General features: G+C 43.3%; 3 protein-coding genes across 4 annotated transcripts in view; 1 reads left to right on the top strand and 2 right to left on the bottom strand.

The window, feature by feature from the left end:
- The first annotated feature begins 581 nt into the window (after nt 1-581).
- Nucleotides 582-36,277, top strand: LOC143300159 (exocyst complex component 2-like). Of its 2 annotated transcripts, none has more exons than XM_076613706.1 (27): nt 582-693; nt 1,763-1,897; nt 2,697-2,867; nt 3,488-3,623; nt 4,988-5,031; nt 5,602-5,671; nt 6,316-6,440; nt 8,238-8,309; nt 10,016-10,161; nt 10,792-10,873; nt 11,942-12,044; nt 13,271-13,383; nt 15,135-15,263; nt 16,074-16,207; nt 16,915-16,965; nt 19,089-19,261; nt 20,519-20,640; nt 21,134-21,207; nt 22,039-22,122; nt 26,378-26,508; nt 27,873-27,945; nt 29,307-29,423; nt 31,119-31,260; nt 32,694-32,872; nt 33,740-33,801; nt 34,878-34,934; nt 35,602-36,277. In XM_076613706.1, the coding sequence occupies exons 2-27, from the start codon at nt 1,783-1,785 to the stop codon at nt 35,714-35,716; spliced, it is 2,820 nt and encodes a 939-aa protein (XP_076469821.1). In that variant the 5' UTR covers nt 582-693; nt 1,763-1,782; the 3' UTR covers nt 35,717-36,277. The 2 variants fall into 2 exon arrangements, with proteins under 2 accessions (XP_076469821.1, XP_076469822.1); XM_076613707.1 differs by having other exon boundaries at nt 589-676.
- Nucleotides 36,278-37,076: 799 nt separating this feature from the next.
- LOC143300306 (HEAT repeat-containing protein 3-like) lies at nt 37,077-62,819 on the bottom strand. Its single transcript, XM_076613903.1, has 16 exons — nt 62,585-62,819; nt 60,793-60,965; nt 58,666-58,753; nt 58,148-58,245; nt 57,488-57,597; nt 55,595-55,738; nt 54,614-54,750; nt 52,608-52,676; nt 51,873-51,969; nt 48,014-48,117; nt 46,270-46,332; nt 44,838-44,920; nt 42,398-42,542; nt 41,626-41,910; nt 39,987-40,171; nt 37,077-39,171 (listed from the first exon to the last, which is right to left on the bottom strand). The coding sequence occupies exons 1-16, from the start codon at nt 62,723-62,725 to the stop codon at nt 39,072-39,074; spliced, it is 2,022 nt and encodes a 673-aa protein (XP_076470018.1). The 5' UTR covers nt 62,726-62,819; the 3' UTR covers nt 37,077-39,071.
- A 20,557-nt stretch (nt 62,820-83,376) lies between these two features.
- Nucleotides 83,377-121,896, bottom strand: part of LOC143300305 (thyrotropin-releasing hormone receptor-like) — an 89,669-nt gene continuing 51,149 nt past the window's right edge. The window contains exons 3-5 of the mRNA XM_076613902.1: nt 93,964-94,186; nt 85,529-85,684; nt 83,377-84,103 (exon numbers count right to left, since the gene is read on the bottom strand). Of these exons, the coding sequence (XP_076470017.1) occupies nt 83,751-84,103; nt 85,529-85,684; nt 93,964-94,186 (732 nt within the window). The 3' untranslated portion in view covers nt 83,377-83,750. The remainder of the gene's footprint in view (nt 84,104-85,528; nt 85,685-93,963; nt 94,187-121,896) is intronic.

The following is a 121,896-nucleotide window of genomic DNA, read 5'->3' as shown; positions in this document are numbered from 1 at the left end:
ATATCGCGGTGCTCTAGATACCCGTACACGCAGCACGCAACTTTCATTGTCACAACTTAACTGCATTACTGCGCGTGTGGGTATCTTCAGCACTGAGCTCTTTCTGACCCTCATAACTTTGGGGGCGATTTGCACGTGCATACGAACCTGACGTGTGTGTCACAAGGCGGTAACATTTTCAGTGATTTTGGTCCTTTGCTCAAACTCACTTCCCCCCACCCCTCCTCAAACACACATAACTTAGCCAAGAGGACAGTTAGTGACTTTGGCTGATTTCGTTTTTTTTATTTTTTTCCCTCGACATTTCATTTCTTTCTCTATTTCCTTACTTATTTTTATTTTATTTTATTTTTTAGATTTATTTACTTGTTTATTCTAATTTATCAAGGCCTGACTAAGCGCGTTGGGTTAGGCTGATGGTCAGGCATCTGCTTTGCAGATGTGATGTAGCGTATATGGATTTGTCCGAATGCAGTGAGGCCTCCTTGAGAAAGTGAACTGAACTGCAGGAATTGTGACGAGGTAACATGGGACAAAACCAATGGACAGTCTTCAACAAATTATGCAGAGTAATCTACCTTGGAGGAAATGAATTCGGCAGACGACAAGTCCGTCATTTACATGATATCTTGAACTTGGAAGTTGTGTGTTTTTGTATTTTTGCAGTAGAAAAATTGTGAGTGCTTTGGAAAGGTGAGAGATTAGTTTAACTAATTCTATTGGAAAAATCAGTGATGAAGTCTTTTGGCTTTAGAATATAATATTGCACTATTGTCCAAGTGATTTGCTGACGCCCACCACTGACTGTCATTGCTTTCCCGATTCTTCACTTCGGGACACTACATCACCGCTCTACACTCTTTAAAGACGAATGAACGAGCACTTTGCAGTACGCCGATTGAAAGACCCCCTATAGCATAACTAATTATTCAGTTAACTGTTTTGGTACATTCGTAAAAATCTTGTTCCCCAACTGTAATTTTGCCAGTGTATCACCGGCTTTAAAAAAATCACAGACTATGTGTGTGTGTGTGTGTGTGTGTGTAAACTTAAAAGGAAAATGAATGGAAATTGTAATTGTAAACAGAAAAAAAACACTAAGTATTTTGAAAAAGAAAGGAATAAGAATTGCATTTTGTGGATGGAAATGGTGCTGAAATATTTGCAAATATACTGGACATAACAACCAAGTGCAATTATATTATTTTCCACCACTATCAGTGATAACATCGTGTTGTAAACACAAACACTCTCAACACTTACTTCCACCATACACACATCCACCCACCCACAAACACTTTCATAAACACACACACACACACACACACACACACACACAATGTATACAAACAATTTATTTATGTCGGGGGTTCATAGAAAATGAACCCTGAAATGAACAATTCAAGCTAAGATATTGGAGTTTTCCTGTGCACATTTCTAGTACAGCCATGTCCCATGCTTGTTAAAGTATTTGCTAGGGTGTAATTCACATGAGTATAACTATAATTAGAAACACTTTTGTTGATCAACAACATGTCTTTACTACCACCTTTTTGTTGTCTCTGTTACTGCCATGGATATTAATACAATATATAGATTTCAGAATTTAACCAGAGTTAGTGAAGAAGAGTGTTTAATGAATATTTGAGATGTGAACTCTGGAGACTGATATTGTGAGAAGCAGACTTTTAAAAGCTGTTTGAGTCTGTGTGTGTGTGTGTGTGTGAGTGTGTGTGAGTCATACTCCTTTACTTTATTTCAGCCACAGCACTGATTGTGACCATGGGTCCCAAAAGCCAGCCGTTGGTCACAGGTGTATCCCCAAAAGAAGGTCCCCCTGGCACTCGAGTCACCATCAGGGGAGAGAACCTGGGAACAGAGCCTCGTGATTTGATTGGTGAGTGTTGAAATTTACATTTCTCTGTACTTTGAGACATATTTTGGCTCTCAGAACTATGCGCACAGTAATCTTTGAGTGTGTTCCTTCTTGTGCTGACTTAATAGATATGGAAATGAAGAACAGTGTTATGGGTGAGAACAAATACATTATATTTGTCTTTCAGAGACTGCTGTGAGTTCACTATCTTCATGTTTTTGAATCTCATTTGAAAGTTTGTTGCACAACCTAAGGTTTGGGATTGTTAATTCAGTTCTTTTCACTGTTTTCCAGCCCCATTCTCCCCCACCCCTTAGAAAAAAAGCCCAACCTATAAATCATAATGGGTCTGCTGTATGTGACAACTTGTATCTACAGACATTTTGTTTTGTCATAATAAACTATAGTTTGAATCGGTGGAATGTTTCCATTCAAATGCGAACTTTTTTTGGTTACATTGGGATAGTTCACCTCAGTTTATTTCTTATGATTTATGTTGTGTGCATTAATGATTTCTAAACTATAGTTTATAACCATTCTGATAAGTTAATCAAATTAGTTTTGTTCTTCTATCCAGCTTCTTTTTAATTCTGGCATGCTATAAAACAAACATTTGGAAAGATCTTCCAAGAGATATTAACCATCTGCCCAGAATGTTTTAATGTGTTTGTTTAGATATTCATTATTTCATGGTTGCAGTTTGATTATTGTCCAGTTATTAACTCAGCTTCTTGTCAGCTGGAGAACTTGCATGATGTGATCAGTCTGTAGCAATGTTATGCTGCTACCTATTTTTACCACTTCTCATTCTGTGTTGCAGGCCTGAAGATATGTGGGATGGACTGCACCTACTTTGCAGAGTGGAAGTCACAGAGCAAGATCGTTGCTCGCACGGGACCAGGCAAGGGAAAAGGGGACATAATCGTGACCACCCGCTCTGGGGGCAAAGGCAGCTGCACAGTCGGTTTCCGTGGCTACTTCTTGCAGAGTGGTCAGTATCACATGCCACAGGCTACTGGTGACACACGCGGTGTACTGACAATTGATTCGGGTTGTGAGTCACAGTACTAATTGTAGGTAAATAACAGCCTCCAAAAACAGAATTGAACCACACTACTAGTCTCAGGTGAATAACATTCAGCCCCCACAAGAAAATAATGATGACAGAATTAGACTCTTTTGTAGGTAAATGTTGTATGTATGCTGGGTAGATAAATATTTCATTATGTTGATGCAACTGAGGGTCTGAGCTTTCTTAAAAATATTGAAATCTTCCATAATATTTTCTGAATTGTTTCTGAAAAGAATTCAAAGGGGCTGGTATAACTGGTAGTGAAACTATATTACAGCCTGTGATGAGTGACTTGAGGATTGAGTTACTGTTGTTAAGTTTAAGATGGTGTGTTGATGTTGCTCAGGACAGCTCTTATTTCTGGGTTTCCTCTGAGCTTGCCAGTGTTTCTCAGTCTCTGAAAACAACTTTTCAGAAGGCAAAGATACCAAATATTGTTTATTGCTACAAAAATTATTATAAAAATATGAATCATTATAAAAATCTTCTCTTCATGTCTTCGTGGTTTGAGAAAGGAAAATATGTATGTCTGCCTGTAGGACCACTTCAGGAATCTGCTGTGTGGATTGATGAATCTCAGACAGTGAGAGCCAACCTGGATCATGGTCGTCCTTCCACCACCACCACCCTGAAAGAAGAGGAAGACCCTCTAGGAATCTCTGACGAGGGGGACAGGTATAAAGAGCTTCCCATTGATCGTCCAGTATATTACGACCAGGCATGCAGCTTGCATCAAGGTTTGATGTCAGGTGTGTGACTGTTGAGTAAGAAGTGAAGACAGAACAGCAGATGTTTAAAATCCTGTGGTCTGGGTATAGTAATCTCCCATCAGACTGATCAGACTCCCACCAGACTGATTAGAAACAGAGCTCCGAACGAGTAGGGGGGAAATTTTGGAAATTGTCCCTTTGAGAGCTATATGCAAAAACGAGTACTTTCCTTCATATAAGAAACAAATACTTTCTCTTAATCAGAAATGGTTTGAATCCCCAATAGCAACACAGAAGAGTAAAGAAAACAAACCAGGAAATGAGCAGTCAGTCATCCCAACACATCAAGGTCATCAGTCTGACTAGCAATATTGTTTAAACAGAAAGATATGAATATGAAAATGGACTGCAAGCTGACATTTTTGATGGTATCCTTGACTGCAGCAAGATACCAGAGGCACTGTACTGACATTAGTGCCCTGAGTTGATATATCTTCACACATTGTGGGACAGAAATAGGTGGGGAATTGGCATAAATGTATCACATGCCAATCTTTTGAATCTTGGAACTTGTTTATGGTCTTCCGACCCCCAGTGATACAACAGTCAGGCACTGAGGCCCTACGCCTGTTGGGTCCAGAAACACCTGTACTGCCCAGGCTAGAATGTAGGTGAACCAGCCACTAGAAGTGAGATATATTGGCGCCAGCATGGTCAGAAACTACACTCTGAAAAAGCTGGTCTACAAACATACCCAACTGAGCAATGCAAAATCTACTCTAGTTGATGTCGTGAGGTGCTTTCCAGTTACATGCTGGGAAACAGGTCACTGTGAAATCCTGGGCAGTCAGTAACTGCTTGAGGAAGCTGTGCTTCTGTGGTGTTGAAACTCCCGAGCATTCCTACTGTTATTCTGAGCTCATTTTAATAGTGACATTTTGACTGACTGTTATTATGAGCTCATTTTAATAGTGACATTTTGATTTTTATTCTGATATGATTTCAGTAGTGACATTCTGAATGATCACTATTCTGAGCTCATTTCAATTGTTATATTCTGATTGATTGTTATTATGAGCTGATTTCAGTAGCAAACCAAACATGACAGTCTTTCCATTTTCCTTTATGAATGGGTAGATCTTGAACAGAGTGATATTGAAATAGATGTATGAAAATTGGTTGGATTTGGATCAAGAAAAATTTGCTGACATTCAGTCATTTTACCCTGTACATTTGTCACTTTCTTTTCATCTACTTTTGGTTTTCTGATTTAATGTTTACTTGAATTTTTTTTCGTGCTTGTATTCTGATGATATTTATTTGTCTCAGACCACGAATGACAGAAGAGGACCTCCTTGAAATGTTCCCAGAAGGTTAGTAGAAATTCTGTAGTGACTCCTTTCGTATTATGCTTTCGTGAGAGTTTAGCCCAGTTTTAAGGACAATATGTTTTTACTTATTTTGTGGGGGGAGGGGGTGTGTGGTGAGGTGAGGGGGGTGATTGGGGGAGGGGGGGGGGGGGGGCAAGTGGATGGGCATGGTGTGTGGTGTGTGTTCCTGAGTGTTTGTGTCTGTGTCTGTGTTTTTAATTTTTTTTGGTGTCATATTGATTGTGCAGAGTCATTAAGTTAAAGATATGAACGTATTCATATGACGAAAATAAACATGGCATGCTTTCAGTATTTGCACATTCTCTCACACACATGCACACATACACACTCACACACATTCCCACAGACACACACATATATAACACACACACTGGCACATAACTCACAGACATATACATATACACATTCACATGCACACACACACACACACACACACACACACATACACACACACACATGCAGACTTGCATGCTCAGAGATACACAGACACACACACATACAGACAGGCACACACACAGCTACCTATGATTCTTGGTTTTTCTTTGCCCATAGCCTCTGGTAATATGTCACTGGAGAATTTCTCACCTGGATGGTACCTGCTGGAGAATCATCATAATGCCAGGTTAGTGTCTGGAATGAAAAAAAAAGATGAAGAATTTCAAATTCGCACATTAAAGTTATGCTGTTTAAAGATCCTGTAATCCATGTTAGCATTCAGTGGGTTACATAAACAAGAGCATCCCCATCATGCATATTGTATATTTGTTAACAGTTAGTTGTGGATTGTTAGTGGAGGGAGTCTAGCAATCAACTTTAATGCTTGCCCAGCTGATTCCAGCAGACATTATTTACTCTCTTTACCTGAGTGCCATTGTCAAGAATACCTATGATTTATTACAAGACAGGTAGTTCTAATAAAGTGCACTGTCAAAGATAATGAAAACCATTGTTCAACAATGGTCAGGCGTCTGCTTAGCAGATGTGGTGTAGTGTATATGGATTTGTCTGAATGCAGTGACGCCTCCTTGAGTAATTGAACTGAACTGAATTGGACTGTACACCCCTGAAAACAGAGTATGGCTGCCTGTGTGGTGGGGTTAAAAACGGTCATGCATGTAAACTCCACTTGTACATACAAGTGATTATGGGGGTTGCAGTCGACAAGTGCAAAAGGACTTAATTTCACGGTCTTCAGCACAGTGGTGTATTCCTAACCCCTGATGTGTGTGTGTGTGTGTGTGTGTGTGTGTGTGTGTGTGTGTGAAGCTTTGAGGACCTGAAGGCAGGCCTGGAGTACATGAAGCGCCGAGCCTCACAGCGCTCTGAGGGACCCATCACTGTTGTCCGCTCCAACCTGACCGCCATCCTCGACTGTCTCGACAGTTTGACAGGTAGGCATTGTGGCCTGCTGCAGTCTCACATCCAGTGTAGCCAGTCTCACATCCAGTGTAGCCTGCTGCAGTCTTACATCCTGTGTAGCCAGTCTCACATCCAGTGTAGCCTGCTGCAGTCTCATATCCTGTGTAGCCTGCTGCAGTCTCACTTCCAGTGTAGTCAGTCTCACATCCAGTGTAGCCTGCTGCAGTCTCACATCCAGTGTAGCCAGTCTCACATCCAGTGTAGTCAGTCTCACATCCAGTGTAGCCTGCTGCAGTCTCACATCCAGTGTAGCCAGTCTCACATCCTGTGTAGCCAGTCTCACTTCCAGTGTAGCCTGCTGAAATCTCACTTCCAGTGTAGCCTGCTGCAGTCTCACTTCCAGTGTAGCCTGCTGAAATCTCACTTCCAGTGTAGCCTGCTGAAATCACACTTCCAGTGTAGCCTGCTGAAATCACACTACCAGTGTAGCCTGCTGCGGTCTCACTTCCAGTGAAGCCTGCTGAAATCTCACATCCAGTGTAGCCTGCTGAAATCACACTTCCAGTGTAGCCTGCTGCGGTCTCACTTCCAGTGAAGCCTGTTGTGGTCTCACTTCCAGTGAAGCCTGCTGCAGTCTCACTTCCATTGTGGCTTGCTGAAGTCTCACATCCTGTGTAGCCTGCTGCAGTCTCATGCAGTCTCACTTCCAGTGTAGCCTGCTGAAATCTCACTTCCAGTGTAGCCTGCTGCAGTCTCACATCCATTGCAGCTTGCTGCAGTCTCACATCTCGCATCACTGTTGATGTCTTTTTAACTCATTCCGCCCGACACTTGAGCACTGCTCAGGTGCCTGTGCATGTATGTTTGTGGCTACACCTGAGCAGTGCTTTTCGACTTTTCACCAAAGTGCGAACAATTAGGGAAGGGACATTGCTCTTGTTAAATGTTTGGGTAACTTTCTGAGGAAATTTTGGTGCAGTTTGAGCTTTTTCAAGCAGTGTTTTTTGTGCAAGTTTTCTTTGTGATTGTAGCAAGAAAGTTGCCTTTTACTCCTTGTGAAGTGTTAAAGACACTAGTCTGAGATGTGTAGAGTTATTTTGATCTTGCTGTTGATATATAAGTTGATTGTAATAAACATTGTGTGAGGCAATATGTGAGAGATTCATGCGAACTGTCATTGTTGTTGTTTTTAAATCATCTGAAAATTACAGTTAAAGCCCCTCAGGCAGAAAAGGATGCATAAGCTGTCATCCTTGGTCTGCTGAAAAGGTTAATAGAATGTTTTACTGAAGGACCACTGTATTTGTAATCTATATGCATTGTTTGGCAGTAACATATGCGACTTACTTTGAAGGTATTCACTTCAAGCTGATAGTTACTCAACAAATGAATGTTGGTTATTAAATTATGGTCTATGACAGCATATATGGTGATTATAACAATGACATTTTAAAAGTCTTACCATTACCTGTTTTTGAGATGTTAACAGGATTCACCTTTGAAAAGAAAGGTGACCAGATGAATTTTGTAAATGAAAGATTTGGACACTGCAGAAAATGTGAAAGTGAACTTGACATTCTGCTGGTTGGAATTTTTCTGTCATTGAGATGGTTACAGGCATATTACAAATAGAAGAGATCATTACTACAACAGTATCTGCCTGTATGTTCTAAAATATCTAAAAAGATATGTATTATAACATTTTCCCCAGATTTGATATTGTGTGCACTTGAAAACACTGTAAGATGAAGTAACTTTGTATCCACATGAATTAATTTTTACTTCAATTTCTCCAAATGTTTGGATTTACCGAAGGTTTGTTTTTGCAGCCACATACCAGAAGTTTGCGGCAGACGATATACGGGGAGACTGCATGGACTCCTACGCTGTGTTATTGATGCGTGAGTTGTTCTTTCATAGCACACTCTCTGATCTCTATCCTGCGCTTGTATGAAAATCTGAATTATTTTGTCCTTGTTTGTGTTTTCATTAACTGCATCTATTTTGTATGTATAAGTTTTTAATGTTGAGGGGCCTTTGTATAAAAGGCAAAGAAATTTACATTCAGAGAACATTTTTCTGCTGTTTTGCTAAATAATCCTCAGAGAAATTTCTTGGATTCATATCCAGATATTATCACACCACATAAAGTGAATATCAAGTTCCATTCAGTTCAGTTCAGTTCAGTTCAATATCAGTTTATCCATCCCATATGGGGCAGTCACATATTGCAGATAGGCTGATGTATAAATATGAAAGGCAGGGGAAAAATTTAGACATGAATGTTTGCACTTGCACAGGCACAGTTTACCATGTGTATTAATGCATAATTCACAAACACATTGCATAGTCACATATAGTTACATAATACATAACAAAATTGCACTATATTTTGACATGAACTCCATTATTATGAAAATAAATGCATTACTCCGAGAAAACATCTGATGATAAAACTTAAACCTTTTAACTATATCAGATCCTAGTTTTGAGTCTTCTTTCTGATTTAGTTTCCCCCTGCCCAGTCATTGCTCATGGAGTGTGTGTGGCGGTGAAGGTGGAGATTTTACAAATTAGCTGGATGACCTGAATCCTCTGAGTGAAGTGCAGGGGTTTAGGAGGAAAACCAGACTGCTGTTTGGAAGGCAGTGTGCCCCAGTAAATGAAACGTATACCAGGACAGTATTTACCGGTGAAACAGCCTCAGTCTATCCTCCCCCTGATAGATTTCACCCTGGGGTCATTTTGGGCTTGCTTCGAATGACCCTGGGAGTCATTTTTGGCGAGTCAAGATCAATCCCTCCATTCCCCCCCCACTTGGAAATTTCTGTCCTTCTATGGGTTCAACTCTATGGAGACGTAGTTAAATAGTTCATGTAGTTTTGCTTCGACAGGTTATTTTGGTCATATTGGAAAATTTCAACACATTTTCACACAGAGACAAAGACTTACAAATTATATATCACTAGAAAGTTTACTATCTCTTCTTTTAACATTTTAAAACAGTTTTTTCAGTACCTGCTGCTAAATATTTTAAAAAATATTTTAAATTATGTCACTAAATACTGAAAAACATAAAAAATTGAAAAATGGGTATACTGTACTCACCAGGCATGTCATATCCATCAGCTAATCCACACAGAAGAATAAGATGAATTTTTTACACAGTAAAGTTCCCTGATTCTTGTGAATCAGTTTGCAGTCATATGTTGCACAACAAACTGTTTAAAAAAAATAAAATAAAAAGTCACAACTCTGGAAAAACAGAAAATGCAAAACCCTACAAAACCATCACTTGAAAGAAAAAAAAAAAAATCCCCCTATTTACATATTTCTGCTGCAGCTAAATCATTACTTGCTGTAGTCCTTGACTGTGTGTGTATGCGCAAGCAGAAGATCAAATACGCTTGTTAAGGATCCTGTAATCCAAGTCAGCATTCGGTGGGTTATGGAAACGGCATGCACCCCCCGAAAACGGAGTATGGCTGGCTACATGGCGGGTTAAAAACGGCCATACACGTAAAAGCCCACTCGTGTACGTACGAGTAAAAGTAGGAGTTGCAGCCCACGAGCGCAGAAGAAGAAGAAGAAACTGAAACTGTTCCAGAGGCCAAGTCCTGTGCAGATGGGTTGTTTGACGAGGTGCTGGGACGGAAGGACAAGGCGGACTCCACGCGCAACGCACTGAGTGTGCTGACCAAGTTCCGCTTTCTGTTCCACCTGCCTCTCAACATGCAGCGTAACATTCAGAAGGTGACTGTCCTCTCTCTCTGTGTGTGTGTGTGTGTGTGTGTGTGTGTTTTCTTTCTTAAGTTTAACTCTTTCATCGCCAGGTATCTGTATGAAAAACACTCACCAGTGCCAAATGTTTTACACTTGATGCTCTCAGTCACAGGCTTCAGTTCATGTCAAAACAACACAGTGGACTTGTTCACTTCAAACTGGGTCAGGGACCAAAGATTAGTCATTGTTCTATTTTTGGAAACTGCCTGTAGCAGTCAAGCTTTGTTACAATGTGAAAATGGTCCTTTTAACATGACCCCTTGATGTCGACTTAAGTCGCCTACGGTGGTGCACTGTCTAGTCGACTAAGGTCGCCTATGGCAGTGAAAGAGTTTATGTCTTTCCACTATGGGGATGTATAGCAATATATACTTTGAGCAGATAAAATACGCAGTTTTTAAATGAAAATCATGTACAGTTGTTGGTTGTGAGTGCATGCACACAAGGTTTATTTTGAGCAGAAAAAAATGAGGGTTTTTTTTTTTCAATGAAAATCATGTAGAGTTGAGTTGTTAGTGCATGCCCACATGTACTTGTGTGTAAGGAAGATTCCACAGGGGCACGATGTCAGCTGTAATGTTGCACTGACCGTGTTTTCAGGGAGACTACAACATCGTCATCAATGACTTTGAGAAAGCCAAGTCTCTGTTTGCCAGCACTGATGTCAAAATCTTCAAAAAAGGTAAACAAAGTCCTCAGTGCTCTCTCTCTCTCTGTCTCTCGTTCTCTCTCTGTTACACACTCAGACACACAGACATTGATGCAGAAACAGCGCAGACATTGACACACAGAGACCCAGACACACAGAGACTCAGGCATTCACACACTCACACACATAAACACAAACTCACACACACACACACACACACACACACACACACACACACACACCAATGTTGTGTAAACACAAAGAATGCAGCTAATCCCAAACATTTTCTAAATTTGACACCAGCAGCACATTCAAGACAAATTACAAGTCTAATGTATAGAATTCGTTTAAATGCCTTTCGTACAAAATTTTCTAAAAATATAAAATGTATATGTGGTAAGCAAATAACTGTAAGTCATCTACTCATTCATTGTCCGAGCATAAGACAGTTAATTCCTAAAGATGTAGTTGATGACTTTTCTTCCAATATTTCATTAGCCACTGAAAAGATTTTGAATGATTATTCATTGCTTAGAATGTTTTCGGAAATTTTAAACTCCAGTCCAGTTGGTATCCTCCTTTGATGTGTTATGATTAATGTTGTTATTTATATTTACATTGTTATAGGTTAATACTTGATATGCATATACATATTCTCCTTCCCATGACGCCTCATTCAATACACACCACAATCTCTTTAGACCTTTTTCTTATAATATACTTTTCCTCTGATACATAACATGAATATTTTTTTACACTAATATTCACATGCATTCCCTTTCCTTTATCCACTTCTTTACTCCTTTCCGTCTAAAAACACTTATAGTGAATAGACGTTAAACTGAAGATAAAACACACACACACACACACATAGACATCTACACCCCCCATCCTCAACACACAAAGTTCATCAGTGGATGTTGGTTGTGTGTGTGTGTGTGTGTGTGTGTTTTGTTTGTCACATTTTGGTGTGTGTACATAACATTGATGTAATGTGTTATGTAAACAGAAGTGTTTTGTAAAGCACCTAGAGCAGATTTCTGGATAGTGTGCTGTATAAGTGTCCATTATTATTATTCTTATTCTTATTATTATTTTCAGTGTACGATGAAGTGGAGAACATCATTGCCAAATTCAGCAGCATGCTGCACAAACGTCTCCTGGACCCCAACAACACACTGGATGAGCAGAAGAAACTGATCAGGTCAGACACACACCTGTTTGTGGCGTCATTGTGGTTACATTGTTAGCTTTCCGGCTCACATCTGTGCTCTAGCAGACACCAGGCAGGGTATTGAATTCAGGAGTTTTAGTCAGGCAGTACCAATGGCCGCTGTGTTTGCTGACCTGAAGGTACTTGGGGAACGAACTCCTCCAGCTTTTAAGTATGGGTTTAATTCTAGTGTTATCTCCCTTTAACTAAAGTCTCCACTCCAAGCTACAAACACTAAACTGGGGTCTGTGTTTTCGTTTTTAATCTGATAGACTGTACCTCTGAATGTGAAGAGATTAGTGTTGTGTCAGTTTGCGTGCAGAATTAGGTTTGTAATATCCATTTGTGTGTGTGTGTGTGTGTGTGTGTGTGTGTGTGTGTGTGTGTGTGTGTGTGTGTGTGTGTGTAATTCATTATTCAAATCAAAATGTTATGATCATTGTTTACCGATATGAACATGGCAAATAAATGAGTTTCAAGAGAAAATCATATTTCTTAACAATGGATTGCCCCATTTTTTTTCTGATATTCATAAAATTTCATCTGATAGATATGTATGTCTGTTTTCGTTTTGTACCTTATTTTCTGCAGAAGAATAGGTTATTTTAAGACAGTAAATCCATTTTAAACTTGCAGATGAAGCGGTGTCAACACCTAATTGATGCACATGTTAAGCTAAATAAAGGTTGTATTTTTGATAGTTGTTTTCTGACGTCCTTCACGGCCCAACAAGGGTCACAGGTTAATTTGAATCTTAAGCCTTGTGTGTGTGTATGTGTGTGTTTGTGCGTGTGTGTGTGTGTGTGTGCTTGCATGTGTACATGCATGCATTGTACATGTGTGCACATTTGTGTGTTCCCCCATGAAACATTAACGTATGCAGCATGCACATTCAAGAAAACAGAATATGGCTAGCTCTTAATGGCAGGGTAATAACAGCCAAATGTTTAAAAGCCCACTTGTTGATATGTGTTAATGTGGGAGGTACAGCCCTTGAACAGAAAAAACGAAGAAAATAATTCTATCAGTTATTCACTCTGTCTGTCTGTCTGTCTGTCCTTACGCCAGGTGAGTCATCCATCTGTTGTTCAGTCTCTCTCTTAATCAGGTCGCCTACCTATGCCAAGCCCCAGACATAGTGGATATGCATTGACTGCCATGTTGGCATTAAAAGGCTGTGGAACCTTTTAACCTGTCTCCTTTCACCTTTTTTCTAGTTACCTGACCAGCCTGGAATGTGAGGGTGACCCAGCCTGGGAGTGTCTGGACAGTCAGAAGAACCACCTTGTGGAACTGCTGGAGGACTGCAAAGATGACCACATTGAGACCGGTCAGTGCGTGTGGATGTGCGTGTGCACATGAGCATGCATGTTAATGATCGTGTGACTGAAAGAGAGGGATTGAGACGGAGAGAAACAGAGACACATGCTGTCACAGTCTGCTAAAGGAAGCAACAAATTTACAGTTTGTTTATAAATCATTAGATGTCAGCTGTATTGGAAGTTTTTCTGTTTTTTAGGGGAAAAAATGACATTTGAAGAAAAGGAAGATGTCTTTGGAAATGCAGAACTTACTGTGAGAATAATAATTTGTTTATAGCCTAATATGGGAAACTGCAAACCTTGGTACCTGCTCATTCTTCATCTTTCTATTTGTAATACTGGGTTTTTTTTTGGTGTGTTTAACTAGTTCCATTCTGATGCTGTTTCCTTCTCTGAGTGTTTGTCTTGTTTCAGAGAAAACAGGCCTTTTGTTATGCCTGTTCTTTTTTGTGTTGGCCACATGGTTGTTTGCTTTCTGTTAACGTTTTACCACTTAGTTCAGTGTACAATTTGCCACTGAGAGGGCCAGAGTGCTAAAATTAGCCAGTGCCCACCTTCCTCCTCCACATCTCCACCCTCACCCCTTCCCTTTGCTCTGGCACCAGTATAGCGTGCTTTTTGCCTGATGCACCTCCATGGTTATTCAGTAAGGGTGTTGGTTGTGCTGGCACTTATCTCTGGCTATTTTACCTGTTCGTGTTGTGCATTGTACATTTTGGTGATTGTACCTTACTGTCCTATCTACCTGGATGGGCCAACGTTGTGATGAGGTCAACAAGAAATGATTGCGTTTAGAGTGTTGGAATTTAGGACTTAATGTATTCTGCACTGGTCGGAAGTGCCACTCCTTTGCTTGTGTAGAAACTGGCCATTTTCTCAAGTGTTGACTTCAGAGCCATGTGATTTCTGATAAAATCGCTAACTCTTTCAGTCAACAAAGTTCTGGTGTTATAGTGTCTTGACCTTATGTGAAACAAAACATAATTAACTTGCTGCATTGCAGTCATGAATATTAAAAGTTGTAAAATCTGGTAAAACAAAGCAGAAAGTGTACCCACTTGCCTGACAGTCAAAGCAACTGTTCACAGCAAAAGAAGACAGTGGCCTGATACCTGAACTGCGCATGTACGCCAATAGAGTTGACAACACAGACTCACAAGAGGCTGTGCACTGCGTGTGCTTGTGGTTTGCAGACCACTTGGTGGGAGAAGCTGGGAGGTGGTGGAAATAACAGAAGAAAGATGAATGAGTCTGCTGAAATATTTTTTTTAGTAAAGGCAGATTTTGGAACTAAAGTTTGTCGACACAGCAGTGGTGGACAGGTTTCAGTGATATTATTTCGATTTGACGGGCGCAATAGCTGAGTGTTAAAGCATTGGACTTTCAGTTTGAGGGTCCCGGGTTCGAATCTCAGTAATGGTGCCTGGTTGGTAAAGGGTGGAGATTTTTCTGATCTCCCCAGTCAACATATGTGCAGACCTGCTTGTGCCTGTACCTACTTCATGTGTATATGCAAGTAGAAGATCAAATACGCACGTTTAAGATCCTGTAATCCATGTTGGCATTCGGTGGGTTATGGAAACAAGAACATACCCAGCATGCACACCCCTGAAAACGGAGTATGACTGTCTACATGGCGGGGTAAAAACGTTCATGCATGTAAAAGCCCACTATTGTACATATGAGTGAACATGGGAGTTGCAGCCATCGAACGAAGAAGATGAAGAAGATTACCATTTGCATATTTGTTGTGTTACAGAGAGAACAGCCCTGTTGGCGGATGCGGCCACCAGTCATGGCACGCCAGCCAGTGTCAGTAAACGTAAACCTGCCTCCGCCTCCCCTGGCGCCATCTTTGCTGCCAAAGGAAAGAGCGATCTCTCTGCAGGTGAGAGGTCGTGACTGAAATAGATACCTTGTCATCACCAAACAAGGTTTAATGTTTGACATGCAGTCTTTTTTTGTGATATTGGTTGTGAGAGGTCATGACTGAAATAGATACCTTGTCATCACCAAACAAGGTTTTATGTTTGACATGCAGAGTCTTTTTTTGTGATATTGGTTGTGAGAGGTCTTGACTGAAGTAGATACCTTGTCATCGTCAAACAAGGTTTTATGTTTGACATGCAGAGTCTTTTTTTGTGATATTGGTTGTGAGAGGTCGTGACTGAAACAGATACCTTGTGATACCAAATGAGGTTTTGTGTTTGACATGCAGAGTGTGTGTTGTGATATTGGTTGTGAGAGGTCGTGACTGAAACAGATACCTTGTGATACCAAATGAGGTTTTGTGTTTGACATGCAGAGTGTGTGTTGTGATATTGGTTGTGGACCCGTTGAGTCCTGTGGCATTTACAGCTTGGTCAGCCTGCCCAGCTTGAGGGGTTTTGGCTGTGCAGCAGGAAATTGTGAGGTACTTTATTCAGAATCTAATAACTTGAAAGTAGTTGGGCTACGAAAGTCGAACATCACACAGTTATTGCCATGTGTTTGTTTCATACCTTTTCTAAGTTTCAGTTCATTTGAATGATAATTTCTACCTTAGCACCTTGTTAAATTCTGAAATCAAACTTAATTGTGGACTTTCTTTTCTAAGTTTCAATTCATTTGAATAATAATTTTTGTCATGGCACTTTTTTAAATTCTGAAATCGAACATGTATGTAAGGAGTGGCTGACTGTTGATGCTGCTCACGCAGGAGGGTGGCGTGACCGCACCCCCCAGAAAGTGATGTTTGTGGAGGACCTGACGGAGATCATGACGGAGAACTTCCCCGACTTCTGGAAGCTGGGCCAGGCCTACTTCTCTGGGGAGTTTGACCATACAAAGCAGGTGAGGCGTGCACACACACACTCACGCGCACAAACACACACACACACACACACACACACACACACAAACACACAAACACTCACACATGCACAAGTACACACACATGAGAAGTACACAACAAGAACAGTGAAGTGGCATGGGAGGATTCTACATTGGTTTAAAGAAGTGTTGTTTTCAGTCAGGGAAGATTTGAAAGAAGTGCTGAATGTAGAGAAATCAGTCGCACAGGGAAAACAAGTGGTGTTAGATCTCTAAGGAAGTTTCAGCTGAGCTGGTCAGATCTGCCACATACATTATACGTGATGTGAAAATTAGTACACATTGAACTTGAAGCAAGAAACAGTTCTTCAAGCGATGGTGTATTGAACAATGCATATTCATACTGTGTGAAAGTCCTGTGTGACCAAGAAAAATATAATGTTAACTTATAAGTTGTGATTGCAATTCATGTTCACTTTTCCTTATCGAAAAGGGAAAGAGATGAATTTCATATATTCCACTTTTCTTACCTAAAAGGTAGGGGGTGGCAGAATGGTAGTTAATGTGGGGTTTGATTATCAGAACATTGTCACATAATGCAAAGTTCTTTGCAGTGACAGTCAAAGCATGGTTTGTTAGATCTTAAGAGACTGGTACCCAAAGGAAGAATCGTCTAGTGACTGAACTGGTGGCAGCTGGTATTAATGTTTTGCTTTTTCTTCTTGCAGATAGCAGAAAAAGGATTCAAATCCGACACCAGTAAACATAGTAAATTAAAGGTAATGTAGACTTTTTTCTCTTCTTTCACAATATATTGCTATATATTTTGTTATTGGGTAAGATTTTTAAAATTTTTATTTCATGGAAACCACTCCTCCTTAATTCAACATGAGAAAAGAACATGTTAAGTAGATCTTGACACAACCAACAGACCCGGATGAATCTAATGAACAGTTCTTTGTGCAGTGCCCCATTGACTCTTAACAGAATTAAGGATGAAGAAGTATGCAGATGTGTGCAAACACATGCATGCAAATACACAGATACAAACCACAGCGCACATGCGATATGCATGATTTAGATGTGAAACTGCAAGAACAGTAAATTTTGTTCCACCTAATATGTTCTTTGTCACTAGCGTTTGTTCTGCCTAACAGGTTCTTTGTTTCTGCACATAGTTTACCAGTCTGTTCTGCAGTATTGTCAGTCCGTTGTTATTTTTGTTTATACCTCAGATCTCCCTCTGTCAACTTTAATTAACCCTTTTGTTGCTAGGAAAATAAGATTTAAGTGAAATTTATTTGCCAGGGTTTCCCCCCCAAAAAAAAACGTGTATATATTTTCAAAAAATTCTGTGCTCTTTGTTATTGGAGAAAGATCCATAAAAGTATATATATTTCTGAAAGGTAAATGAATAAAGAATACAAAACACATGATGTTTTCCCATTTTATTTACTTTCAGTGACTTGCTGTTGTTTTGAAATCAGTGTTTTGTTTTTCGTCACATTTTCAACTTGTTAACTTTAAACATTAGGTAATTTGCACTAAAATATCATTTTTTTTGACAAATGGATAATACTTGCACACACAAATTATACTAGAACAACCACACACACACACACAAAAAGAGACAGATATACAATACATTGTGACCTCTCCAAGTGATGATACAGATGTAGGGCCATGCCCCCTCAGTCTCCACCCCCCTCCTCTTCACCCCATTCACACACCTTCACATCATCCAGTTCTCATCATATCGTGTTGGTTGAGTGCCAAGAAAATCACTCACACTTTGTCCTGCTAAAAATTTGGTCACTTTCTGTCGTCTGCTACAGCTGTAAAGTGGGCATCACTCACTGATAGTCGTATCCTGGCCAGTCTTTTCATTGCTCCCTTTATTTTTTACCAAATCGTCCTACAAAAGTTCATCACTGTCTTCTCCTTCCAATTTACACTTCAATTCTTTTCGAGCATCAGCTAAAAGAAAGCAGTCTTGATTGGTTTCATACAACCATGATCACGTGTCCTGAGCACGGGGTCCTACATTTTGTTGAGCAAGCGAGGAGAGGAGCCAGGCAAACACTGCGGCAGTAACCCAACCAAAACGTTGAAAGAAGGGACTGCCTCATGACGTAGATGGGGTTTCTAGCTATGAATAGAATCTAGAAAGATTCCCCAAGCTAAAGCTACCAGTATTTCTGTCAACAAACTGAATGCAAACCAGGGAAAAGTTAGAATATTTCGATGACAAGTTATCTATCATTGTGGCAGTGAAGTAAGGCCTTGGGATCTTGATACGTGGCAATACCAATATAGTTTTCTTTCCTTAACTGATGTCAGAGCTATGTGTATGGTCCAGTGTGCTGCTTGATGATTTGGCGCACTTGTTCATTGGTGATATGACCAGTGTATCTTGCAGTGATACCTCATTTCCATGGCTTGGATTCTTCTTTCCAAATATATTATGAGGGTTCATGACTCGCATGCAAACAGGAAGATGCAGACAGGAATATGGAATACAGGCCTATGCTGGAGCCTAGTGTTTCTTGGAGATGTTGTCCTTGCATACAGGTTTCAGTATGGATGGTGCTGATGTTGTGTTTGATATCCGTGTGAGGATTTCTGGTTTGGATCCTTCATTGCTAGTGAGGGATCCCAGGTAAGTGAACTGTTAAACAGTTCCTAGATTCTGTCCCTGGACAGTCATATCAGCTGTGTTGGTGCAGACTCGTACGATTATGAGTCCAGATGAAAGCGTCTGAACGATACCCATTGGTTGCTGTTTTGCTGGTAAATAAGAGCTGTACATGTGATGTGTAAGAGAGTGCATGTGAGTGAAGGGATAGTGGGGCTGGGTTGCTGCTGCTTTTACGTTAATTAACTGTCTTTCTTTCAATTTCAGCAAATGATAGCAGAGCTGGTGGGGCTGTTTGCCAACTTTGTGCGTGCTGCCTTCTTGCCGGAGTCCCTGGAGAACCTGCCTGACACGGAGAGGGAGAAGTTTGGGCTGTGGCCCTCCACCCCCAAGGCTGTGGTGGCCGGCACCTGGCTCCCTCACTGTGTCAGAACTATCAGGTAGTGTTTGGGTTTCTTGCTGTGCACACACACCTTGCGTAGTGTGGTGAGAGAGAGAGAGAGTGTGTGTGTGTGTGTGTGTGTTTGTGTGTGTGTGTGTGTGAGAGAGAGAGAGAGAGAGTGTGTGTGTTTGTGTGTGTGTGAGAGAGAGAGTGTGTGTGTGTGTGTGTGTGTGAGTGTGTGTGCATGTGTGTGTGCGTGCGTACTTGAATCCTCCATGCATCAACAAGAGCTGCAGGTAATCATGTGTGTTTGTTGTGTGTGTTTGCGTGCATGTGTGTGTGTGAGTGAAAGAGAATATCGGTGATATGTGAGAGAGTTTGCGTGAGTGAAGGGATAACAGGGTTTGGGTTGCTGCTGCTTTTAATCCCTTGAATATTAATTAACTGGACTTTCTTAATCAGTGCACAGTATGTGTTGACAGTGAAAGGCTTTTAAAGGATGAGCATATGAATGTTTTGTATTTTCCTAATTGTCACAGCTTAGTTACATTATAGTTTAATTTTGACACCCACTTCAGGTGATGTGGCCAACGGGGATAACCATCTGAAGATGGTGAGGGGATGGCACCTGTCTGACACTTCACTCACACCACCAGAGTGACAACATGTCAAGACTGGCTGCAAAAATGCCAATATCTGTATGTTGGGGTTTCTGTGATTCAAACTTGAACATTTGGACTGCAAGCTTAGTGCTGTACCAACAGAGCTAAGCATTATATAAACCAGACATTCCTTGTCACATCTTTGTGGTTCATATAAATATGAATTTTGCAAATACAGATCACACGGAACACAAACTTACACAAACAAAACAAGATCATTCCACTCACACGTAAGTGATATGTGTGACAACACAGACTATAAAAGACAGACTTTCATCTGATCAGTGCATAGGGTTTATGCACTGGGCAGTTTTCTGCTGAGTTCTGTCTGTGTGTCATGTCTTGTCATTTTAACACTTCTTTTTCTATTGTTACTTTGGCATCATGGAGAAACAAATGTTGCGAAATGGATGTGTTTGCATGCACTGGTGCCCACTGGAGGTCATTGAAACAGATCAAAACATCATCTTCATGACATGTCCTCTGCTAAGCCTCCATTTTTCTTTCCCGTTTGTCTCTGCCATGAACAGTCCATCATAACGTCTTTACAGTCAAGAGGTGCAACTTAAATACTGTCATGAGGTACGGCCTAAAAAGGAAGAACCACAGTAAGCACATGATGACGTTTTTTTTTGTGTTGTGTGTGTTGTCAGATCGTGTGTGGCCACTCTGGCCGGCCTTGACCTTACTGGGGACTCCATGATCATCCTACAGGACCTGGCCTTTGACCTCCGCACCAATTGCATGTTCACGCTGCTCAAACAGGCCATCTCTGGTGAGAAGTGTTGTCATGTTTGAGGGGTTGAGATACGATTTAAGTCTGTATGTACGTAGGGCGTGTGGAGTGTTTGTGTGTGAAGTGTGTATCTGTGTGTGTGTGGGGTGGGGAAGGGAGGGGGGGGGGTTGATGGGGGCAATCATGCATGCATGTTTTTGGTGAGTGTGCTCACAAATATGTCAGGATATTAACGCACATTTTAGGTTCCAGCTGTATATGTTTCTTTTTTTCTCTTTTTTTTTTTTTTTTAATATCTGATATCTCTCTTGCTCTTTTTCTTCAATAATTTATTTATTGTACATTAAAAAGTTTGTATGGAGATCATTGTGTTATATACGCACAAAATACATCCGGATCGAAAGCAGCATGTCTGAAACTTGAGGAGGAAAATGTATGGACTGATATATTGAACCATGGACACGTGAATCATGAAAAGTGAAAGAGAGAAGCGAAGCATCAACAAAAGAATCCAAGTTGTGGTGTTGGCCAGATGTGAAGCTGTTGTGCAACAAGCAGACATGGTCGGTGGAGACGGACGACGAGAGTGGAGGAACAACACAGCTGGTATGTAGACTACCCCTGCCCTCCCTTTTTCCTCTTGTTTTCTTGGAATTTGGGTGCTGTGTTTTACTAACAAGGTGTTTGGATTTATTATGGCACATCCAAAAAAAAAAGAGAAGAAAGCAAGTGTAGTGCATCATTTTATATGGCATACATTAAAATGATAAACAACAAGTCATGGGAAGGTTTCACTCATATCCCCCACCAGGAATGTTTCATCTAGATACAGTTCTGATTCAAAACAGTGTTTTGACCGATTGTTTCCATAAATTAGGTGCGCTGTGTTACAAGGCTCATGGATTGAAGTTAAGGAAAACTTGTTGTCACATTTTCAGTAAAATATGGTAATTCATGGAATTTGCAAAATCTTTTGCTTGAAGACATCAATAACATGATGAAGAGGAGTGAGGCCTCATTGGCAAAGCACCCAGCTAGTAAACAAGGAGATGCAAGGTTTTAGGCTTGAGTTTTGCTTGAGCTGGTTATTTTCTTTCCCTGTCTTCTAGACCTTTGGGTGATCATGGTTTGTGCAGGATGATAAACTGATGTCCCATACTCAAAATGCACACAGTACTGGTAAAAGAAACACACCCAAAACATGGCAGCAATGGAATCGTACCTGGCAAGAATCTGTTGAAAAATCATGGACCTTGAATTAGCAGTTGTGATACGGTATATATGGATCAGTCTGCTTTGACGCCACCTTGAAACTGAAACTGAAACACACACACACACACACACACACACACACACCTCACCTATCACTCTCTCTCTCACTCTCACTCTGCCACTGACCACTTTGACACTGAATGTGAAATCAATGTGCTGTTTCAGCCGGCCTTGTTTGAAAACATTGTGAGTGAGACAGTGCAGCATCTGCATGAGGTGGTGGTGCTCAACAAACCTGGCGAACCAGAGGTGTGTACAGTGACAGTGATACTGATGATGATAACAACACAACAATAACGACAACAACAACTTATACTACTAATAATGATGATGATGCAGATGGATGAAAAATGTGAATGAATGATGATAATATAGATAATGAGAATGTATGAAACATGATGATAATAAAACATGATATATATATGAACAGTATGCATAATGATAAGGATGCATTCATGATGGATTTAGATTCTGATCAAAGACAGCACATATAACTGCATGATGAATCAGTAGATCAACAAATGATGATTGATTATATACAGCACAAAAAGGCAACACCAACAGATGGACATGATGAAAACATGATAGACTATTGATGAGTTGATGTGTCATGAATCAAGAGAGGCCACCAGGACAGCACTTGCACCTACATGGAACTCCACTGATCATAACCAGTACAACCTGGTTGCAACCATCCAGACACAGCATAGTCACTGCTCCAACACCACTTGGGCATGATAAATCCGTGACAAACAATATGATTGAATAGATTTACACTGAAATATGAGTACAGGCGATGATTGTGTGAAAGACAATCACACAAAGGTACACACACACCACTGACCTACTGGACATGATAAACCGTGACAAAAAGAATGTTGATGTGTCAATAGAAAAAAAACCACCTCACACAAAGAGGTACACACACACACACTTGCACACTTGACAACACACACATACATGACATGATAAAAACCAGTGACAACAAAGATGATTGATGTGTCAATAGAAAAAAACAAACCCTCACAAAGAGGTACCACACACACACTTGCACACACACACTTACACTGGACATATAAAAACCAGTGCTAAACAAATAATGATTGATTGTCATAGAAAAATAAATAACAATTACACAAGAGGTACACACAAAACACTTGCAACACACACATACCATGGACTGATAAAAACAGTGACAAACAAGAATGACTGATGTGTAAATAGAAAAAAAAACCCTCCACAAAGAGGTACACACAAACACCTTGCACACACACACATACCACTGGACATGTAAAACCAGTGACAAACAAAAATGATTGATGTGTAATAGAAAAAAAACTCAAACCCTCACACAAAGAGGTACACACACACACACTTGCACACACACACACACTTGCACACACACACACTTGCACACACACACACACACTTGCACACACACACTGCCACTGGACATGATAAAAACCAGTGACAAACAAAGAACGATTGAATGATTGATGTGTCAATAGAAAAAAACACCCACCTCACACAAAGAGGTAGACACACACACACACTTGCACACACACACTACCACTGAACATCATAAAAACCAGTGACAAACAAATGAATGATTGATGTGTCAATAGAAAAACAAAACAAAACAAACCCTCACACAAAGAGGTACACAAACAACACACTTGCACACACACACACTACCACTGGACATGATAAAAACCAGTGACAAACAAAGAATGACTGATGTGTAAATAGAAAAAAAAAAACCCTCGCACAAAGAGGTACACACACAACACACTTGCACACACACACACTACCACTGGACATGATAAAAACCAGTGACAAACAAAGAATGATTGATGTGTACATAGAAAAAAAACTCAAACCCTCACACAAAGAGGTACACACACAACACACTTGCACACACACACACTACCACTGGACATGATAAAAACCAGTGACAAACAAAGAATGACTGATGTGTCAATAGAAAAAAAACAACAAACCCTCACACAAAGAGGTACACACACAACACACTTGCACACACACACACTACCACTGGACATGATAAAAACCAGTGACAAACAAAGAATGACTGATGTGTAAATAGAAAAAAAACAAAACCCTCGTACAAAGAGGTACACACACAACACACTTGCACACACACACACTACCACTGGACATGATAAAAACCAGTGACAAACAAAGAATGATTGATGTGTCAATAGAAAAACAAAACAAAACAAACCCTCACACAAAGAGGTACACAAACAACACACTTGCACACACACACACTACCACTGGACATGATAAAAACCAGTGACAAACAAAGAATGACTGATGTGTAAATAGAAGAAAAAATAAACCCTCGCACAAAGAGGTACACACACAACACACTTGCACACACACACACTACCACTGGACATGATAAAAACCAGTGACAAACAAAGAATGATTGATGTGTAAATAGAAAAAAACCTCAAACCCTCACACAAAGAGGTACACACACAACACACTTGCACACACACACACTACCACTGGACATGATAAAAACCAGTGACAAACAAAGAATGATTGATGTGTAAATAGAAAAAAAACTCAAACCCTCACACAAAGAGGTACACACACACAACACACTTGCACACACACACACTACCACTGGACATGATAAAAACCAGTGACAAAGAATGATTGATGTGTCAATAGAAAAAAAACTCAAACCCTCACACAAAGAGGTACACACACAACACACTTGCACACACACACACTACCACTGGACATGATAAAATCCAGTGACAAACAAAGAATGATTGATGTGTAAATAGAAAAAAACCTCAAACCCTCACACAAAGAGGTACACACACAACACACTTGCACACACACACACTACCACTGGACATGATAAAAACCAGTGACAAACAAAGAATGATTGATGTGTAAATAGAAAAAAAACTCAAACCCTCACACAAAGAGGTACACACACAACACACTTGCACACACACACACACTACCACTGGACATGATAAAAACCAGTGACAAACAAAGAATGATTGATGTGTAAATAGAAAAAAAACTCAAACCCTCACACAAAGAGGTACACACACAACACACTTGCACACACACACACTACCACTGGACATGATAAAAACCAGTGACAAACAAAGAATGATTGATGTGTAAATAGAAAAAAAACTCAAACCCTCACACAAAGAGGTACACACACAACACACTTGCACACACACACACTACCACTGGACATGATAAAAACCAGTGACAAACAAAGAATGATTGATGTGTAAATAGAAAAAAAACTCAAACCCTCACACAAAGAGGTACACACACAACACACTTGCACACACACACACTACCACTGGACATGATAAAAACCAGTGACAAACAAAGAATGATTGATGTGTAAATAGAAAAAAAACTCAAACCCTCACACAAAGAGGTACACACACAACACACTTGCACACACACACTACCACTGGACATGATAAAAACCAGTGACAAACAAAGAATGATTGATGTGTCAATAGAAAAACAAAACAAAACAAACCCTCACACAAAGAGGTACACACACAACACACTTGCACACACACACACACTACCACTGGACATGATAAAAACCAGTGACAAACAAAGAATGACTGATGTGTCAATAGAAAAAAAACAACAAACCCGCACACAAAGAGGTACACACACACACACTTGCACACACACACACTACCACTGGACATGATAAAAACAGTGACAAACAAAGAATGATTGATGTGTCAATAGAAAAAAACAAACCCTCACACAAAGAGGTACACACACACACACTTGCACACACACACACACTTGCACACACACACACTTGCACACACACACACACACTTGCACACACACACTACCACCTGACATCATAAAAACCAGTGACAAACAAATGAATGATTGATGTGTCAATAGAAAAAAAACAAACCCTCACACAAAGAGGTACACACACACACACTTGCACACACACACACTACCACTGGACATGATAAAAACCAGTGACAAACAAAGAATGATTGATGTGTAAATAGAAAAAAACCTCAAACCCTCACACAAAGAGGTACACACACAACACACTTGCACACACACACTACCACTGGACATGATGAAATCCAGTGTCATGTGCAGTGGTAGTGTGTGTGTACCTCTTTATGTGTGTCTTTGTTTCTATTGATGTATCCAATCATTCATTTTTTTTTATTGAGGAGAGAGGAACAGGGAAAGTAGTGATGATTTAAGGCATGGGTGGGGTGGGGGAGATAATGGATTTTCATCTAAAATCACAAATGTGGGTAGGCGTTAAGCAAAAGAACGAATGAACACACACACACACACACACACACAGGAACACATACAGAGGAACACACACACACACACACACAGAGGAACACCCCCCTCACCCCCTTACCCTCGCCACACCCCCTTCACACACCAACACACGGAGCTACACAGACACAAACACTTCTGTGTACAGATCTTCAGCCAGCGTCCCATCCAGAAGGAGGCGACGGTGCTGTGCACACAGCTGTTGCAGGCCTTCGCTCACTGCCTGGAGCAGCTGGCCTTCTCCCCTCCCCTGCATCGCCAGCAGCTTGACAACCGCAGGTCTGTGCCAACAGCTCTCATCTCCTCCACTGTATGTGTAGGGTAGTCGTGTCTATATGCAGGAAGGTGGCAGAATGGTTATGGTGCTCATCTGCCAATACAGAGTCTGTGAGGATGTGGGTTCGAACTCCACTCTCGACGGGCGCAATAGCCGAGTGGTTAAAGCGTTGGACTGTCAATCTGAGGGTCCTGGGTTCGAATCACGGTGACGGCGCCTGGTGGGTAAAGGGTGGAGATTTTTACGATCTCCCAGGTCAACATATGTGCAGACCTGCTAGTGCCTGAACCCCCTTCGTGTGTATATGCAAGCAGAAGATCAAATACGCACGTTAAAGATCCTGTAATCCATGTCAGCGTTCGGTGGGTTATGGAAACAAGAACATACCCAGCATGCACACCCCCGAAAACGGAGTATGGCTGCCTACATGGCGGGGTAAAAACGGTCATACACGTAAAAGCCCACTCGTGTGCATACGAGTGAACGCAGAAGAAGAAGAAGAACTCCACTCTCGCCCTTTATCCCAAGTTTGACTGGAAAATCGAACTGAGCATCTAGTCGTTTGGATGAGATGATAAGTGGAGGTCCCATGTGCACCATGCAATTGGCGCACTGAAGAAAAAATCCATGGCAACACTGAGAGTGTTACCCTCTGGCAAAATTCTGCAGAAGAAATCCACTCTGATAGGTTACACAGATACATATGCATGCACTCAAGGCCAGAACAAGCAAGTTTGGTTATGCTGCTGGTCAGGCACTTGCCTAGCAGATGTGGTGTAGTGCATATGGATTTGTCTGAGCTGTGTGGTGTGTGTGTGTGTTGGTTGTGGGTGTTAGTGTTTGTGTGGTGTGTGCTTGTGTTGGTTGTGGGTGTTAATGTTTGTGTGGTGTTTGCTTGTGTTGGTTGTGGATGTTAGTGTTTGTGTGGTGTGTGTCTGTGTTGGTTGTGGATGTTAGTGTTTGTGTGGTGTGTGCTTGTGTTGGTTGTGACTGTTAGTGTTTGTGTGGTGTGTGCTTGTGTTGCTTGTGGGTGTTAGTGTTTGTGTGGTGTGTGCTTGTGTTGGTTGTGACTGTTAGTGTTTGTGTGGTGTGTGCTTGTGTTGCTTGTGGGTGTTAGTGTTTGTGTGGTGTGTGCTTGTGTTGGTTGTGACTGTTAATGTTTGTGTGGTGTGTGTCTGTGTTGGTTGTGACTGTTAATGTTTGTGTGGTGTGTGCTTGTGTTGGTTGTGGGTGTTAATGTTTGTGTGGTGTGTGTGTCTGTGTTGGTTGTGACTGTTAGTGTTTGACGGTTTGACTGTATGGTGTTTGCCTGTGTTTGTTGCGGCTGTTAGTTTATCGCTGTGTGTTGTGTGTGCCTGTGTTGCAGCTCCCACCTGCCCAAGTCTGTAGCAGAACGTGAAGCAGAAATGGATGATGATGAAGAGCATCTGCCCTCACTGGTAGGACAGCACTGAGCACTTGATGCTTCTTTTATTTATTTTATTATTTATTTTTGTTGCTCCACCATCTACACGGTTTCAATGGCATCACTTGCCACGATGTTCATTCGAGTCCCCCATACACAGCCACATCCAGGTTCATCTGTTGCAGTCCCAGTATTGGCATCTACAGAGAACCTTTGATGTTAGGTAGCCAAGAGGCTACACATCAGAGGAGACCCTGCACTGGTGCTGAATCACTTTTGTGGTGTTCATGTGTGTCTGTTCTGGTTTAACATATTGAGGACAACACCTACTAAGTCCCATACTGACAACAATAACCACTTGGCCATGAAACCAGACTGAGTGAACATCCATTCCCCACCCTCCCAAGAGATAGTCCTTTATAAATCTGATGATGCTGAAGACTTAGACAGGACTCGCCCCAAGCATGGAAGTGGAAGGGGATGGAAACTGAGGTCACCATGAGGGAACATGACAGCAAATGATACATGACCATCAGTACCACACACACACCTTGTCACACATAGACTAGACTTGTATTGACTACATTGTTGTCATTGTTTGATCCATGTATGATATCTGTTATGGTTAACTTCATTTATGTTATGCAAGTGGGCTTTTTTTCTTTTTTTTTAATGTGTATGGCCATTTTTAGCCTGCCATATAGGTAGCCATACTCGGTGTTCAGTTTGTGTGTATGCAGGTTATGTTTGTGTTTCCATAACCCACTGAACACTGGATTGTGGGATCTTTACAGCGTGTTCTTGATGTTCTGCATGTATACACACATGACTGGACTTCAGGCTTTTGCAGTTCTGCACATTTATTGCCATGGGAGATAGGAAAAATCTCCGCCTTCAGTCAAATGCAGCTGACAGTCTTACCCAGGACACTAGGATTGACATTCCAGTGCTGTGTCCACTCTGCTGTCATGCCTGACAGTCTTGGTGGTTGTAGGTCTGCTCACAATTACACAGCAGACTGTCTCTTTCCTCTGTGAATATTGGATAATATGTAAGAATATAAGAATAATTAAACAAAGATTCTCTATATGTGATAATACAGTACTTCTTATCTTAAATAGCTGATTGGAAACCCTGCACACATGCAGTGTATGTAGGGTAAAAACCAGCTTGAACAAACTTTGGTTTGGTTTAGGCAATCTGATGTTTTATGTATGTGTGCATTGTGTGTGTGAATGTGTGTGTGTGTGTATGTGTGTGCATGCGTGCGTACGTGTGTGCGTGCACACATGTGAGTGGGTTCGTGTGTGTGTGTGTGTGTGTGTGTGTGTTTGTGTGTGTGTGTGTGTGTGTGTCCGTGCGCGCGCATGCGTGTGCGTGTGTGTGCATTCCCAGGACAAACGTCTGATCATCATGCTGAGTGACTGTAACCACACCCTGGAGGTGGTGATCCCCCGCATCATCGACAACCTCAACAGACACGGCTACGTGGAGATGCACAAGGCTGCTGAGGTACTGTACTGACACTCTGTAGTGCTCTCTTTGCTTTGCTTTCTGCATGTTCACAACAAAGAAATGCTTCCGTATATTTGGTTTACTCCCACGCCGCTCATTCTGAATCCCCCGTACACAGCCACATCCAGGTTCATCCGTTGCAGTCCTAGCGTCAGCAGACCACAGGGAACTATCAGTGTTAGGTGGCCAGAACCTTCCCTTTTTCTGGTTTGTTCTTAACGGCTTTCTTGATATCGTTTCTGAGCATTGTTTTGATTTCTGGTTGTTTGTGATCATCAGTAAAAGGATATGTACCTCCATTGTATGTCAGTGAAAAAAATTTTAGAAGAGATTTGAAACAAAAGGGAATAGTTGTAATTGAGGAATATCGGGTTACTTATAAACGACTTTCTACCAGTTTGAATTTTAAAAATTCTCCTATATCTTCACATAGTGTAATAACTTTTAAAGTTTTCATTCACAGGTCATTGGTGGAAATACGGTCATGAAATATGTGTTCAGAGCAAATGCTTAGATGTCGTCTTGCTTTGTGTTCCATGGACCGTATCTGTAATGTGTGTGGAATAATGACCAGAAATTATCTGTCATGCTGCTTCTTCTGTCCTTCTGTGTTTGTGAGCTGCAATACCCGTGTTCACTCACATGATATTTGCTTATTTATCATCATTGTTATCTTATTTATTTATTTATTTTTTTTTTACATTATAGTTATTATTTATTTATTTATTTGTGTAAGCTTATGTATTATTTATTCACCTTTTTTTTTCCTCACGGCCTAAGCGCGTTGGGTTACGCTGCTGGTCAGGCATCTGCTTGGCAGATGTGGTGTATCGTATATGGATTTGTCCGAACGCAGTGACGCCTCCTTGAGCTACTGAAACTGAAACTCATATGAGTGGGCTTTTGTGTGTATGACTTTTTACCCTTATAGGCATCCATACTCCATTTTTGGGGGTGCACACACTGGATATGTCCTTGTTTCCATAGCCAGCAGAAAGCTGACATGGATTATGGGATCTTGAACATGATAATTCGTTTTTCAGTATGCACACTAGGAGATCAGAAAAATTTCCACCCTAACCACACCGGTTGCTGCAAACTGAGATTTGAACCCAATATCTTCAGATTGAAAGATCAAGGGTTTAACTGCTTGGCTGTTTTGCCTCTTTTATGGTGTGTGTTCGTTGTGTTATGTCTGTGATAGATGTGGGATACAGGTCAGGTCACGCTGTGTTTGTTTACCAGTAGATGATGTGACAGTGTGTGTGTGTGTGTGTGTCTGTGTCTGTGTATCTGTGTCTGTGTGTTTGGGTGGGTGTTTGTGAGTGTGTTGTGTGTGTTTATGTTTGTGTGTGTGTGTGTGTGTGTGTGTGTGTGTGTGTGTGTGTGTGCTCATGCATATTTTTAATTTTTGCATTTTGTTGAAAGCAGGGAGGAGAGTGGGGGAATTCATCAAAAAAGGAAAGATTACAAGATGATATGACCACTGTTTTTTTTTCCTGTTATTATCACCAATTTAATTGTTTTATTCATAGTTTGCTTTTCAGGTTTTGGTGTATGTCGTTACTTTATATCCTCTTTACCCCAACATGGGTCAAAGGATTAGATATTCTTGATTCTTGTGTGTGTGTGTGTGTGTGTGTGTGCGCGCACGTGCGCATGCACATGCACGTTGTGTGTGTGTGTGTGCAGGCGGCCCAGAGCACATACCGTGTGCTGGACGAGCGGCTGTTTGACCGCTACATTGAGCAGAAGTCGGACCCCATCATCGGGGCCATGGAGCCCTGCATGTACCGCGGCAACTTCAGCTGGAAAACATGCCCTGCTCCCGCCGGTCAGTGATGGGCTTGTGCAAGGGGGAAGTAGGGTAGGGGGGGGAGAGAGGGTGGGGGGGGATGGCAGGGGGGGGAGGGGAAGAGAGAGAGGGGGGGGGTACCAGGGGGGAGGGGAAGAGTGAGAGAGGGGGGGGTATTAGGGGGGAGGGGAAGAGTGAGACGGGGGGGGGGGGAATGGCATGGGCGGTGAGGGGGGGGGGGAGAGAGAGAGAGAGGGGGTGATGCAAGGGGGGAGGGGAAGAGAGAGGGAGAGGAAGAGAGAGAGGGGGGGATTCCAGGGGGGAGTAAGAGGGGGGGGATGCCAGGGGGGAGGGTGAGAGAGAGAGGGGGGGGGGATGTTGGGGGGAGGGGGAGAGAGAGAGGGAGAGGAGATGGATGCAAGAGGGGGAAGAGAGAGAAGGTGGGGGAGGGATGCCAGGGGGAAGGGGAGAGAGAGAGGGGGCAAGATGTCAGGGTGGAGGGGGAGAGAGAGAGGGTGGTGGGGATGTAAGGTAGAGGGAGAGAGACAAGGGTGGGAGTTTTTATGTTACGTGGCTTTCCTTATCAGCATTTTGGCTGGGAGTGTTTGTGTATGATATGGCGTTTCACATTTGCAGTTTGGCTGGAAGTATTTGTGTATTATATGGATTTCAAAGGAGGAGGTCAAAGATCATTAGCTGGCAAAACAGTAAAAACTCAATAGTACTCATGTCTACATACAATTTTCACCAAGCTGGGTATATTGAGTGGCCATGATGACAACATAATCTGTATTGAAATTCAAGGTCAGGTGTTGAAGGTCAAGGTCACAATATGATAATAATGATAATAAATTGTACAAATATGGCGCTAACTCCCCAAAGATGGGCTCTAAGCGCCTTGCATGAAACAGTACATATGTATCAGTGCATTGTACAACACAAGAGCACATGAAGACATAGAAGTGGAAAACAAGATCATTAACCACCAATATAGCAACTTTCAGATATATGAATAATCACAGGAAAAGGGCACAATATGGCAGACTATAATGATAGGAAAAATCTGTGGATATATAAGAGATGAGGTCTTGTTATTTATGTTCTATATTCTTGTGATTGATTTAGTGGTTATCCGATGTGAGTCTTGAAGGCCTTGCCTCTTACCTCTCTTGTTTAAAAAAAAAGTAAATAATAATGATAATAATGGATATTAACCAGCACTCTGTCCAGAAAACTGCTCTTGGTGCTTTGCAAAACGCATGGTATTATGCATAACACATAACATCAGTGTTACATATAGACACCCAGAGGTACCTCAGTTCTTTCACTCCTCACCTGCTGTCATTGGTTTCCATCACAGTAAGACCGACTGATACAGGTCCACGTTTTTTCACTGGCCTCCTCACACACACCCTTCACCCCACCGTCCCATGTTGGTCACCTGGTTCACTCACACACTCACTCACTGACAGGTGTGCGGAACTACCTGAAGGAGAACCTGATGAGCATGATCGAGGTGCACGCGGAGGTGTTCAGCATCTCCCCAAAGTTTGTGGGGCGGGTGATGGAGAAGGTGACGGAGGCGGTGGTGGAGGAGGTGACCCGGCTGATCCACTGTGTCCATGCCTTTGGTGCCCACGGGGCCCTGCAGGTGAGAGCCACAACCCCCACTGGGGGGAGGGGGGTGCACAGGGGGTAGGTTTCGGTGGTGGTGCATCTGAGGGTGGGGTTTTGTGCAGTGTTCTGTACCTTGTCAAACTGATGTGCAAACGAGGCCCAACACAGCAAACTGGTAGGTTTCTAGTTTGCAACAGTTGGACATGGTAAGTATTTAAAATTAAACAGGGAGTGTGACACAAAACTCCTCACTGCAAACGAAAGTGTTGGGTGGTTTCCTGTGTGTAAGAATGTGGTTTTTTTTGGGGGGGTGGTGTGGTGTGTGGGGTGGGGTTAGAGTGGGGATTTGCAATATTTAAGACTTTACTACACGTTTTCCTGTTCAAAGCTAGGCAGTGTACTATTTTATCATGTGTGTGTGTGTGTGTGTGTGTGTGTGTGTGTACATCTCCCAAGTGCAAAAGTGTGTCTGTAGGCAGTTATGTATTGTGTACTGTATACAGTATGGACTTGAGTGATTGAGCACAGCCCTTGGCAGCAGTAATTAACTCATGAACAATGTACTGACCCTGACAATAGTTAACCCTTAAACACTGACCATGACAGCAGTTAACCCTTAAACACTGACCATGACAGCAGTTAACCCTTGAGCACAGATCCCGACAGCAGTTAACCCTTGAACATTGACCGTGACAGCAGTTAACCCTTGAACACTGACCAGCAGTTAACCCTTGAACACTGACCTTGACAGCAGTTAACCCTTGAACACTGACCTTGACAGCAGTTAACCCTTGAATAGTGACCTTGACAGCTGTTAACCCTTGAACAATGACCCTGACAGCTGTTAACCCGTGAACAATGACCCTGACAGCTGTTAACCCTTGAACAATGCACTGAACAGGCTCGCCTGGAGCTGATGGCCCTGAGAGAGACAGTGGCCTTGTACTCCACCAAGAAGACAGAGTGAGTACACTTGTCTACCCTGTGGGAATAAGTCTGCATAGGACATTTGTGTCCATTAGCGCATGTGCCTGTATTGTTCAGCGTAAATTTAAAAGGGATTATTTTTGGCATATTTTCTTTTAGTTGGTAACAAAAGTCTATATAACATGTTTGTGTCTGTAAGTGTGCCTGTGCATGTATTGTTCAGTGTAAATTTGTTTGTTTTTTTAGGGGAAGGGTGGGTGGGGTGGGGGGCATATTTTCTTTTAGTAATAAAAGCCTACATGACACATTTGTGTCCATTTTTGTTGCACACTAAGTGATGTACCAAAGACCATTAGTGTAGAACACTGATTGATGTTCCATAGACCATTAGAATACTGTTTGATGTACCAAAGACCATTATGTAGAACACGGAGTGATGTACCAAAGACCATTGGTGTAGAACACTTGAGTGATGTACCAAAGGCCATTAGTTAAGAACACTGTTTGATGTCCCAAAGACCATTGGTGTAAAATGCTGAGTGATGTACCAAAGACCATTATTGTAGAACACGGAGTGATGTACCAAAGACCATTATTGTAGAACACAGAGTGATGTACAAAAGACCATTATTGTAGAACATAGAGTGATGTACCAAAAACCATTAGAACACAGTGATGTACCAAAGACCATTATTGTAGAACACAGAGTGATGTACCAAAGACCATTATTGTAGAACACTGAGTGATGTACCAAAGACCATTATTGTAGAACACTGAGTGATGTACCAAAGACAATTGGTGTAGAACATTGAGTGTTGTACCAAAGACCATTAGTTAAGAACACTGTTTGATGTACCAAAGACCATTGGTGTAAAATGCTGAGTGATGTACCAAAGACCATTAACGTAGAACACTGAGTGATGTACCAAAAACCATTAACGTAGAACACGAGTGATGCACCAAAGACCATTGGTGTAAAACACTGAGTGATGTACAAAAGACCATTAGAACACTGAGTGTTGTACTAAAAGACCATTAGTGTAGAACACTGAGAGAAGTAGCTAAGACAGTTAAACAGTGACTGATTGATGTGGATGTTTTTGTTGTTTCAGCACCGCTTTTAATGACGCCCTGAAATGCATTCCTGCTCTGTCCAAAGAAGGAAATCAGTAAGTTGGGCTGTTTTGCTGCATGTGTATGAACTAAATACATCGTCTTTGTGTTGTCTGAAGTGACGTTAATTGCATAGATGTGACTTATCAGTACATTTTTGTACTACTGTTGTTTTTTTGGTTCTTATGTGTTTTTGGTTCATGTGTGTAAGCAGTCTTCAGCATTATGCGAGACTCGCAGCACCAGACAGAAAAGCTTAGATAATAAGTGGGTTTTATGGGTTGAGGTTTGTTGGCATGCTTTACATCACAGATTCTGTATTGTGAGTAATCTTGCATTGTGTATTTTTCTGTTAAAAAAAAGTAATTAGTTTTTGGATATTTCTATCATAAATAGTTGAACAAATAATTTTCTGTATATATTTGATATTGTGTATTGTTAAATGCGCTTAGAGCCACAAGGTAAGGGGTGTATAAATGCACATTAATTTCATTATTTGTTGGAGGGAAAGAAGGAAGGAGATGAAATAAAAGAAAAAAGAAACCAGTTAGCCAACCTGAAATAGAACAACCTTCATATTCAGGAACGAATTCCCCAGACATTTTCAGGTATGCAGTCTTTTTCTGTGTACGTGGGCTGTGATTCCCAGTCATTCGCATTTTACGTGCAGTTGTTTTTACCTCACTACAGAGTTCTCTTTTTCATCTGCCCGTTTCTTTGCAGAATGCTAAAGGACTTGCTCACGGAGTTCAAATCCCGTATGAAGTTCCAGCTGATGTGTTTTGGGGCGGTTGCTGTGGAGACGAAAACCAACAAGGGAGTTCACTCCACCTGCTGAGCTACTGTGATGATGACTGATAATACGAGACGTTTGCTGCTTACCAGTAATGTATGATGTGAGGGGTAGGTATGGGTGCTGTTTGTGAGGGGGAGATGGGAATGGACTGTGTGACACATAGTGTTGTCTGTCATCACTGGCATTAACCGGTCACTTGTGCAATGAGACTATTTTATGTCCTGCATTTATGATTTAAGTCACTAAAGCGAACGAGTGTGATAGAATGTTTGGGTTATGTGAGACTGAGAGAGCACGTGGATGTGTGCATGCCTGTGAGCATATTTATGGGAATGTGTTTGGGAGAATTTTACGTATGTGTTTTTGTATGTTGAAAAGGACAGTTTACATATTCTTTTTCCTAACTGAACAGTTTGGGGCGCTGCACTGAAGAACTGTTCATCAGAACTGTTTATGTGTTACAGTGATATAAAAACGTATGAATGTGTGAAGCAGGGTGTTTGTAGGCAGGATCTGTATGACGTCAGGGTCAGCAGTTGGTGGAGTTAAGTGCATGGCTGATGCCTGATAGGAAAAGTCCAGCATGAAAGAACATTAAAATAATGATCTGAGGGAGAGGGGGAGAGAGAGAGAGAGAGAGAGAGAGAGAGAGAGATACATGGAAGGAAGAATGGATTGAAGACTACGTATTTGAGGCTTGAAGACTTTGTACTTGAGACTTGACGATTTTGTACTCTAGACTTGACGATTTTGTACTTGAGACTTGACGATTTTGTACTCGAGACTTGACGATTTTGTACTTGAGGCTTGAAGATTTTTTAGACTTAAGACTATTTACAAGGCTTGAAGACTATGTGCTTGAGCAACACCAAACACAAGCAGATGTTGAAATATCCTGCTCTGTATCACAGATTCAGAAAAAAACACAACCTAACTCCCCCCCGCCCCCCAAAAGAAAAAAACATGAGTAACGCTGAACAAAATGCTTTAATCAGTGTCCACATGTATTAATGAATATTTGTGTCCAAACAAACCCATGCACACACATGAACACACACACACACGCACATACAGGATGTTCCACACACAGAGGAAGTTCCAGAATACTCAGTTAAATGTCACAAATTTTTTTTATTTACAGGATTGTGAATCATCAAGCATGCTGCTGTCACTTTCACAGCTTTGCAGTGTTGTTGGAACGTTTGTTGTACATCAAGTTACTTATAGTTATACTGATAACTCGAGTCTTTACATCATGTATGTGATGGAAACGCATACAAGTGTATTGTGATGTTTTCTTCTGTAAAAATGTATTCTTATGTACAGAATTTTACAGTGAAAGTGAAGTTTTCTTTTTGCACTGTGTGTGTGTGTGTGGATGTGAGCTGCAGTATGTTGTATGTGAGCTGCAGTACGTTGTATGTGTGGATGTGAGCTGCAGTATGTTGTGTGTGTGGATGTGAGCTGCAGTATGTCGTTTGTGTGGATGTGAGCTGCAGTATGTTGTGTGTGCGGATGTGTGGATGTGAGATGCAGTATGTTGTGTGTGTGGATGTGAGCTGCAGTATGTTGTGTGTGTGGATGTGAGCTACAGTATGTTGTATGTGTGGATGTGAGCTACAGTACGTTGTGTGTGTGGATGTGAGCTGCAGTATGTTGTGTGTGGATGTGAGCTGCAGTATGTTGTGTGTGTGGATGTGAGCTGCAGTATGTTGTGTGTGTGGATGTGAGCTGCAGTATGTTGTATGTGTGGATGTGAGCTGCAGTATGTTGTGTGTGTGGATGTGTGGATGTGAGCTGCAGTATGTTGTGTGTGTGGATGTGAGCTGCAGTATGTTGTGTGTGTGGATGTGAGCTGCAGTATGTTGTGTGTGTGGATGTGAGCTGCAGTATGTTGTGTGTGTGGATGTGAGCTGCAGTATGTTGTATGTGTGGATGTGAGCTGCAGTATGTTGTGTGTGTGCATGTGTGGATGTGAGCTGCAGTATGTTGTGTGTGTGGATGTGAGCTGCAGTATGTTGTGTGTGTGCATGTGAGCTACAGTATGTTGTGTGAGTGGATGTGAGCTGCAGTATGTTTGTGTGTGTGGATGTGTGGATATGAGCTACAGTATGTTGTATGTGTGGATGTGAGCTGCAGTATGTTGTGTGTGTGGATGTGAGCTGCAGTATGTTGTATGTGTGGTTGTGAGCTGCAGTATGTTGTGTGTGTGCATGTGTGGATGTGAGCTACAGTATGTTGTGTGTGTGGATGTGAGCTGCAGTATGTTTGTGTGTGTGGATATGAGCTACAGTATGTTGTATGTGTAGATGTGAGCTACAGTATGTTGTGTGTGTGGATGCGAGCTACAGTATGTTGTATGTGTAGATGTGAGCTACAGTATGTTGTGTGTGTGGATGCGAGCTACAGTATGTTGTATGTGTGGATGTGAGCTACAGTATGTTGTGTGTGTTCACTGGGAAATGAGGTGTTGACACATGAACAAAAAAAAGCAAGGGAGAGAATACTCCGTCATCTGTCTCGCTGTCTCATAGTCATGCAGTCATAGAGAAAGAAATCACTGTCAAGAAAGTGGACTGGAAGACCGCTGATTTGGGGCAGGGGGTGCAGAGAAGTTACACAGTAATGTGAAAAGACGACACCATGCAATCACACTGCAGTGAGACATATAAAATAGAGAAAACAAATGATAGCCGATAACACATTGTCACACTTAATTATGGTGGCTCTTCACCTTCATCCTACATTCATCTGTTGACAGTTTGATGTACCACACCTATACACATCACATATAAAGCTACTGAAAGTTCTGCATAGAGTTAACCATGCTTGGTGTATATGTGTGAAGAATTTGTTATCTCAAAGCTAGATATCTAAAAGAGATTGATATCAAATCAATTCTACAGAGTAAAATATTACTGAACTGGCATGAAATGAAAATCAGATTTTTTTTCAAGAAAGCATCATTGCACACAGTGAAAAGTCTGCATCACAAAAAATGATGTCACCACTGTACCACCGAAAGAATGTTGGGGGGGAGATACACAAACACACACATCCCAAACCAACCCTGGCACGCACGCACATGCACACATCCCAAAGCAACCCTTAGCACATGTACAAGCACAAACACACACCCACCACTGTACAAGAACAAGGGTGCTGAAAAATAATAATAAAAAAAAAGCCCACCAAAAAAACCAACCCTGCATCAAGCATTTAAATTGCATGTTCAAAAACATGCACACATAAACACAAACACACACAAGAATCAGACATGACATGTAAGACTAAGGGAGAGCTAGTTTACCTTACGCAAACGTAAACCACAGGAACTATTTACAACATTGGTAGAAAATCAGCTTGCACTGAAGACACCATCAGCAATTAAATCCCTTCAGCGTTTCCCTTGGGATTCCTTGTACTTGATGAAGCGGAGGAGGTTAGTGCGTGCCGTTGATACAGTGATGTAGTTCTCCCCAAGGGACTTCTTCTGGCTCTGTAGCTGTTAGAACAATTTGTGCAAAGTGACCTTAGCATGGAAAAATATTTAACCATACTTAGAAAAACAACCTGTACCATGATAAGGGGGGAAAAAAAGGTTTGTCCAGGAAAATATCTTTTTCTCATAATTCAGATGAAAAAAAAGCTATCTCTAAGAGCGAAGTGAGTGTCATTTGCTTTGTCCAGTTCAGTTACTCAAGGAGGCATCACTGCCAGGAAAAAAATACCTCATTTCAAATACAAAAAATGATCTATCTCTGAGTGCAAAACAAGTGCCATTTCCACGAGTGACGATTCACGAAAGTGTTAAATATAAGATCATTCCAGATCATGGTGTTGAATCTGGATTTGGTACTTTAAATTCACTGGTACATGTCCTGTGTGGGCGCACATATATTATTTACATAGATTACACACACACACACACACTTACACCTATAACATTAGTTGCCTTCTGACACAAATAATTAAGATGTTTGCATACGCACTCACATACAGGTCATGGTGTTGAAATTTAGTTATTTCATCCTATATTGTAAATCTCAAAGCATCCAAGCAACTCACATACTCAAAACAAGTTAATTTTTCCTAATACTAGTAACAGCAGCACACTGTAGGTACACCATTTTTCTCGGCCAAATATTTTGATGTTCAGCTGATTTCTTTTCAGTTCAAAGCTGGATACACATACACACTGTCACTCATAATCATTAACACACACACCACACATTCTCTAACATAACACACACATCTAACCAGACCACACACACAAACACCCACCACATACATGCACACACCACACACACACACAACCCTCACCCTGGCTTTGAGCTGTGGAGTGATGGCACGCAGTTTCTCCGTCAGCTGCAGACTCTGTGCCACAGGGTCAGTGGCATCGTCGGCGAACACGTCAAACAGCGAGTCGAGGGCCTCCGCCACCACCACCAAGTCAGTGCTGTGTGTCGCTGCCGCCACCAGACACCCCCCTACCTCCTGGGAATGTAGTGAAGGGAATGGTTATAATGATGGATATACACAGACTTCACTAACAGTTATGGTCCACTTCAGAAAAGCTGACGTGTTCTCTTAAAATGTAACAAAAATTGAGAGAGAATTTCAGCAATACTAGTGGTATATGATCTACCTCTAGCCTCTCACTGAACACACAAACAGCTGTTTCAGGCACCCATGCACCATGATGAGCTTGAAAAATACATTTTGAAAAATCAGTGTTTCAAGTCAGACTTACAGTTGTTCGGTTTATAAATGACAGCTGTGGTGTGTGAATGTAAAATACATAGAAGTGCACAAGAAAGAAAGCTTCATTTCATATTGCTCTTTGTCCCTTTTTCTGTCATAGCAACAATCTTCATCCATGCATGAACATTTTTTTTTAAAACATCCACCCAGATTCCAACACCCCTGTCTTTGACCATCTGTAAACAGGTGCCTAAAGGATTGTTACCTTGCTGTGGTGAGAGAGTTTATGGCCCTTAGAAGCGCCTAGACTTATGCTGGCAGGAAGTTATGCTCTTGGTAGGGCCACCCAACCAAACCCTTAGCACGCACCCCCCCAATCCCCCACCCCTAAAAAAAAAACCCCAAACCCCTGTTAGCACACATACATGCACGTGCACACACACACACCACTGGACAAGAACGAGGATGCTGAAAGAAAAAAACAACAGTGATCCACTGGTCCCTCAGGTTGGGGATTGGTTACAGGGCTAACAACACAGTCCCATAAAAAAAAAAGAAAAAAAAAGAAAGAAAAATCTTTGAAATGGAAACAACCATTCCAGCAACACACCCCATTGACTATCTGAATGCGTCAGATCCAACTTGACCAGCAGTGAAGCGATTGTCCCATTAAAAAAACCATCTTTGATAAGAAAACAACAACCATTCCAACAACACACCTCGCCCACTTTTACCTGTTGGACAGTATGTGTTGTGGAGTGATGGCCTAGAAGTAACGCTTCCGCCTAGGAAGCAAGAGAATCTGAGCATGCTGGTTCGAATCACGGCTCAGCCGCCAATATTTTCTCCCCCTCCATTAGACCTTGAGTGGTGGTCTGGACGCTAGTCATTCGGATGAGACGATAAACCGATGTCCTGTGTGCAGCATGCACTTAGCGCACGTAAAAGAACCCACGGCAACAAAAGGGTTGTTCCTGGCAAAATTCTGCAGAAAAATCCACTTTGATAGGAAAAACAAATAAAACTGCACACAGGAAAAACTACCCAAAAATGGGTGGCGCTGTTGTGTAGTGACGCTCTCCCTGGGGAGAGCAGCCCAAATTTCACACAGAGAAATCTGTTGCAACAAAAAGAGAAATACAAACAAACTTAACCAGCAGTGAAGCAATGGTCCTGTAAAAAAAAAAACAACCATCTTTGATAAGGAAACAACAACCATTCAAACAACACACCCCACCCACTTGTACCTGTACAACGGCATGCGTGGGATCTGACTTGACCAGCAGTGAGGCGATGGTGGCCACGATTCTCATGACGTGGATCTGCACACTGCTGCTGGCGCCCTCTGCCAGCTTGACCAGGAAGTGGACGTCAGACACGGTGACCTGGGCGAACTTGGGAGAGTGGAGGTGGGCCAGTTTCTGGACAACGGCCCTCATGGCACTGGTGCTGGCTTCCAGCAGGTCGGGGTCTGAGGGCTGTGGGTGTGGGGGTAGGGGTGGGGGTGGCGGCACTGGCTCCCCCCTCTTCACCTGTTGCAGTGAAGGGGAAAAAAGAGGTCAGAAGTATTTTAAAAACGCTTTCCGACAGATGCTAGACCTAAAGCTTTGAACTTTCAATCCGAGACAGGAGCTGGACTTAAGCACTTGACTTGCAATCCAACACACACAAACACACACATCTGCATTTCGCCCCCACCCCCGACCCCTCCCAGCACATACACAGCGACACACAAGCACACACTCACACATATGCACCCCTCCCCCACACATAAACCTATTACACCACAATTTTTCAGGAAAACTGCACAGACAAGCATACTCTCCAACATATTTATATATAACTGCACACCCAGTCAGTTCCCCCAACACATACAGTGATATACAAACACACACTTACAAATATGCACCCCTCCCACTACAAGCACACATACAAGTACACACACACATATGGACCCCTAACCCTACAAGCACACACACACACACACACACACATGTGCACATGCACACAAGCCCGCACAACTGACTGACCTGTAGTTTTCACCTGCTGTGCCAGTGTGTCCCACAGATGATGCAGCACCTCCACTCCCCCCACAGCCTCCACCGGCACTGCCTCCATCAGGTTGTTGATGCACAGCAGGGCGTGGGTCCTCAACCGCCCCAGTCTGAAACCACCACAGCCATGAATCCACTAGGACCCGCCCCAGTCTGAAACCACCACAGCCACGAATCCACTAGGACCCGCCCCAGTCTGAAACCACCACAGCCATGAATCCACTAGGACCCGCCCCAGTCTGAAACCACCACAGCCACGAATCCACTAGGACCCGCCCCAGTCTGAAACCACCACAGCCATGAATCCACTAAGTGGAGTGATGGCCTAGAGGTAACGTGTCCGCCTAGGAAGCAAGAGAATCTGAGCGCGCTGGTTCGAATCACGGCTCAGCCGCCGATATTTTCTCCCCCTCCATCAGACCTTGAGTGGTGGTCTGGACGCTAGTCATTCGGATGAGACAATAAACCGAGGTCCTGTGTGCACCATGCACTTAGCGCATGTAAAAGAACCCACGGCAACAAAACGGTTGTTCCTGGCAAAATTCTGCAGAAAAATCCACTTCAATAGGAAAAACAAATAAAACTGCACGCAGGAAAAAATACAAAAAAAATGGGTGGCGCTGTAGTGTAGCGACGCGCTCTCCCTGGGGAGAGCAGCCTGAATTTCACACAGAGAAATCTGTTGTGATAAAAAGAAATACAAATACAAATACTATCTGCCATGTGTAAGGAAGAGCTGCATGTGCCATCTTCATAATGCTTGGTTTGCTTCATGTTAGGCAGGACTGCATGCACTAGCTTCTTCATAATGCTTGGTTTGCTTCATGTTAGGCAGGACTGCATGCACTAGCTTCTTCATAATGCTTGGTTTGCTTCATGTTAGGCACAGCTGCATGCACTATCTTCTTCATAATGCTCAGTTTGCTTCATGTTAGGCACAGCTGCATGCACTATCTTCTTCATAATGCTTGGTTTGCTTCATGTTAGGCACAGCTGCATGCACTATCTTCTTCATAATGCTCAGTTTGCTTCATGTTAGGCACAGCTGCATGCACTATCTTCTTCATAATACTTGGTTTGCTTCATGTTAGGCACAGCTGCATGCACTATCTTCTTCATAACGCTTGGTTTGCTTCATGTTAGGCAGGACTGCATGCACTATCTTCTTCATCAGTTAGGCACAGCTGCATGCACTATCTTCTTCATAATGCTTGGTTTGCTTCATGTTAGGCACAGCTGCATGCACTATCTTCTTCATAACGCTTGGTTTGCTTCATGTTAGGCAGGACTGCATGCACTATCTTCTTCATCAGTTAGGCACAGCTGCATGCACTATCTTCTTCATAATGCTTAGAATAGGGTCATTCATCAGATGGGCTGGACTGATACTGTGAAATGGTGAACTGGAAGAAGAAAAAAGAAGTAATGCTTGGATTGCTTCGTGTTCAGAATTTTCCTGTATGATTGTCAGTCCTGTCTGACTGCGACCATCAGAACAGCAGAGGAGGCAACTGCTGTCCCAACAATCTGGGCTAGAATTTTGATCACAGTGGACAGTGGCTCCACCAAGTTACATCCCCACTCTCTTGGCCAAGAGGGCTTTAGCCTTCAGGACAGTTGGCGTTGGGGTGGTCCTCAAAGGTCAATTAACCCCAAGACAGCAGCACTAAGAGCAAGTGCAATCTTGCCTCCTAGTTTGAGAGTCATTGTCTTTCACAAAAGACTCAGCTGTAAATGACTACCCACTGCAGCAGAAAACCCATTCACCAAGCAGCTCTTACTTTGCTGTTGGCCTAACTATAAGCTTATGTCGATCTCAAATATAAGCCAAGTGTTGAGCCCCAAAACATCATAGCGAGGAATCCACTGTTTGCCATGAAGGGCTAAGCTGCATGTGCGATCTTGCTCGCAATGCTTAGTTTGCTTAGCATTCAGAATTTCCTTGCGTACACATCAATTCCATAGACTAACGAAAATTCTTAACGCTAAGCAAAATTAGCAATTCTAAGATCAGTCATACAACCCATCTGAGGTTCTTGAATGAACTGTCATCTGCAACATGGATGTGAATCATAATTTTGGCTGGTAAGATCATTTTGGGGGAAAAAGAAAAAGAAAAAAGGGTGTAACAGCCTGCTTTATAAATCAGACAGAAACTTTTCTTTAGTAATGATGAGAGCCAAAATTAAAAGCTTTCACAAACATGGCTAATTTTTCATCAGATCTGTATGGACCAAAAAAAAAAAAAAAAGTCATGTCATTGCTTACAAGTTCTAAAACCGATAAAAACCCTGCAGGCCTCACTTCTCCCCACCCCCTCCCCCTCAAATGAGTTTATTATTATTATATATTTTAAAAACCATTTTTCTTTTATTATCAAATGAAGAGATAACAGTCTGACTCACTTCTTGCTGATCCTCTTCCCCCATTTCCTGCCTTTCAGCACTGCCTCCAGCTCTGCTGATAATGGCAGCGACAGCTGTGACACCTGGTGTGAATAAGGTTCAATAATGTGATAAAAAGCATTAGAATGAAAGATAACAAAACTATAACAACAAAAAGCCCTCAAAACAACAAAAATAAACATGAAACATGACTCAAAACTCACACACCTTGCCCCCTTACACACACTGATGCACGCATATGCACAAAGACAGTCTGGGTGGCTCAGCTTGTGGGGGCAGGGGTGGGGGGGAGCGTGGGGGTGAGCTGGGTTGATCTATACTTAAAAGCGTAAGGAACAACCAATAACTGTGTGTTAGATGTAACTAGATGTGACGATACTCAATTATAACTGTGTGTGAAACTCTGAGACATTGTTGCTTTCCAAACCTTCTTCATTCTGATCGCAGACTGAAGGATTAAACATCTCATACTCATAATATAAACACTTTCCTGTCTTTTCAGGCTGGAAAAATAAAAAATTCTGTGAAAACATCCGTCACATACTTAGGATGTACAAGTATCAGGACTAGACTTTTTATAAGATTTTCTTGTTGTTCTGTTAATCCATAACTGCCATGTATTGGACATTATTGTGACATGTTCCAAATTCTTCTTCTTCGTTCACTGGCTGCAACTCTCACATTCACCCTGATGTACATGAGTGGGATTTTATGTGTAAGACTGTTTTTATCCCCACCATGTAGGCAGCCATACTCCATTTTCAGGGGTGTTCCAAACAGAATTCTGTTTAACTCCCTGCGGTTTTTTCCCTTGATTTTCGATCACCAGTGATTGATGGAGAATTTTCGGAATTTATCATACATAAAAACACCTTTTTGTTAATAAAAGCAATCGTTCACTAAAATAAACCTAAATGGACGCATTTATCCTGAAAAAAGTATTATCTAATAAACATATCGTCCTTAATCTACGCAAAAGGAGAAGATCGCCACATACTTTCGCTTCCGACGCCATCTTGAATTTTGACATTTGACCCAGCAAGTGCTCGCCAGTTTTCCCTGCAATATGACTTCAAACAACTATTTCTTGGAAAAGCAAGTTTTCGACAGCTCCAATGAAGAGACCTGGGAGCTACAGGATGCCATGTCTGACAGTGATACAGACGAAGACCCTATCTCCCTCCGCTGATTCCAGACCATAGCAGACGACGCCATGCATGAGTGTTTCGTTTTCATCATTCGATCTCAGTTAACTAAAAACATGACCACTGTGATGCACAAATGATGAAATCTGGTCACTGGAAAATAACTGTCAGCATGCACACTTTAGAGGCATTTTAAAATTGCTGCATAGTTACTGCTAAAAAAGTGCGAAAAACTCCAAAACTGTTGCTAGTTAAACTATAGAAAAAAACAAAACATTTTCACTCACCTTGGCCATGATATTATTGGCCACAAAAGCAGCATGGACCTCTGATGACACACACACTGGATCCTGCAGCAAAATACAATCATTTCAAAACAACAGAAAGTATCCTCCCACTCCCCCCCAAAGAAAAGAACACACCTGAAAAGTAATACACCCGCAAAGTGTGTCACTTTACTGCTCTGCTGTGCTTGATCACTACAGAAATAATGTTGGATTTTTTTTTTCTGGTAAAGACAGCCAAAATATTTTCTTTTATAAACCTCAGCCATTTTGTAAGATTTTTAACACCTTGAAATAGGCATTAAAAAAAAAATCAATATAGATCTATATCAAAATATATCTATATTTATCTCTCTCTCTCTCTCTATATATATATACATCTACAGGAATTTTTTTTTTCCCTAAAATTACGTTTATCTAACATACTTACCATGACCCACTAGTGCAGACTCCAGCAGACAGTCTGATTCCTGTCCTGTGCAAACTACTACCCGCCTATGTGGAGAAAACGAAAGTAGCTACGGCCGATAACCTAAATTTCTTAACACTTGTGTGAACCCTGAATTTACTGACAAAAGGAAGATAAGCAATGTCTTTGGTATTTCCAGTCAGATGGATGCAAGACTGCCCCTGCCATCACCACACCCAGATGTGGACCAAACTTTTACTGCCCAACCCCAACCTTCTTCCACTAGACCCGGAGTGGTGGTCTGGGCGCTAGTCTTTCAGGTGACAAAATAAACCGTGGTTCCATGTGCAGCATGCGTTCAGTGCATGGGAAAAGAGCACATGGCAGTAAAAGGGTTGTCCCTGGTTAAATTCTGTAAGAAAAATCTGCTTTGTTAATAAAACAAATAAATTTGCAAACGAAATAAAATTTTTTGGTGGCACTGCACTGGAGCAACACTCTCACCCCAGAGAAAGCAACCCCGGAATGTAACACAACCCGTGGTGACAAAAAGTAAGACAATACTTCTGCGTTCATGGGCTGCAACTCTCTCGTTTGCTCGTATGTACAAATGGGCTGTTACATGTCTGATCCATTTTTACCTTACATTGTAGGCAGCCACACTCCATTTTCAGGGGTGTGCATGCTGGGTATGTTCTTTTATTCCATAACCCACCAATCACAAACATGGATTATTGGATCTTTAACATGCCTGTTTGATCTTCTGCATGCATATACACATGGAGGAGGTTCAGGCGTAGGCAGGTTCGCACATGTTGGTCTTGGAGATCTCCACCACACCAGGTTGTGCTTCTTCTTCTGCGTTCACTTGTATGCACACGAGTGGGCTTTTACATGTATGACCGTTTTTACCCCACCATGTAGGCAGCCATACTCTGTTTTCAGGGGTGTGCATGCTGGGTATGTTCTTGTTTCCATAACCCACCGAACGCTGACATGGATTACAGGATCTTTAACGTGCGTATTTGATCTTCTGCTTGCATATACACACGAAGGGGGTTCAGGCACTAGCAGGTCTGAACATATGTTGACCTGGGAGATCGTAAAAATCTCCACCCTTTACCCACCAGGCGCAGTCACCGTGATTCGAACCCGGGACCCTCAGATTGACAGTCCAACGCTTTAACCACTCGGCTATTGCGCCCGTCACCAGGTTGTGCTGAAACCGGTGATCGAACTCAGGCAAGTATCAGCGCTCTACCCATTCAGCCGCGACACCCATCCCATAAAAGACAACAGCCAGCCTAACCGGTCCAGCTCCACACTGTAGCCACTCACAAAGTTGTTGTTGTCAGCAGCCATGTCCTGGTCCATGTCGGCATCACCTGCCATTTCATCCGACGACCCCGACTCAGAGCTGTCCACCTCCTCCCACTCTTCCTCTGTCACACACAGCACAACATGATTCTACAGCATGACACACACACAGCACAACATGATTCTACAGCATGACACACACACAGCACAACATGATTCTTTCCTTGCACAGCACGACACACACACAGCACATGATTCCTTCCTCGCACAGCATGACACACACACACAGCACAACATGATTCTGTCCTTGCACAGCACGACACACACACACAGCACAACATGATTCTTTCCTTGCACAGCACGACACACACACACAGCACAACATGATTCTTTCCTTGCACAGCACGACACACACACAGCACAACATGATTCTTTCCTTGCACAGCATGACACACACACACAGCACAACATGATTCTTTCCTTGCACAGCACAACACACACACACAGCACAACACACACACACAGCACAACATGATTCTTTCCTTGCACAGCACGACACACACACACAGCACAACATGATTCTTTCCTTGCACAGCACGACACACACACAGCACAACATGATTCTTTCCTTGCACAGCATGACACACACACACAGCACAACATGATTCTTTCCTTGCACAGCATGACACACACACACAGCACAACAAGATTCTTTCCTTGCACAGCATGACACACACACACAGCACAACATGATTCTTTCCTTGCACAGCATGACACACACACACAGCACAACATGATTCTTTCCTTGCACAGCACAACACACACACACAGCACAACACACACACACAGCACAACATGATTCTTTCCTTGCACAGCACGACACACACACACAGCACAACATGATTCTTTCCTTGCACAGCACGACACACACACAGCACAACATGATTCTTTCCTTGCACAGCACGACACACACACAGCACAACATGATTCTTTCCTTGCACAGCATGACACACACACACAGCACAACATGATTCTTTCCTTGCACAGCATGACACACACACACAGCACAACAAGATTCTTTCCTTGCACAGCATGACACACACACACAGCACAACATGATTCTTTCCTTGCACAGCATGACACACACACACAGCACAACATGATTCTTTCCTTGCACAGCATGACACACACACACAGCACAACATGATTCTTTCCTTGCACAGCATGACACACACACACAGCACGACATGATTCTTTCCTTGCACAGCATGACATACACACAGCACAACATGATTCTTTCCTTGCACAGCATGACACACACACAGTACAACATGATTCTGTCCTTGCACAGCACGACACACACACAGCACAACATGATTCTTTCCTTGCACAGCACGACACACACACAGCACAACATGATTCTTTCCTTGCACAGCACGACATACACACAGCACAACAAGATTCTTTCCTTGCACAGCACGACACACACACAGCACAACAAGATTCTTTCCTTGCACAGCATGACACACACAGCACAACATGATTCTTTCCTTGCACAGCATGACGAACACACACAGCACAACAAGATTCTTTCCTTGCACAGCACGACACACACACACAGCACAACATGATTCTGTCCTTGCACAGCACGACACACACAGCACAACATGATTCTTTCCTTGCACAGCATGACGAACACACACAGCACAACATGATTCTTTCCTTGCACAGCATGACACACACACACCAAGCACAATATGTTTCTTTATATAGAACAACACACACACTGAGCACAACATGATTCCTTCCTTCTTTACACAGGATGAAACACAAACTGAGCATGACATGATTCTTTCTCAATTTGCAGAACTCCATACACATTGAACACAACACGATTCTTCTTTTTTTTTTTTGCAGAACACCATACACATTGAACACAATCCATTCTTTCCACAACACACTGAACACTTAACTATTCTTTCTTTCTTTACACATCACCACACACACTGAACAAGTTGTCTTCGTTTTGATTCTCTCACACTGAAGAATGCTTTCAATAATAACTAATAATGATTAATAATTACTGTCTATATTGTGCAAAATCTTGTGCAGAGACAAATCAAAGTGCTTTCACAGCAGTCAGTCACACGCTTGACAGCACTGTCTGACACGGCAAGAACAGATACAAGATACAACACGAATTCTTCATCATCTCCAAGAGAGAAACAGCTGACACGTTTGCTGACAAAAAGGCAACAGATGCATTCTCCCGACAGAAAACCACAAAGCCTGGTCACTCCCACATTCTAACGAGAACACCCATTCATGGCAAACATTATGCACACCAAAGACCCATGACCCAGAACAGAGGCATTCTGGGGAGCACTGACACACAACACAGACCCATGACCCAGAACAGAGGCATTCTGGGGAGCACTGACACACAACACAGACCCATGACCCAGAACAGAGGCATTCTGGGGAGCACTGACACAACACAGACCCATGACCCAGAACAGAGGCATTCTCGGGGGGCACTGACACAACACAGACCCATGACCCAGAACTGAGGCATTCTGAGCAGCACTGACACACAACACAGACCCATGACCCAGAACAGAGGCATTCTGGGGGGGCACTGACACAACACAGACCCATGACCCAGAACAGAGGCATTCTGGGGGGGCACTGACACAACACAGACCCATGACCCAGAACAGAGGCATTCTGGGGAGCACTGACACACAACACAGACCCATGACCCAGAACAGAGGCATTCTGGGGGGGCACTGACACAACACAGACCCATGACCCAGAACAGAGGCATTCTGGGGAGCACTGACACACAACACAGACCCATGACCCAGAACAGAGGCATTCTGGGGAGCACTGACACACAACACAGACCCATGACCCAGAACAGAGGCATTCTGGGGGGGGGGGGGGCACTGACACACAACACAGACCCATGACCCAGAACAGAGGCATTCTCGGGGGGCACTGACACACAACACAGACCCATGACCCAGAACAGAGGCATTCTCGGGGGGCACTGACACACAACACAGACCCATGACCCAGAACAGAGGAATTCTGGGGGGGCACTGACACAACACAGACCCACGACCCAGAACAGAGGCATTCTGGGGGGGGCACTGACACACAGCACAGACCCATGACCCAGAACAGAGGAACTCTGAGGAGCACTGACACACAACACAGACCCATGACCCAGAACAGAGACATTCTGGGGAGCACTGACACACAACACAGACCCATGACCCAGAACAGAGGCATTCTGGGGAGCACTGACACACAACACAGACCCACGACCCAGAACTGAGGAATTCTGGGTCGCACTAACACACAACACAGACCCACGACCCAGAACAGAGGAATTCTGGGGAGCACTGACACACAACACAGACCCATGACCCAGAACAGAGACATTCTGGGGAGCACTGACACACAACACAGACCCATGACCCAGAACAGAGGCATTCGGGGGGGGGGGGGGGGCACTGACACAACACAGACCCACGACCCAGAACAGAGGCATTCTGGGGAGCACTAACACACAACACAGACCCATGACCCAGAACAGAGGCATTCTCAGGGGGCACTGACACACAACACAGACCCATGACCCAGAACAGAGGCATTCTGGGGGGGCACTGACACAACACAGACCCATGACCCAGAACAGAGGCATTCTGGGGAGCACTGACACACAACACAGACCCATGACCCAGAACAGAGGCATTCTGGGGAGCACTGACACAACACAGACCCATGACCCAGAACAGAGGCATTCTGGGGAGCACTGACACACAACACAGACCCATGACCCAGAACAGAGGCAATCTCGGGGGGCACTGACCAGGAGAGCAGCACATGTTGGTCACCAGCTCCAGACATACTCGCTGAGCGTCCAGAGTGTTGACCAGGTCGTTGTAGTCACTGTCCGTGGGCACACACTGCACAACACACCACCACGGCAATAACAGTACTGCAATGCGCACGGCAATGTACCCTGGGTCACAGACATTCACCCAGGTCATAGCAAAGTACTCAAGTCACAGCCATGCACCCAAAAATGTACCCGGGTTACAGCAGTGTACCCAGGTCACAGCAGTGTACCCAAGGTCACAGCAATGTACCCAACAATGTACCTAGGGTATAGCAATGTACACAAGGTCACAGCAATGTACCCAGGTCACAGCAATGTACCAAGCAATGTACCCAGGTCACAGCAATGTACCCAACAATGTACCCAGGTCACAGCAATGTACCCTTGACATGCACACAGACCTAACACACTGAGCAGTCCTTGAGAGTCTACCAAGTTCTAAAAATATATCTGCATTCTGATATATGTATCTTTCAAAACAGTAAACATAAATGAAACGAAATAAACAAACCAAGTAATCAAATAGTTAAATGAATAAAAAAAATAAGAATACAAATGAAAGATCTACAGATGGCAAGTAATGGCAATAACCTGGGAATAAAAATGGGCAATGCACAGACTGCAGACAAGATCCACTGAAGGCAAGTAATGACGATAAACTAGGGATGAAAACGGGCCACACGGCACAGCCTGCACACAACTCACCTCCTCCTCCGCCAGCATGTGGACGTGGTCTGTGGCATCACCACTGGCATCCATCTGTGACACTCCGTTCTGATCATGGACACACACACACACACACATCTTACATGTCACAACATATTGTGTTCTGGTTATGAACACACACACACAAGTTTCAAGTTTCAAGTTTTAATTATCCTTTCACTCCTATTGGAGTATGGAGGATTACTGCAAAATAATCTTTTCCTGCCCAGAACAAACATTTCCAAATACACAACAATGTCACATAAAAGTTGAGAAAACACAAATGTCTTTTAACTCCAAAAGTATAACTAGACAACATTTGCAAGTCTAATCATCTTACTTACAGCTAAAATGACTTTTTTGCCTCCTTTGACTTTGAGCATATTACAAAAATTAAAAACCGATTTTGGAGACAAATATTTTTTAGGAACATATCTATTTCGTAACTGATCATAACTGGGACATTCCCTTATAAAATGAAACTCATCACCAATCACAGACATGTTACAAACCTTACAAAGCCGTAACTCTCGTGGTATGCCTTTGTGTCTCCCTGTTTCTATTTCCAGCTTATGATTACTACTTCGAAATTTGAAGAAGCTGATAACATAATTATCAGGCATCTGACTTATATATTTTTCTCTACCAAATCCACTTTTGAAATTTCGATAAAACAAACATTTACTACTCACCTCTAGAGCATGTCTCCATATATTTTGAAAACTATCTCTCAAACTGTCAAAGCAATGTTGACATTCTTGCAGAAAGATCCCCTCTCCAAGAAGAATTGACCATCCCAAACACAGTCATACCCTGCTTCTATTAAAATTTGTCTGATACAACTCATCAACACACACACACACCTTACACATGACAAGACACAGCGCACTGATTATGGACATATAAACACCACTTACATGTCACAACACACTGTGTTCTGATTGTGGACTCGTGCACAACTTGCAGGTCACAACACATTGTGTTCTGATCACAGACACACAAACACATGCATGTAACAACACACTGTTTCGATCATGGACACATACACACAACTTGTATATCACAAGATCACCCGTCTTTATCACAGACAGACACACACACACCACTTACACATCAAAACACATTGTGTTCTGATCATGGAGAAACACACAACTTGTATACATCACAAGACCATCCATTCTGATCATGGACACAGAAACACAGCTTACATTTCACAACACATTGTGTTCTGCTTATGGACACACACACACACACACACACTTATATATGTCACAAAACCATCCATTCTGATCATGGACACACACACACACACAACTTACACATGAAAACACGCTGTGTTCTGATTGTGGAAACACACACACACACATATATTACAAGACCATCCATTCTGATCATAAACACACACACACAGCTTACATGTCAAAACACATTCAAGTCCTTCACAAAACTTAATCTGTAAATGACTTCCAACTGAAATGGAGAAACCACTGATCATACAGCTCTCACTTTGCTGTTGGCCCAACTGTATGATAGTCAGTCGTGTCCGACTATGACCATCAGAACAGCAGAGGAGGCAGCTGCTGTTCCAACTATTTGGGCTAGAATTTGATTATAGTGGAGAGTGTCTTGCCCAAGTTACATCCCCACTCTCTCGGCCAAGAGGGTTTTAGGACAGTCGGTGTTGGGATGGTTCCCAAAGGCCAACTAGCCCACAAGGCTGCAGAACTAAGAGCCAGTGCAATTTTGCCTCCTAGTTTGAGAGTCATAGTCCTTCACAAAAGACTAAGCTGTAAATGATTTCCCATTGACTGGAGAAACCATTGATAATACAGCTCTCACTTTGCTGTTGGCCCAAATGTAAACTTATGTCAATCTGTGATATAAGCCGAGTGTTGGGCCGTTGGCCCAACTGTAAGCCTATGGTAAAGACATAAAACTGAAGACTGCTACTACTACTACTACAACACACACACACACACACATGAAGGGATGAAGCACAAGGTCACCTGTTGAGGTTTCTTGGTAGCGTAGGCAGCGATGAGGGCGGGACTGCTGATGCCCAGGATGTGAGCCAGGGTGAAGACGCAGGAGGACAGACTGGAGCCGCTCATCAGCTCTCCCCCCAACACGTTCATCAGTACACCTGTCAACATGTTCACCAATATACCTGTCAACACGTTCATCAACATACCTGTCAACATGTTCACCAACACACCTGTCAACACATTCATCAATACACCTGTTCATCAGTACACCTGTCAACACGTTCATCAGGACACCTGTTCACCATGTTCATCAGGACACCTGGTCACCAGTACACCTGTCAACACATTCATCAGTACAACCTGTCAACACGTTCATCAACACACCTGTCAACACCTTCGTCAACACACCTGTCAACACGTTCATCAGCACAACTGACATGTTCATCAGCACACCTGACATCATGTTTATCAGCAAACCTGACAACAAATTCATCAGTACACCTGACATTCATCAGCACACCTGAGGTTCATCAGTACATGTGACATATTCATAAGCACACCTGACAACACGCTCACCTGACAATACGCACTGTCTTATCTTAATCTATTGCTGTCAGTTATTACAAATTCACTGTGTGTGAGAAGATGTGTGGCGGTGTATTTATCTGTGTGTATGTGGGTATGGATGCGTGGGGTGTAAGTGTTGGTGTGTGAGTGTATGAGACAGTGTGTGTGTATACATGAGTATGAGTGACTAGTCCGAAGGATGGAACTCTTCAATGATAACAGCAGTGCAAATCCCGTTAATAGTAGTTTCTTTTATCTGGTGAGCCCTGTAGCTGACAGCAACTGGCATATACTGATAATCATATATACATCAACGTTAGTGCACACATTCGCACACAGGTCACTCACTCACAAACACACACGTGCCACTCCCCCACCCAGGCCCCTCCACACACATCCATGTCACCCACACACAACATTCACACCACCACCTACCCATCAGAGCGGCCTTGAAGAGCAGGACCTGACTGGAGCTGTCTGCGCTGTCTGCCAGACGTTTCAGCATTGGCAGCACGTCGTCACCACGACAAACCTCCACTGCCGCCGCATTGTTCTCCGTCACTGTTTCTAAGCACTGAGCTGCACGGATATACACACTACACCTTCAGCATTAGTCACTGTGCTGCAGGGATGTACACACTACACCTTCAGCATCAGTCACTGTGCTGCAGAGGACATACACACTACACATTCAGCATTAGTCACTGCGCTGCTGGGACGTACACACTACACATTCAGCATTAGTCACTGCGCTGCAGAGGACATACACACTACACATTCAGCATTAGTCACTGCGCTGCTGGGACGTACACACTACACATTCAGCATTAGTCACTGTGCTGCAGGGATGTACACACTACACCTTCAGCATTAGTCACTGTGCTGCTGGGACGTACACACTACACGTTCAGCATTAGTCACTGTGCTGCAGAGGACATACACACTACACATTCAGCATTAGTCACTGCGCTGCTGGGACGTACACACTACACATTCAGCATTAATCACTGCGCTGCAGGGACGTACACACTACACGTTCAGCATTAGTCACTGCGCTGCAGGGGACATACACACTACACATTCAGCATTAGTCACTGTGCTGCAGAGGACATACACACTACACATTCAGCATTAGTCACTGCGCTGCTGGGACGTACACACTACACATTCAGCATTAGTCACTGCGCTGCAGGGACGTACACACTACACATTCAGCATTAGTCACTGCGCTGCTGGGACGTACACACTACACATTCAGCATTAGTCACTGCGCTGCTGGGATGTACACACTACTCGTTCAGCATTAGTCACTGCGCTCCTGGGACGTACACACTACACGTTCAGCATTAATCACTGCGCTGCAGGGACGTACACACTACACGTTCAGCATTAGTCACTGCGCTGCTGGGACGTACACACTACACATTCAGCATTAGTCACTGCGCTGCTGGGATGTACACACTACACGTTCAGCATTAGTCACTGTGCTGCAGAGGACATACACACTACACATTCAGCATTAGTCGCTGTGCTGCAGAGGACATACACACTACACATTCAGCATTAGTCACTGCAGCGTATCTACAAATCTTATGTATTTATCCCAACAGATGCCTTGCTAACTATTTCCTTTGATGATAATCATTAGACTTGTACACATTTTTCATTCAAATCTTTTTATCACCAGCTTTCTCTTTAGGGACCTGCAAACTGTATATTGCTGCAACCAGCTGACCAGAATAACCAAAGCAAGAATCATCTCGACTGATTCCAAATGATTTTAACTATCTGATTTCCATCATACATAAAGGAAATGTCAGAAAAGTTTCCACCAAATCACGATACCCAATATATCTTCTCCACAGCTAAACACAATTTCCTTTGCCCTTCTTAACTGTCAATTCATCACCTTTTCTATGGTGTAAAACATGTTCATTGTTGTCACGCTAACAAAACGAGGCAAGGACTAACAGCAGGAGACTTGATCAGCAGCTATTCTTTCTGTCTGTGGAACCTACACTTGAAACCAGCTTCCTCTTTCGCTTTCAAATTTCTGCACTCAGCTCTTTCAAGTCTGGACGTAACACCTATCTCTTTCCAGAAAAGCTCTAACCTTCCCTCCCTCTTTCCAAACTACAGCTTCTTTGGTTTCCTGTTCACATGTATTTTTCACTTCTAAGTCTTGTCTTTCACGCCTCTGAGTCACAGTTATTCATGCATGTGAATGACTGATACGAAATCACTTTGTGGACAAGATTAAGCATACATATATAAAAGTTATTTAAGTACCATTACATCATTGTTATTATCAATCAGTCGGTGACTCACCAACTGCTGTTGCCAAGGGATACCCGTACACAGAATGCTCCAAACATGGCAGCAGTAGAGGGAGAAGATTCTCTTTGTTGAACACCGTCACAGCAACATCACTGGCTTCACTGAAAGGGACATTGACACACACAACCTGTAAGAGCTGACAGCAGGCTTACATTCTGGTTAAACTCACTCCACTGTCTATCACCTTTCATACATAATAAACTAAAATCTCCAAAACCTGCAAACAATTAGTGGTATATTCTGAAACTTATACAAATCTGCTGTTACATATTGGAAAAAATGTCTCTGTTATTTTGAGGTAACACAAACACACACACATCTAAGAACATTAATTATTACTATGCTCACAAACACAAAACACAAGCACCACATGAATGCAAGCATGTCCATACAAGCATGCATGGAAGAAACAGGTGGATCCCCAGAACACAGATATGATCCCTGTGAACTGCTGACACTGGGACTGCAACTGATAACCCAGGGTATGGCTATGTAAGGGGTACTCAGAATGAACAGCATGGAAGTAATGCCACTGAAACAGTGCAGTTGATGGGGTGGTAAAAAAAAAAAAAAGAAAAAGAAAAGAAAAAAAAAAGAAAAAAAAAAAGGGACATGGACAAACACTTGTGCAGAAAATGGATGGACACTGACCACAGGTTCCACAGCACATGCACAGCCTGATTGAAGGTGTCCAGTCGTGTGTCTGTGTGCTTCGTTTCACTTTTCTCTGGCTCCCAGTTGGTGCCGTACTGTACAAACAAGCAAAAAGAACACAGGATCAAAGAGATGTCAAAATATGTGGACTGATCTGTATGTGCCATACCACATTTGTTGTAGAAAAAAAGATTGAAAAAAAACAAATAAAAAAAAATCTGGCCTTTGCATAAACCCAACTTGCTGGTCAGGACATGCGTTTATAATGATACAGATATCTTTAACAGTACTGACAGTGTGATAACATTACTAAAGAAATGACTGCTAATATCTTTCCCTACTCCTATATTCAGAGTCCTACCTCTCTAGTGTATGTACCCTCCCTATTCATTTGAGGGGAGGGGGTCCTTTTATCATAAATAAATATTATATTATGCATATAATAAAATACTATGGAGACAAAGGGAGAAGGAGGAAGACAGAGACAGAAAGAAAACATCACACATGATCCTTACCTGTTTGAAGAGAGCTATCAAGGGAGTCAAGACGTCTTTCAGCACCATATCGTGACAGACATCTAACCCTCCATCCACAGTCATGTTCCTGCAAAAGTTATCAAGTACAATTATTTATGTAACAAAGAACCCCCCCCAAAAAGCAGTAACAAAACGCAAATAAACCACACACAAAAGAAAACCCACAAAACAATAACAAAACATTGACTTCTACTACTTCCACAGTTCTAAGCCCACGTGACAAAATACTGAAAGCGAAAGATGATAAAATTGCACCATGGATGGCATACCCTGCACATTTCACGCTTGCCAGAGAAGGTGCAATAAAGTGAGTTGATCTATTGTTAATTTTTATTCATAGAACATTCCTTGTCTCAGTAAGACTACATCCCAATGAGGAAAACCAAGGGTGGTGGGGTTGAGGGGTGTACATGTTTCAAAGAGAATACAAGAGGACTGAGGAGGGAAGTGCACTCGATCTGCACTGAAGCGGACTTCTGAGTCACCCTTCCACAGACAGTCAAAAGTGAACTGTCCAAAGGATAAATAGTGAGAGCTTTTTTAATGTGTTCATCATAAGGTTTACATTTAGTTGTCTTGGAAAACTGGGCATGTGGGTATTTTAAGCCTTGCACAGTTGCAGTTAAGTGTGTACAGGAAACTGGAATTTGGGCTAAATCCACTCCTGTCACAGAACAAGAACTTAGTAGAAGTAGAAGGCATAGGGACAGCCGAGGTGAAAAAAAAAGAAAAAAAAGAGGACAACTAAACATAGACATGCATACACTGATCAATACACACATATGATAAACCACCAGTATCACAGGTTTTTACTCTCTAAATTCATCATTACTCTCAGGTATATACATATTCTCTGTTGTCATACTGAAATAATATAATTGGCAATTAAGTTTCACTTAAGTTGATCAATTTCCAATCATATCAAATATAGTATATACTGAGTTTAAAATGTATTGTTTAGTCTTGTCTGTTTGTTCTGTGTGGGGCATGTTCTAAAGGGCACTGTTCAGTCTTGAATAAATGCTATGTATACTTTCTTTTAACTGTCATTGTTGCCATGTGTACACTGTACAGGTATGTCAAACAAAGGGCATATGAATGGACTCAGAGCTTCCTTTTTTTCAAAGGAAGTTTCTTGCTTTATTTCTCTGTACTCTTACTTATATGTATCAGGGATCGCGTTAACGCATGTTTTTCGCGTATTTGACGCATTTTGATTTTCGCTGACGCATTTTCACAGCGCTCACGCGTAACACTTACGCAAAACAACTTTTACTCCAAGCCGTATCAATGCAACTTTAGGACAGACTTGGCAGCTAGGTTTGCGATACTGAATCAGATGGTACAAGACAAAGTGTCTGTGCATGCGGAGCACTGCGAGATGCCTACGTGACTCTTAACAGCTACAGCCAATTAACAGAGTACGCGCGCACACAACACTGCTTAGCTGACGAGTTTTGGAACAGAGTGGCGTCATTACAGGGCGTGACCAGTTTCGAGAAAGCCTGCAAAGCCGTCATCATGGATTATGACGCAACATATCCTGATTTTGCTGTGCTGGCGAACATTGCATTGACAGTCCCTGTCAGCTCTGTTCCTTGCGAGAGAGGTTTCAGCTGGCAAAATATGATCAAAACTGCTGATCGATCAAGACTGACAGATGCGCATGTGGACACGCTGTTGCGCATTGCAATGGAAGGTCCAGCATTGAGCCAGTGCAACGAACTGATTGTCAGGGCTTGCGGTGAATTTCAGCGCCGACGTGAGTGGCGAAAATAGGTGAGTAAACCTTTGATTTAGTGTCATAGGTCTAACGCAATTCTGACTCTAACTTACGCGTTTTTTTGCCGACTTTGCGTAAGCTGCACGCGTTTTGAAAAAGCCTAGCGCGATCCCTGATGTATGCAACCTGAACAACCTGGCTTGAAGTTGTGTGCCTTAGTCTCATCAAGAACAATGGTTTTGTACTCATGTGTTTTCAAAAACAGCTCGGTGGTTGGGATGTTTAATCATAATATCGAGCAATTTTCACACATGAAAACACTCTTCATGACACTGACACCAACACTAGTAACAGTGAAGAAAGGGAACAGTTGGAACACACACCTGAGGGCCCCCAGGGCACGGTGTCGCACACACGGACTGGGATCAATGACCAGGGGTGCCAGGATTCGAACCACATTGTTCTTCAGCAGCACTGGCAGAGCCCCTGGTTGGGAGGCTATGGCAGCCAGGGTCCCACACCCACACTCTCTTGTTGATTCCTCTGCACTCTGCAGCTGCAAGTGAAAATAATGGTTGTCGTCAGTTGTTTACTCACCTGAAATTAGCGTTACCAAAGTTAGTGTTTGCACTATCCATCTGATTATTATTAGTCACTACCATTTGATTTTTGATTTGGGTGATTGGAGGGTAAAAACCAACATTAAATTACACACAATTATAGTACACACACACATGCACACACACATTTGCAATTTGGATTACAATGTTAAAGTATAAATTTATCTGTATTGCGGTTTGTAATGGAGATATTTTAATGGAGCGACATACTCAAGATCTGTGGAGTTGAGTCACATTCCTTTAACAAAACCCCAGACTTAGGAAGCACAAACATGTACATCACTACATGTGTGGCCTATATAATATCATGTCTAGGCCTAGATTTTATCTGAATACACTTTGGTTAAAAAGCAAAATACCCCAAAAATTCAGTTGTGATTTTTATTTCAAAAGCATGTTTATTCCTTAACTAGTTTATCATTTGACAGACAAGTCCATGTGTTTGGTTGACTACGTTAAATCTCACAACTATTTTCCTCTCACTAACTTAAGTCACATCCTCAACTGTACAACAGTCTTGAGACATGGGATGAGGCTTAAGAAGAATGAAAGAGATTTCTATACATGTTCTGATACACATAATAACATATGAATGATACATCAACTTAAGTCCAATTGTCTGGGCGTAAAATCCCACAGTGTTTTTAAATATGCAAAATTTATCATCCAAGAAATGATCCACAACCACTCAGTGGTCAATTCGAAACAAAATCAGGAATATCTAACTATTTTATTTATTTGTATTTTCAACTGTTTTCTTTCTTTTCTGATTAATCTGTTAGATACATTGTCCACCAAGTGACTAACATTAATACTGTAAAAGTGTAATAGTAACAGGAACTTTCAGTAACTGGCTGCAAGTGGCTTCTTGATTTTTGGATCCCACATTGCTGAACCCATAATCATGATATGACAATGGTGTCTTCCTGATAGCTGACAGTGGTGCTTGTGGTCGGTTATGTGCTTTGGGGTGACTTAAAAAAAAAAAAAGGTTTAACAAATCAAAGGTAGTTTTGAGTCAGCAGTGGGTGAAAGGGCAGAGACATGTTTCTGTCAACTTGTGGAAAAGGCAACAAGGGCAAATGAATGAAGAAATGGTGACTGCTGGACCTAGTAAAACAAAACAAAAATGATATCAGTAATTGGTGTAAGATTGGGTACCTTGATAGCATAATGGGGGACAACTTTTCAAGTCGTAGACTCTTTAGACCCTCTCATTCTCAAGTTAAGTGCCTACCACAAGCCACAATTGAGAAATGTCTATTACTTGAAAAGTTGTCTCCCTATCATCTTAAGGTACCTATGGTCTTACACCAATTATCATTTTTCACTTCGTGAAGTACAATGGCTGGAAAAAAACCCAGATATTAATTATCATACATGTGCTTGGTTTTGTTTGTTTGATTGTGGATCTGAAACTGGAACGTTTCCTGGATATGGTGGTATTTCGCACGAAAGAAAACTAGATTTTACTCCCAAACAACAGGTTGTGATATATCTAAATCTGCACTAAAAAATACAGAACAGTCGGAAGACAAAGAAGTCAAAATCATACCTGATCCAAAACATCTGTGATCATGGACGGAGAGTTTTCGGGTATCTCATCATCCTCGAGATGACTATTGGTAGGGACCAGTAAGGCCCCAGTAGGTTGTGGCCTTGGTGCTGCAAACTTCTTGTTCTTTTTCTTCCCCATGATAATTGTATTCAGATCCTATTAGTTTCACTGCAGCCAAGTCTGTGTCAGTGTGTATTTGTCTCAACCTCACACATGGTCTGTGGCCGCCGCCATAACATTGACGTCACTTCCGGAGAAACAAGCAGCGACAGTTTCGTATCAATTACAATGACATCACTTCCAGTCAAGCCAATTAGTAATAGTTTCGTATGCAAAGTACCCTGTTTTACTTTCACTTTCTTATTTCAGTTCCTTCAGAGCACGGACTTATATGTACGTCCGTGCTTCAGAGAGAGAGAGAGAGAGAGAGAGAGAGAGAGAGGGAGAGAGAGAGAGAGAGAGAGAGAGAGAGAGAGAGAGAGAGAGAGAGAGAGAGAGAGAGAGAGAGAGAGAGAGAGAGACCCAATCAAACAGGAAGAGGATAGGTAAAAGCAATAACCAGCTTTCAAATTCACAGCGAATTAGCTTGGATTGTAATCATACAAATTTTCAGGCGTTGTTGTGGCGTCGGTCATTTATATATGCAACCGATCGAGTGCACACACACACACACACACACACACACACACACACACACACACACACACGCATATTGGTGACAGATCAGAACGTTAGTTTTGACACGAATCTGCAAAGTAGTGTCGTTTGCAACTTAAAAAAAAACTCTTTTATATTGGACCATGGGATATTTTGACGCGAGTCTATTTGCGAACGATACTGCACAGTTACTGAGCACTCTCAAAAGGGTGTGTCAGTTTGTGTGGTGTGGGGTGTGTGTGTTCAAATGTCTGTTTGTGTGTTCAGTTTGTGTGCATGTGTGATCAAAACCAACAAGGCAACAGTGTAGTGCGATGTTCCAATAATATATCTAATGAGTTAAGACCTGCTCCTGTTTGAATTGTCTATGACATGTACGTAAAGCAGTTGTTCGCAATTAGACCTGCCCGTTCGATCGCCTTGTCCCTCACTAGGCACCCCTGCACGAACTTTTCTTGGTGCAACCAGTCGGAGAAAGCCTTCAAAAACAAACAAAACAAACAAACAAACACACAAAAAAAGCGATTGACAATTTTACGACATGTTATCTTGACAGTACACACGTTGAGCTGGTCGCTTCGACTGGAAAGTTCGCAATTAGGCATACCTATATACCCTAAACAGTTTTTTTTAATGATTGGTGTTAGAAAGAAATGATAATTGCTCAGTAAAAAAAATATTGTTTATTTCATTGGGTCATCTCTCTCTCTCTCTCTTTGCTTCCCTCACATACTGTGTGTGTGAAGATGTGTGTCACGTGTTTATGTACATTTTTGTGTGTGTGTGTGTGTGTGTGTGTGTGTGTGTGTGTCTGAGAGAGAGAGAGAGAGAGAGAGAGAGAGAGAGTTTATATCAGTATGTGTCTATGTGTATTTGTGTCTGTATGTGTTTGTGTTTACGTTTGTGTGCGTACGTGCGCCCGCGCTCGCGCGAGTGTGTGTGTGTGTGTGTGTGTGTGTGTGTGTGTGTGCTTTCTTCCAATTCCAGCATGCTGTGGTTGTTGCTGTTCCCTCTGCCTGCTGTCATATTTACCTCCCTTTTCACAAACTAGTTCAGGAAGCACGTGAAGTCAGAGAGAGCCGAGTCTCACGTGCCTGTCCACAGAGAGTTTGTTGTGGACAGCTCTGTGTCCATCCACTGTGCACTTCGCCACGAAGGTGGGAGTGGGTGGTGATGGAGGGGGCGTTTCGGAGGATGGGGGAGAATTTCCAGTTAGCCATTGGCTAGTTTTTTTCCCCCCGCATCTGCGCAAAATTTGCTGTGCTGAACGGGACCGCCATGTTTCGTTGTTTTTTTCACTCTGTGTGTGAGAGTGACCCTGGGTTTGCAGGATAACGAGAGGTCATTACTAATTTGTCATGGAATTTAGCGTTGTTGGTATTAGTTAGTCACGCGTGCACAGAATACAGTGTTGTTAGTATCAATTAGTCACGGAATACAATGTTGTTAGTATCAATTAGTCACGGTATACAATGTTGGCAAGACAGGGTCTCCAACCTCCAGGTCCTAGAGAGGAGCGGCCTGTCCAGCATCGAAAGCCTGCTGATCCAGTGCCAGCTACGCTGGACAGGACACGTTGTCCGCATGACAGACAGCAGGATCCTGAAGATGCTTTTGTATGGCCAGCTGAAGGAAGGCCACCGTAAACTTGCAAGACCCTGCAAGCGCTTCAAGGCCACCTTGAAGACAAACCTCAAAGCCTGTGACAGAGACATCGCTTCCTGGGAAACTGATGCCACTGACCGCTCTCGCTAGAGGATGCTGTACTCTTGTGGTATAAAAGACGTTTGAAAACAAGAGAACGCTGGCCATGAAGGAGAAGCGCGAGCGAAGGAAGCAGGGCTCAACTTCTGGAGACGTTTTCCCTTGCAACACCTGTAGGAAGTGCTGCGCATCCAGAATCGGCCTCTTCTCCCATATGAGGACACACACCGACAGATAAGCGTGCCTGCCTACTCATCCGTCGGTCCGACGGGAGACTTCATCGACAGCGTTGTTAGATTCAGTTAGTCGCGGAATATAGTGTTAGTATTTAATTAGCCATGGACTATTGTGTCAGTGTCACATATTGCTGGAATGTATCAGACACGCTCCACACTCCCGCAGTGGTACCAACATTCCTCTTTCCTCTTCCGACTGCAATCTTGGTGTCATACTTGACCAGTCTCTTTCCTATCAGCAGCATGTTGCAAATATTATATGCAAACTGTGTTACTTTGAAATTCGCAGAATTGCATCCATTCGTCTCTTGACTGAAGATGATACCAAAGCTTTCCTCTGTGTCTTTTGAGCTGTTCTGCGGAGTGGATTTTTCTTATTGGGAGTTTCATCTCATTTTGCGTATGCGACAGTTGGGATACAGTTTCTAATCCCAACATTATGAAAGCCATAGTATGCCTTCAGGATTTAACGTGTGCGCAAGATATTATGCGTGTGTCTCATTCCAAAGACTTGGAAGGGGATGAGTCGGAACCAAGGTGGATTCCTAAAAAAACATGTCCTGACCAGCTGTTGATCGCTAGTTTGAGGCACTGAGTCCATATGTGTGTGTGTGTGTGTGTGTGTGTGTGTGCGTGCGTGCAGTGTGTTTACCTGCGTGCGTGCGTGCGTGCGCATGCAGTGTGTGTGTGTTGCATGAAGTGTGTGTGTGTGTGTGTGGGTGCGCGCGCGCGCGCATTGTGCATAAAGTGAATGTGTGTGTGTGTGCGCGTGCGTTCGCGCGCGCGCGCGTGTGGAGTGAATGAAAGTGCCTGTGTGATTATCAACTTTCGAGCGATGTCATCACTGCTGGCAGTTCTCTGAAAAAAGACGACAGAAAGAAAAGTTGCAGTTTTGTTTGAATTACAGAACATTCTATGCCTCGTTTACACACACACACTGTCTCTCTCTCTCTCTCTCTCTATATATATATACAATCTTTTTAAGCAGGTTTACGTGTGGTCTGTAAAGTTCATTTGTGAGCCTCTGACAGATGATATCTTACCGTGCCCCACTGTTAGTACTTTCACCATTCGGCCGCTGCTTGTTAAAAGTCTTTCAAGCTGAATCGCTGGAACTTTGGAGCACTGGGGAACAGCTGGCAGGCATTCCTGGAGTACTTTTCAAACTACTTTTTCACTGCATTCTGCTGTCAGTCGAGTCACTTTGTAACTGTGGCGTTCAGTTCGTAATGGACGTCTCAGTGTAGCGGCGGTTCATGAAAGACCCCATTTCCCGTCATTCAAAGAATACTTTTAAAAACTGTTTCTATTTGTATTTATAGTTGTTGTTTTTTCCCCAGTTACCCATTCCCCACAGACACACAAGCATACACACACATACACGCGCACAAACACACACGCACGCACGTGCGCGGCACACACACACACGCGCACGCACACCACTGTCACCACATTACCTACCCCCCCCCCTCTCCATCTGTATCTGCCCGTTTGTCTGTCTGTCTCCTTCCCTGAAGTGTGAGCACGAACTATATCTGTGTCATTCACACGTGGTTCAGGAGGAATCGGAATCAATTCTATTTTTCTGACTTTCTTTTCTTTTTTTCATTTGGCAAGGAGCAAACCTTCATTGACGTGACCCACTCTCGCAGAAGTCAGAGAGAGAGAGAGACAGACAGACAGAGACAGAGAAGGAGACAGAGAGAGAGAAAGAGACAGAGACAGAGACAGAGAGAGAGAGAGAGAGAGAGAGAGAGAGACAGACAGACAGACAGACAGAGACAGCGGGACAGGAACAGAGACAGAGAGATTCGACCTCAGGAACTTGACAGTTGAAGTAGATTCATGTGACCCCGTCAGTCACGTTTATTTTGTTTCCCCCGCCTTGACCCCCTCCAATTACCTGCCAAGCACTCGGCCTTTGAGCTTCGAATGAGATCTTTTTTTAAGACTGCTTCTTTTTTAATATATTTTATTATTATTTTTATCCCCCAGCTAAAATGGGTCCTTCAGTGTGTTCATGTCTGTGAGGATGTGTGGCTTCACGCATGCTTTACAGAATAGAACAGAATGAAATTTATTTGGTATGAAACCTTAATCTTTGTAAGTCAAGATACACAGACACATACAGACACACAAATAAATAGTTATCGTCATGTGCCAGCAACTTGGCCTTTCAATTGCAATTCATGTTTTACGTATTGTATTTCTTTATGTGAAATTCAGGCTGCTCTCCCCAGGGAAAAGCACGTCGCCATAGCGCAGTGCCACTATTTTTATCTCCTTTTTTTTCTTTCTTTACCTGTTTAAGTATATCAGTTTTGTTTTACAATCGAAGTAGATTTTGCTACAGTACGTTGCCTGGGACAACCCTTTTGTTGTCGAGGGCTCTTTTACTGTGCGCTAAGTGCATCCTGCACCATGGACCACGATTCTCGTCTCATCCACTTGACTAGCGTCCAGACCATCACTCCAGGGGAAGAAAATTATGTTGAGTGCGAGGATTGGATCCTAAACCCTCAGATTCTTTCGCTTCATGGGCGGACGCTTTACCCCTAGGCCACCTCTCCGCAATCTGTGAGTGATGTCATTAATGCAGTTCTTTGAAAAGAAGTGGCGAAATGAGAAAGTGGCGGGGGTCTATGGGGGATGTTGATGATGATATGAATACGTATACAGCGCCTATCCTTTGTGGAGACCAAGCTCTAAGCGCTTTACAAACACGGAGTCATTTGCGCAACAGGCTGCCCACCTGGGTAGAGCCGACTGACGGCTGTCATATTTGGGCGCTCACCATTCGTTTCCTGTGTCATACAATGTTATCTGCAGGAAACGTAGTTCAGTTACGGACCTTCCTGTGCCTCAGGGACCACTTCATGTTTCCATTGTTGGAAAGACAAGGGCTGAAGGTCCCTCTAGCCTTTTACGGCTACAGGGCAGTGGGTTCATATCCCCTGTGTCTAGGGCTTGGCATAGGAAGGCGGGGCCAATTCCTCTCCTTCCGCCGTTTTAACTTTTCCCGACCGAAGTCAGGTACCCAGTCACATCTGTGTGAAAAAGGTCTGCAGACCGAATATTCGGATTTTTCTTTTATTGTGTGTGTGTGTGTGTGTTGGTGCGTGTTTCTTGTTCAAACATCTGAGTGTGGAGTGAGGAAAACCGGGGTTAAATGCCCTTCCAAAGGATACAACACCATGCCTGGATCACTGATCACTGGTGAACACTGCATCAGAAGTCCAACACCTGACCTATCTGCCCCGGCCCCTCCATTGTTTCCCTGGCTGTTTCCAAAGCAGGTGCGTAGTCTGAAGAATGCACAAATGTAGGACAATCTTGTTCTTGTTGCTTATAGTCCAGCCGACCGCACAGGGCCATATCAGGACTGTCAAACCATACAAATGCTCAACCTCGTCAACACAAAACTGTCACGTCTACAAAAAAAACCCACTAAGACAAACCCACGAAATACGGTTCATGATACAGTACCCCAACCATTTAGCTCCTTATGGCATATAAGACTAGGCCCTGCTGAGGACGCCAGCCATTCCGCTTAATTTATCATCCCCAGATTACAAAATATTGTAAAAAAGGAAAAAAAAACAAAACAACAACAAAAAACAAACAAAGAAACAAACAACCCCCCGCCCCCCAAAAAACCCCCAAACAAACAAAAAACAATGGGCAGCTAGTGCCCATCCCAGTGTTTACATCTCACTACCTTATCGCCAGAGCAAAACAGCACAGGCAGTACACCGAAAAGAGAAAAAGGTGTCAAGGCTTGCTTGAAATGCAGAACAATCAATCATCTTCCAGCACACATACCTACCTCACAGTTCAACAGTGCCAGCATTTTTCTGAGAAACAAGAGCCTCCTAACCCCCTTGACTGGTGCTGAAAAGTTCGCCGCGTCATCAGTAAAGGGTTGTCACTTCACTGACACAAAACTGAGCTCACAGGTCAGGATTTCGGTGAAGGGTTGTGACCTCACTGCTTCAAGACTGAGCTCACAGGTCAGGATGTCTGAAGGGCTGTCACCTCACTGACACAAGACTGAGCTCACAGGTCAGGATGTCTGAAGGGCTGTCACCTCACTGACACAAAACTGAGCTCACAGGTCAGGATTTCAGTGAAGGGTTGTCACCTCACTGCTTCAAGACTGAGCTCACAGGTCAGGATGTCTGAAGGGCTGTCACCTCACTGCTACAAGACTGAGCTCACAGGTCAGGATGCCAGTGAAGGGCTGTCACCTCACTGACACAAGACTGAGCTCACAGGTCAGGATGTCAGTGAAGGGCTGTCACCTCACTGACACAAGACTGAGCTCACAGGTCAGGATGTCAGTGAAGGGCTGTCACCTCACTGACACAAGACTGAGCTCACAGGTCAGGATGTCAGTGAAAGGCTGTCACCTCACTGACACAAGACTGAGCTCACAGGTCAGGATGTCAGTGAAAGGCTGTCACCTCACTGACACAAGACTGAGCTCACAGGTCAGGATGTCAGTGAAGGGCTGTCACCTCACTGAGCTCACAGGTCAGGATGTCAGTGAAGGGCTGTCACCTCACTGACACAAAACTGAGCTCACATGTCAGGGAAGGGCTGTCACCTCACTGACACAAGACTGAGCTCACAGATCAGGATGTCAGTGAAGGACTGTCACCTCACTGACACAAGACTGAGCTCACAGGTCAGGATGTCAGTGAAGGGCTGTCACCTCACTGCTACAAGACTGAGCTCACAGGTCAGGATGTCAGTGAAGGGCTGTCACCTCACTGAGCTCACAGGTCAGGATGTCAGCGAAGGGTTGTCACCTCACTGAGCTCACAGGTCAGGATGTCAGTGAAGGGCTGTCACCTCACTGATACAAGACTGAGCTCACAGGTCAGGATGTCAGTGAAGGGCTGTCACCTCACTGACACAAGACTGAGCTCACAGGTCAGGATGTCAGTGAAGGGCTGTCACTTCACTGAGCTCACAGGTCAGGATGTCAGTGAAGGGCTGTCACCTCAGTGATACAAGACAGCTCAAAGGTCAGGATGTCAGTCGCCACTCTGTATATGTACTTCTTCCTCTTTGTACCGCATCCCTTTTGTTCCGTAAGATCAGTTACACTGTTGATATATGCATAAAAAGTGGTAACTGCTCATAAAAAAAACCCTCTCGCCTAACTGATCTCATTATACTAAGGCCCGGCGGTCAAGGGAGTTAACTTCCTGTTACTTTCAAGTGGGTAGGACTTGTAAGAAACCCTTTTGCAGAACATATCGCAAAGCATGTTATATGTTTAAAAAAAAAAATCTTTTTTTTTTGGTCAGATTGTTGGAATTGAATAGTTGGGCAAAACTGACAAGATTCACGAAGTACTTTTCAAACTTTTTCCCCTTTTTTTTTTTTTTTTTTTTACAGCACATTCTTCACTCAGGTAACGTTTGTAATGAGGACACCACTGAGAGCGGTACGAGGAATTGCTGTCTGTCTGTACATTCATAAAACAGTGCTGTCATTGTTGTTCATGTTTGAAATCATCGTACACATCTCTTGGTGACGTACGATCAATTTCCAGTCGTATGAATGAAGATGTACTGCTCTGCTCTGCACTGCACTGTGTTATATTGCATTGCGTTGTCGTCGTTGTTGGCTTTCAGTTCACCCTCTGACCATTCCTTCTCTCTTCCCACCAACCCACCCAGTCCTATCCTTTTCATTACGATACCTATTTTTTCTCCGTCACTCACTCAGGCATACCCAGACTCATAGACACTGGCACACACACACACATATATATGTGTGCGTGTGTGTGTGTATCCTCAACCATTCTTTCTCCGCATCTCTCTCTCTATACATATCTCTGTGTGTGTGTGTTCTGTATTTGTATTTTTGATTTTTGTACAAATACAATATATATATATTCACATACATATCTATATCATCAACCATGCTCCCCCATTCTTTCTCCACCCCTACACACACAGAGAGATCTCCTCAACCATGATTCCCCATTCTGTCCCGAACCCCATTTTCTCCCCCCCCCCCCTCCACCAGAATGAATCGTTCCGCTATTCTTTTTGAAGATGTGGAGTTCTTACCCGCTTCCATCTTCCATATATGCACCCACACGTATTTGCGTCATTCACAAGAGGTTCAGGTGGTTTTGGAATCAATTCCATCTCTTGGGCTGGAGGGCTGCTTGTACAACCCCCCCCCCCCCCCCCCCTCATTTCGTCTCTGAACTGGTTAATTCAACTATTCATTCATTCATTGTGTGTGTGTGTGTTGAAAAAGCATGAACATTCACTTCTAGAATCTGGAAAAGGCGGTTCTGAATCTATATGTATGACAATTTCTTACTAAATGGTGGAATCATATTGTGTAAAATAACCAATTTGATCTCTGTGGCTTCAGTGATAATTGTAAACAAACAAACAACAACGAAACCGAACAAACAAACCCCAGTATAACATATTTGGACGAAATGTAAAGGAATAATCTTTGGTTGTAGGTCAGTTCCATGAATAAAACCATTTTATCCCGGACGTGGTGTGACCGATATCTAGGTATGACGGATGTTTATTTATGTTTTACACCGCCTTATTTTTGATACACACACAATTTCAGATGATTGGGCTGTACTTTCCACTCTGCACTTGTAGTGAGACGTAGAATTCTGCACAAAGGATCAGGAGCTCAAGGACACGTGTCAGATGAGACTGCTGAGCAATTATCAAACAAAAAGCATCTCCTAAGTTTCATATTATGTGAATAATTTCATTCCAAGCAAGTTCGAAGACAGGCTAAGCTCAGTGTTGCCAGTTCCTGTGGGAGTCCCTTTTCGGACCATTTCTTTACAATACATTATTGTTCATTGTTCTAAAAGTGTCCTCAAGGCCTGACTAAACGCTTTGGGATATGCCGCTGGTCAGGCATCTGTTTAGCAGATGTGGTGCAGTGTATATGAATTTGTCCGAACGCAGTGACGCCTCCTTGTGTAACCGAACTGTTCTAAAATACGTGAAATATTCTAAGATATGTCAACGCAATTTTATGTGATCTCCTTGAATGCTTAAAGAGGTATATATCTCCTGAAAAAAAAATCTTCAAATGACTGTACTATTTTTTAAAGGATGTAAATGACTTTCTGCAACAAACAAAAACTTGTAAAACAAAGTGCCTTTACATAACACGATGAAATACCAGTGACCGACAGCAAGATCTAGCCGTCTCGTTCGCATGAATGTACCACTGAGAATCAACAATCTACAACCACTCAGACTCCTGTCGGCGTATGGAACGACTCTTCCTCAAGTGGGCGGGCGGGGAAGAAAAAAAAGAAAAAGAGGGGAGATTACTTCTGTCAAAAGTCTCACTGAAAGCAGTAACCTCCCTTAGCGAATAACATAGATCTGGAAAAGTAGGTGGTGCAGGGTGGAGACAGCGAGATGGGAGGAGCTGGTATGGGAGAATGAACAAGTCACGACAGCCGATATTCTGAAATTATTGTATTGCATTGCACTGCATTGCATTTGGTTGTCTTGTGCTCAGCTGTGCTGTGTTACTTCTTTGTCACAAGAACTTTGTGTGAAATTCCGGCTGCGCTCAACCACGCAGTGCAGTGTCCCCCATACCCCCCCCCCCCCCACCCCCGAACAGTCTGAAGTGTATTTGCGTATCAAATTGGATTTTGTTTTTCTGAATTCAACCCTTTTGTTGTCGACGTGGGTTTTTTTTTTGTTTTGTTTTTTTACGTGCGCCGCTAAATGCATGCTTCACACGGGACATCGGGTTATAGTATCATCAGAAAGGCTAGCACACAGACCACCATTCAAGGACAAGTGGAAGAGGCGGGAACGAAATCACGGTCCGAATACGAGGAATCGAACCCGTGCCAGTGGATGCTCACTTCCTGGTCGAGCGAACTACCCACAAGGCCACCATTTTACCATCATTTGCATTAATTCTGATTCCCTTGCATCTCAGTTTAAATATCGTCTTAACCTTTTCCCTCAGCAATAAGTTCAATTGTGGCAGGTTCACTTCCTTTGCGTTAGCTGTGCTTGACTATGTGTGTATACAACATGAACATGAATGTGGTGAGAATGATGATTATTAGAAGAAGAAGAAGAAACAACAATAAACGAAATAAATAAGAGGATGAGGAGGAATAAGACAATGATGATGGTCGTTGTAGTAGTAATGATAATAACAATAACAATTATGATGATGATAACAATAATAATAATAATGAGAAGAAGATGATGAAGAAAAAGAACTTGAGAAAAAAGAAGAGAGTCAGCACTGGGACATTCAGTGGTACACCTCATCGGTTCCAGTCAAAACAGGCCCCCCATTTTTAAAATTTTTTTTTTTATTTGAGGGGACCATAATGAAACATTCTGTTTGTCAACGCTGGAACACTTCAATACAGACAGACAGGCAGTCGGAGAGCGAGTTACTAAAGTAAGGTAATCGGCTGGACGAACATCGCGCGACAGGAAGTGTCTTTCATCTGTCCATGCGCACGCGTGAGTCCCAATGACACCTTCCAGTTAACCATTCGCTCCATCTAGACCACACCGATTGTCATGTCGGCACTGTTTGTCCAGGTCTCGCTCTTGTTCCTGTTTGTTTATAGTCTAGCCGACCGCACAGGGCCATGTCAGGACTGTCAAACCATACAAATGCTCAACCGCGTCAACATAAAACTGTCACATTTACAAAAAACAAAACGAAAAAAAACAAACAAAACAAACCCCCCCCCAAAAAAACAACAACAACAACAAACCAACCCACAAAGACAAACCCACCAAACACAGTTCATGACATAGTATCCCAACCATTTAGCTCCTTATGGCCAATAAGACCAGGCCATGCTGAGGACGGAAAAGAGAAAAAAAAAAAGTGTCGAGGCTTGCTTGAAAAGAGAAAGGTGAATGGACTGGGAAGGCAGAAAAAGGAGACAACAGTGAAGAAAAAAAAAGGCAGAAACAAAGAGTGATAGAAAAGAGGAAATTTCTAGCACAGAATTTCCAGAAGACGGGGATGTTATTTATACTACAAGACCCCCGGCATCCCCACGGGGAGTGTTCAGGTCTCAGCCAGGTCGCTCACAGAATGATTCATCACTTGAGGAATGTTTGTCTCGGGTCAAAGTTCTCGTTCTCTACGTCTTTTTCATCGTTCTGTTTGTACTCGTAGCGTTGTATGTTCCATTTCGTAAACCACCGTGAAATCAGCATGCTTTCCCCACACCCCCATCAATTGAAATGATGAAAAAAGCTATTTGTGTCACTCAAAAGCTGTTCATTTGTTTCAATAGTATCCCTTTCTGTCTGTTTTGACACAGTAGCTGTGTACGAAGTGCATAATGTGAAAGCTGGTCAGCCTATAATAATGATGACGGAAAGTCATAATGTGGCAGCTTGCAGAGCATTGCGAAGCACGTTGACCAAAAGAACTGAGATTGAAACTTGAGGTGCGCGGAAACCTTGAGGCAAAGGACAGAATATGATAAGAAGGAACATAAAGATCAACAAAGATCATACAGATTTGAACGACCATTCTCATTTGAGAGCTGAGCCTATGAACTGTTATCTTTTTACTGGTTTTCTTCAGAGGCATGTCTGTCTTTCTAGTGAACCGGCACACATGCTCGTAGTTTACATCATTTCTCTCCTAATCTTGTCACTCATTACACAATTATCAAAATGTAAGAGAAATACCTCCCCCCTCCAGCCCCCCCACCCCCTCCAGGCGAATGTACGTGGCATCCCTGACAAAATATAAATGCTTATCAAGAAAGCAGGCCAACACACAGCTGTTGTGCTTGTACCATTCAAAACTATGCTTTCTGTGTTTATGGCCATAACTGCTAATATGAACGCCAAAGATGGTGATAGGGGGAAGCAAGCAATTAGTCCCGTTACCGACGGGCGCAATAGCCGAGTGGTTAAAGCGTTCGACTTTCATTCTGAGGGTCAAGGGTTCGAATCTCGGTAACAGCGCCTGTTGGGTAAAGAGTGAAGATTTTTCCGATCTCCCAGGTGAACACGATTATGTGCCGACATGCTAGCGCCTGAATCTCCTTCGTGTGTACACGCAAGCAGATCAAAGACGCACGTTAAAGATCCTGCAATCCATGTCAGCGTTCGGTGGGTTATGGAAACAAGAACATACCCAGCATGCACCCCCATCACCCGAAAACGGATTATAGCTGCCTACATGGCGGGGTAGAAAACGGTTTTACACGTAAAAGCCCACTCGTTTGCATACGAGTGAAGGTGGGAGTTGCAGCCCACAAACGAAAGTTCCGTTATCGTTGGAACCGTTCAGAACAGGCAGGGTGGGGGGCAAGGGGGGCGGAAAGAACGGGGCTCCTAACTCACGAAGACAGACTAATATCACGCGACAGGGAGTATCTTGGATCCATCCACGGATTGAAGAGTCCTCAATTGGCACCTCCCACTTATCACTCGCAGCATCCAGACAACATCATTCGTCACCTCAGCACTGTTTGCCCTGCTGGTTCGCCAGGTACTCACTGGTTAATTCATCACTGAAGGAAAGTTTGCCTGCGTCAGTCGTGTCGTTTTAGTGCACGTTATTTTTTTATTATCTTTTTCGCTGTTTTCACCGTTTCTGTCCGTTCTCGTGTACACGATATAGACACTCATTTCATAAACCACCTTGTAATCATTGTTTCTGTCCCTAAATGGCTTAAACCCGGAAAGCGTTTATTGTGTTCTCTTGCTGAAAAAGTGCACATGACGACTAGAAATAAAAGCCTGCACTGGTCAGTTTCGTTCTATCACTGGTGCCTGTCGAAGCACTCCTTTTGCGCGAAATTACTAATCGGTACAGCTGTAATGTTGGCGAAGGGGGGGCGATATGGAAGTGCAAGCAAACCATCGTTCTGCCATTGACACAGTTCAAGAGACACGGACAGAGAAAAGGGAACAGTGTTCATAACTGATGAGAACCAATGGACGTGCACACCGCACGACAGGAAACGGTGTTATCTGTTCGCGCACATGCGTGAGCTCCAATGACATCTTCCTCTATCAGTTGCTCCGTCTGGACATGGACACTAATATCTCGAATCTAGTGTCCATGGTCTGGACAATGTTTATCGCTTGTCACGACAGCACTGTTTGTTCAGGGGTCACCGAGTCGCTTTCAGACTACTCTGGCACTTGAGGGATGTTTTGTCTCGGTGGAGTGATGGCCTAGAGGTAACGCGTCCGCCCAGGAAGCGAGAGAATCTGAGCGCGCTGGTTCTAATCACGGCTCAGCCGCCGATATTTTCTCCCCCTCCACTAGACCTTGAGTGGTGGTCTGGACGCTAGTCATTCGGATGAGACGATAAACCGAGGTCCAGTGTGCAGCATGCACTTAGCGCACGCAAAAGAACCCACGGCAACAGAAAAATCCACTTCCATAGGAAAAACAAATATAACTGCACGCAGTAAAAAAAAAAGTACACACACATACACACACACACAAAAGGGTGGCGCTGTAGTATTGCGACGCGCTCTCCCTGGGGAGAGCAGCCCGAATTTCACACAGAGAAATCTGTTGTGATAAAAAGGAAATAAAAGGGGGGAAAAAAGGAAAAGGAACATGTCGCTTTAGTTTCGTTCTGTGCGTCGTTTTCACCGTATCTGTCTGTGCTTGTGGACACTGAACTGGCATTTATTACACAAAGTACTGTACGGTGTACTACTACTACAACAACCACTACTACAATTACTACTACTATTAATGAATGGCATTTGCATAGCGCATTTCTCTAAGTTAATTTAGTCTCAATGCGCCGGCAATCGCTCATTTACAAACAGCCAAACCCGAAGATGACTAACCAAACAGTCATGCTTATGTCTGTTTTCACGCAGTGATACGACTGTCTGTCTGTCGACTTTTCTAAGTACCGGTATTGTGTAAAGGCCTTACGCATATCAGAAGGGTTTTTCAAATTTTTTTTATTATGATTTAAGTGGACATTATTCAGTCATTATGACGAAATTCATGATAAAGTGTAAATTAATTCAGAGTAAATTCATAAATCCTTTAAACGGTATACATCTTGGTTTTTTAAAAATGTACATTTTGACTATGCGTTCCTTCCAATTTGTGACATTATTATGGTTTGCTACAATGCTTTCATTATGCATTTCTTTCAAATTATACATTGTTATGGTTTGCCTCAACCGTCGGGATTTCTTAGCTTGCTTAAAAAGTATGTCCTGAAGCACAGATTCTGAATACGTTCGTTGTTATTGTGTCTTGTGCACCAAGAAAAGGGCAGACTGATTAAAAGTTACTGGATCTGCAGAAAATCTAGTTCTCTGCAGCTGATATCATTACTTAAATTAAGTAACTGCGCGTATGCATGCGCAACGAATATTTCTTTTTATGTTTTCATTTTCACGGGGCAGATATGATTAATACAATAATTTTCTTATTTAAACTCACAATGAAATGCTTTGATTAATCTGTTAATTCACTCGCTCTCACACGCAGTTTGCATGCGCACGAACGCCTACCCCTCGCCACCTCCCTCCCCCACAGGTACACGTATGCACATCACACATGCAAACACGCGTGTGCGCACATACATACACATTCTGATGTTATGTGACTGGGGACAGAATTGATTTCTTAGATAATTACAAGTAAAGGAAAGTACGAATATGTAATGTTTTAAAACAAAAATAAGAACAAAACCAAGCCGACATCTTCTTCAGTAGCTGATAGAAAAAAACCCACTTCCCACAAATATATAGCAGAGTTTGTATATATATGATTAGATGAGGGCATTTCAGTTGTTTTTTTTCATTATGACCAATTCTCAGTTACGATGCTTGGATACCATTGTCAGTGTCCGTACATTTTTTTCCAGATTCCCCCCCACGTGTTTCACACTTGTATGGCGAGGCCGGTTTTGGCGTCGTCTTTGCTTTGAAGAAAATTGCATTATGATACGGCCTTGTGCTGTCAACTGGATTGCAAATAAGATGACGGTGATGATGACGACGACAACGTCGAAGAAGAAGAAGATGATGATGACGAAAGAATAAACGAAAGACGAGGAAACAGAAGAAGACACAGTTTTTTCGAAGGCTGTCTCCGAATTCACACGACCCTTTGAATGAAGGATTGGTTCAGGGAATCCGGTAGCCTATGCTTGTGTGCATAAACATTCCCTTTTTGCTTAAAAGCAAACATTTCCTTCATCAAATTTACTGCACGCCGACTCTGGCAGCCCGCATCTTTCACCGACGCTGCCATTGCACGTGGTATTGACATGGGCAATGTCAATCGGCGCAGGACAATGAACAGATGATGACACGTATATATGCATGGAGGATTATTTCTGGCATGATGAATCGTGAATAATTATTTGGTTTCTGCATTGCTAGGAAGCTTCTTTGGATTGAGTTTTTATTTAATGTAGGACCTGCCTATTGATGCCAGGAGAAAGAAAGAATGCAGAAAGAAAGAAAGAAAGAGAAACAGAGAAAGAGAGAGAGAGAGAGAGAGAGAGAGAGAGAGAGAGAAGGGGAGGGAACTGGTGGGGGAGCGGGAATACAGAGAAAAATAAATAGATGGTTGTGGAGAAGGGGCAAAATGGCAACAACGTATTGACGCGAGATAGATAGGTAGAGAGGAAGGGAGGGAGGGAGGGAAAGAGAGAGATAGACAGACAGACGCCTAGAGAAACAGAGAGAAAGAGAGAGAGAGAGAGATAAACAGAGAGAGAGAGGGGGGAGAGAGACAGACAGGCAGACACTGAGAGAACCAGAGAGAGAGAGAAAAGGGAGAGAGAGAGAGGTGTAACTACAGGAAGGCCTGTTCATCTGCATTGTAACACGGTTCTGGAATAGTGGAATCCAACTATCAACTTCAAAAACACAGAGGAAAACCCCCCCCAAAAAAACAAAACAAAAAAACCCCAAACAAACTGGACACTAACTTTTACGAAGGCAGAAAAAAACCACACACACACACACACAACAACAACACACTCACGCACACACACACACACACGTGGCACGGGAGAAGGGTAAAACTTTTCCATATACCCGAAGACAGCAAACTAAATTTCACACAGATATGTTGGGGCCAGAAAGGAACGAACAATATGGAGATTCGATTAAGTACCATATGATTAGGCCTGCGATTCCGAGGAGATGTATGCAAATGTAATTCAATCCAGTCTGGAATTCTGTGCTTTGAGTTGTGTTTTATTAAGTTTATATTCATCAACAAAAGTATTCGGTGAACAGCACAATCATCCTAAACACTTCTGTCTATTTGTATGCAGGTCCCAGGTCCCGTGTTCCATCTCACACATTTTTTGTTGTTTCCACCATCCTCCCTGCCCCTCCCCTGTGTCTTTCATTTCACGTTCATCACGTGCAGTATACAGGTGACGCAGGATGACAGTCCCAAAGCTTTTTTTCTTTCTTTCTTTCTTCTTTTTATGATGATCAGGGGCCATATTCAAGAGAATATCCTGCCTGAGGGTAAATGTGTACCTGCAGGTAATCTGCCTGAGGCAAGGCAAATTGCCTGAGGGTTAGCCAATATCCAGTATTCATGAACACAAGAGTCTACCTGAAGGCAATTTACCCTTACTACCTGCCAAGGGTGACTGCCCACGAAGCAGAGGTAAATATGGCGGAGCCGTTTGCAGCATTTTTCTTTCTTTTTAAAAGGGAAAACACGCGTGCTTTACGGATAGCACGTGTTTTGCGAACTCTCTCTCAACAATGTTGAGCTGTGGTGCAAAGAGAAGTGAAATGAGAGCATGGGCAGACGGGAATCATTGGGATTTAAAAAACAACAACAAAAAACCCCAAGACGATGGGTCAGCTGTCTGAGGGAACCACGTGTGTCTTGAATACGAACATAACTTATCCTTCTTGTAAACTGTACCCACGGGTCCCAACCATGTCAAGGATAACTTGCCTGAAGGCAGAATGAATTTTTGTCTTGAATACGGCCCCAGGGAAGGTGACCTGAAAAGCAGCCATAGTCACGTGGGTTTGAATGTGCATGAGATGGTGTGTCAGAGAATGGCAGTGTGGTGATGCCTTCAGGCGATCGTAGCCCCTGGTAAAATTACACATGAAGGCAGTTTTTATTTCTGGGCTTTTGGAATAGTCCTTTGCAATCATTTCTTTGGGAAGAAAAAAACAAACTCACACCAATAAATAACAACGTTTTGCACTTCCACTATGTACAGCACATGTTGGATACAAAACATATTTTCACATACATTGGGGAAAAAACACAAGCCACAGGTGCAGTCACTGACCACAGTTCGTGATTTGACAAACAGCCGTGTACACTGAATCACCGACGGAGCACAGAAACGAAACTTGAGGTGTGACAGACAAGAGGCTTTTTTCTCTCCTTGTCTCGAATGCTGCAATCGTTACTAAGACGTGGAGAGGAGAAGAAGAAGAAGAAGAAGAAGAAGAAGAAGAAAAGGAGGAGAAGAAGAAGAGTAAGAAGAGTAAGAAGGAGAAGAAGGAGAAAAGAAAAGAGCAAGGAGAAGGAGGAGAAGAAGAATAATAAGAAGAGTAAGAAGGAGGAGAAGAAGAGTAAGAAGGAGAAGGAGGAGAAGAAAAGTGCAAGGAGGAGAAGAAGTAGAGTAAGAAGAAGGAGAATAAGAAGAGTAAGAAGGAGAAGGAGAAGGAGGAGAAGAGGAAGAAGAGAAAGAAGAAACTTAAAAACTAAAGATCGAGCACCATTCCCAAATGGGGTTACGGAATGGAGGTACGACATCCGCACACAAAACGAGGATAGTTGGTCTGTGCGATTCCCATACCGGTTTCGGCCCACGGTTTCACTATTATTTTGATTCTCCTATCTACGGTGTAACCATACATCGTTATTTTCGATCGAGCACCAAACTGTTGTTTCTCGCCCAACACAAAACACTAAGGTTGCTCGATTGCTTTCTACAGAAAGTGGGGGACGGTATTTGGATGGAGACTACACAGTGCAGACTGACGGTCTCAGTCAGTTTCACACAGTCATCGACCAATGGTGTTTCAGTGCTAAATACAAACTGACATCATGATGACACAGCGCAATCAACGAAGTATTACATACTCTCAGTAAGTCATACGGCTTTCTTCGAGAGCCTGTCAACTAAGCGTCGGTAATGCTCGAGAACTTGAGGCCCAAGGAAGAGCTTGTTGCTGATAGAGAGAATAAATTATAATCTGCACACAGTGACGACTCCTGATTCAGGCTCTCTCCTGAAACTAAGACTCCTGGCATCCCTCACTCAGTCTGGCTCCGCGACTAAGCCATTATTGTCGTTAGTAGGGGGCTTAGTAGGTGGTGTCCTAAGTAGGTTAAAACAGAACAGGCACCACTGGACACCACCGAAGTGACTCAGCAGCACTGCAGGGTCTCCTCTGGTGTGTGGCCTCCTGGCGACCTAACATCGATGGTTCCCTGTGGACTGCCGACGCTGGAACTGCGACGGACGAACCCGGGTGTGGCCGTGTATGGGGGAATCTAAATGAGCGGCGTGGGAGTAATGCCACTGAAACGGTGAAGACTCCTGGTATCCCGTAAGATAAAGGGACATGATGCTCGTGATCTTAGGACCCAAAGAATTGCTTGCTGCTGATACAGAGTATATAATGTGAACACATTGAGGACCACAGGACCCCACGCCTGGAACCACACCACCTTCTACGGAGTAAGGTCACAGCCCCACACAACTAGATGTTTTTGAGGCCGTTATGCCAACAGGTCGTTAAACTAAACCTGTATGTATGTGTATAGACTCCAGATTCCGGCGTGCCCACTTTTCCCCTGTGGAAATGAAGCCCCCTTCCGAAAGAAAAGCACTGACTGAGTGGATATTCTGTGGGTTACGGCAGGTCTGGATTGTACGGGGCAGACAAAGAAAGAAACAAAAAATGGCGAAAATATATCGTTTTATCTTCTTATGAGGTAGCTTCTTCCCGTTAACTCTCTCCATACGAACGGCGAAAGAGACGACGTTAACAGCGTTTCACCCCAATTACCACCATCAAAATATTGCAAGCAGAAGGCTCTTATATTGAAGAGGTGAATGTTGACAAAGAATACCACAATTCTGATGACGGAAGCTAAAGGTTGGGTCATTCAGACACCCACTGGACATCCGAGGGGTCTGTGTAGAGGAGAAGAGAGGACTGGCCGTACTGAGTGAGTTAAACCATTCCCTGAACCTCAGACTTACCTGTCAACAAAGGCATTCGTTTAACATTTCCGGAATTTACCACAAACAAATCATCCTGAATGTGCGATGGACAGGAGACAAACCTCATAATAATAATATGTCGTGTTTGAAAGAGCGGAAGAGAGGGAGGAAATATCGCCGGAAACGATCTAGAATTAGACTAAATGAGTTACAGGCGCAAACCAAAGAAAGTCTTCATTTGCACATATCGTAACACTGTAGAAAAATGTTATCGGAAGAGTGTTCGTTAGTGTAAATGTAAAACAGCGTATATCGTAATGACATAAACAGATGTTACCGGAAACGCGCATGTTAAAGTAAAATGTAAACGTGTATGCACATATCGATGTAGAAAGATGCACGTTAGAATGAATGTAAACGTGTATGCACATCATATCGCTGTAGGAAGATGCGCGTTAGAATAAATGTAAACGTGTATGCACATCATATCAAGTAGAAAGATGCACGTTAGAGTAAATGTAAACGTGTATGCACATCATATCAATGTAGAAAGATGCACGTTAGAGTAAATGTAAACGTGTATGCACATCATATCGCTGTAGAAAGATGCACGTTAGAGTAAATGTAAACGTGTGTGCACATCATATCGCTGTAGAAAGATGCACGTTAGAATGAATATAAACGTGCATTCACATCATATCGATGTAGAAAGATGTACTTTAGAGTAAAATGTAAATGTGAGTCGGCTGCATGCACCTCACGTTTCACCTGGATGGAAGGTGGACACCAACCCGGTATGACGATACCGCTCTTCCGCGATCGTCTGTCGGCATGACTGATTTGGGGAATAACAACTTAAAGGGGTGGTGCTCGATCGAGACATTGTCAAAAGCAATACAAGAGAGAGAGAGAGAGAGAGAGAGAGAGAGAGAGAGAGAGAGAGAGAGAGAGAGAGAGAGATGTGGCATCTGTGAAGAACGATTTAAGAGTAAAACATAGAAGTGTCCATGCGCCGCAGAATTATGAAAGTAACGATCTGTAATGTTGACAAGCAATGATATGACTCAAGTTGTTCTGGTCAGGCTAAAGTTCCGTCCACTTTTATCTGGACACAGTTATTCTCATGCACGGCAATGATATGACTTGTCCAGGCCAGGCAAAAGTCCCGTTCACTTTTATCTTCGCGCGTGCAGTAAGTTGTTGAATTCGTTCAGTGGATCGTCCATGAGAAATGAAGGGGAGTCGGAGTGTGTGCGTGTCCGGTGTTCGGAAGGGATCTCTCAACCCTTTAGAGCTGAGTTCAAACGACCCAATATCTTCCGCCCTTAAAAGGTCAAGTCGTTCAGGTCTTGAGGACCTCTCAGCATGGCGATTCGCTGATCACGTTCAGAGACTGACTGCTGACCGCCAACCTGTCACGTGACGCCACGCCATTCCCATCAGCCAATGGCTGGGGCCTGGTTCTATCACTGGCGGTAAGAACCACAGGGTGCCCCTCTTCAACGCCCGCCGGTCCCCCCTCTGTCCGGAGACCCCCCGAGGCGCCGTTCTCGGTGGGAGGGGGCGGCAGGGGACCGTGACTGCTGGACGACCTGGACATGTGGGACTTGACCTTATCGTCAGTCTTGACCCTGCTGTTGTCCGGCAAGGTCACCTTCAGGGTGTGCGAGGGGGCGACGTGACCTGGCTCGTCGTCTTCATTCCACCCTCTCTCTGAAAGAAAAAAAAAAGGAAACGACAACTTGAGATGTAATATGATGTGATGTTGACTTTAAAAAAAATACTATTCGCCATCGCGCTACCACCATGAAGTATTTATTAGTCCCCTTGTTTGCACACGCTTTCTCGCACAATTTGGGAAAGCGTGGGATTACGAGAAAGCCTGGTCGTTCCTCTGCCATGCTTTCTTTCAATTGCGTGAAAGCTATGGGGGCTGTTAGCCCACGTTTTCTCGGATTCCTACGCTTTCTCTCACTTTACGAGAAAGCGTGGGGTTGCGAGAAAGCGTGGTCACTTCCCTGCCATACCACACTTCCTCTCATCTGCGAGAAAGCGTTGGGAGCGCCCCCGCGCTTTTCCCAACACAAATCTTATAGAAAAATGAGAAGAGACAGCGAGAGAGAGAGAGAGAGAGAGAGAGAGACAGCGAGAGAGAGGGGGAGGATAAGAGAGGGGGGGAGGATAAGAGTGGGGGGTCGGGGGGTGGGGGTGACAACGATCATAATGATGACTGTAGCGAAGACATCGACACAGGATCGTTTAAAGAGAGTGTGTGTGAGTGTGTGTGTGTGTGTGTGTGTGTGTGTGTGTGTGTGTGTGTGTGTGTGTGTGCGCGCGCGCGCACGTGTGTGGGGCATTTTAATGAAAACACAGCAACACCAACTACAACTTTTAAATGAGAACAACAGCAACATCACCAACATCGACAAACTTTTTTTTATTCCAAAGAAGTGTCAAGCGTTAATTGGACTGATCCATGTATGCTACACCCAAAAATTAATACGCTTTTCAAGAAAACAAAACATAAAGGAGCTTCATGACTTTCATATGTAATAAACCCAACTGGCTGGATTTTCAGGCTTTTGACGATACCATACAACAGCAAAGTGAGAGCTGTATGATCAGCGGTTTCTCCACTGGAATGGGAATTCATTAGCAGCTTAGTCTTTTGTGAAGGACTAAGACTCTCAGACCTGGAGGCAAGACTGCGGCTGGCTCTTAGTGCTGCAGTCTTGAGGGGCTAGTTGGCTTTCCAGAGATCATCCGAACACCAACTGTCCTAAAACCCTCTTGGCCGAGAGAGTGGGGATGTATAACTCAGGCAAGACAGTCTCAACTATAAGTGAACAGATCACAACGCAATAACTCGCGTCAACACAGCGGCGCGAGAGCGACTGGTCTGTCTGTAGTCCGGAACACGTCATCACACTGGTCTGGCGAGCACGCTTCATCGCGCACTCACACTGTTATTCTGACGACGCGCCCTCTCGTGGGGCAGAACCAAATTCTAGCCTGGATAGTCGGGGCACAGCAGTTGACTCCTCTGCTGTTCTGATGGTCACAGTCGGGACACGACTGACTATCACACATAATTAAAAATACATACACATACCAAAGAACCAACAAACACGGGCTTACTGTCCGGGGGGTGGTGGGAGTGGGAGTGGACGAGGGAGCGGAGGGGGGAGTGGCGGCGCTGGCTGGAGAAGAGGTGTCGCTTGTTGCAGTGCTGGCTGACCGTCTCCGTGCCTGTCTCGCTGTACAGCTGGCTGGGGGGACCAGAGGGCCGGAGTCCTGTGGGGAACAAAGGGAGGGGGGGGGGCGTTTCCACGCGGACACACACATACATGCACACACACGCACGCACACACACACACACAGGAGGGCAGGATGAAAAAAAAAAAAAAAAAAAGAGCTGTATAAGCTAATTCTATTACCCTCAATAAAGATCGTTTTGACTTGACACACATAAGCACACATTAACGCATACATCCACACACACACACACACATGGCAAGGCATGACCGCATGTCCTTCCGTCAACAGTCCCCATTAACTAACACACAAACACATACACACACACACACTCACGCACGCACGGACACACACGTAATATACGTACACACACACACACACGATTAAGAAATTTCTCAATGTTCAATCAAGGAAACTATTTTCACGCACATATTCTCTTATGAACTAATAGAAGATTAAGGATTTTCTCAATCTTCAACCAAGGAAACCAAGTTGTCACGCACATATTCTCTGACAAACTATGCATCCACCTTATGGGATTATGTCCGCAGCAAAACTAACCTCAAACACACCAGTCGTTTGCGTAAAAAGAGTCATAAAACTGATAAACTAATACTGTAACGCATACTCACAACAAAAATTTAAACATCCTCCCGATGAAAACTCTTAACAAAAAAGCATGTGTACGCAAAGTATAGTGAATAGAATGTCCCCACCGAAAATATCCCAGAATTTTAAGATGAATGGAAATAGACATACGTAAACTTTCTTTCCCTAGACCCAGAAACAAGTTATTAAAACTTATTTTAAGTTATTCGGGTGAGCGGTGAGCTTACTTTCCTCTTTAAAGTCATGTCGTTTAAAATAAACTTCCCAAAAAGCACAGAAAGCTTTGATGGATAAAAATATGACCCCCTTCATCTTTTGAAACGATTGTCCGTGTGTCTCTAACACGCCTACCTATCTATCTGTCTGTCTGTCCACCCGGACATATGTTACTGTCACTCTGTCGGATTCCTCTTCTCCACTTTAACCTTTACTCATCTGCCTATCTTGTTTGGCATCTCTGTCTTGTCGGTTTCCGTCTCTCTCTCTGTTCTTCTTTCTCTGTCTCTCTTTCTCGTTTCCGCTCTTGCTTTCTCTCCCATCCTGAATAATCACGCTAATGATGTAAGATGTTGCTTTCGTGAGTTATGCTTTGTGTCAGCATAATGTACTTATACTTCTTTGCAATTTGTGTGTGTGTTATCTTATCCCGTTAGAATTTGTTATGCATCGCTTACAGTTGTTGGTCTTCATGTTATTCCTCCCTTTTATACCCAATCATCTCTTTTCCCTTTATCTTATCTTCTTTCCCTCATCCCCCTGAGAGCAGGATGCAAAAAAAAGCTGTATAAGCTCGTCCTTTCATCTTGAATAAAGATTACTTTGATTCGACACACACACACACATTCACGCCCTCACACACGCGCGCGAACTCACGTAAAACAAACACGAATACTTCAATCAGAGACACATTCAAAATTTCTCCACACAATTTGTTTTTGTTGTTGCCAGGAAGTTGTTTCATATAAATCATAACAGCAACAGCAAAGATTTATAGAATCAATGCGTTTGCACTGTGTGGCCCGTTATTGATGCAGACCAGAACTCAGATCTGTCGCTTCTCTGGTAGGGGAAGTGGGGGGGGGGGGGGGGGGCTCTGTGCGGAACGGCCTGTCCACCCTCGTTTTGTATTGTCCATATCAAGATACACCACACACCCATACACGCACACGCACAAATTCACACAGAAAGACACACACACACACGCACGCACATACATATATATGTATAGAAAAAGAGAGAGGGAGAGAAACATAAAGAGACAGAAAGTGAAAGGAGGGATGGAGGGGGAGGGAGAGAGAGCGAGCGAGAGCGAGACTTGTGTCCGAAATACTTGTCTTCACATCAGTGTAGGAGAGAGAGAGAGAGAGAGGGGGGCGGGGGGGAAGCTGTTGTTCAGATGGCTGGACTTGATTGTCATTTCATACACTGTCATCTCCCGACCCGAGAGGGTGGTGAAGGAAAGACTGGACTCTAAAGTACAGTTCATCATATGACAGATCTTGCTTTTCCACTGATAAGGCAGACTGGGATCCCGCAGGAGGTATTTCCCCGAGGATGGAAGCCCATGATCGAGTACCGACGTCCTTTTGTGACCAGCAGAAGCACCCCGCTCACCGATTCCCACGCCCGCCAGACAGTTACGATCCACAGAGTCTTGTGTATACACTTTCAATGATTCCCCGCCCCCTTAGAGCGTGTTCTGATACACCGCAATCAGCTTTTACCCATGGCCACAAATTAGTGGTCTATGGTCTCTTCAATGTTCCTTCTCGACTCTCGGATTTGTCTGTCTGTCTGCACGCACGCACGCACTACACACACACGCGCGCGCTTACACACACACTCACCCACAACCAGATTACAAGAAAAATATTGATGATAAATCTAGCTCACTATAAAGGATGAAGAACTATACAAAAGAATGTATTTAATTCAACAAAACATACCTGACTGAACTTCTGCGCCGCCTTGGAGCTCGACCCGACACTATCCTACCCTTCTGTGCAACACAATGCCCTATCCACCCTTCTGTGCAACACAATACACTATCCACCCTTCTGTGCAACACAATGCCCTATCCACCCTTCTGTGCAACACAACACCCTATCCTACCTTTCTGTGCGACACAATACCTATCCTACCCTTCTCTGCAACATAATACCTATCCTACCCTTCTCTGTAACACAATGCCCTATCCACCCTTCTCTGCAACACAATACCTATCCTACCCTTCTCTGTAACACAATGCCCTATCCACCCTTCTCTGCAACACAATGCCCTATCATACCCTTCTCTGTAACACAATAAAATATCCTACCCTTAAGACAGTGCCCTATCCTACCCTTCTCTGTAACACAGTGCCCTATCCTAACCTTCTTTGCAACACAATGCCCTATCGATATCCTACCCTTCTCTGCAACACAATTAAACTCTACCCTACTCCACATCACTGAAGAACCAGATGAAGTAAGTTCTAAGTCAGAAAAAAGACAATCCAAACTCGAAGCAATCCCCTGTTATTGATTCCCGAAACGTCCGTGAGCCCTGTCAGTGATTAGGGCGGAGTTTCTGCTCTGCCCTGACCAGAATACAGAAGATGGTGAGCTTGGTGCTTTCATCTTATTTCCCCACTGACCCTAATTCCACATCTCCACTTCTGTCGGTTTTCTACACCCACCCACACTCCTATCTGCAACCCCCTCCCGCCTCCCCACCCCTATCTCTCTCTCTCTTTGTCAAGGAAAGTGAGGTGTCAAGATATCACTGGACCTAACAGAAATACTTATTAGAATTTTCCCCATAGCGTTTTAAAAAAAAATTTATTATCATCATTTTTTATATATTTATTTATTTCAACAACGTCAGGAGTGTTTACAAAGTTTCTCTCTTTCTGTCTTTCACTGCCACAGCAAAGTCAACTTCGAGAGAAAACTATTTTTATGTAAATACTTATGTGCATGACGCTGACATGTTAACGTTTGAAGAATTGCTTTCTTTTTCTTCTTCCTTCCCGTTCGTGGGCTGTGATTTCCACGTTCATTCGCATCCACGAGTGGGCTTTTTACGTGCATGGCCGTCCCCCCCCTTTTGGCAGCTATACACCGTTTTCCGGGATGCGCACGCCGATTATATTCGTGTTTCCACAACACACCGAATACTGAAATAGAATGCGGGGCATAACACGTGCGCGTTCGATGCTCTGCATGTATCGGTTGTCCCAAAAAATGTGAACCGCTTTTTGACAAGTATTTTTTCAGTGATAGAGAAATCGAATTCATTGAAAAATTTCACACAGTAACCTTAGGGTATCATCAGCAAGTCTGCAAAATATCTAAAAGTTCGGACGCAAACTATGCGATCTTTGTCAAATTCAAATCAGCATGAAAAAAAAAATCCAATATCAGAGCTGTGCAGTGTGACCTTCATCATGTTCATGGCAGCTGCCAGGTGTTGGCATCTGTCAATCAGTGTCAGTCTAAAAATAGCCTGTCTGGGTGTCAAGTCTGTTGATTTCTTTTATTGTCGTCTGTATCCAGAATCAGTTTTGTCCAAAGTTTCAGTTTGGAGGGATCAACCATGCCTTTGAGTGATAAGGTTACCATTGAAAACTGTTTCAAGGAGAAAGTGAGTTGTCCTCCGATACTGGAATTTTTGACATGCTGTTTTGAATTTGACAATACTCGCATAATCTGCGTCCGAACTTTTAGATATTTTGCAGATTTGTTGATGATACCCTAGATTACTGTGTGAAAATTTTCAACGAATTCGGTTTCTCTGTTATTCAGAAAATACTTGTCAAAAAGCGGTTTTTTTTTTTTGGAAGGGGGGAAGGGAGGGGCGGCGCATCCGATATAGACACCAACACACACAGGACGTTCAAGAACTAGCACGTTTGCACATACTCATGTTGACCTGGAAGATAAGAATAAAAATCTTCACCCATAACCCACCTGACGCGGCCGGGATTTGACCCCACGACAATAGAAAGGTACACCCAGTGCTTGAACCACTCGGCTATGGCGTCCATGGGCAAGCATTTTATTTTTCTGTACGCTTTGGAGGGGTAGGACTCATTTATTTATTTGTCGTATAACCCATCAAGGAATTATGGACACTAAAACTGAACACAACAGACAGAAAAAAGTGTGGTGTTGCCTTGACACCGAGAGCACAACTTCTAGTGTTAATTTAAAAAAAAAATTCTCATGCGAGCTATTATTGGTCAGTGGTCTGCACAATAAACCAGTATCAGCTGACTCTCTCTCTGCACCCCCCCCCCCCCCGAAACCCCCCATCTCCCATCCCTGCCTACCTATCTCTTTCTCTCGGTTCAGTACGAACCATCTGACATGTCTGCCAATCTATCACTTCACTGCCCTAAAACGGAGCTAATCATTAAAAAAAATATACAACTTTGGTCAAGTCAGAGACAATTAGGTAGGAAGGACGCCTGTCATTCTTCTCCGGCGCAGACAAGGGAAGTAATCGAAGAGGCTGTGACTGATTGTACCAACTAGCGCCCGACAGACAGCGTGTGATGTTAATCCTGCCAGTCGTTCGGAGTTTTGGGATGACAGACGACAGAAGTTTTGGGACATCAGACTGCAGACGTCTTAAGTTTTGGGATGAAAAATGTCAGAAGTCTTAGGTTTTGGGACACCAGGCGCCTACACATTTGGGACGACATATCTCAGACGTCTAAACTTTTGGAATGACATACGTCTAAACTTTTGAGACGCCAGACGTCAGACGTATAAACTTTTGAGACGCCAGACGTCTAATCATTTGAAACAACAGACGTCATGTCTAAACTTTTGAGACGAAAGACGTCTGAACATTTGAAACGACAGATGTCAGATGTCTAAACGTTTGAAACAACGTCAGAATTTTTGGGATGACAGACGTCAGACGTCAAAACTTTTGGGACGACAGATATAAATGTTTGAACAGATCAGACGAAATGGAGGAGAGCAAACAAACGATGTAAAAGAAAGAAAGAAAGAAAAAAAAGACCCCCCCACCCCCACCCCCCAGCAAGATGGCCATCACTGACCAGCAAGAAGCGGACAAGACATCATTTTCTGCGGGACTCAGCAGACGACATTGATGGAAGGGGCGACGATCTCTCCTCCTCTCAGACTGCATCACAATCTGGTGTCCCCCCCCCTCCCATATCACCACCCGTCCGCCACCATCAACCATCACTCGTCTTCCACTTCCGGTTCGTCACGTGCCTCCTCCTTCTCTGTCGCCGATTGGCTTACGCTAAATCTGCTTGCCAATGACGTTTCCATTTCAGTGAGGTAAATGTCATGAAGGGAACTGACCACGGAGAGAGAGAGAGAGAGAGAGAGAGAGAGAGAGAGAGAGAGAGAGAGAGAGAGAGAGAGAGAGAGAGAGAGAGAGAGAATCATGAATGAAAAGACAACGAAGAAAAAAAAAATCGCAAATCAATCAGAAAGGAATAACGGAATGTATTCAGGAGTGACATAGCATCATTCATTGTATCAATCGTATAGAAATAACGGAATGTGATTAGAAGTGATACAGCATTATTCATCATCTCAATCATATAGGAATAACGGAATGTATTTAGTAGCGATACATCATCATTCATCGTATTAATCATACAGAAATAACCGGATGTATTTAGGAGTGATACGGTGTTATTCATCAGCTGCTTGCGAGGGATATCTGATCTGATCTGAGCTGATGGACTGGTTTGATTCCAAGTCTGGAAGGCTAGAAGTTGTGCCGGAGAATGGTATCAATCTTCACAATACCAATCAAATACATTCTGCCGATTCCGAGCATTTTTTGCGACATTACAATCAATCATAATTCACCGCATTGTTGCCAATCTCAGATTCATAGAATCTTTTTCTTCTCCCTTGATTATATGAAAGAGTCATTAGGGGTGCGAAATGTTCACCAGATTCCTTCACCTCTGTCGGTTGTGTGTCAAAGCCTGGGTCTCAACTGATTGTTTTACCGTTCATTCTGCAATGCAGTCATTCAACTTCTTTTCTTTCTACTCTCTTCCTTCTCCTGGAGGATTCTTTTAGCAAGGCCGTTGGGTCTTGTTTCATGGCCGTACCACCGTTGTTGCTTTTTGTCAACTGTTTGCATATCTTTATTCTGGACAGTCCTGGTGTCTTCGCTACCCTTGAGATGACTTCTGGTTTAGATCCTTCATTACGAATGATGAATCTCAGGCAAGCGAACTGATAGTTCCTAGTTCCAGTCCATGGAAACTTGTACCATCAGGGAATAAAAGCGTCAAGTGTGGAATATGAAAAGATGGTCCATGGAAATGACAGATGATCGGAGACTGAACGCTGACGAAATCGCGCATAAACTTTTTTTCTCTCTCGTGCACGCATGTCACGCGCGCATACCCTCCTCCCCCTCCCCTCTTCACACACGTTAGCATGATGCGTACGCATGCGCACACAATACACGTATGTATTATAAATTCAAGAAAGCACCGGCACACTGTTCCTCTCTCTTGCTTTTTCTCTCCCTATGTCTGGGTCTGCTTACCGCTCTTTGTTGTACCAAATATTATGGCAAAAGTATACATCTTATTTTGATTTGTTTGGAGTTTAATTTTACCAGCTTGAACGAACAGGCTATATACATAGATATAACAAATAAATGAACCATACAACCGGCTAACCATTCAAGCATCTCTTTGCGATGCTACACACACGCTCAATCTTTTTTTCACCCCTGCTATCAGACACAATAACCCTTCCACAAGCACACCCACCCTCCTGTCACCCCCCACCCCTTCCTCGTTATCCTTCAACCAACACCCTCTCCCGCTTCTCCCCCAAACTCACAAAAGCCGAGTCCCTCCCACTCGCGCCTGCTACCTACCCTCGGCCAACCCTCACACACAACACCCTGTCCCACCCCTCACACACAACACCCTGTCCCACCCCATCTTACGCACTCCCCTATAAAAAACAAAACAAAATAAAACAAACAAAAAATCCCCTCGCCGCAGCACAGGAGGCTCTTGAAGGTTCTGATCCTTTCTCTCTCTCCCCACTCCTGCGTCCCTCCCTCGACCACAACCCATTCCACAGCAGCCACTCTAAAACAACAACAACAAAAAAACAACCCCCCCCCTCACACACACAACAAACCACAAACAAATCAAACAAAACAAAACCAAAACAAACACACACACAAATCTCACCGCAATAGAGAAAGCCCAGACCACTCAACCCCCTTCCCCTCTCACTCCACCCCACCCCCTCTAAAAAAAACAAAAACAAATCAACGCACACATACACACACGTATGCACACAGACACATGCATACATGCACACACGTACGTACGCACGCGCACACACACACAACCTCACCACAGCAGAGGAGGTCTTCAAAGGTCCTGATCACTCCATCCACCCTCCCCCTTAACTGCACCCCACCACTCCCTTCCCACCTCCCCAAAACAACAACAAAACACACAAACAAACAAAAAAACCAAACCAAAACAAACAAACAAAAAAACCCCCAACAAAACCAACAACAAAAAAGTACAAACAACAACGAAACAAAACAAAATCAAACAAACAAATAAAAACAACAGAAACAAACGACAACAAAACAACAGACGCCACAAAACCCAGAAACGAACAAATATTCCCCTCCCCCTCTTGTCCCCCCAACCCCCTCCCCCAAAACATCAGACTCACCACAGCAGAGGAGGCTCTTGAAAGCCCGGCGGAACTTGAGCGACATGAGGTTGTAGAGGATGGGGTTGATGGCGCAGTTGATGTAGATGAGGGTGCGGCAGAGCATGAGGAACCAGGGATCCAGCCACTTGTGGCGAGCGAAGGAGTTGTAGACCACCATCACCCGGTAGGGCATCCACAGGGTGGCAAAGGCCACCACCACCACCACCAGCATCCGGATCACCTGCAGTCATTGTGAAGGTGGTGGTGGTGATAATGGTTATGATGATGATGATAGAATAGAATAGAATAGAATATGTCTTTATTACCAAGTGTACCGGGGTCACAAGGAATATTGGGGGGATAGTATATAAAGGGTACAAACATAAAAAAAAAAAAAATTCATATACAAACACAGATACAGTTGAATTCAGGACACATACATGTGCATATCAGTGTGAGAACTTGCGCGCGCGCACACACACACACACTTTAACATAAGATGCATATCACATGTGGATAGGGCTAATGACTAGATCTTCAGGTAAGTGGTGTTGATTGCACAACTCTTTAATCATACTGGATTTGTTCGAGAGACAGGGCACTAACTGTTTTGGGTAAAAAGCTATTGGCGAAACGATTGTTTTCGTCCATATAGTTCTGTACCGACGACCAGAGGGGAGTAATTTCGAAAATCCCAAAAGCTGGATGTGATTCGTCCTGGCTGATTGATTTTGCTTTTTTGAGTAGCCGCTTTTGATATAAAAATTATCATGTTGTCTAGAGAAGGCAATCAGCCCCGGTAATCTTGGTGGCAGTTCTTACGATTCTGTTCAGGGCTGCGACTTCTGCCTTGGAAATGTTTCCGTACTAAACAGTAATAGCGAAAGTTAACACGCTTTCAATGACTGCTCGGTAGAAATTAACCATGATTTCTTTTTTAATTTCGAACTTTTTGAGGCGCCGAAGAAAGTACAGGCGCTGTTGTGCTTTCTTAACAATTTTTTCCATATTTTTCTTCCATTTCAAATCGTTTGAAATGATGATGATATGATGAAAATAATAATTATGATGATAATAATGATGATAATGACACTAATAATAATAACAACAATAATAATGATTATACAACAACTACTACTACTGCTTCTACGACTTCTATCATTACTGTAATAATAATGATGATCAACCACAATAACAATAATGATGCTTCTGCTTCTACTAGTAACAACAACAATGATAATAATTCTACTATTACTGCTACTACTGTATGACAGTCGTATCCGACTATGACCATCAGAACAGCAGAGGAGGCAACCGCTGTCCCAGCTATTTAGGATAGAATTGGATTATTGTGAAGAATGTCTTGCCATAGTTACCTCCCCACTCTCTCGGCCAGGAGGGTTTCTGGACATTCGGCGTTAGAATGGTCTCTAAAAGGCCAACTAGCCCCCAAGGCTGCAGCATTAATGGCCAGTGCAATTTCGCCTCGTAACTTCAGAGTCATAGTCCTTCACAAAAGACTGAGCTGTAAATGATTTTCCACTACAGTGGAGAAACCATTGATCATACAGCTCTCACTTCGCTGTTGGCCCAAAGGTAAACTTATGTCGATCTGTGATATAAGTTGAGCGTTGGACCTGATAATGATATCGATGGTAATGGTAACAACAACAACAACAATGATGATGATAATAATAGTAATAGTAATATTGCGAAGGAGGAGGAAGATGAGTCATATACAATTAACATTTTGGCATATGCTGCCACACATACATAAACCGAATAGAATGTGTGTTTATGCATTTTTATCACCATTTATTTCACGTTTCTTTAATCATTTGAGATGCGTCATTTACAATTAACTTTTAGGCATACGCTGCCACACACTGACACAGACATAAATCGAATATAATATCATTGTGCGTTTTTATCACCATTTATTACATGTTCCTTTGAAAAATTATCTAAGATGCGTCATATGCAATTACCTCTTAGGCATAAGCTGCCACACAGACACAGATTGGATAGAATGTGTTTGACCATTTATTTCATGTTAACAAAATATCTAAGATGCGTCATATGCAATCAACTTGCAACACAGACATAAATCGAATAGAAAGTGTGTTTATGCATTTTTATCACCATTCATTTCAGGTTTCTTTTCTTTTCTGTTGTTGATTATCTAAGATGTGTCATACTTTTATGGATATGCTGTCACCCAGACATAAACCGAACAGAATGTGTGTTTGTGATTTAGCACAATTTACTTCATGTTTCAAAATATCTAAGAGCAACAGATGTCTTGCAGGACTGTTCTGGCATGGCCATAGGATCTTGTTCCGTGGCCATCCCAGTGTTGTTTTTTTGTCTCAAGAGATGTCTGAAGGTCTTTAGTCTGGAACAGCGCTGATGCTGTCTTTGCTGCCATTGAGAAGATCTCTGGTTTCGTTCCTTCATCGCTAATGATGGATCCCATGGAAGTGAACCGTTGGACTGGTCTCTAGTTTCAGTGCACGGACAGTTAAATCATCAGGGAATAATCTGAGCATCAAGTGGGGCACTGGGAGGTTGGTCAAAAGAATGACAGATGACCGGAGACTGGACACTGACAACCTTGCGCGTAAACGAATGTCTTTTCGAGAACATTGGCGAATGGGAATACACATATCGGACTGGACATTGACAACCTTGCGCATAAACAAAATGTCTAATCGAGAACATTGGAGAATAGGAATAAACGGAATATCGGAATGACCAAATCAGTGACGGGCGGACTGGGAATGGGCGAATGGGTAACAGGCGAACTGCTCGTACATAAAAGAGCAAATTTCTTCTTCTTCTGCGTTCGTGGGCTGCAAATCCCACGTTCACTCGTATATACGCGAGTGGGCTTTTATGTGTATGACCGTTTTTAACCGGCCATGTGGGCAGCCACACTCCGCTTTCGGGGGTGTGCATGCTGGGCATGTTCTTATTTCCATAACCCACCGAACGCTGACATGGATTACAGGATCTTTTATATGCGTATTTGATCTGCTTGCGTATACACACGAAGGATGTTCAGGCACTGGCAGGTCTGCACATATGCTGACCTGGGATATCGTAAAAATCTCCACCCTTTACCCACCAGGCGCCGTCACCGAGATTCGAACCCGGGACCCTCAGATTGAAAGTCCAACACTTTAACCATTCGGCTGTTGCGCCCGTCAAAAACAGCAAACATGAATTGAAATCCAGTCATTGAAAGACACAAACAACGCAGGATTTCAGTCATCTACGCCGTATACACATAAGCGCATACGCACGCACACACAAACTCATGCACATGCCTACTTGCAACATCTGTCTGCAAAGACACCCGTCCCACAGTAAAAGAGTGTCTGTGCACACGTATGTGACTCTAGCAACACCGTGTGCATTGAATTCACCACCAGTGTCGTCCGCGTTAACACGAACATCGCCAGTGTCGTTCGCTGACCTCTGAACTATGATAATGTTATTCATTTATCAGGATGTCTTGTTATCGCGCATGTCCTTGAAGCCGTATGAACTTTAGCCACCAACTCCACTACCTCTTCTTCCTTTTTCTGATGATGATGAGCTTCTTTTTCGTGTGTACATCATCATCATTCGTCGTTGTCATCAGCGTACGTCCACCGCCCGTCATAATCTGTAATGAAAATAATCGATTTTCTGATCCATGTTTATGGACGCGAAACAATCTGGGGAAGTCTGGCTCTGTAAGTCATGTGGCTTCGTTTACGGAAAGAGGCATTCACGTGTGCATGCTGTTGACATCATATTATAGCTTCCGGTCTTGCCCTGTCCATTGCCCAGCGTGCTTGTAATGCAAAGTAATTTACTGCGATGAATTCGAGCATAAATAGCCCAGCGCTAGTTTGGAAGAAACTGTGTCTTCATCATGTCAGACACTGGATGAAGGTGGAAGAGTACTGAATGCCCCCCTGGAAAGAACCTACCGTCACTGACACATGAAACAGGCAGACAGCGTTACAGAAAATGGGCAACTGGTCTTGACATTCTTCTGATTTCTTGTTTCACAGCCTAACAGTTTTTTGTGCACAGAGTGAGTGAGTGAGTGAGTGAGTGTGTGTGTGTGGGGGGGGGGGGGGGGGGGGGTTAGGGGGGTGGCGGTGGTGGTGGAGGTGTGTCTGGTTGTGTGTCTGAGGGTGCAAGCACGATGTACTTGATGCGTGTGTGTTTACGTATGTATAACTTGTAAAGGCAACATGCTCCCGGCCTGGGAGGTGTGGGCGTCAATCGGCATCATCATCATTATTAACATTATTATTATGATTACTACTACTACTATTATTATCCTCCTCCTATTATTATCATCATCATCATGATGATTATGATCATTAGCATTGTTATTATTAGCATTAGCATTATGATGATGATGATAATCATGATAAAAAATATTATGAGGTAAAACTTTCCACGGAATATGCCGCTTTAAGAACAATGTTACCCAACTGGCAAAGACCGGAAGCCAAATACTTCAAACATTTCAGTGTGCTGCAGTATTCGCAGTGATGACAAGTGCCGGGGATGAACAAGGAAGGAGTGTGCTTTAATACAACATCTTCATTGCAACTTAAGCAAATATTTGAACGAAGTTTACTTCTCCAGCAATGGAGACGGAAGCTGCTATGCTGTCGCATGCTGTTAGTCACGTCTGTGATGTCACACACACACACACACACAGATACATCACCAATCAGAAGACTTGAAAACAGTATTTTTGCTTGCTGTAACATTTCTTTTCACGCAAAACTGTATGGCGGGCTCATGATCCATCACTTCTCACGTCAGTGTGCTTTATAAGATACTTTTTCATTAACTTGTGCTTTATAAGATACTTTTTCATTAACTTTTTTTTCTCTCTCTCTCGCCCAAATGCCTGGGTGCCAGACCAGAAGTTGCTGACACAACGTGTGCAGATATCAGGAGAAACCAGGCTCTCTTTCCGCACTGTGCAGCATAGGGCGGACACGGAAAGTAAAATCAACACGGACAGCGGACAGTGAAATCACCAGTACAGATATGGCCTGAGCCAAACGATGGACGGGCCGAAGTGATGAATATGTATGAGCACACCCTTTTTTTTCCCCATCCCTTCTTCTTCTTCTTCGCCCCACGCACTCCCCCACACCCTCTCTCTGTCTCTCGGTGTCTGTCTGTCTGTCTCTCTATATCTCTCGCTCTCTGTCACATACACATATCCACGCGCGCGCGCGCACACACACACACAGAAAGAAACACAGTCACGCAGACACTTCCTACAATTTTGATAAAAGTGCTGTTTCTATCTGGAGAGAGAGAGAGAGAGAGAGAGAGAGAGAGAGAGAGTGTGTGTGTGTGTGTGTGTGTGAGTGTGTGTATGCAAGCATGCGTGCTTGTGGGTCTGTGTGTGTGGGGGGAAGGTGTGTGTGTGTGTGTGTGTGTGTGTGTGTGTGTGTGTGTGTGCGCGCGCATGTATGCGAGCGCGCGTGCGTGTGTGCGTGATATGTTGTTACTTATCATCTCCATTTATGGACTACACCTCACCATATCATTATATGTTTGGTATCACGTTCTGCAGTCTTTGTAAAACGCCACGAGCGTTGGAAGACACCATACAAATGTCCATTGCTGTTATTATTATTATCATCATTATTATCATAATATTTCTGCGCTTGTCAAAGTAATATTGTCAATTCTTCTTTTCACGATTATTATCATCATACTAACATATTTCTGCGCCCGTCAAATTGATTTTTTCTATTCCTTTCGTCTCCCCAACCCCTCCCCCAGCCATATCTTCACCTCTCCTGCCCACTGCGGTTCGGTCCGCTTTATTCATCCGTCATCCTTTTCTCCATCTTGTTGCTTCGGCCAAGGTCTGTCTTGCCTCAAGCCCACGACGACAATGATATCACAATATGTGTCCCACGTGATTGTCTGCGACTGTGATCAACTTTCGTTTTGCCGACGACATCGACGGTCTGGCAGAGAAAGAAAGAAGAGTTGTTGAGATTGGTGGAACGCCTAGGCAAGACCTCTGCAGTCAACTACATGAAAATCATTGCAGAGAAGACCCAAGTTTGATGACCAACAACACCAACAGCATCAGTGCTGACATACAAAAAATCCACGTCGAGAAACTTGAAACAGTCCTCAGTTCTGAAGTACCTGGTGGGAAGCAAAGCCTGAAGTACTGTCCAGGACTGCACCAACAACAACAACACTGACACAAACCTGAAGAACATTTTGGGAGCAATAAGAACATCGCACTCAGCTCAAAGATCAGGCTGACGCGCTCTTAGATTATCTCAACATTCCTGTGTGCCTGTGAGTCAAAGACTTTGACAACTGACATGGAGAAGAGGGCACAGGACACAGAGGTGAGACGCTTCCTAACACTTCTCCGCATCTCCATCAAAGACCAGAACAAATACGAAGAAGTGAGAAGCATTCAGGCAAACATCGGATCCTGTGAAGATCTGACGGGCGCAATAACTGAGTGCTTATAGCATTGGACTGTCAATCTGGGGGTCCCGGGTTCGAATCTGAGTAACAGTGCTTGGTGGGTAAAGGGTGGAGATTTTTCCGATCTCCCAGGTCAACACATGCACAGACCTGCTTGTGCCTGAACCTCTTCCGTATGTATACGCATTCAGAAGATCAAATACGCACGTTAAAGATCCTGTAATCCATGTCAGCGTTCGGTGGGTTATGGAAACAAGAACATACCCAGCATGCACCCCCCGAAAACGGAGTATGGCAAACAACACGGCAGGGTAAATAAATGAAATTGTCATACACGTAAAATGTCACGTGTCTGTATGAGTGTGTATTTGTTCGTGCCTGAAATCTGATTGCATGACACATGAAACGAATGATGAGCGTCCCATGGCAGCCGTCAGTCGGCTCTACCCAGGTAGGCAGCCTGTCGTGTAAATGACCCAGAGTTTGTAAAGTGCTTAGAGCTTGGTGGATAGGCGCTATAAAAGAATCCATATCAAATCAAATCAAGATCTAACCACAGTGTCGAAACGTAAACTGAAGCGGTATGGATATGTCTCACTGTCAGCAGGGCTTGACAAGACAGTCCTGCAAAGCACAGTGCAAGGAAGGAGGAGAGGCAGACAGAAAACAGAGATGGGAAGAGGGACAATAATCATACCAGAACAGACAGGCCTGAAACTGAGCCACGCCTTTAGAGACGAGGAACATACAGAAATAGAAAGAAATGGTCATCAGCGATGCCCCGACGGTTATTAAACAAAAGGACAGAAGAAGAAGAAGAAGATGATGGTGATGATGCCAAAACCTGCACCAACATCACCATCAGCATTCAGTTTACACACACCACCGTCATCAACATTCATTTTAGATACCCACACATCCACCCCCTCACCCCACAACCACCACCATCATCATTCAGTTTACACACACACACACACCACTATCATGGGCATTCAATCGCCCCTCCGGCCCCCGCCCCCAACACACACACCACCACCATCGTCATCATTCAATCTACACACATATTGTTCACACAGATATCATACCTCTAGGTTCCACTGTACCAATAAGCATTTGACGTCACCCAATTACTTGTCCATGTATTTACTTTTGTATCTTATTTTACTTCATTTCTTTTCATTTTCCCTCAAGGCCTGACTAAGTCCGTTGGGTTACGCTGCTGGTCATGCATCTGCTTAGCAGATGTGATGTAGCGTGTATGATAATTATGGACTTAACCGAACGCAGTGACGCGTTCTTGAGAAACCGAACTGAACTGAAGACTGAACCGAACCCTGAACTGAACTGAACCGAACACTGAACTGAACTAAACTGAACGGAACCGAACCTAACCGAATTGAACACTGAAATGAACTGAACGTCTCCTAGCTCTCTTTCCATCTGTTTCTTTCTGCCTTTGTTTGTTTCTGTGTTCGCCTTTGTTTGTTTCTGTGTTTTACCTTTGTTTCTTTCTGTGTTCACCTTTGTTTCTTTCCGTGTCTACTTTTGTTTCTTTCCGTGACTACTTTTGTTTCTTTCTGTGTTCACCTTTGTTTATTTCCGTGTCTACTTTTGTTTCTTTCTGTGTTTTACCTTTGTTTCTTTCTGAGTTTTTCCTTTGTTTCTTTCTGTGTGTGTTCACCTTTGTTTATGTCTTGTGTTTTACCTTTGTTTCTTTCTGTGTTCGCTTTTGTTTCTTTCTGTGTGTGTGTACCTTTGTTTCTTTCTGAGTTTTTCCTTTGTTTCTTTCTGTGTGTGTTCACCTTTGTTTATGTCTGTGTTTTACCTTTGTTTATGTCTGTGTGTGTTCACCTTTGTTTCTTTCTGTGTGTGTTCACCTTTGTTTATGTCTGTGTTCGCCCTTGTTTATTTCTGTGTTCACCTTTGTTTATTACTCTGTGTGTGTGTGTGTGTGTGTACCTTTGTTTATGACTGTGTTCGCCTTTGTTTATTTCCGTGTGTGTTCACTTTTGTTTATTTATGTGTGTGTGTGTGTGTGTGTGTGAGAGAGTTCACCTTTGTTTATTTCTGTGTGTGTGTGTGTGTTCACCTTTGTTTATTTCTCTCTCGGTGTGTGTGTTCACCTTTGTTTATTTCCCTCCCTCCCTCTCTCTCTGTGTGTGTGTGTGTGTGTGTGTGTGTGTGTGTGTGTGTGTGTGTTCACCTTTGTTTATTTCCCTCTCTCCCTCTCTGTGTTCACCTTTATTTGTCTGTGTGTTCGCTTTTGTTTATTTCTGTGTTTACCCCTTCTTTTCTGTTTGTTTCTGTTCTTCCTTTCTCCCCTTATCGCTCCTTTCCTTCTTTATTTCTTCCTTTCTATCTCTGGTTCCTTTCTTCTTTCTTTTCTTTAGCTTTCTTTCCGTCTTTCTTCGTTTCTTTATTTCTGTGTCCTTTTCTTTTTCATGTCTGTGTCTCGTTCTCCCCCCCCCTTTTTTTTTTAACTGTCTTCCTCTCTCGCTGCCCGACTTTCTGTCTTTTCTATCTTTTCCTCCTTTTTTTGTTTGTCTCTTCCTTCCTTTCTTTCCGAAACACGTGTCCAGGCTGGCCTGACAAAAATCAATGACCCCTCTTTAGAACTGCTCAGAATTCGTAAATTGTTCTTCTTTTGAGGGGATGCCAAAAAGGAGGATGTGGTGGGATCCCAAGGGAATTATACAGTTCCCTGTAAGCTGTCCACCAAGATTTTTTTTCATTTTATAGTAAATCTTTTTTTTTTTCATATTGTTTTATGCCTTCTGTCTCGTCTGAGGATTTTGTTCATGTTCTTGTTTTAAGTCTTTTGTCTGGTCTAAAGGTTTTATTCGCTGCTTTTTAAAAAATCTACCTTGTCAAGTCTCCGCAGACTTGCTGGAAAATGGGCTTCCTTTTCTTTTCTTTTCTTAGCTCCTGTCACTCGGATGTTATTTCTTTTCTTTTACTGTATTTCATGTATTTTTTCTTTCTTCTTTGTTTATTTCCTTTCTTTCTATCGTCCTCCATGTCTTAGTCCTTTTCTTTCTGTATCACCTGTCGCAAGATTTCAGGTTGAAAAGAAGCTTATTACAAAGGTATAGTGAACACGGTTCGCATTGTCTTTGGTGTGTGGGTTCCACGTTAAAACTGGAGCAGGTTCTGACAACAGTCTCCGCCTTTGACTGGTTATTCATTTACGTTTAATGCCGGGCTGACCATGCGGGTGACAGCTTGTCAGAGACAGAACGTGTGACTATGGTGTGTGTCATCTTTACCTTATGATTTACGTCTGTGATGCCAGGCATTATTACCGCATAAAATAATAAGTATGGCCATGTTATGCGTCAGTGTTCCACGTCATTCGCGCCTATGATATTTTCCATAACTACCGCATAAAACTGACAGTACGGCTATACAGAAAATACCTGAAGAATAATAGAAATCAACCTATAACTGTTAGCAGAAAAAGTTAAAATCATCCTATCGTTGTCAGCGGAAAATGTAGAAAATACTATATAATGATCGGTAAAAACAGCGTGAATCACCCTATAATTTTCGGTAGAAATAGTTGAAATCAGCCTATAATTGTCAGTAGAAATAGCGGAAATCACCACAAAATTGTCAGCAGAAAATGTAGAAATCACCCAATAACAGAAATATGGAAACCACCCTGTCACCCTATAATCGTCAGCAGAAAGACTGGAAATCACCCCTGTCAGTAGAAAATGTAGAAATCACATTATATTGTCAACAGAAAGAGTGACAATCACTCTTTATTTGTCAGTAGAAAGAATGGAAATCACCTTACAATTGTCAGCAGAAACTGTAGAAATCACCCAGTAACAATAACAGAAAGAATGGAAATCACTAATTGTCATTAGAAAGAGCTGAAATACCCTACAGTGGTCAATAGGAAGGGTGGAAATCAAACTATAATGGTCAGTAGAAATGTCGAAATCACCATGTTCATTAGTTGAAAGAGTGGAAATCACCCAATAATTTTCATCTGAAAGAGTGGAAATCATTCTACAATGATCAGCAGAAATTTGTGGAGACCACCCCGAAACTTAACAGAAAAAAATGGGAGAAGAAAAACACCCTAAAATTGAAACAGAAGGGTGGAAATCACCCGAAGTTAATAGCGGAAGTTAATTGTCGCGGTGGGAAGTGGGTAGAAAATCGATCGTCACAGAAAGAATAGTCTCACAGACAGAATCAAGGAGACTGAAAAATGCGCTCAGGGCGACTGGCTGGCTGGAAGGGCGACGAGTGTGAAAAGGATTTGGAGGTCAGGGGTGAGTGGTTAAAAGAGGGAAGAAAGAGGAAATTAATCAACATTTACTTTTTACCACACACACGCACACAGACACACATACACAAAGAGGCACACACACACACACATAAAGGACACACACACACACACACCAAAAAAGCAATCACGATCGCACCGTCTCCTTGACCCCTCAACTCCCCCCCCCCCCCTGTCTCCCTTCCCCCTACCTCTCTCTCCCTGTCTCCCTCACAGTAGTGTCATGTCTCCACCAGACGACTGCTTCACTTCTGTGGGCGGTTATCACGTGTAGTGGCTGTGGACGCCTAGGTCCATTAATCTTGGCAGCCGCCTCCCATTTGTTAAAAACAAAAACAAACAACTTCCTGTCAAGGCGTTCACTTTGGCCGTTCCAGACAAAGCCGACGTCACTGAGGACACTTTAAACTGTGGGTCGTATGGGCGGCGTTTACTTTCTTTATCGGGTTGGGGGGGTTGGTTCCCCGGGGGGGTGGGTGTCTTTTATTTCAGTAAGTAGAAAAATCGATTTCCAAATAGGAACATTAAAAAAAAGAAAAAGTTTCTGTGAGACGTTAATGTCTAAAGAAATTGATCAGAGTTTGCCCAGTGCATGTGTTCTGATGATTAATGCAAACTGATTGACAGCAGGCAGAAACATTACACACACACACACACACACACAGAGAGAGAGAGAGAGAGAGAGAGAGAGAGAGAGAGAGAGACAGAGTTGCTTGGGAGGGGTGGAAAGAGAGGGAGGGAGGGAGAGAGAGAGGGAGAGAGACAAGCAGAGAAAGAGAGAGACAGAGACAAAGAGAGACTGAGATACATAGAGAGACAGAAGGTTGGTTGGGAGGGGTCGAGAGAGAGAGAGAGAGAGAGAGAGAGAGAGAGAGAGAGAGAGAGAGAGTGTGTGAGAGAGAGATACAGACAGACAGTGAGTCAGAAACAGAGACAGAGACAGAAAAAGAGGGGTGGAGAGAGAGAGAGAGAGAGAGAGAGAGAGAGAGAGGGAGGAGAGAGAGAGAGGGGGGGGGGGACAGAGAGAAAATAACGATAAAACAAACTCCCAAATCTTTCTCCTTCACTCACTCATCTATCATATGGCTGCGATGGAAATGAGACGGAAGACGCTAGACAGACGAATGGTTTCAACACGAAATGACCAGCATCGAAGCATGCTCCCCTCCAATATATCATCCATGGAAATGTATGCAAAACGAAATAAGAAGGAAAAGAACTCTTTAAGGGTATACTGTCCACAAAATGAACTCAAAATCAGCAGCCTCCACCGATAAGAAGTGGTTAGTGTTACGAAAGACGACTTTCTTTTCGGGAGGTGTTCGAACATTGTCACAATATATATATATATATATATATATATATATAACAAAGTTAAAAACCAACACCTATTTTGCTAAACAAAAACTAAAAATCTGAATTTTCGCTGCCACCCGGCAGCTCGGTCAAAGACTACACTTATAACAGGTGACGTAATGCTATTTTTTACGTCATCTTTCTGACCTTACATGACGTCTTCTACCATATTGGTGGATTGTGATGCCCTGACCATCTATACTGCTACCTGGAGGACACAGACAATGGGTGGGGTGGTGGAAACACACAAAGGAAAAGATAAATATAATTCGCTGGCACAATACCTCGATCAGTGAACAGTCCCCCCCCCCCCCCCCCCCACCGTCAATACAAGACACGAAAACAAGCAGGCGCGCGCGTACACACACACACACACACACACATGCGCGCTTCCCACATAATCTCTCTTCACCACACATGGACAACAAAGTACAACAAGAACCCCCCCCCCCCACCACACACACACACCCGTCTCCCCAAAAACCTCATAAAAAAACAAAAACAAAGAAATAAAAAAACTTGAACACACAAAAAAGAACACCAATACCGTAGGTTCATGTATGAAAAACTATAGTCTTACAGCTGAATTAACGAGACAGCACGGAACAATTCAAGTGACACCCTTCAGCGCTACAACCATTTCTGCGTTTTCAGTTGAGTGATTGTTCATTTTACTTATAAACCCGACAAGAATCAGATTAAGAATTATATAAACATTCCTTTCCTCAAAGTGAGAGACTTAACTTTTGTGGTCCTGTTTCGTACTTTTGTCATGTTCAATAATCTCCACCCAAGACACCGCGACCGAGATTCGAACTCGGGACCCTCGGATTGAAAGTGAACCACCCGCTTGTTGCTCCCATCAAGGGTGATGAGTGGACATTCCTCACTCATCATCACTCACCAACCGGGCCCTCTTTCCCTGATTAAACGTGAGAAACTGATTACACGAAAAAGCCACCCAGTCCGACCCCCAGAGAATTCTCCATCAGTTGATTGAATTAATCTAACCTTCGCCGTACTTCGTGGGTGAAAAATTACCCACACTTTCGTTTAAAATCTTCATTACTCGGTCAGTTTTGCAACTACTCGACTGAAATTTGACAAATTTGTTTATTTACAATTTTTGCATATTCTCATTAAAACTGGTGTTAGTTTGCTTGTAAACAAAGGAGAAAATAAACAACGAAATCGTTGTTTAATATGATGGCACGGATAGTTCGAATTACACCCTTCAGCTGAAGGATGGTTTATTGACGGGTTTACTGATGATCTTGTTGAGAATCAGCAAAAGAATGACAAGTGTTTTATTATCTCAAAGTCAACGCTTTGAGCTTTGATTGTTTAGTTTGCATTCTTGTGACGATGTTTTCAGAAACAAAATGTGCACGGAAAATTAAACCTGTGTGTCATTAAAAAGTGTGGGAATACGAAGAGTTCAAAGCAAGTTTAATGCAACTGCAATATCTAACCCAATTAGGAACTAATTCATAAGATCAAAACAATCTAAACCACACACACACACACGTATAAATACAGAGAAAAACAACACACCCAGACGCATGCAGACAGACAGGCAGAGGCGCGCGCACACACACACACACACGCAGTTTCTGCACTCCACCGTGGCCAGGGCAACACAAGAACCACTTTAACGCAGCGTCAAACTGTTCTTGGATTTATTACTTATGCAGAGTGAATATTTCTTTTGTCACGGATGAATAACAAACCAGAAAATTGTGATGGGCTGTCTGCCGTGAGTGCAGGTCTCCCCAAGTGGGACAGAAACACACACAAAACAGCGATGTGGTGAGAGTAAAAATTCCCCCACACTGGGACGAACAGGAACATTGTGACTGGTTGTAGCTGAGGAAAATCTCGCCATATGAGACAGACTGCAGCATGTGTGGGGAGAGTTCCCACTGCAACAGAAGGCATGCAACTCTATGCCCAATTTATCAGGTCCACAGCACGGAACAGTGGACTACAATGTAAGCCAGTAAGTGCGCAATATTGTCACTGTCAGCAGAAAACCTGGACATCGTCTTTTAACTATCAGCAGAAAGACTCGAGGCCATCCAGTAACTATCAGCAGAAAAACTGCAGACCATCCAATGAGTGCCAGTAAGAAAGATTGGAGACCATCCAATAAGTGTTAGTAAGAAAGTGTGGAGACCATCCAATAAGTGTTAGTAAGAAAGACTGGAGACCATCCAATAAGTGTTAGTAAGAAAGGGTGGAGACCATCCAATAAGTGTCAGTAAGAAAGACTGGAGACCATCCAATAAGTGTCAGTAAGAAAGGGTGGAGACCATCCAATAAGTGTCAGTAAGAAAGGGTGGAAAGTCAGCCAGGATGGACGGGCCGGAGAAAAGGGTGGCGTGGAGTGGAAAGGTGGGAAATTAATGAACCTTTCATCAAAGTAAAACCCAGGTGCGTGCTCTCCTTACCGCTATCACCCCCACCCGCCTACCTCCTCTCTCCCCTCCTCTTCATCCCTGCTCTCTCCACAGTGTCCTTTGTCTCCAGTCCCAACCTGTGCGACAACTGTCTGCTTTGGGCGGTAATCACGTGCGCCTGAGAGCGCTTTGGTCAATTCATTCTGGCAGCTGGCCCCATTTGTTAATTAAAGATAAACCCCAAGCTGTTATCTATCTCTCTGCCCGCCCGCCTGGAAAAAAAATCGATGTCGCTGAGTGCATTTTAAATTGCGATCGGCATGGTGACTTTTTCTATTTTGTCCTGAAAAATAACCAAACTCCATACGAGAACGCTTTCATTAGTTTCTGTGATACGTTCACGTCAAATGAAAAATGATATATTTCCGAGACGATTAATGGCAACGGTTGCCAGATAGAACTATGGGAGTGAGGGAGGGATGGGGTGTGGGCGGGGGCGGGGGGGGGGGGGGGGCCTGGGGGGCGGAGTGAGGGGGCTTTCCTGTCCATTATCCACCAAGGTGTTCCAGTCTTAACAAACACGATCAGGGACAGATGCTTGACAGAGACAGATTGCTTGATCCCGATGTCTGACAGATCCAAAGCTCGTTTTCCCTTCCATACATTCTCCCCAGTCATCAACGCAACATGCCACGCAAGAAAAAGAAAAACCGTCAAGACAAACTGTCAACAAAACGAACTCCAAACCACCACCCTCCATGGATCAGTGATTAACGTCATGGAAAGACGATTCTGAGGATTGGGTTCGAGCCTTAGTAGAAAAATGAAATGCGACACGATTGATCGGTCATGAGCTCCTCTGAGCACGGTACGCTGTGGGCTTATGTATGGAGTGACAGAAAATGAAATGCCACAAGCTCCTCTGATCTGAGCAATGTACGTTGTGGGTTTTTGTATGAAGAAACAGATAGTCAAGAAGTGACTTCGAGAGCGCTGCTGATCAACACTGCAGGTGACGGCATCTTTCGGGCCTAGTTGTCGCAGGTATATGACATACGGTGTGGGATACAGTCCTGCCATGTAATTCCAGACCTAATCAGAGCTTCATGGCTTCTTTCATATCCTTACCCTTCCCACCAACACGAAATACAGAAAACTGTCACATGTTACGCACTGTGTCACAATCACCTCAAGTTTCAATCCTCATTCTACTTCTGTTAAAGGTCCCATAGACCCATAGAACACTGAACACTTTAATGTCAATAGCTTTACAGCCCTAATGACATGGGGGTTCATAATACAAATAACAACATGCATCAATAGTAATAATATTGATGAAAACCAAAGCCAAAACGAAATCAATCAATCTGTGCAACAAAGTGCAGTTCGACCATCCATTCAAAGTAATGGCATGTAGTGAGAAATAAAAAGAAAAACATATATAAATGTATAACATAAATATTTTCCATATGAGAATGACAACACAGATTTCACTTTTCACAATGAGCAACACCTGATACTATTTTATTATTGTTGAGTTTTTTTTCGTCGCATGTTATTCGCTTCTGCAATATATTTTGCAAGTGACATAGACCCATAGAGTGAGTGAGTGAGTGAGAGAGAGAGAGAGAGAGAGAGAGAGAGAGAGAGAGAGAGAGAGAGAGAGAGAGAGAGAGAGAGAGAGAGTGTGTATGGACAAGTTTTTAGAGTGATATGCACTTGTATGCATCCTAATTTCTACTGTATCTGTGTTTGTGTATGATTTTCGATTTATGTTCGTATCTTGGTATGTACTATCCCCCCCCTCCCCACAATATTCCTTGTGACCCCGGTACACTTGGTAATAAAGACATATTCTTGTCTATTCTATTCTAGACGTTCACACCAACCGGGAAAGCGAATTCATATTCACTGCGTCTAGGACTCGGCACAGGGAAGGCGGGGCCTATTATTCTCCTTCCTCCGCTGTAACCTTCCCCCAGTCGAGGCAAGGTACACCTGGTTGGATTGAGGAAAGAACGAAGACGAGCACCTGTACGCAGGGCACAACACCATTCCGAGACGGGGCCTCGAAATCTGAACTCTGGTAAACACTGGGTCCATCGCCTCATCTTCCGCGGCAGTGCCTTTCGGACCAGACCAATGGCGTCAACTTGGACAAGGGCCCAAAACTGAAGGGGAGGGGGTGGGGTGGGGTGGGGTGTGTGTGTGTGTGTGTGTGCGCGCGCGCGCGTGTGAGTGAATGAGTGAGTGAGTGAGTGAGTGTGTTGACGGAGGGACACACGATCATGCCACGCCAAACGTTCATTCATTCAGACAGGCTCTGCGAATAAGCAATTACTGCGGTCTGGTCAGAAGACATAGGAAGAAATGGTGTCAGTCCTGTGCGTGTGTTGAATCAGAACGAACACTACCGAATACCCACCGGATAAGGTTTGGGTGTGCCCAACTTGAAGGGCTCGGAATGAGAGAAGATGCCAAGTCAAATCTGCTCAGAGAATTCCCCCTGATTCTCGCCACTTCCGTGATTCGGACAAATTGACGCCAGAAACCAAACGGACACTTGCACCCCTGGCCCCCCGTCACACCACCCCCACGCCCATCCCACACGCACTGTCAACAGCAGAAATGAATATTCATATTGCACGTGCCACCTCTTATCTCCACCACACACACCCAGGCGCCACCCTCTCTCTCCCTCCCCCCACCACCACACACACGGGCACACACACAGTCTTCACGTAATGTGCATCCCACACACATAATTTCTTAGACAACTGTCAACAATGTAAAGAAATAGAGAATATCTGATAAACAAAATTAAACAAAAGTATTTTCTGAGCGACGAAATAAAGTCAGTTCATACTTGAAGACAACCAGGTGTGCATGTTCTGAAGAACGTTTTGTTCACAACTTCTGTCAGAAACGTCATCATCGCCCAGGGAGACTCAAATTTCTTGTTCCGTTTTGTTTTGTTTATCGACGTTTTTTTGTTGTTGTGTGTGTGTGTGTGTGTGTGTGTGTGTGTGTGTGAGAGAGAGAGAGCGAGAGAGAGAGAGAGAGTTTGTGTGTGTTACAAACCTTGTTAAGATTTCATTGACCATTAAAACTGATTCCGATTCACACATAAAAGCTTCAATTTGTGCACACCCAGGCACGTACGCATACGCCAGTGCTCGCACACACACACACACACACGTGCTCGCACAGGTGGACAGACAAACAGACAGACACACACATTATGCATACACTGCAGACACATACAGCACCATTATCAGGCTGTTGTTAAATGCCGCTTGATTTGTTAATTTTTGTGTCTCTGACGATAGTTTTTGGTCATCGCTCCTCCTTGCTAAACTTGGCAGTTTATGACAGATGTCTAGCCGCCGTTCTGCAGAAGCGCAAGTAACGTTGTCAGTAAGGTACTCAGCAGACGGTGCGCTGGGCGCACTACATTAGAGCAGCAACAAAAAAGAAGAATGACTGAATATAAACAATAGATGACTATTCAGCAGTACAGGGCTTTTCCAGTGTGGTTGTGGCGTCATGGTACCCTGACGTTCATAGTCCGGTGTGGGTGGCGTGCGTTGATTTCAACAGACTGATTGACCACGCCGGATTGTGTGAACTAACAGAGATGAGAAGTCCCGAGAAGGGCAGCTGAACCAAACGAAACGAAAGAGAAATTCGCTCGGTAGAATTCTGTGTGGCCCTCATTACTTCCTTTCATTACTCAGACAAATTGACGCCAGAAGAAAAAACAACAAAAAAGTGAACAGTTTTCCTCCTCACAACACACCCTATCAATAATAGGAGTGAGAAACACAGACACAGACACACACGTACACACACACACATAAACTCACGCACACACGCTTCCCTCACCTTCTCTCTTCACTTCACTGTCACAGCCACGAGCAACAGGACAGGAGGGGTAGCGGACATTATGGTTAATGAGGACGTGTCCTGTTCTAACCCTCTTCCTTCTGTCCACGTTGAAATTGTGGTTAATGAAGGATGTGTCCAGTTCTAACCCTCCTCCTCCTGTCCACATTGAAATTGTGGTTAATGAAGGACGTGTACAGTTCTAACCCTCTTCCCTCTGTCCACACTGAAATTGTGGTTAATGAAGGACGTGTACAGTTCTAACCCTCTTCCTTCTGTCCACACTGAAATTGTGGTTAATGAGGACGTGTACAGTTCTAACCCTCTTCCCTCTGTCCACATTGCAAACTGACTGCACACGCTAAAGTTACCAGCTCGCTCTCTCTCTGATCACGAACTCTCCATCGGTTTGATCAATGAGATAGCATTACTGCTCCTCGCCAATTCGACCACGCAAGGAGAATGACACAGCACGTTTTTTCCCCATGACACCCATCACTACATTTCCAGCGAGGATTGGTTTAGTTTACAGATTCATCTATAAAGACAAAGAAACAGGTTCAGAATCATAAAAACTTTATCAAATTTTTCTTCTTCAGTTTTTGCTCTTTGGTTTTCGGGGGTTCAGTTCTAAGGTGGCGGGCTGGTCCATATACGCTACACATTTTTCTTCTCCCATAACTCTGTGAAGAGTCACTGGAAGAGATGCAATGTAGAATTGTTCTCCACATTCCTTCAGGTCCATCGTTTTCTTCTGTCACCATCACCATTTTCATTCCTGTAACAGTTCCTTGGAGCTCAGCAAGGCCACTGGATCTTGTTACGTGGCCATACCAACACCACTTTCTTTTCTTCACTGATGTCAGCAGATCTTCATGATGGTCCAGTATGCTGCTTGATGGCTTGGCGCACTTGTTCAGGGGTGATACGATCAGTGCATCTGATGTTAAGTATCTTTCCATAGCCCCCTATTTCCATGGCTTGGATTCTTCTCTGCAGATCCGCTATCAGGGTCATCATCAGGGTCTTGCAGGTACATAGTAAGATGGAATATATCAGTTAATGCAGGCGACTGATCTTGTGTTACATGGAAAAAAATGTCTTTTCATACGTTTCGATCTGGACAGTGCTGATGTTGTCTTTGGTACCATGGAAAGGGTCCCTCATTTATATCCATCAATGCTCATGATGGATCCCATATAAGTAAATGTAACTTTGTCTATACGAGGAGATGTGTGCGTGACGAAAATCTGGTTGAATGACACAGGAAACGAATGATGAGTGCCCAACGGCAGCTGTCAGTCATACCCGGGTTGGCAGCCTGTTGTGCAAATGACTCCGTGTTTGTAAAGTGGTTAGAGCTTGGTCTCCGACCGAGGATAGACGCTATAGAAGTATCCACATCATCATCATCATCATCAGCAGCAGCAGCAGCAGCAGCATCACCATCATCATTAAGTGAACTGTTGACCAGTTCCAAGCTTCAGCCCATGAAGGGTTATATCAGCGGTGATCGTGCTGTTGCGGGTCTTTTTGGCATCGGTTTCCATGCCGTATCTTGTCGATGTTTCATCCAGACTTTGAACAAGTTCGGCGAGCTCGTGCTTTCTGCCTTGCCAGGCCATCGATATCGTTTGCGAAGCGAAGGTTCGTGATGGTTCTTCCTCCAATGCTGACTTGATCTTCAACTGTGTCAGTCGCGATGCGTTCCAGGAATATGTTGAACAGCGTGGGAGATAGAAGGCAGCCTTGACGAACTTTACCCGGGAAGTATGGAACCACTTTTCGATAAGACCCTGCGTGAGTACCGCACTCAGTGTACAGCTACACTACATCTGATTTGAAATCTGAACACACACACATGCTGACAACTGACCACAGCCCATGAATTCACATTTTGGGCTTCCACACAAATCTGATCACCTTAAGATGCTGTGTGCAAAAATAAGTGGGTAGGAGGAAGGAGAGAGAGAGAGAGAGAGAGAGAGAGAGAGAGAGAGAGAGAGAGAGAGAGAGAGAGAGAGAGAGAGAGAGAGAGAGAGAGAAGAGGGTGGGTGGAGAGAGGGACAGATATGAGTCAGTGGATTGCTGATTATTGGTATCAAGGGGAGTGAAGCTGGATCTTGCGTCTGATAGGCAATGGCCAATAATTTCCGACCAAAACCATTAATTGTTGTTTCTAACGACTTAATCTTCTATTTCTCGGATTCACATGCAGATTGACACGATGCTAAAGCACTAAATTTTTTTTATAATCAATATGCGCGATGATATCCTTTTGTCATGTGACGTGTTATGTAAGTTACGTAATTGGTAAAGGTTTTTTGAAGTGGTGAACCCCCCCCCCCCCCCCCCCAAACATCAACAACAAAAAAGGTAATCATGACATACTGAATTACACAAGAACATTGTAATGAATTAATATAAGGCTTATCTATTCATAATAGATCAGTAATGGTAAGAAAATCAAAAGAAATCAACTAAACAAACATGCTAAAAATTAACTCGTGAGTACACCTGGACATTTATAGTTTGGTTGGGTAGTATTGTACTGGGCAACAGTTACCAAACTTTATCTGTCAGTTAGGGCGATCTCTGCGGGGATCACACCTAATAAATCCACTTCTCCGTTCTTTGGAGGAAAAGGTCTGTTTTCCTTTTTCCATTGTTTGCGGAAAGCGTATGGGGCAGAATAGGTCAGATGCAGCGTTACTGCTGGAGGGAGGAGATTAGGACACTGGCTGGGGCTGGAGAGGGGGTGGGGTGGTGGGGGTATAGAAGAGTGATGGCCAAGAGGTAACGCCTCCGCCTAGGATGGGATAGTGGTGCAGGAGGTAGGGGTGTGTGTGTGTGTGTGTGTGTGTGTGTGTTTTCTATGCCTCATTTACTTCAATGTTTTTAATATTTTCTGCAACATTTCATACCCTCTTCAAAGCCTGACCATTGTGGTCTGGCGAGCGTAAAGCAATATATCAGAAAAGCGAAGATTTTTTTTATTTTTATATTTTATTTATTTTTTGCATTTACAGCTACGCCCTGAAATCATGACCTGTCATCGAGAGATGAGTTTCTCCACGGACCGTCAGGACTTTGTGACGTGATTGGGCGTGAATGGTTCCCCTCCACATGGGATTGGCCCCAGAAAATTGTGATGTGCTGTGATTGGCGGTCCCCCCCCCCATCCTTCCCCACGTTGAATGACAAGACAATTATGACTTCTTGTGAGCGGCCATCGATGGAACACCAGGAAAATTTGTTTTCCTTCATTAACAAACAAAAACAAAAGCAACAGAGACAGGAACTTAAAAGTTAATGTAAGGTGTCCAACGTCTTTCTGAGTTACGGTCGTGTTAAAATTCGATTAGCTGATCACTCTGTGTGCGTGGGAGCAAGGGGGGGGGGGGGGGTGTATGTGTGAGCGTGAGTGTGTGTGTGTGTTCGTTCTTTAGTTTATCGTTTTTTCAATCATTTTTACACCCATGACAATAATTTATGCTTTAATATGGCATAAAAAGTTAAAACTGAAAGAAAGAAAGAACGAGAGAAAGAAAGAAAGAAAGAGAGGGAGGGAGGGAGGGAGAGAGAGAGAGAGCAAGTGGGACGATCAATGACATGACAGACAGAGGGAGGGAGGAGAGAGAGAGAGAGAGAGAGAGAGAGAGAGAGAGAGAGAGAGAGAGAGAGAGAGAGAGAGAGCAAGTGGGACGATCAATGACATGACAGAGACATTGAAAAGTACACACACTTCTTCTACTCTACCATCCCCTTCCGATTATCTCCCAATATGTCATTGCAAACTGATACCAGACCATCATGAATGATACCTCTCGGTCACTCCTCCAAAGGGTTAAGAAAAAAAAGAGGGGGGAGGGGGCAGGGGGAACGAAACCAAACATACATTCTCCTTTTTCATTCATTTTCCTCAAAAGTTGGTGAAAATGCCAGAAGATGAAAAAAAAAGGAAAGAGAGAAGGAGAAAGAGAGAGAGAGAGAGAGAGAGAGAGAGAGAGAGAGAGAGAGAGAGAGAGAGAGAGAGAGAGAGAGAGAGAGAGAGAGAGAGAGAGAGAGAGAGAGAGAGAGTGTTAGAGAGTGAGTTTCAGAAAATTCCCTCTTGGGCCAAGTGAAACTCCAGACCTCCGGATCACAGCCTTTCATTCAGACCCATTGATGCCAGCCAGCCAGCCGGCCAGACAGAAGCGAAGCGGTTCCTTCATACAGGCCGCTGATGACAGGAACAAAGTCTCTCAAATCAAAGGTCTCCACTTCCTTCCCTCACCACCATTCCTGCAACATCCCCCAAATCCCCCTAGTTTTCGGCACCCATTCATCTAACTCTCTACGATCCTTCATCAGCGACTTATTCTCCCGAACAATCACTGTTGTAACAGAAGACAGCCATCATGTTCCCTCACGTCTTCTCCTTGTAACGAGATTAAAGCAGTTCCACCTCCATTACTCCCTACTCTTACGCCAACACGCCCCACACCTAACTATCGCCTAACTGATGGTCAGTTATTGGATGCGTTCTTCCTTTTTTGTGAAGAGGAGGGAGGGAGAGGTTGGAAATAAAAGAGAATACAGTCAACTCCAAACACGAACAAAAAAAAAGTATATCTTTTATTTAACATTTACACAAGAAGCCCTCCTGCCCCCAAAAAACAGCAAACAAACAAACAAAAAAAACAAACAACAACAACCGAAAAACCCCCTCCCCCAAAAAAACAAACAAACAAAAAAAAGCAAGAAAAAACAAACAAAAAAACTCAAACCTAACCCCCCCCCCCCCCTGTTAAAACAAGAACAACAACGCCACAACAAACAAAAACAAACAGAAAAACCCTCCAAAACACGGACTGCTGATCAACTGCAACAGACAGGCACGGGTCACAAGTGGGGAGCAGTGGGCAGTGTCACCGACCGAGGACTGACTGGCTGTGGGTTCGAACCCCACCAGAAGGGTGTCCGCTATTGTGCGGTTCTTCTGGCCCAGTCGGGTCCTGCGCAGAGCTTGCTGTTTACCACACTCACATTCGAACCACACTCTTTGTGCATCACTCACTTTACAGACCTAAGCCATGTTTGAGAGAGTAACACATACTTCCTGACAACACTAAAGGTAACTGTATCCATCAGGCCTGGGATATGATTATGAACGAAAGTGTGGAGCAGGGCCACGTGACGTAATCTCCGACCAAACTAGATGGTCATGTGTATCTTCGTCCTCACTGGTTATAGTGAATTAGGTTTGAACGGACTGAGCAGTTTTTGTTCAAAACATTTGGCCCCTGGGGAGGGAGGAGGGCGTTTCAGTTAAGACCAAACATACATGTAACAATGTAATTAATTCAGTGCGCCACAGAAGATACAACAAACCACATATACAACAAACATGTATGTAGTAAACATGCAACAAAACAGTTGAGATGTAATGTATTTTAAGTGTGGTCATCAAAAGCAGCCTATAGTTTTAAACCTTAAATTCAGTATGAACATGGAATTAACAATAAACCAATCTAAATGTGTGGCACTGAACGGCCCTGCCTGAATGTTGACGGAAGGACTGATTTCCCTTCACTTCGCTGTCTGAGGACCTGACAGTTCCTGTCATGCAGACACTGTCGGCTGATTCTTACGAGCTGTTCGTGAAGTGCACAGTCTCAGTTTCCATTCCCAATAAAGGGAAGGATCACAGCTGCCAGTCAGCCTGGCTATGTAACCAGACTATCATTAACTGCCCACAGAGATTTACCACCTGGAGGCCTGTGGAAGCTGAATCCGAACAGACACTACTGTACTCCACCGAAGTGATCCGGCTTAAGTGCTGGGTCACCCCTTGCGAATGTTCAAAAGCCCAGTGAGCTATTAGCTCTAAGACCACCCTTCGAAAGTCCATTGTAAACTATTAGTTCTGAGACTGGTCACAGACAATTACCCTTCAAAAGCCCATGTGAGCTATTAGTTCTAATACTGGTCACAGATAATTACCCTTCGGAAGCCCATTGTGAGCTGTTAGCCCAAAGACTAGTCCCACAACGATTATGCTTCGAAGGCACCATTGTAAACCATTAGCTCTAAGACTTTACAAAACGAATACTCCTAATAAGCCCTTTGTGAACTATTAGCTTTAAGACTGGTCACAGAACAATTACCCCTCGGAAGCCCATTGTAAGCTATTAGTTTAAACACTGATCAAGGAACGATTGCCCTTCGGAAGACATTTGTGAACTATCAGCTCCAAGACTGGTCACACAACAATTGTCCTTCGGAAGCCCATTTGAACTACGAGTCACAAACTCACAGACTTCAACACACACAGACACACACAAGTACGGACACACACACCAAACTGCCCATAACATGAAATAGAGTTCCCCGGAGCCTTTTCCTTCATCTACATTCTGTCACTCCTTTTCCTAGTTCCTTTGACCCACGTGGCTTCCAGCCAACTGCGAAAGCCACTCCTCCCCCTTCACCCCCCATCCCCTCACACACATCCACACACCCACGTGAATAAAGACAACTACAAAACTTTTCTCATCCTGTTCCCGAAAGCCTATTTATCAAAAGGAACTTGTCCACAGGAGGGCCACACATCTTCCTTATTCGTTCATGACGGCCTTATCTGGTGGGTGTCTTCATGACGATCCCACAGAGATGGCTCACAGCGGACTGCTGATGCCTAGAAGGCAACGCTCGGCTTATATCAGAGCGGTTGATTTAAGCGCACAGCTGGCCCGACAGCAAAGTTTGAGCTGTATGGTCAATGGTTTGCCCACTGCAATGGGAATTCATTTACAGCTTAGTCTTTTGTGAAAGACCTTGACTTTTAAACTAGGAGGAAATAATGCACTGGATCTTAGTGCTGTAGCCTTGGGGACCATTTGGCTAATGGGGACCATCACCACATCCGTCGACTGTCCTAAATCCCTCTGGGCACAGAGCACTAGTGGGAATGTAACTTGGGCAAGACACCCACCACTTTAATCCATTTCCTGCCCAGATAGTCGGGACAGTTGCCTCCTCTGCCGTTCTGATGTTCACAGTATACAGACAAGTACATTTCCACTTTTGTCGTCATTGCCATATTCAGAAGCGTCAATGTTTATATTGATTAACCTGAAACACACACACACGTACACACACAAACACGCATGCACGCACGCACACACTCATTTATTTACAAATATACCTGTGTCTTATAAACCTTAAGGTTTCATGACATTACAATTCATTATGTTCTATTCTATTCACTCACATATGCACACACAAACACACATACACACGCAGGCGCACGCGCGCGCACACACAGACAGTCAGACGGAAACACACACACACAAACACACACGCACAAACCACACAGCAACATAAAAATACAGCACACTTAACCACACATTCAAGACCGGAAGGAAAGCTTTCCTGATGTTAAAGAAAGTTTTAAACAGCAAATTAACCCGTGACAGACCGGGGGAAGATTTCCGCAAGTCAACAGAAACTGAGTTTCAGACGGTGAGAAACAGTGAAAAGTAAAATCAATGCTTTTTCACTAACAGTTCCTACACTACATCCCGGAGGCTGGTAATGCAGAAAGGCCTCTCCAAGTTCGAAGAGACACTTATCCCCTCCTACCACCACCTCGAAACGGCAAAGGAAGGAGGCCCCCCAAAGTCTCACAGACAGACAGACCAGCATCAGACTGAGTGCGCGAAGTGTGGGAGAGGCTGTCCCTCTCCAACAGGCCTGTCAGGACAGAACCAAGCTCACGTGAAACTGCATCGTCTTCCTGCACTGACGGATGCGTACAACTACTACGCCAGGCTACGGTGAGGAGTGAGACGAAATGGTAGAAAAACGTAATGCCCCCTCCCCACCGCCCCAAACACCCTCCTCTCCCCCCCAAAAAAGTGAATGTTTAGAGTACACTGACTCTTTTGCATAAGTCACTCAAGCCAGCGGACTACCCACTCAGACAAAAAAAGAAAGAAAAAAAAATTCCACTCGTAACCCTCTCTCAACCTCCTCCCTCCCCACACTCTCTCACCCCCCTCTCCAGCAGTCGTCGAGCGAACGGAAGTCACGTCACCCGCAGTTGCTGGTGAGTGATGGGGTCTGTTAAAAACATGGATTGTCAATCAGTCGAAGGGAACGCACCTGAACACTCACTATCTCCTCCAACTCGGCCAGCTATCCTTAGCCGACACCAACGCCAGACTGTATTAAAACAGATTAAAAAATAAACGTCGGCTGTCAGTAAAATGAACGCAAAGGCCCCACCGAAACACCCCAGTCTGTGCACTAAGTCAGCTGATAGGACAGCAATAAACCCGGTGACAGTAAGATTTCAGCTGAGCTCATGGAAGCCACCCAAACCCGTTCTTAACAAGGAGGTGGGTTCGTCAATGCACATGTTCTTTTATTTAAAAGTTCATTAGAAAACACCAATACCACTACCACTTCTACTAGTTCTACTATTAACAGAAGAAGAATGAATAAATGAATCTTTGAATGAATCTTTAATGGGTAAATAATTTGGCGCAGTAAAGGCCTTTTTACAATTCTGTCCATTTAACGACACAAAACAAAGAAATAAAGAAATAAAATGAAGAAGGAGGAGGAGGAGGAAGAGGAGGAAAAGAAGAAAAACACAATCGACCGAAAAACAAAGACAAGAAAGGCAAGGCCTTCAAGACTCACTTGTGATACACTTTTTAAAAAAATCCAAGCTTTTTATGTATTGAGTATAATGCATTTACTGTTATATTTATATTTTTTGTATTCTCTAAACTTGGCACTTTGATCTGATATTCGACCCAACAAAAGATCTGTCAGTATTATCATTTTTTTGTTCAAACAGGAACTTCTTTTGCTAAGCATGGAAGTTTTATTTATTGCAAACGTTTTGATGTACACAGTAGAACAAGGGAAATTACTCTGCTGGGGAACTTAGTTTGCTTTAAACTGATCTTTCTCATCTTAAACATTACATTTTGAAATTACTCAATACATAAAAAGCTTTGATTTTAAAAAAAATTGCATCACAAGTGAGTCTTGAAGGCCTTGCCTCTCTTGTTTCAAAATGTAATGTTTAAGATGAGAAAGATCAGTTTAAAGCAAATTAATTCCACTAGCATTACAGAGTAATTTCCCTTTTTTACTATCTGCACCAAAACGTTTGCAAAATAAATTAAACTTCCATGCTTAGCAAAAGAAGTTCCTGTTTGAACAAAAAATGATAATAATGACTGCTCTAGCTGTTGGGTCAGAATATCAGATCAAAGTGCCAAGTTTAGAGAATACAAAAAATATAAATATAACAGTAAATGCAGTTTGCATATAATTAGGCTTCATTCTTTATTTTTTTTGTGCCCATCCCAGAAGCGCAATATTGTTTTAAACAAGATGACTGGAAAGAATTGAAATTTTTCCTATTTTTATGCTAAATTTGGTGTCAACTGACAAAGTAGTTGCAGAGAAAATGTCAATGTTAAAGTTTACCACGGACACACAGACACACACACAGAC

This window comes from Babylonia areolata, chromosome 26 (genome assembly GCF_041734735.1).
Source record: "Babylonia areolata isolate BAREFJ2019XMU chromosome 26, ASM4173473v1, whole genome shotgun sequence".
NCBI classification, from domain to species: Eukaryota; Metazoa; Mollusca; class Gastropoda; order Neogastropoda; family Buccinidae; genus Babylonia; species Babylonia areolata.
The sequence above is the reverse complement of the archived record's forward strand: the minus strand, read 5'-3'. Positions and strand labels throughout refer to the sequence as shown.

Coding starts and splice junctions, on each gene's coding strand:
- LOC143300159 (XM_076613706.1), top strand. CDS start 1,783: ATGGGTCCCAAAAGCCAGCCGTTGGTCACAGGTGTATCCCCAAAAGAA. Junction 20,641..21,133: donor GCTCAAACAGGCCATCTCTG/GTGAGAAGTGTT, acceptor GGTGTTGGCCAG/ATGTGAAGCTGTTGTGCAAC. Junction 26,509..27,872: donor CAGCAGCTTGACAACCGCAG/GTCTGTGCCAAC, acceptor CCTGTGTTGCAG/CTCCCACCTGCCCAAGTCTG.
- LOC143300306 (XM_076613903.1), bottom strand. CDS start 62,725: ATGGGGAAGAAAAAGAACAAGAAGTTTGCAGCACCAAGGCCACAACCT. Junction 41,911..42,397: donor AAACTACAGGTCAGTCAGTT/GTGCGGGCTTGT, acceptor TCACTGCAACAG/GTGAAGAGGGGGGAGCCAGT. Junction 39,172..39,986: donor AAAGCCAGGGTGAGGGTTGT/GTGTGTGTGTGG, acceptor ACAGCTACAGAG/CCAGAAGAAGTCCCTTGGGG.